This window comes from Pelodiscus sinensis, unplaced genomic scaffold (assembly GCF_049634645.1).
Source record: "Pelodiscus sinensis isolate JC-2024 unplaced genomic scaffold, ASM4963464v1 ctg35, whole genome shotgun sequence".
In the NCBI taxonomy this organism is placed as follows: domain Eukaryota; kingdom Metazoa; phylum Chordata; order Testudines; family Trionychidae; genus Pelodiscus; species Pelodiscus sinensis.
Window position 1 is genome coordinate 4813421 of NW_027465908.1, and position 143705 is coordinate 4957125.

Genomic DNA, 143705 nt, shown 5'->3' on the forward strand with positions numbered 1-143705 from the left:
TCCCCAAGCTGAATGGCTCGGTGAGGTTTTGTGCCGACTTCCACAACGTGAATGCCATCTCCCAGTTTGATGCGTACCCCATGCCCCGGGTAGAAGTGCTACTTGAACGTCTAGGGAGGGCCAAGTACATCTTGACACTGGATCTCACAAAGGGAAGCTGGCCGATCCCATTGACACCAACAGCCAAGGCAAAAACGGCGTTCCTGACTCCTTTCAGGCTATACCAATTCACAATGATGCTTTTCGGACTACATGGGGCCACGTTCCAGCGACTTATGAATCAGGTCTTGGCACCTCATGAAGAGTATGCTGCTGCATACATCGATGACATTATCATGTATAGCGAAGGTTGGGAGGACCATCTAACCCACTTAGAAAAGGTACTAAGGGCCCTGGGGGAGGCCAGACTGATGGTGAATCTGACCAAATGTCACTTAAGGAAAAAAGAGGTAACCTACTAAGGATACACGGTGGGGAAGGGACAGGTGAAACCCTTGATTGACAAAGTACAGGCCCTCCGAGAATATCCCACCCCTACCACAGTAGAGGCAATTCTTGGGGTTGGTGGGATATTACCGGCGATTTGTTCCTAACTTTTCTACTATAGCCACCTCCCTGACGGACCTGACCAAAAACCAGCATCCACGGAAGGTGGAATGGTCAACAGCATGTGAGAGGGCATTTCAGACTTTACGAGACCAACTAACTCGAGAACCGGTATTAGCCCAGCTGGATTTTTCCAAGCCATTCAACCTATAGACAGACGCCTCCAAGGTAGGCCTCGGAGCCATGTTAGCTCAAGAGGTAGATGGAGCAGAACACCCTATTCTGTACCTTAGCCACAAGCTGTACCCGCGAGAAACCAAATATTCCACCATAGAGAGGGAGGCGCTGGCAGTGAAGTGGGCTGTGGAGGCCCTTAAGTACTATTTGCTGGGTGGCTCCTTTTCGATAGTGACTGATCATGCCCCACTAAGATGGCTTCTACAGGTGGGCTCTCCGCCGGCTAGGGGAATGGGGTAGGAAGCAACCGAAGGCGGGGAGCAGGAAAACCCTGGCAGGCTCAGCATGTTTCGGGGAGAACTCCCTGCCGAGCCAGTAATGGGAACCACCCACCACTGATAGGGCCCTGGGTTGGGGCTCGGTGGAGAGGGCGGGCCCGGGCCCCCCTACCCTTTCTTCCCAGATCCTGGACTAGGAGCGGATCATGCAAGAGACTAGGCCTGAGGGCCTGTGCATGAGAGACTAGGCCTCCGGGCCTGTTTGAGAAAGACTAGGCCTCCGGGCCTGTGGGTGGAGGTCTCGACCCCAGGGTTGAATGGTATAGCACTAGGTACCCCACCACAGAGGGGTTTAGGGAAAGAGGGCAGAGCAGGGACAGGAAGAAGTGGGGTGGAGGAGGAGCAGATACTGGGCTTGGGAGAAGGGTACAGACGTTCCCACCCTCCCCAGGAGCCACAGGGACTCATAGGCTAGATTGTGGAACTGCTTGCTCTATAGCGGGCCCCAGGCCATGAGCTTGAGACCCCTGCTTTGATTGTAGAGAACATGGGAAATGAGTAACAAAACCATTATACATTTCATTAAAAAGGCAGACTTTTATTACTTGTTCAGAGAACATTTGCATTAAAGACCAACACAGACTGGTCTGCACCAACTCCTTTCAACACGACCTTCATTCACTATTTACACAACATCCTGTGACCTCTCTGCTCCATGGCTCGTTTTCAGGAGGGTAAAGATCTGTGCAAACCACTTCACTTGTGTACAAGAGGGGCCATAGACATTGCTGGAAAACTGCTGGGCATGCATCTCATTTTACTGTGGCACTGGGAAGGACTGGCAAATAGGAGCACACTTACTTCAGACATTTGAAGTTGAAAATGGTTGACCAAGCTGGGCCCACTCCAGGGCTGAGCAATAATTTTTAAAAGGCGGCCACTGCATACATTTCTGAAGTGACCCTGGGCCCCTCTGGAAGAGGCAGGGCCTTGGGGGAAGGGGTGCGCCCAAGATACTTCTCATGCTCCCCCACCAACAAGCCTGATTGGCCTGGGTGTGGAGGAGCACATGAAGTCTCCCACAATCCCGAAAGAATTGCCAGCGGTTGTTTTAAAACAGCTCCCTGTTCCCTCTAAGGCACCACAGCAGGAGGAGACTTTGTGCACGGCTCCTGCCCCCCGGCCAGTCAGGGCCTGGGGGAGCATACAAAGTTCCTCGCCCCCTGCCCCTGCCCTACCAGCTAGAGAGAGCTGCCGATGGTCCCCTCGAAAAGTGTAACCGAGTACACAGTTAACCGGTTCATCAGTTAATGTGCATGATCACATGCAAGTCCCCCGCCCCCTGCCCCCTCCCTTCCCGGGCTGCTACCTCTGTATCAGAGGCAGCAGCATGGGGGGAGGGAGGCAGGAGCTGGTGCTTGAGGAGAGTCAGCTTAAAAGCCAGCTCCCCACATTCATCAGTTGCCGGGGAGCGGACTGCCTCCCCACCCCCACATGTAATTGCGGAAAATTTCAGCAGTTACATGTTTATTTGAATAAACACATTTTAACATTCCTCATTCCCAGCAGCTGGTAGCCAAGAGTCCCCCGTCCCTGCTTTACTGTGGGGCTTCTGAGCTCCAGATGTCTTTCTGTCAGGTAAACTGCATGTGCTTCAACTCCCCGTGCAGTTTGGACACCTTCCGCTCATCTTGGCAGGAAGCTACCACAGAGATGAACAGCAAACTAGGTCGTGTTGCCCAAAGAGATTAGGAACCGGTGTGCTAAAGATTTCTCCCTTCCTTGCTGTTAACAGGAGTCACCTAGAGAGGAACGCCCACTTATCTATGCCAAGCTGCTCTTACCATCTCAACTTACTGCTTCCCACTGCTCTGAAAGGGTTTAGTTGGTTGGCATAGTGAATTTATGGAGAATACACTGTCATAACACTACAGCCAACAAAGCACAGCATTCAGTGAACAAGCGCATGCCATCAGAACAGCCTTCTCAGAAGGAAGGCCACTTTTTCCACTCTGACTCTCCATTTATTCTAATTGCCAATTTCTAACTGCACCGTGTGCACCAGCATCTAACTTATTCAACTCAGCAAGGCAGGTTTAGGTTGGACGTTAGGAAAAAGTTCCTAACTGTCAGGGTGGTCAAACACTGGAATGAATTGCCCAGGGAGGTTGTGGAATCTCCATCTGTGGAGATATTTAAGAGGAGGTTAGATAAATCTATCAGGGATGGTCTAGACCAGTGGTCCCAACGCTGCGCCCACGGGGGCATTTATGTGCGCCCGCCTAGTGACCAGGGCCGGCCCGAGCCATTCGTGCACCCCAGGCGCCTGGCGCATGCACGGCCCCCACCCCGGGCGCGCAGTACATGTGCAGCCCCACCCCCTGGAGCCCCAAGAGGTTGGGGACCACTGATCTAGACAGTACTGGGTCCTGCCATGAAGGCAGGGGACTGGACTCGATGACCTCTCGAGGTCCCTTCCAGTCCTACTATTCTATGATTCTATAACTCAGAGCAGCTAATGCCCACAAAAGAAGATACCAATAGGATCTGTGGACTGACTCTGCAGCAAGGGAAAAGGAAAGGAGATTGTTTCTTCATGATCAGACTTCGATTTTACTTCTCAGACAACTTTCTCTAAGCCCCCTCCTGTCAAGTGATCTCTGTCTGCACCTCACAACTCCAGCTGTCAGCTCCTTACAGTGAGTTGTACACCCAAGACCAGACTAAGCCTTCTCCACCCCATGATTTCATGTATTTAATACATGTCACAAACCTAACTCCACATGCTTTCCAATTCTCCCAGGAACCAATGTGTTCCTAGGTAGAGTGGCAGTGATGGGAGCAACTGCGTGGGTGTGTGCCTGCAACCCAGCCATGTGCAGGTCAGCCAAAGTCCCATTGAGTAAGCAGCAGGCTTCTGACACACTCCACTGAAACTGCCTGCCTAAGAATTCAGGGCACAGCCACTGTGCTATTTCTGTCTCCCAGAGCAGCATAAATCAAAGTCTAGTATGCAGTTCCTCATAATAAGAACGGCCAGACTGGGTCATATCAAAAGTCCATCTAGCCCAGTATCTTGTCTGCCAACAGTGGCCAATGCCAGGTGCCCGAGAAGGAGAGAACAGATCAAGTAATCCCTCTCCCATCATCCACTCCCAGCCTGTGACAGAGGCTAATAGCCACTGATGGACTTAACTTCCAAGTTATCTAGTTCTTTCTTGAACCCTGTTTAAAGTCCTGGTCTTCACCACCTCCTCTAGCAAAGAGTTCCACAGGCTGAGCATGCACTGTGTGAAGAAAAACTTCCTTTTGTTTTAAACCTGCCACCTCCGGGGTGGGCAAGATAGTCTCTGTGGTTTGTATCCAACCCACCAAGCTAGTGAATCTGGCTTGCAGCCACCTTGCCACTCTCCCACCCCAAGGCTAATTGAGACCTGAGGATGGGTGAGTGCACAAAGTCTCCTTCCCCTGCCAGGGGCATGCTGCAGCAGAGAGATCCGCCAGCTGCTCTGAAACAGCAGGAAGTTCTCTCTAGCTGTCACGCACTCCTGGCAGGGCAGGGGAAGAGGGTAAAGGACTTCGCATGCTATCCCCTGAATGGCCTGCTGGCGATTTCTCTCTAGGCGGAGGGGATGAGCAAAGACTTCACACATGCCCCCACCCCCACGCTAATCAGGGACTGTAGGCAGGGGAGCACAAGAAGTCTCCTGGTCCCACCCTTTCCACCCAAGGCCCTTCCCCCTCCGAAGCAGCCTGGGGCACTTCAGAAATTTTAAATTATTTTAAATTAAAAACAATTAATTGCCCACGCCCGTGCTATCAATTTAATTTGGTGGCCCCTACTTCTTATGTTATGGAAACAAGTACATAACACTTCATTATTCACTTTTTCCACACAGAGGTTTTATAGACCTCTATCATATCCCCTCTGTCAGCCAACGGTCAGGGCAGTGTGTGTGGGTATGTCTCCTACGTCTTCAACTGCTAAGACACGAAGTCTCGTCGCAGCGGGCAGCCCAGAAGGCTGAAAGGAGCCCCGAGTGTTTTTAACGTCCGTGACTTTACTGCTAGGACCACAGTCCCTTCACAGAGGGTAGCCAAACAGGCTAACAGACGCCCCAGTGTGTAAGAAGAGCTTATTACACCTTAGATTTTAACTGCTAGAACACAAAGTTCCTTCGCAGCGGGCAGCCTGGGAAAGGCTGGAAAGGTGCCCCAACGGATCTTGTCACTTGGGAGTGACACAGATCCAAACGCCCAAGCTCTCCCTATGTCTGTCCCTTTATGACCGGCTGAAGTTCTTTTAAATTGTGCTTGGTTCTATTACAGCAACTGAAGGAGTCAGGTTAAAACTTAAACAGTTACAGGTTTATTAAAGGAACTTATAAATCATATGGTTACAATGGCTATCGCTCTATTTCTTAAATACTAGTAAAATATAGATAGATCTTAAAAAGTGGTTACAGGAAAAAGGTAAAGATAGAAAATAGAAATAATGGTACCAAGTGACAGCTTAATCTTTAAAGAGCTCTAACACTATGTATATATATACTTAAACAAAGGACCACATCCAGATACAATTTTTACCCCCTTCTGTGCCTCTCGACTCCAGCGTGTCAGGCCAGGGCCGGTCTCTCAATTCCTCGGAAAGACAAATACGAGGTGCGCGTCCCCTCTGGAACCTCGGGAGGTCAAACACCAAACCCGACCAGCAGATAGGTGGTAGATTGACACACAAAGCAAGTGTGCTGCTGGACTCATCTTTATACCCCTGGGGGCCCGTATTCTCTTTCTTATCTTAAGAGGCCAAATTGTACTGGTCCGTTTTGTGGTGCCAGTTCTTACAAGCAGGTTACAAGTTAATTTACACTTGTAAGAGAGGAAGATAGCTAAATTAGGACTGCCGGATGTTCTTGTTGGGCGGGAGATTCCTTCCCCCGTGGACGGGTATGTGTTCGTATCAATATGGGTTAAGTCAAGGGCACGATGTACAGCCTCTTGGTCAACAATTAGTTTGACCACCCTCCTATCTCTGCTTACAGTTGGTCACGGTCACTGAGCCAGCATATCTAAACCTCCTGCTCCAAGGTTTTCAAAGAATATGCTGTTTTCCTGCTCCTATGTGCCCTGCATGGTTTCAAGCAGACAAAGATGGATGTTAAAATGGGGGTTCACGTCTGGCTACACCCTCTTAGTCTCCTCTTTTCTAAAATGAAAAATCCCAGTCTTTTTAATCTCTCTTCATATGGGACCCATTCCAAATCTCTAATAATTTTTGTTGCCCTTTACTAAACCTTTTCTAATGCCAACATATCTTTTTTGAGATGAGGCAACCACATCTACATGCAGTATTCAAGATGTGGGTGTAACATGGTTTTATATAGAGGCAATAAGATGTTCTCTGACTTATTCTCTATCCCTTTTTAATGATACCTAGCCTTCTATTTGTTTTTTTGACTGCCGCTGCACACGGAGTGGATGTTTTCAGAGAACTATCCACAATGACTCCACGATCTCTCTCTTGAGTAGTTGAAGCTAAATTAATCTCCATCATATTGTATGTATAGTTGGGATTATTTTTTCCAATGTGCATTACTTTACATTTATCAACATTAAATTTCATTTGCCATTTTGTTGCCCAATCACTTAGTTTGGTGAGATCTTTTTGAAGCTCTTCACAGTCTGCTTTGGTCTTAACTATCTTGAGCAGTTTGGTATGATCTGCAAATTTTGCCATCTTAATATTTAGTCCTTTTTCCAGATCACTTATAATTAATTGAACAGGATTGATCTAAGTACAGACCTTTGGGGGACACCACTAGTTACTTCTCTCAGTTATGAAAATTGACCATTTATTTCTACCCTTTGTTTTCCGTCTTTTAACCAGTTATCAATCCATGAGAGGATCTTCTCTATTATCCCATGACAACTAACTTTACTTAAGAGCCAGACAGTGAAGGGATCAGCCCAGTTGGACTGGTAATCATGCTGCAGATGGGCTGGGAAAGTGGAGAGAACCTCGTGGGGCTGAAACCTCTACCGACTGGTTGCTCTCTTCCATTCTTAACCCCCACACAAGGGGAGGAAGCTGCTCTTCTACACTGGTACACTTTTTATTATGCAAAGGGGAAAGATAAGACTGCAAGTTTCATAGTGTTTCCCTACTCTTACAAAATGTTGGATATGAGGCAGCTACACAGCTGTTCTGCCATTACGACTTTTCATTGACTCCCCATTCTGTTTCACTATGGCTACGTCTACACTGGCATGATTTTCCGAAAATGCTTTTAACGGCAACCCACCTCTCTGAAAACAGGGACCAAAACTGAAAGTGTTCCTTCCAAAGGTACAGAATTACTGTAGGATTTCTACCCTCCAGCTAATCTCCACAGGAATTATAAATACACTTGTTGAAAGACTTTACATAAACTCAACCGTAAATAATTTTTTCACAAGGACAGAGTTCCTGATGCTATAAATCTAAAGCTAGAGGAATGACCCTGTTTGTAAAACACAGAAGGCTTCCTGGAAATATAGCACTCTGTAGGTTCCTATGTTTACTTTGTGAAATATCATTCTGCATGATTTCATTGAGAAAATTAAAGTAAATGCTAAGAAATCTACAACATGCAAATTTAGTTACACTGTGGTCATGTTGTTCAAAGATATTCTATTTAACGATTAGAGATATTAGAAATGGATGCTCATTCTTTCCAATTCATTAAGCCTAAATATAAGACAATATAAATTTTGTCAGCTCAAAAAAATCTATATTCTAGTTATTTAAATAATAGCATTGCTTGATCACTAAGGCTACTTTTACACTGCTTCCCTCTCACGGAAAAGGAAATGCAAATGGAACGTATGTCACACACATTTGCATATCCTCTTCTGATCCTTTTCGTGGAAGAGGTTTTTGCACAAAAAAATGCAGTGTAGATGGGGTCATTTTGCACAAAAAAAACCCTTTTGCGCAAGAACCCTGTAAATCTCCTTTTTTGAGGGATAAGGGTTCTTGAAAAAAAACCTTTTTGCGCACAAAATGGCCCCATCTACATTGGTTTTTGCTCAAAAACCTCTTCTGCAAAAAGGATCGGAAGAGGATATGCAAATGAGAGCGCAACATATGCTAATGCACGCTCTATTTGCATTTCCTCTTCTGCAAGAGGGAAGCAGTGTAGACGTAGCCTAAATGTTGAATTATTTGAATTTTATTTATGAACAGCATAAGATTTTATTTACAAAATAGTAGGTCTGGTGGATCTTCCTATTTTAAAATATAAAATGTTTCTATTGGCATAACATTAGCTCAGTTTTGATTCAAATGCAAAGCGAATCCTTAAAAAGCTAGATGGGTAAGTAATTTTTTGGAAAATGTGTGTGCCTTCTTTTGTTAAACTCCAGGTAGGTATATGCAGAAAAGTGTACTAGAACATATTCTACATGCAAAGCATTAATCTATATCGACTACAGTGTCTCTTCTTTTTATTCAATCATCAATTTTCCTTTTAAGTACAAGCCAGTATTGCAGCAATACTGTATTATCTGTATAGTGCTGCCAGTAGCATCCTGGCTCAATTAGCACAATCCCCAGCAAGCGATTCACTGTGCAGAGAGAACCTGTATCTGGCTCTTTCAGGAGAAAGCTTTTGAGTCTACCGAAAAGATATTTTGTTACTGCCGTTATGGCAGAATTTACATGCTGACTGAGGCTTGTATGTATTATCCTAGAAAAGGCACTCACAATTTCAATGCACTGACATTGCATGAAGTGCCAGGAACAATATTTTCCTTATTGCATTAACATTAGACATTACATAGCTCCTATGCATTTTACCCTCACCACACACAGTCTCCATTATGGGACTGTATTATGATTCTTAATGACATAACTCCACCATAATTACCCTACTAAGCACTTACAATGCTTGCATCCCAAGAATGATATAAAACAGGGAAAGGGCTTTCTTTATAAGTAGGTTTTTTCATTTAAAAAAAGTCAAGGCCTTTTTGCAATCATCTTGGGGAGATCTATTTATCTTTTAGACTGTCTCCATTCACGTGGCTATTTTTAATATTGGCCAATTCTCCGCTTTTTAACATTTTCAAATAATCACGTGGCCCTTTCCCTTCAAAGGATGAGGGACTTTTGTAGGATCCCCCAATTTTATCCCAGAAAGTAAAATACTGACCGTAGTTGTAATCAAAATACAAATGATGATCGGTGTGATGGGCAGAGCCATTGATAATGTGTTTCAAGAAATTTGGGACGCGGTAATCGCCATCATGAATAGAGATTGTCCAGACATTGACAGCGACGTAGAGACCCAAATAGGTCACCTTGTGCAAAGGGAAGAGGAAAGGATAGATATGATAGGGAATACTCTGCAGGAAGCCATCCAGAGGGTGAAAGGCGTGACTTGCAAATGGCGTAGCAACCTTCCAGCGGTGATGGGGCTTGTGCAGACGCTACAGAAGAACAGAACAGAGTTAGTGTCTAGATTTTGAAATGGCAAAAAAAAGTCTGGGTTTCAATCTGGCACCTCCTACCTCTACTCTTCCTTCCATATGTCTTGGAATATGTCTAACTGCATTTTACTGTAGCTCTATTTCTTCCTTGTCCCTCCCTCTTCTTGCGAACTGACACACATAGCTTATAGTGGTAGATGGTCACATGAAAATAGCAGGATGGCCACAGAGGCATAGATGGCAATTTGGGCTAGTGTCCCAAGTCTGTACCTAGGAGATCGGACAGGCTACATGAATCTGTGGCCACACCACTGTTTTTAGCATGCTAGTTTGAGCAGAGTCCAGTGGCTGTGCAGACATACCTCATCTGTAAACAAGCAACATCTGGAATCAAGTCCATACGGCAACCCTGCCATTTGCCGTATTGAAATCACTACTTCCAAGATCAATGTCTGACTGAAAATTACACTTTGCATCTAGAGTTTGCTTTCAAGATTTGAACATAGTTAATGAGTCAGATAGGCTAACTCTAATCACTCTACTTGGAAGCTGAAGCAAAATGCAGGACAATGTAGCACCTTAAAGACTAACAAGATGGTTTATTAGATGATGAGCTTTCGTGGGCCAGACCCACTTCCTCAGATCAAATCAAGTGGGTCTGGCCCACGAAAGCTCATCATCTAATAAACCATCTTGTTAGTCTTTAAAGTGTTACATTGTCCAGCATTTTGCTTCAGATACCCCAGACTAACACGGCTACATTTCTATCACTATTCTACTTGGAAGGACACTACTAAGAGGACACTACTAAGTGGAATCTTTCCCCTGAGGTTAGTGGCCTTCAGATCTGGCCCTAAAAGCATAACATAGGAATATATATATTTTTAATTTTAAGCTAACATAAGCGTGGCCCTGGTAATAGCATTATAGAATACTAGGACTAGAAGGGACCTCGAGAGGTTATCAAGTCCAGTCCTCTGCCATCTAGACAGTACTGGGTCCTGCCATGAAATAGAGCTACAGTAAAATGCAGTTAAACATATTCCAAGACATATAGAAGGAAGAGTAGAGGTAGGAAGTGCCAGATTGAAACCCAGATTTTCTTGCCATTTTAAAATATGTATCTTATGTTAGCTTAAAATTTAAAAATATATATACTCCTATGTTATGCATTTAGGGCCAGATCTGAAGGCCACTGACCTCAAGGGAAAGATTCCATTTTACTTCAATGGAGTGTATCAGTGACACTGTACTCTTCATCCACAATCTCAGTACAAGCAATCCTAACCAGTTCACTGTGGGTTAAGTTATGATTGCAGTTTATCAACATGGAAACTGAGGCAGAAAGGGGGGTGTGATTTATGCTAGGACATAGGGAAATTTTTGGAACTGGATTCAAGCATAAGAGCTCCTGGTGCCTATACACACGCTCAGACCATGAGCAGAAACCTAAAAGGCTCCCTTACTTAATTCTTTATAGCCCAATGGTGATATAATGTATGTGAACAGCCCTAGTTAATCTCCTGGGATTACTCATGTGCATGAACTGAGACCTATAACTTTTATTTTTCTATTGACAAGTATAACAGTGTGTTTCAAGATTGACATACTTGACTATAAAGTATTCAACCAAACCACACAGAGGTGTGTGAAGGGAAGCAGAGCAGCCTAAAAGAGCTGGTCCAGCCTCTTTGGACTCCCATTGCAAAGTCCAGCACAGGAAAAGGGATGGGAAAGATGTGTTCAAGGAAGGCTGTAGCACATAGCAGCACTGCCAGAAAGAGGGTAGCAAGGACAGGCTCCCATGCCTTAGATACATCTTCGTGGCTTCCATCCTCAGAGCAGCCCAGGATCAGGTAGGCAAAAGGTGATTAAAGCCACTTAGCCCCCCTATCTCTAGGCTGCAAATTCTGTGTTACACATCAGAGAATCTAAGGACATGTCTCCACCTCTGGGAAGATTGATACTGTGGCGCTCAATCTTCTGGCATTCAATTTAGTGGGTCTAGTAAAGACCCACTAAATTGAATGCTGAGGGCACCCTCATTAACTTTGGAACTCCTCACAGTTGCAAGGAGTAAGGGAAACCAGCAGGAGTTTCTCCCATCAACTTTGTGCTTTGCAGTTGCCCCAGAAATTCGATGCAATGTCCTGTGACTCCAGCTATGTAATTAATGCAGCTGGAATTTCAATCTTGCATCCATTTTCTCTGCCAGAAAAAACCTGGCTTTAGTATTCAGAGTAAAATCAAGCACCCAGCAAAATGCCATTAAATTAAAGATAGTCTTGCTAAACTGCCATTGAAGTATACTAAACCAGACACAATCTACTTTTCTGTCCTATCTAACGATGATAGATAACGAAAAACAGTATTTTACTCAGACCCTCCTGGCAACTGCCTGCCTCTAGTTTTACAAAGTTGTTTTGAAGTCTAGCACACTTTATATCTGTATCTAGAGCTTTATCATACCTTGTACACAAGTTTATGATGAAGGAACCTGTGAATCCAGTAAATGCACATGTCAGTGAAGAAAAGGAAAGAGAGCATGCTAAGGATTACGCCAAACCATCCTAGGAAAAATAAGAAACTTAATTAGGATTTTAAGAGATTACAAACAAGTGTCAAGATTGTGAGAAATATGTCTCTAAGATGGTACAAGGAAAATATGTCAAATCTTTTTGCAAAATGTCTTTAGTTATCCTGAGGCTAAATCATTTAGGTTATATAGAGCAAACTCAACCAAATGGGATTTGCATTGTACTTGTATAGCAATTCTTGCTGGCGAAAAGTTCTATGATTTCTTTTAGGCTTTAAAGTGCTGAACTGAACCTAATGGTGAAAATTTCAGTGGTTTCTCTCATCCACAAAGTGAAATGATCTCATCACCATCCTCCTAAAAACACATTAGTACTTAAAGGACACTGTCAAGTACATAAAATTATACCTGCATTCTCTCTCTCTCTATCACACCTCCCACCCACCCACCAGCACATAGAAACACAGATTAAAAAGACAGGATGTTTTCCCAAAACGTGAAGACAGAAAGCACTGAAAGACAATATGTTTTGTTTTCACTTTGGAAACAGTACACAGACTAGAGAAAGGCAGCTAAGCGACAGTCTCCTAGTGTATAGATGTTTGATGATTATTTAATGATAAACAAATGCCCTTATACCACTAACACCTTCAAAGTGATAACTATAACTATTTTCTTTGTTGCTAGTTTACATTTTGTATTTGTCACCTGGCTAATGAAACATCAGCTTTGTCTACCCCTCTAAGATTCAAATGCTGTTGCGGCAACAGTTTAATGTGGGAGTGTGGTCACAACAAGAGCACTAGGAGATAGGTAAACCAGTAGATCAACCACCTCCACAAAGGAAGCCTGCTTCCATTAGCACTTTACAGAGTTGTTACTTGCTGCGCTTGGAGAAGGGGTGTTATTGTCATACCAGTGAGCAAGAAAGTTACAGTGCTGTGTAGACAAGCCCCTAGTGAAGTCTGTTTCCTTGTGTTCTCTTATCTCTCTGCTGTATCCATCTCACGTCTCTTATGTTATGCTTACATTGAAAGCTTTTGGGGATGGAACCAGATGTGTGAAAGTACTAGGGATGTGAAATGTCAACCAGTTACCATTACCAACGGGGGCTGGAGCAGCCCCACAGGCAGGGCCGGCCTTAGGCTGATTCGATCGAATCAGGCCCCGCGCCTAAGGGGGCCCCGCGCCCCTGAACCCAGAAGTGCCGGCGAGTTACAGAGCTGGGTCTCTCCCCAGCTCTGCCCGGAGCAGGAGCAGGCCTCGCCGCCTACTGCTGCCCATGTGCAGCGTTGCACATGGGCGGGGAGGACGCCCGGGTGTGACGTGACGTCACGGCCCGGGATTTTAAAAGTCCTGGGAGGCACGTTTCAGGACCTCGCTGGCTCCAGGTTCCGCCTCCGGGGCCTGAGCACAGGGCCCCACAATGTGGAAGGCAGAAGGGAGGGAACAGGCTTGTGCAGCGGCGGCAGCAGCAGGGAGGGGGGAAGGGAAGAGGCTTAGGGTTAGGCAGGGAGGGATGGGAGGAGAGGAGGCAGCGGCAGCAGAGGGGCTTGGGCGGGGGGCAGAGGGGCTTGGGTAGCAGGGGAGGGGCGGAGGTGGTGGACAGGGGAAGGGGCTTGGGCGGGGGGAGGAGAAGGCACTAAGGGTCTGTCTACACTACAGCACTAATTCGAACTAACTTAATTCGAATTAATTAATTCGAACTAAGCTAATTCAAACTAGTGCATCTAGACCTAAAAACTAGTTTAAATTAGCATTTTGCTAATTCGAACTAGCATATCCACATTAAGTGGACCCTGAACCGGGGTTAAGGCTGGCCGGAAGCAGTGCCGGCAGGGCATCAGATTAGGACTTAGAGCGTGGAGATGCTGTCTCAGGCTAGCCGAGGGCTGTGGTTAAAGGGACCCGACCCCCACCCCGGACAGACAGTTTTCAGGGGTTCCCCGCTTGCAACGCAGTCCTGGCTTGGAGTGCCCTGAGTGCCCACACTCGGCACATCACAGCACTCGGCCATCAGACCGGCTGCACTTGCCGCAGGCTGCCATCTGGGGGCTGCAGGAGAGCTTCCACACCGAGGAGCCCGCAGAGCCACCCCCGTGCTCCCCATCAGGGGCTCATACACCATTCCTCCCTCACCTCCTTCCACTTGCCCCTCCCTAGCCCCCCTTCCTGATGTACAAAATAAAGGACACGTGTGTTCAAAAATAGAAACTCTATTTAACAAAACTCGGGAAGACTGGGAAAAGGAGGTGGGAGAAGGGAAGACAGAAGGTGGGAGGGGGGAGGGCAACTAAAATGATCAGGGGTTTGGAACAGGTCCCATATGAAGAGAGGCTAAAGAGACTTGGACTTTTCAGCTTAGAAAAGAGGAGACTGAGGGGGGATATGATAGAGGTCTATAAAAGCAAGAGTGGTGTGGAGAGGGTGCATAAAGAAAAGTTCTTCATTAGTTCCCATAATGGAAGGACTAGAGGACACCAAATGAAATGAATGGGTAGCAGGTTTCAAACTAATAAAAGAAAGTTCTTCACAAAGCAAATAGTCAACCTGTGGAATTCCTTGCTGCAGGAGGCTGTGAAGGCTACAACTAGAACAGAGTTTAAAGAGAAGTGAGATCAAGTCATGGAGGTTGGGTCATGGAGTGCTATTAGCCAGGGGGTAGAAATGGTGACCCTGGCCTCGGTTTGTGGAAGGCTGAGATGGATGGCACGAGACAAATGGCTTGGTCAGTGTCTACAGTCCATCCTCTCCGGGGTACCTGGTGTTGGCCGCTGTCGGCAGACAAGCTACTGGGCTAGATGGACCTTTGGTCTGACCCAGTACGGCCGCTCTTATGTTTTTATGTTCTAAGCTCAGGGTTGGGGATCTCACTGGACCACCTTGATTTTCACGCAAATCTGCTCCTGAGTGGCCAGGCTGGCAGCTATCCTGCCCTAGACGGCCACTTTCCTGTGCCTAGTGCGGAGGTCGTGGACGTTGGAGGCTTCCCCCCAAACCTGGATGAGGTCCATGATCTCCGCACTAGACCAGACGGGCACCCGCCTCTTGCAGCCCCAGGCAGGCTCCTGTGAGCCGCCAGCCTGGTCCCGGGAAGAGGCAGAGGGCTGGGTGGCAACAGGTGACTGGCTCGTGCCGTACCAGGTGCAGGGTCTGTTGGATGGGTGCTGGCAGGCTTGCACCTGGCACGGGCACCGTAGCCAGCCCGTGCCCCTTTAAGGGCTCCGGGGCCAGGAGCGGGGCAGACGAGTTTCCCTGGTGGTGCCCAGAGTGGTCACCAGGGAAAGCTGGGGTAGGCTAGCCTCCCACTATTTCGAATTAAGTGGCCACACAGCCCTTAATTGGAACTAGGCATTACTCCTCGTAGAACGAGGTTTACCTAGTTCGAATTAAGCACTCCGCTAGTTCGAATTAAGTTCCAACTAGCGGTTTGTATGTGTAGCGCCTATGAAAGTTAATTCGAACTAACATCTGTTAGTTCGAATTAATTTTGTAGTGTAGACATGCCCCAAGAGACAGGGGTGCAGGAGAGACAAATGCCAGGGGGCCAAGTGGAGACAATGAGGGAAAGGGCAGGAGGGGAGGTGTCAGTGGAAGGGGGACAGGGTGATGCTGGGAGAGGAGAGGAGAGTGGAAGGGCAGGGTATTGGGGGCTAGAGGGGGGGAGGGGGAAGTGCTGGGAGAAGGCTTGAAAGAAGGGGTGGGCTTGCGAAAGGTGGGGATGGAGTAAGGCATGTGTAAGGGCACAGGGGCATGAGGGGATGGGGTGAAGCAGAAGGGCAGACACCTGCAGGGGAGGGACCAGCACCAGAGGAGAGAGGCAGGGCAGGTGTTTAGAGGGAGGTGTTAGAAGAGGGGGAGCTCACATGATCAGAGTGGGGCTACTGGAGGAGTGGGCACAGGGGGGAGAGAAGGGCTGGTGGAGGGGGGCAGGTTGCAGGAATGCTGAGGGCAGTGAGAAGGGCAGCAGAGAAGGGTGAGGAGTTGGGAGGCAGCAGGCACCAGGGGAGATGATAGAGCAAGGAGAGGAGACATGGCAGCGGAGAGAAAAGCTAAAGGTTTATAAAATATTTATTAACTTGATATGCTGCCCATGGTCAGTTTGTTTGTGACCCGCGGTGCAGTTTGGTTTATGTGCGGATCAACACATGGCCAGCGAGTGGGAGCCGGAACAAAAAAGTAGTCAGTGTAATGATCTTCTGTTGATATGTGTTTTAGTAGTTAAACTCCTGGACTGTCATTGCTCATGAAAAGTGCTGTCACATGGGTAGAAATCAGGTAAATATTGCATTTTATTAATATCAGCAGAACTGACTTAAATGGGGCCTGTGTGTTGTGTAGTCTTGCCTTAATCTTTGTGTTCGTGCCTGCCAGTGTGAGAGAAGCTATTTGTATCTATTTGCTTGCATATGCAACCACGCTTGAGGCCCTCAGCATGTTCTGTAAGTATCAGTGTGGCCCCTGGGGCTTCCAAAGTTGAATTGCCCTAGCTCATCCCTGACATGTGTCTATCTAACCTGGTCTTAAATATCGCCAGTGATGGAGATTCCGCAATCTCACTAGGCAATTTATTCCAGTGTTTAACCACCTTGACAGGAAGGAATTTTTTCCTCATGTCCAACCTAAACCTCCCTTGATGCAATTTAAGCCCATTGCTTCTCATCCTAACCTCAGAGGCCAAGCAGAACAGTTTTTCTTCCTCTTCTTTACAATACTCTTTTAGATACTTGAAAGCTGCTCTCGTGTCCCTTTTCGGTCTTCTCTTTTCCAAGGTAAACAAGGCCAATTTCTTCAGCCTTGCCTCATATCTCATGTTCTCTATACCTTTCATCATTTGTGTTGATCTTCTCTGGACTTTCTCCAATTTCTCCACATTTCCTGAAATGTGGCACCCAGAACTGGACACGATACTCCAGCTGGGGCCTAATGTAGATGGCTCAGTCCCTGCCTTAGGGGACGTGAGACTGGGCAGGTTAATTTCCAATCCTCCTGTTTATTCTTTTCCTAAGCACTGAGGGCCCGGTAGTTCTGATGGGGGCTCTACAGGAAGGCAGCCCGCACTGCCCCATGCCTGAAACCTTGTGCAGGTTTTAAACAGCTGTCCAGCCCACCCTAGAGGTGACTGCATTTCAGTGTGCCTGAAGCAATGGACAGGAGAATGGCTCCCGGGCATGGCTTGCTCATGACTGCTTCAGTCCCGTTGATGGGCCTCAGCCTCTTCCCTTCCGCTCCCCCGCTTTGCAATGGGGCTGTAGACTCTGGGGGAGAGGGGTGGAGGCAAGCAAAGGTGTCTCCCTGCAGCAGATATACACGTCTCTGTATTTACCATTCTCTCATTGAAGTTTTTAGCTTTGTAGTGAGTCCTTCTACATGGAAACTTTGTATTACGTCTCGGTAGAATAGTCCCTTCGGATCGCTACCCCTTCCTGCTTCTCCACGTGGGAACTAATGATACGGCCAAGATTGACCTTGAGCGGGTTACTGCAGATTATGTAGTGCTGGGAAGAAGGATCCAAGAATTCGGAGCGCAAGTGGTGTTCTCGTCCATCCTCCTTGTTGAAGGGAAAGGACTGGGCAGGGATCGTCGAATTGAGGACGTAAATGCGTGGTTGCGCAGGTGGTGTTGCACCGAGGGCTTTGGTTTCTTCGACCATGGGACGCTGTTCTGGGCACAAGGATTATCAGGAAGAGATGGGATCCACCTAATGAAGAGAGGAAGGAGCATCTTCGCAGGCAGGCTTGTGAACCTAGTGAGGAGGGCTTTAAACTAGGTTCGTCGGGGGACGGTGACCAAAACCCAGAGAGGAGTCGGAAAGTCAGATACCGGGAAAAAATGCAGAGAGGAATGAGCAAGAAAGGAGGACCCCTGTCTCGAATGGAGAAGATAGGGCGATCAACTGGTTACCTGAGGTGTTTGTACACTAATGCGAGAAGCCTGGGCAACAAACAGGAAGAACTGGAGGCCCTGGCCTAGTCCAAGAAATATGATTTAATTGGGATAACAGAGACTTGGTGGGATGACTCGCATGACTGGAGCGCTGTCATGGAAGGGTATAGACTGTACAGGAAGAACAGGCAGGGGAGAAGAGGAGGAGGAGTTGCACTATATGTAAGAGAGCACTACGATTGCTCTGAACTCCAGTATAAAGAGGGAGAAAAACCTGTTGAGAGTCTATGGGTTAAGTTTAAAGGAGCAAACAACAGCAGTGATGTTGTGGTTGGTGTCTGCTACAAGCCACCGAATCAAGTGGATGAGGTAGATGAGGCTTTCTTCGGACAACTGAGCAAAGCTTCCAGATCACAGGTCCTGGTTCTCGTGGGGGACTTTAATGACCCTGACATCTGTTGGGAAACCAATATGGCAGTACACAGGCAATCCAGGAAGTTTTTGGAGAATGTTGGGGATAACTTCTTGACACAAGTGCTGAAGGATCCGACCAGGGGCCATGCACAGCTTGACCTTCTGCTCACAAACAGGGAGGAACTAAGAGGGGAAGTGGAGGTGGGTGACAACCTGGGAAGCAGTGATCATGAGATGGTAGATTTCAGGATCCTGACCAAGGGAAGAAAAGAGAGTAGTAAAATACACACCTTGGACTTCACAAAAGCAGATTTTGACTCCCTCCGAGCTCTGATGGGCAGAATCCCCTGGGATGCTAACATGAAGGGGAAAGGAGTCCAGGACAGCTGGCAGTATTTTAAAGAAGCCTTATTGAAGGCACAGAAAGAAACCATCCCGACGTATAGCAAGAGAGGCAAACATGGTAGGAGACCGGATTGATTTACAGGGAAAATCCTTGATGAACTTAATCACAAAAAGGAAGCTTACAAAAAGTGGAAACTTGGACAAATGACCAGGGAGGGGTTTAAATGTACAGCTCGAGAATGCCGGGGGATTATCAGGAAGGCGAAAGCCAGTCGCAATTCCATTTGCGCTAAGGATGTGAAGGATAACAAGAAAGGTTTCTACAGGCATGTTAACAAGAAGAAGGTGATCAGAGAGGGTGCGCGGCCCCTAATAGATGAAGGAAGTAACCTAGTGACAGATGATGTGGGGAAAGCTGAAGTACTCAATGCTTTCTTTGCCTCTGTATTCACTGACAAGGTCGGCTCCTGGACTTCTGCGCTAAGTGACGCAAGATGGGATGAAGGTGGACAGCCCGTGGTGGGTAAAGAACAGGTTAGGAACTATTTAGAAAAGCTAAACGTACATAAATCCATGGTCCGGACTTAAAGCATCCGAGGGTACTGAGGGAGTTGGCAAATGTCATTGAGGAACCTTTGGCCATTATCTTTGAAAAGTCGTGGAGATCAGGAGAAATCCCGGATGATTGGAAAAAGAAAAATGTAGTGCCCATCTTCAAAAAAGGGAAGGACGATTGAGGGAACTATAGGCCGGTCAGTCTTACCTCAGTTCCTGGAAAAATCATGGAAGGGATCCTTAAGGAATACATTTTGAGGCACTTGGAAGAGAGGAAAGTGATTAGGAACAGTCAGCATGGATTCACAAAGGGGAAGTGGTGCCTGACCAATCTGATTAGCTTCTATGATGAGGTAACTGGCTCAGTGGACAGTAGCCGCGCGGCATGGGGTTCGAACAAGCTGGCATTTAAAAATGGCGCCGGCCGGCTTATGCAAATAAAGCCCGGGAAATTCAAATCCCGGGCTTCATTTGCACGTTTGGTATGCATACATTACCCCGCTAGTTCGAACTAGCGGGGTAGTGTAGACATACCCTAAGTGAGGCAGAGACTGCCCTGTGGGTGAATGAGGTGGGAATGGAGAAGGCGGAAGGTGAGCACCTCTGGGTAGTTGCAAAGGTTGGAGAGGGGATGGAAGCCAGATCCAAGATCAATGAGCCCTGGGAAGTGGGCCCATTGAAAGGAGACTGGACCTGTGGATGCCTTGGGGGTCTGCAGCAAGGGCCTGCTTTGGGAAGCCCCCTCTTTGGAGGTGAATGTGGCAGCATTGAGACACCACCCAGAAGCAGGCGCAACAGACACTAACTGCAGAGTCGTGGGACGGCTGTCACAGATCTTGCACATGCATAAGATGATAGATCTGCAGGAGGGGGGGCAGTGGCATAGTGAGGGGGCCAGAGGGGTCAGTGTCCCCTGGGAGAAAAATAATATAAAATGTAGTTAAAAATAGATGTCACATGTTTTTAAAAGGAATCCCAGATCTCCTGTCTTTTGTCTATTTTTGTCTCTTTAGGCCCCCAGTTAAAATTTTCAAAAGCACTTAAGTGACTAAAGTCATTTTTGAAAACTGGACTTGGAAATCTAAGCTCAGATTTTCAAAGGTAATTAAGCTCCTAAAGAGACAGTTGCCAACTTGGATCTCCAAAAGATATCTATCTGATCTTTACACACCTTTGAAAATCTGGTCGTAAGTGTCCTAGTCAGTTCTGAACGTGAGATGTAGGAGCCCAGTCCTAATTCCTTCAGCTTTTTTTTTTTTTTTTAATTTGAACATTTATCTATACTAATTCCCCTCCTTTCTCTTTCACTAGCCAATAAATGCATGGATCAAAATTATGGGTGCTTTGTTAATATGCTGACTTGAGACTGGAAAGATTTCATATTGTCACATATGATTCCTGGTAACCCATCTCAAATATGAAAAACCACTTGATGGTAGCAGCTACCCCCCAAAATCTGTGTATTTGCATTTCTGGGGAAAGTTTTTGTAACCAGTGCCTGTAGTGGCAAGGTATATTTAAAGTCTTTGTGGGTCCCCACCTTCTGCACTTGGAGTGCCAGAGAAGGGGACTGCCCTGACAGAGACGAAGATAGGATGAGCCCCTAGAAAGCAGGCCTGAGATGCCTTTTATTTTTCATAGAATTGTTTAGGCCATCAGCTTCATTAAAATAGTACAGGTCCTTAAGTTTTAGCTCTTGGATGTGCAAATAAGAGGAATAAGGAATATAAACAGCAAAGAGCAACCATTCGAGCCAGAACATCTTGTGTCCGTATGTAAAAGAATCAATGCCAGCTGCTCTTTAGGTGAGGTTTTAAGAGGGCCTGATTCTCCTCTCGTGGACAGTGGTATAAATCAGGAATAACTGCACTGAAGTCAAAGAGGTTACACAGGAATCATCAGGGCTGTAGTCCTACGGGTACCTCTATGTCTACACAGCAAATCAAAGTGTGATTGCAGCATGACTACACATACCAATTTTCAGGGCCATGGGTGAGTAGATTACAGCCCGGCATAGCGCCGCAGTGCAGTCAGTGCATGCGCAGAGCAGTTTGCACATGCACAGCATGCTGAACCGCACAGCTGGCGAGCGGGGCTCGCCACAGCTTGGCGAACCCTGCCCATTGTAGCTGCAAATATCAGAGGTGTTGCGAGAGTGTTATGCACCCAGGGGCAAAGGAAAAATCTGCCCCCCTGCCGCCACCATGCAGCGGGGCCCCGAACCTGGCACACAGCTGAGCCCAATCCTGGGGGTGGGGAGAAAGCTTGTACCACGTCTTGCCCCACTCCCTCCAGTTTGGGGCCAGGCCCACGCATGCACTAACCTGCCGGCAGAGATGGAGGAGGGTCGGGCTGGGGTTGGAGAGGTGGGGAGTAGGCTCCAGCTGCCACCAGTGGGCAGAGGAGCAGGTGAGCTGAGGGATGACAGAGGAAGCGCCCTAAATTGGCGCCCCCCTGAGCATGGCACCTGGGGACAACTGTTCCCCCCCCCCCTTCGCTACACCACTGGCAAACCAGCCTGTCCCCAGCCATAATACACTGAGTCTTTGAGCTAAATCATTTGCATTCCTGGTGAATAAGGAAGTTTAAGTGGCTCTGGAGCTGCTAGCCCCCAAGCCTGCACTCTCCCTATTATGGTGCTACTCAAGATTAAGGCCCCAATCTGGTCTGGAGCAAAATGTGCCTGGAAACCCCACTAAGATCACAGGCTGGGAGCTCTATGTAAGCAACACCTGAGAATTGGTGTGTAAAGGACGAGGATGGTGACGTATAGAGATTTTCCTCTCCAGGATGGCAGTTCAAACCCACACATCTGCCACTGAGCTAATATCACACTAAACAGCGGTGGATTTGGCATAGTTCCTACTTCACTACAATTACCACAGACACACTTGGTTGGCTGTCTCCACACAGAAACCAAGGAACGATCAGGTATGGAGTCACAGTTCCTGCTAAGGTGTGCGCCTGCATGCACAAAAAATTCTTCCCCCACCCACCCCTTCTGGAGAGCCACGCGGGGCCAGTGACGGCATGATAAGGGAACCACTGGGGGCAACTGAGGCCATCTGGCAGGGGGCCGGGATCTGCCACAGCCGCATGATGGAAGCCTGCTCCGGTGGCCAGGGCTGCTGTGGAGTGCGGGGGTATAGCCTGTTCTGGCAGCTAGGGACAGGAATGGGACCTACTGCATGGTGGGGAGGGCAGGGTCTGCTCCAGCAGTCCTGTTCCCGACATGTCCCACGGGGGGAGTCCTATTACAGCAGGAGACAGAGACAGACACAGAGACAGAGAGACAGAGTGTGTGTGTGGTGCCACAGTGGTACCCACCAGAACAAGCACAAAGCACAAGACAAAAACTCACTCTGCTCATAGTTGGAAAATCTTAGCGGGAACACTGTATGTGGTCAGAACTTTCCCTGTGACTCCTAGCGATGGCTGAGGCATATCAACAGGTTGGTATGAGAAGGGGAATTTGCACTGCTACTATATTTGTTCTGTGGCTAAAAGACTCCAGCTCACATGGCCATCCAGGTGGCAACTTGCACTAGATTCACACAAAAGCTTCTTAAAAATCAACAACAACCACCCCCAAGCATCAGTTCTAATCTCAGCTGACTGGTAAAATCTCTTATTTTGCTAGCTGCAACTGCAGGAGGAAAGCAATGCCTTTTCAAACATGCACAAGCCTCCTAGGACATGAGTACCCTTCCTCTGGGAGTGAGCTTCCCAGCCCATGGGAAAGGAACTCTGGCTCTGCATCCTTGAAGGGAAATAGGGTGGAGAGGCAGGACTTTAAGACCCTGAGTCTCAAAACCTTTCCAGCTATTTTTAGAGCACAAGCATGAGCTCTGCTACCCTAAGCAAACATCGCTAAATTGTATCCATTAAGCTATAAACAATTTAAGAAGCCTTTCAATTTCCATAGCATTTCCTACCCTTAGGCACGTTCTCTCTCACTAAAAGCTTAGCCAATAAATAGGGCAGGGCATAGTTAAAGGAAGAGAGAAGAGACCTTGGTGAGGAGGAAGTAGGTTGTAGAGAAGAAAATAGGTGAGAAAGAGGGCAATCAGTGGGAGATTAATCTGTACTGGCCCGTTAGCTTGGAATACAGTATGTAGCTAGAAGGAAAGGGGTGAAAGAATGAAATAAGTGAGCAACTGAAATGATGTAGCTAGGATGCCACGTATTATTATCTGTGTTATTGTAGGGCCTAGGAGCCCTAGTCATGGACTTAGTACCCTATGACGGTTTCCCCCTCCCCATGCTTTATTAAATTGTCCAAAGCATCTTCATTGTCCATAAGAAGAAATATTTCATGTAACCTATCAATTTTAATGTCTGAATCTGCTGGGTCTGTATATCTTATTTTGGTATATACATATAGTACATGTATCACTTTTGTATGTAAATACAGGACTATGTAGCACTTTAAAGACTAACAAGACGGTTTATTAGATGATGAGCTTTCGTGGGCCAGACCCACTTCCTCAGATCAAATAGTGGAAGAAAATAGTCACAACCATATATACCAAAGGATACAATTTAAAAAAATGAACACATATGAAAAGGACAAATCACATTTCAGAACAGGAGGATGATGCGGGGGTGGGGGAAAAGGTAAATGTCTGTGAGTTAATGGTATTAGAGGTGATAATTAGGGAAGCTATCTTTGTAATGGGTAAGATAGCTAGAGTCTTTGTTGAGACCCCCGCGTAGAGTGTCGAATTTTAGCATGAATGACAGTTCAGAGGATTCCCTTTCAAGTGTAGATTTAAAAGGCTTCTGAAGCAGGATGCAGGTAATTAAGTTGTTGAGACAGTGTCCTTTTGTTTCAGCTACCCCAGACTAACACGGCTACATTTCTATCACTCTTGTATGTAAAGTTAGACATATGGGGTATGAAATGCTTTAAAATATGCAAATGAAACCATTCAGGGTGTTTCCAATGCTGAGATACCTTAATGACTGGGTGATCAACTTAACGACTTAAACAGCTTTCTTAGTCCATTAAGTCTAAGCATGGATTGGTTTTAGGAAGACATGTGACCACCCCAGGTCTCACCAAATAATTTTCTATGGAAGGTGGGAGAGAGAACAACTGGTTCCTGCCCAAAGCGGAATACATAAAACAATGGGAAGCTATCTGTCCCCTTGTCTTTGGCTGGCATGACACTCAAGAGAATAGCTGGGGACCTCGGGGAGGAAAAAAGATTTTCCCTGGCTTAAAGATTTGCCCCTTATTAAGAATAGCTTTAGGATAAGTTTGCAATAAGCTTTAGTGTTATTTATGTTAGAACTAGCTATGCATTTTCTTTTATTTTAAATTTGTAATTTCCTTTGCTCTGTCCATTTTCACTTGTAACCACTTAAAACCTACTGTTTGTACTTAATAAAAATTACTTTTATTTATCATCAAGCTCAGTGTAAATAATTGTTATTAGGGGGCAATTAGTGCATACATCAGAGGTGGGCAATAATTTTGGCAGTGGGGCCATTTATTTAATTTTGGTACATGGTCACTCCAAAATGAGATGAAAGAATTATCCATGAAATGATGTTTCCTGCCAACTTTGGGCACAAAATAAACCCAACTCTCAAACATGCCACAATAAAAATTATTGTAGTCTACATACCGATGTCCCGAGCTTGACAAACGGCAGCCAAAGCTGCTCGCCAGCCCCGCACTGTGCATGCGCAAGAGCTGCATTGCGCATGTGCATGCCGCCAGTAAACGGGGCACGTGGCTGAAATCTACTCGCCACGGGCAAGTAGATGCTATAGTTTGTCGAGCCGCACCGATGTCCACTGCTGAAGACAAAGAAGTGGAAAGGTTCTATGAAGAACTTGATAGCATTGAAGTTGCTAAGCCCCACCGTATATGTTGTTTTAGTCTGAAGAATCCTAAGGTGGGTATTGGGGGGGGGGAGGAGGGGAAATCAAGAAAACTACACCAGACAATATGGTTCAATATGAGAAATGAAAGAAGTCAAAGGCTGGCTGACTATGCAGAAGCCTCACATCTTGAATACCTTCTTCAAGAAGAGGGTTGGAAGGCAATGGACTTGGCAAGCACCAAATGATGTAATAAGAAATGAAACTGATTATGTCCTGGTCGACAAGAGGCGACTGGTTACAGATATAACAGTCATTCTGGAATTGGCCGTCTGTAGACACAGTCAGATCATCAACTGGTTAGAGTGAGACCCAAAATAATCATCATATGGGAAGAAAGGAGAAGAGTGAGAGTTAGGCAATGCATGTGGATACAACAGTTCCACTCAGATCTGTTTAAGGATGCTGTTGACTCTGAGTTGTGGGAAATGGATGAGCCCGAAGATACTGATTCCGACTGCTATCACTTTTTAGCGAAGTTCATCAAATGTAAAACTGCTGCTATTGTAAAGAAGCCTAAGGAGCCCAGAAACTCTCTTCCCGGCAAACACTTGGTGTTCTTGCTAAACGGAGAGAGATGACAGCCAAGGGCAATACTAGCCTGGAATATAAGCTCGTCTGCAAAATGTTGAGGAGAAAGATGACAGAAGATTATGAGCAGTATCGCCTTGCAAAACAGTAAACGGCAGTTGAAGAGAAAACAAGTCTGCAAAGAGCTCGGCGTGAAATCCAGTTACGCCAAACTCTTCCAAGTGCATTTGTTAACGAAGAAGGTGGAAGAATGACAAACAGACATGAAATGGAGCAGATATGCCGGTATGGTGGCAGCAGCCCCTCAGAAGATGAAGTTGGGAAGAGCGGCAGTTTTAGACCAAGTACACATAGAAGAACTTCGTGCGGGAGGTGATATACTCTTAAAAGCCCTTCGTGAAAGATTCTCAAGGTACATTAAAAAGGGCAGAATCCCAAAGGATTGGAAGAGATTGCAAACTGTTCTTCTGCTGAAAAAAAGGCAATCGAGAAGACATTCACAACTATCGACCCATTTGCCTGTTTCCTCATCTTTATAAGGTCTTTATGAGACTTATCCTTCCCCTACTGAAGGATCAGAGACATGAGACGGGAACAGGCAGGTTTTCGTAGGGGACTCTCGACAACGGACCACATTTTTGTAGTCGCATAGATGACCAAAAGGTGTAGAGAGTACAAGATCCCACTATACTTGTTATTCATTGACTTTAAAAAAGCCTTTGACTCAGGATTAGGCTTTGTACAAACAGAAAAGACGACAGTCCCTGATCCAGAGGGCTCACAATTTAATTAATTTCCTTACCATAAGGAGAGTCTTCAATGTTGTCATAAAGTCTGCTGTAACCTCTGACCTCTGCAAAGAAGAGTGCTACAGTGGGGATACTCATCCAGGGCAGTGATTGGACAGCATATTTTATCTCGAGCTGCACCTGATTCTAAATATAAAAGCAGACAGGTTTAATTTTACAAGCAAAAACTATAAAATTAGTATGAGCCTTCATGAAAATGCCAGCGTCTTCCACAGAACAGGAAGAGCACATGTACTAGCCACTTAATGCCTGCTTCTGCACCAATTAAACTACTCACAATACCTTCCCTACTGTCCACAACACCTAGAGTACCACCCTTCTAATGAGAATCAATCATGCTCTGTCATGAGAGAGCAATTCATTATCCACCATCAGTTCAGTCGTGCTGATAGTTGTCTTTTGCTGTGTCACAAAGTTTCTCATCAAGGAAGTGACACTCTCTGTCCTTTACTATCTCTGCTCCTCTCCCTGCCTTTAAATACACAAGGCTTCCATCCTAATGTATTTTTGGCAGAAGTACTGTTGGCCTCATAGAAATGCTGGTCTGGAAGTGGCCTCAAAAGAAAAGTTAATTTATAATCATCCCTCTGTCTCTTTCCACTCATCATCATTTGTGTTCCTAAGGTGAAGTTTCATGTTTGCATAATTTAATGTAGCATTCAAGGGTGCTTTTTGTGTATTTTTGATTATTTGATAGCCAGTAGGCGTTGGAGAAAATGATCACAAGGTTATGAAGTGGCCAGCCCTGAGTTCTAATTTGGGTTTATTCACTGACTTAATATTTAGTTTTGGGGCACTTAAATTCTGCATCAATTTCCCCAGCTATCCTATGGTGACAACTACCTCTCCCAGGGATTTTGTACAGTATGTTATGAACATCTCAGGGGACTGAAGGGAGGTTATTTGTAACTTTGAACAAAAAATTACAGCTGAATTGGCTTAATTCAGCTTTGAAATTTTACTATGCAGGAAAAAATGCTGCTTTCAATCACCTTTTAAACACAGAAGCAGTTTCCTTATCAATTTTTTCTTTAGACTGCCCTCCCCCTTTTAGAGGTTTATGTTTAACAAGGTAACTTTTGTGTTTCCTTTCAGAAGGGGAAGGAGGAGGGCAGGTCTTTACTACTGTTTGATTGCATATTTCTGGTTCCATATGAGATGTGTAGTTGCTTGACTCTTTCATACCTTTGAGGTTCTACTGTAGCATACGTGCTGTTGTTTTAAAGCACAATGGAAATTGTTACTTAAGGCCCTAGTCCTCTTTTAGGATGGACTGCATGGATCTCACAAACAAAAGAAGGCAGACTCCATGTGGAGCCTCTAAATAGTTATCACCATATCCAAATAGTTGAAGTGCTAAGCATAGCTAGCCTTTACTCATCCAGGAATAGGAATTCTGAAGAGGTAAATTCAATCTGCCACAAAACTGGCAAGTTGTTAAACTAGGCAATAGATGAAATTCTGCTCACCTCTAGAAACTGGGGGTGTTGCTCCAGAGTGTGATCAAAAACCAAGTAGTAACTCAAAGTTCCAAACAGCAAATAAAGCACGAGTGCACCAACATTTGTTACAATAAGGAGACTGATGATCTGTCGAAAGGGTTCGTCCTCTGGCCACGTGGCTGGATACACATATGGTGTAAAAAAGTTGTAATCTACATAGTTCAGGACTAGATCCATTGTTATATCTAAACAACATAAAAAGCGTATTAATAATCTGCATCACAGTTACATGTTAATAGCATAAAACAAAACAATTCTACCTGTTCCAAACCCAGGATAAATGTGTGTCTTTAATCTGTATGTACTTGGATAATCAAAAACCAATGCCATGTGTCTGTTGTAAACAGTAGCATATTTGAATTCTACAGTGTTTCAAGTATATCCCTTATAAATAACACACAACATATTCCATGCTTGTGAGAAGGCAGCGTGACAGTTGTAGAGGAATCAGAAGCTCTGTTTATCTTCACAAAACAGGTACAGACAGAGGCTGTCTAGACTGCAGGCTTCTTTCAGAAGCAGCTTTTCCGGAAGAGATCTTCTGGAAAAGCTTATTTTGAAATAGAGTGTCCACATGCAAAAAGTGCAACGAAGTAGTGATGTGCTTTTTCGAAAGATAGCGTCCAGTAAGTGTGGACACGCTCTCGCATGTAAGGCTGCCTGGAACCAGTCCAGGCAGTTGCTTCTGGGTGCTGTTGCCTAAGGCTAGCTGAGACACTTGCTTAAAAGGACCCCCTAGGACGCCATTTTTCTGCTTCTGCTGTGTGCTCGCTACCTCTCCGAGGGACAGCAAAGCTTTAGCAATGCACACTCTGGTTGCCCTGCTTCGGGACACCAGAGCACGCTTCTTGCCATGGAACTGGGGCTGCCTCTAGGCATGCAATGGCCCCACACTAACATGCTGCAGCTTCTGCAGCACATTGTGCAGACTGCCTTCGTGGTCCTGCCTGAGCTCACGTCAGAGCTCATCAGCGAGACCCTCTGCCAGGATGCAGGAGCAATACCCCAGCAACCGCACCCTACGGTAGAGTGCGTTTGGAGCCTAGACACCAGTTCCCACTGGTGGGACCGACGGGTGATAGAGCATTGGGATGATCAGCAGTGGCACAACCAGCAGTGGCCCTAAAACTTCCACATGAGGAAGGCCACCTGGCTGGCTCACCCCTGCCTCCAACGACAGGACACCCGGATGCAGGAGGAGGTGGAGAAGGAAATGCTGGTTCAGGGGAGGGGGCTCCAGGCCGGGCAGTGTTGGGGTCAGATGGAGGGTTAGGGTACTAAGCAAGCCACAGACTTCTGGATGTGAGGGTTCAGGAATTTGGGCTGGGGTATGTGAGGGGCTCAGGGCAGGGGGTTCCAGTGTATGACAGACTCAGATGTAGGGTCTGGGGGAAAGGGGAGCGCAGGCGTGTTATGATGCTGTGGCCAGGTGGGGGCTTGGCCCCAATTGGGGGTTTGTTGGCCAGGCTTCATTTTCAAATAAAATACTGTGTCAAACACAAAACGTTTCTACGTTGTCTTTATTTCTGAGAAGGGCAGGGAACCTTTTTGAGTCAAGAGTCACTGACCCACAGAAAAGTCAGTTGGGGCCACACAAGTGAGATGCAAAAAAATCCTCCTCCAATCCCCCCCCCCAAGCTCCACTAATGTGGCCCCAACTGTGTTGGTGGGAGCAGGGGACACAGTACTGGGGAAGGGTGCTACGGCAGGGTGCCAGTGGGGACCGGTTTCTGAGGCTGGGGAGTGGGGAACAAGGGTGTGGGGAGTGGGGAACAGGGGGGCACCCGCCTCCTCCCAGGATTCTCCCCGCCCCCCCGGGAAGCCGGCACATGCCTCCCGCGGCCAGCCAAACCCCCGCAGGCACCTGCCCCGGGGCCAACCCCCCACTCCCGGGGCACAGCCAAACCCCCGCAGGCACCTGCCCCGGGGCCAACCCCCCACTCCCGGGGCACAGCCAAACCCCCGCGGGCACCTGCCCTGGGGTCAACCCCCCCCTCCGGCATCGCACCCGGCACGCCACAGAGCTGTGGGAGAGGAGCAGTCAGTGCACTTCTGGAACCCCCAGAAGTGGCACGAAGCTGCAGGCAGGACTTCCGTCCACCCCAGGAAAACCCTACCAAATTTGCAGAGGAATTTTTGCTAGTGTGCAATGCCTATGAACCCTCTGAAGCAGACCTCCTGCAACTGTGTAAGCTACTTATAACCCCTAGCAAGCAAAAAAAAAGAAAAAGAATGGCTCCTGATAGCAAATTGGCCCACCACTGAGCATCCTTCTGATTTGCCAGACACTGGTCCTGACGCTGCCTACTGGAACAAATGTAAGAATCAAGCTAAGTGCCTGCATGAGGCCATTCCCCAAGTATGAACTCCAAAAACCAACTGGACGGCCATACATTGCTGTAAACAGCAACAGAGAAAAAACCCAGGCAACTATCACACAGACTGACTGATGGGTTTGTTTGTTTGGTTGGTTTTTTGGGGTTTTTTTTTTGGGGGGGGGGGGGTTTGCAACATTCTGGTATACAGCAACCAGGTGAAAATGGACAGGGCGCCCTGGCGCATGCGTTTGTTAATGGCTTCCTACCTGCTATTAGCAGTATGTTAAAGCAAATAAGTGTTGGATGGGAGGTCAAGACCATGGACAAATTGCAAGCAGTGGCAGAGCATTGCCACCGCACTCTAAAAAGAAAGAGGAGCAGTCCTCACAAAAGTTAATGGCTCTGCAAATACAGCATTATTCAGGGCAGGGCAGACAGTACCGGGAACGGGGAGGGTACCAAGAACGGGGATGAGGTCAGAGAAGGGGTCATGGCACTGGGTTTTTGGGATTTAAAGGTTTCAGCTCCGCTCATATCCACCCTGTGGGAACAAGGCATTATTGTCCCCTGTTCCAGCCCCTGTAACACCCCTATCCTCCCAGTTCGAAAAGGTTGATGGGAAATCATGGCTGTTTGTTCAGGATCTTTGAGCCATTAACTGCATTGTTGTTCCCACCTTTCCTGTAATCCCTAACCCAGCAACTATTCTGGCTTCTATCATGCCAGACGCAACTCATTTTACTGTTGTTGATCTGTGTTCTGCTTTCTTTCTGTCCCAGGTAACACAGGTCCAATATGTAAATGATCTGCTCCTCTGTTCTCCTTCATTATCGGCCTCAGAAACTGACTCTTTAGTGCTTCTCACTGCCCCCCACCTTAGGGTTACCTAACTACTGTAAACCTTTTACTCTTTTCTGCCACGAGCAATCTGGTTGTGCACTTGGGGCTCTTACTCAGGAGCATGGTGGAAAAAAAATCGTCCAGTGGCTTATTTCTCTGCCACCTTGGAACCCCGTTGCCCAGGGTTTACCGCTCCCACCCCCCCCCCCCCCAGCCTGCGTGCTGTGGCTGCTGCGGCACGCCTAGTGAGTCCCTTGTCCTCTGCTCTCCTCTTTCTCTCATGATCCCCCGCTCCATAGAAACTCTCCTGCTACAATGTAATACAGCTCACCTTTCCTCCGCCCGCCTCACTAGGTATGCAGTTGAACCCTGCCGCTCTCCTTCCTCTGTCCGATGACAGTGAACCCCACGACTGCCTTGCAGCTGTCTCTGCTGTCACCGTCCCACGCCCCGACCTTTCTGATGTCCCTCTCTCAACTCCGACCTTGCGTTATTCACTGACGGTTCCTGCTTTCGAGAGAGACACGGTCGTCTCCTTGCAGGATACGCTGGGGTATCGCTCTCTGAAGCCCTAGAAGCTGCGCCGTTACCTTCTGTGACAGCGCAAGTCGCTGAACTAGTTGCCCTAACCCGCACTTGCTTTCTGGCTGAGGGGCGCTCCGCCACCATTTCTACTGATTCTCGTTACGCTTTTGGGGTTGTACATTGCTGCTCTCCTGTATGCAGTTTTACTCCCATCTGCATTAGCTATTAAGTGCCCTGGCCACTCCACAGCAGATACTGATGTTGCTAAGGGTAATACTGCCATAGAACCTTCCCCAGGTGCATTTCTCGGTTCCCTTTCTGTTTCTGTACCACCGCCGTCCCTTTCTGCCCTCACCCTGCTCCAAGACCCTGCCCCAGAAGCAGAAAAAGACTCCTGGGTCACTCAGGGTTGCTCTCTACACCCCGATTCCCGTCGGTGCTCGCCTACTGGTACCTTTGTGGCCCCCTTTTCACTCTACCCCTCTCTGGCCACCCTGCTTCACGATGTTTCGCATGTCGGAAAGGAGGGGATGGTCTCTGCTGTAACTAAGGCAGGATGGTGAGCCCCACATTTCAGCTGTTTTGCAGCCCGCCACTGTACCGCCTGTACCACTTGCCAAAACTACAATGTTGGCAAACCTGTAAAGGTAGCTCACGGGTTCTGGGGCCTGCCCCAAGCACTGTTCTTGCATTGGCAGCTTGATTTTGTACAAATGCCTAAGTGTCAACGATATGAATTTATTCTGGTTATGGTATGCTTATTTTCAGGTTGGATTAAAGTCTTTCCTTGTCGCAAAGCTGATTCACTGTCTGTTGCCAAATGTTTGTTAAATCATATTATGCCTGCCAAAGGAACTCCTGCCACTCTGTCCAGTGACCGGGGTACACATTTTACTGGACAACTTGTTCAGCACCTGGATCGTGTGTTACATGTCACACACCTGCTGCACTGTCCCTACCATCCCAAAGACATAGATTAAGTCCTTTTGAAATTGTTTATGTGAACAATGGCTACCATTAATCCAGTCCCAGACTTGCACTTGACTCACAGTACACTCCTTCAGTACTGCAAGTCACTTCCATTCACAGGTTCAAGCTGCCTGGCCGACGGAACCCAACTCTGATGCCGGCCATGCTCTCGAGACAGATGATTGGCTCTACGTATAACACCACCAACAAAAACACGCCCTGGAACCCCGGTGGAAGGGCCCGCATCAGGTGCTGCTCACTGCCCAGACGGCTGTTAAGCTATCCGGCATCACAGCATGGATACAGGCTTCGCAGTGTAAGAAGGCACCACCCCCAACAGACCAATCATCGCCTCAGGACCATGCAGAGTCAATTTTGACTCCAGAAGAAGACGTAGAGGAACAGCCTGCAATACCTTACAACCTACGTTCGCGTAAGGATTGCCTGAAGCAGACGAGGACCAAAAGGAAGGCCCAAGAAGAAGCAGTAGAGAGCCTAGCGCCTGCTGCCTGGTGGACATAAAACCGTGACTGCTGTTCCCTCAGTGGAGGTTGTCAGAACCAAAAGGGTCTTGCCTCCAACATGTGCCTCTAGTGGGGCCTGTTCCTCGGCCACTGGTGTCTTAAGGTTTGTGGAATCCACAATGACAATTCTTTTATCCACCAGCAAGTATGGATCGCTCAGACCCTTAATATCTCTAATTGCTGGGTCTGCAGCCACATCCCAGCCCACTCACAAGCTGGTTCCTGTCTTGGCAATCCCACTTAATTCCCCAGGCCTCACCCGTTAAACAAGACATGGAACAGTAATGACACTTGGGAAGCAGTGGGAATAAATGTATCTAGATGGATAAGTGTGGAGGAGGAAAAAGGTCACTGGTGTTGGGTGTGTAATGAGACGGGGCTGAATCTGGGGAGGAGCAGATGTCTCCAGCATATTGTAACAACAGTACAATCTTTCAATGCCATGCAAATAACACCACTCCCTGTAAGGAGAATCACCGTGTGCCCTTCGGGGGATATTACTCCACCTTTTTAGAAACCTATATGGCAAAGGGGTGCAACCGACCCTTCCCAGCTTTGATAGGGCATCAGTGGGTCTGCGGGACAAAAGCCTATACCAGGTTACCAGTTAACTGGTCAGGTATCTGTTATCCCGCCCAACTTTTCCCACAATTCCGAGTGTTAGAGTCCTTCCCACGAGAACACCTCCGTAATTTTAGGCGAAAAAGGAGGGACCTGTGCTCTCATTGGCAAAGAATGTTGTGTATATATACACACACCTGACAACACCAATGATGTAATAGATTGCGCTAGCCACTTGGAACAGATTGCATACCTTCCCCACGAAGAGCCAAGCTCCCTGTGGAAATGGCTAAGTAACTTGTCCAATTTCTCTGGCATAGGAAACTGGTTGTTTCAGGGAGCCCTGACTATCCTATTTAGGATCTTAATGATTTTTGTATGTTTTCTGTTAATCTCCTGTTGTATCAAAAAATGTGCAAGTCATGTCACAGACATGTCCCCTCACCAGAGTGCTAATCTGATGATTTTAAATAGCATTGATTAACAGATAGACAAAGAACAGTTAATGCAAGGAACCCAGTAATTGTTGGTCATAGGCGTGGCTTGACCAAAAGAAGGGATTGTGAAAGTAGAAAGAATTATACTATAAGAGAAAAATGAATTATGCTGTAATAATTGAATAAGTTGAAGGAATAGTGTTTGTCTCTGAACAGGAAGAAGAAAAGTATGTTAATGTTGTTTGTAGGAATGCAGATTACAAAGTGCTAGCCAGAGTTAATAGGAAAAGGAACATTAGGTGTTAGGGAAAAAATTGAGATAACCAAGCAATTGGACAGGAGATTGCTGTGTGCTTGATGTGGAAATGAAAATACTTGAGTAGCCTCACACTAATTATGTGAAGTTTTGCCCCTCTTTTAATCCTGTTACTTTTGGCTTTCTTTTGACTGTATAAATCAAGGGGTTTGAACCTTGTAGGGCGCTCACATTTTCTGAATGCATTTTAGCAGAGCTTTGCTGAATAAACAGAGCGGTCTGACAAATCTGAGTCCTGTCTGACTTTGACAATTTGGAGGTTCCACCGAGATGGCAACCATCTTCGCTGAGGCTGTGTGATCAGACCTGATCTTTGTTCAGACCCCAGCTACCTTACCCATTACAAAGATAGCTTCCCCAATTATCACCTCTAATACCATTAGCTCACCTTTCCCCACCTCTAATATTAACTCACAGGCATTCACCTTCCTTACCCCCCCCCCCTCGCATCTGCCTTCTGTTCTGAAATGTGATTTGTCCTTTTCACATGTGTTCATTTTTCTAAATTGTATCCTTTGGTATATATGGTTGTGACTATTTTCTTCCACTATTTGATCTGAGGAAGTGGGTCTGGCCCACGAAAGCTCATCATCTAATAAACCATCTTGTTAGTCTTTAAAGTGCTACATAGTCCTGTATTTTGTTTCCAGATTACTGTACCTCTTTCAGGAGTCTAATCTGCCTCACATATACCAAATTTCACTTTATTTAAGCTGCTTAGTTACAAAATTAGACATAAAACCACAAAATATCACAGCACCCTGCTACTGGAAAAAAAGTTTTTTGTCTATGAAATTTGTTTGTGTGTGTGCTTTTTACAGTTTCTTGTAAATCAAGGCAAATATCTAGATGAGTTCATTTACTCCCTGGAAGACCCACCAAGGGCATATATACCTCTGGTTGAAAACCACTGCTGGACAAGATCACAAAAAAAAATTGGCATTGTGGCTTTAAACTATAAGTTGCATTATATTAATAAATTAGTTTAAATAATTGTTTGTGTAAGATTGCAGCTTGAACTTCCTTCCTTCCCAGTCAGTGTGTCTCACAAACTTCCCCTGATAGTTCATTTTAAAGGGACCTAACATCCATAAGCCCCTTTTGAAGTTGCAGCCCCAAATATATGCCATGAAGAACTTTCCTCTCTTTTACCAAAATTATGATTCACTAGGACACACACAAAATTTTAAACTATGGCCTGGAGTGGCTCATGATGTCCCTGGCTTCTCTGCTGAGGCTGCTAGTTGTAAACAGCAGATCCAAAATTTGTTAAAGTTCAAAATTTGTTTTTGAACACACAAAATTTTCACCTATTTTTGACCAGCTCTTATAATAAATGCTCCTAATTACTGGAGAGCTGGACATTTTAATCTATTGATAGGAAAGTGCTATTTAAGAACTATGCAACTTAGCTGCAGCTGTAACAATCCCAAAATATTAGAAGAGACAAGGTGGGTAAAAAAATGGGCATTATTATTATTTTTATTAGTGGTGTTGGATAGCCTGGTCAAGGATCCCTCTGTGCTAAATGCAATATAAACACAGAAGAAAAGAGCTTACAATCTAAATAAGAATTGAGTAAAATCACCAAGTCATTTCACAGTAGGGATGTAAGTGACTAGTCCGCTTCCCCACACCTTGGTGCCTCTATCAGAGACAGGCAGCGAGGGGGGGAAGCTGACTTAAAAGCTAGTTCCTCCCAGTACCATATGGGGGAGAGAGACAGGTAAGGCAGGTGGGGGGACCAGACATGGCACCTCTGCTTTTTAAATGTATTAAGAGCTGCTAGACTCTTAATACACTTGAAAAGCAGGGGGGGGGGGGGGGGAGCCAAGAATCAGCTGTCCTAGCTTCCTCCAAGTCCCCTCTGCTGCGCCTCTGCTTTTTAAATGTATTAAGAGGTAGCACAGAGACACAGCAGGGTTAGCTCACAAGCCAGTTGGGAGCTACAGTTTTTCCCCCCTTACCCAACTAATTGAGTAGTCGGTGGAAATGCCATCAACTACTTGATTAGCTGATTACCCATAATTTAACATCCCTATTTCACAGAACAAATGAAACCAAGTAGAAAGGGCCAGCTGTTTACTCTTCAGCACTGATCCATCAAATCCAAAGGCACTGCAGGCGTGAGTAACTCTCACCAGTCAGGTGTTTGCAGTCTCACGGAGGGAAGCTGATTTTTCTCAAGAATGACCCTGGCCAGATTAGACGAATGACGGTTTAGACATTTAAAACAAAAAACAAGAAACAATGTTTCCCTCTTGTGACAAGATCCTGCGGGACTCGCTCCAGAGCAGAGGGCGCGTTACCTGCAAGTGTCCCTCGCCATCTGCAAAGGACTAAGTACAAGTCAGAGAGGATGCGCACAGCAGCCCCCAGCCCCCTCCTGCGCTGTCCCCCGAATGGGAGAGGGAGGTAAGAGGAGCTGGGGGGATGGACAATCTCTACCCAGCTCACTAATGCACATGCTGGGGGGTGCACCCCCCTCAACTTCGCCCCTCCCCCTCTGCACCCCGCCCGCTTCCTACCTGCAGCGCGCGCCCCAGGGAGCAGCTGGCCCGAGCTCGCTGCGAAGGGCTCTGGGCAGGGATGGGCGTGGCCACTCCAGCTGCCCTCAGCCCCACCTGGCCAGGCAGGGAGGCGGGGCTTCGCTGTAGCCCGATGAAGCGTCAGCGCAGCGCCCGGCTCGCGCGAGGCTGACGAGTGGCGTGACGCAGGAGGCGCGCGGTCGAGTGGCCGCAGCGCTCCGGGATAGGTGAGCGCTGGCCCCGCCCCAGCTCGCGCCCACGTGGGTGTGCCAGGCTTTAGCGGCCCCTGGCGCGCTGTAGGTCCTGCCGCCTGCGCGCGCCCCCTCTGCTCAGCCAAAGCGCCCTCCTGGCGCGGGGGCCTGCGCGCAATTTTTAGACTTGTTATAGGTGCATGGGGGCGCTCGGCACCTGTATGCGGCTTAAAATGCATGCAAAGCCGGCAGCCCCAGACGCAGGAACCAGAGCAGTAAAATATCCCCTTTTCTGGCATTGCATTTCATGCTCTCACCTCACAATGTGCACACCCTGAGATCACTAACAACATTACACAATCTCGGAGAGTAGTTAGTCTGTATCTTCAAAAATAATTTGTGGATAACCGTTAGTCTACTTTGTTAGGGTGTGTCTAGACTACATGCCTCCTTCGACGGAGGCATGTAGATTAGCCAGATTGGAAGAGGGAAATGAAGCCGCGATTAAAATAATCGCGGCTTCATTTAAATTTAAATGGCTGCCCCGATCTGCTGATCAGCTGTTTGTCGGCAGATCGGGGGAGTCTGGACGCGATGCGCCGACAAAGAAGCCTTTCTTCATCGGCACAGGTAAACCTGGTTTCACGAGGCTTACCTGTGCCGATGAAGAAAGGCTTCTTTGTCGGCGCATCGCGTCCAGACTCCCCCGATCTGCCGACAAACAGCTGATCGGCAGATCGGGGCAGCCATTTAAATTTAAATGAAGCCGCGATTATTTTAATCGCGGCTTCATTTCCCTCTTCCGATCTGGCTAATCTACATGCCTCCGTCGAAGGAGGCATGTAGTCTAGACACACCCTTAGATGCATAGCATATTGAAAAAGGAAGTGTGCCTGCAGCTTACGGTAAGGAGATATTTGATCCGCAAATATAGGACCAGTCTAGCTGCCCCAGCTGGGTCTGTCCAAGTAAACCTAGACTTTGCCTGACAGAAGTTTGTGTAACCTGTGGTTAAAAACCTTCTTTGATAGAGATTGCACAACTTCCCTTGGGTTGGAAGCCTATTCCAAAGTTTTATTACCCAGACAGTTATAAAGGACTGAGATCAGTTAATTAGGACTTTATGTCTGGGAATATTTGGTACCAAGTGGCGTTTCTAAGCACTAAAAGGGAGGAAAACAAGTTTTTTTAAAAAAGAAACCAAAGACCTAGTCAGGGTAGTTCTTACACATGCATACTGGAGAACAACCCAAGATGAATACAATGTGGCCTGGAGGAGGGGAGGGAAGGAGAAGAGATTCTGGTCATCTGGGAAATATTGCCTCCAGACTTTCAGAAAGGGAAGTTAAACACTCCTAAACATGGACCGTTAACTTGTTAAATGCTGTATGCTAAGTATAAATTTTGCTTATTATTGGCTCTGTGCCACAATATATCCTGTTTTCATTTTGAATAGCTCACCTGCCCTTTGCCAAAATATATTACTGTGTGTTCTAGTTTGATTTTACCTCATAGACTCACAGACTTGAAGGTCAGAAGGGACCATTATGATCATCTAGTCTGACTCCCTGCACAATGCAGGCCACAGAATCTCACCCACCAACTCCTAGAATAATCCTCTCACCTATGTCTCAGATATTGAAGCCTTCAAATACTTTGAAGGCCCCAAGATGCAGAGAATCCTCCAGCTGTGATCTGTACCCCATGTAAGAGAGGAAGGCGAAAAAATTCCAGGGCCTCTGCCAATGTACCCTGGAGGAAAATTCCTTCCTGACCCCAAATATGGTGATCAGCTAAACCCTGATCATGTGGGCAAGACTCACCAGCCAGACACCCAGAAAGTTCTCTATAGTAACTCCTATCATCCCTCCATTGACCTATTTCCTTTGAAGTAGGAATAAGAGATCCTCCGGAAAAGGGCTTTTTTCCGGAGGATCTGGCCAGTGTAGACGCACTTTTCCGGCTTTTCTAAAAGCCGGAAAAAAGCGGCGGACATTTTTATTTAAATGCCGCGGGGGATATTTAAATCCCCCGCGGATTTCCCTATTACGATCTCAAAAATTACCATGCCCCTTCCGGAAAAGGGGCCAGTGTAGACGTAGCCAGGAATTGTAGCAGAGCAGATCAGTGATCTGTTTATGGTGTTATTCTAGGATGGCCCATATCCATCGTTCTGGAAGGAAGGTGTGGAAGTGCCTATAGCAGACAACTGAGTAACCTGACCACAGGGGATGTTTCTTTCTAATTGCTGTATATCTCCTAAATCTCCCAAATGATTTCTTTTCAAGCATCCAAATATGTGCTAGGCATCTCTCAATGGAAATAAAGCTACATTACTATTCACAAATGCCCCTATACTGAACCATTAAAGTCAATGGGAGTTTTACCACTGACTTCAATGGGTGCTGAGCTAGTCCCAAAGAAAATAATGCCTAAACTCAACATGACCCAGTAACTGCCGGTCACAAATGTACCATAATAAATGGTACCATTTGGCATTTCTAAGCTATAGAAGGGAGGAAAATAAGTCTGTTGAAAAGAAACCAAAGACCTAATCTTATAGGTGTATCCTGGAGAAAAACCCAAGATCAATACAATGAAGCCCTTTAAAAATGATCTCATTAATAAAACAGGCCTGGGAACAACTGGTAGGTGTTTCTGTTTTTCTCTCCAAATGTGTAAATGGCTTTGAAATGTTAGTTGGTATCATTTAGGAAGGATTAAAACTCTTGCAACTTAATGCTTGAAAAGTCCATGCTTTGGAAATCTGAATTTAAATCAACTGACAGCAGGTACCAAGATTGTTCCAATAGGCTACATCTACAGTGGTGCGTTCTTACGCAAAAACTCTTTTGCAAAAGTGTTCTTGTGCAAAAACTCTTCCAGAAGAGAGCGTCTACACTGGCATGTGCTTTTGCGCAAGAGCATCCATGCCAGTGTAGACGCTGTCTTGTGCAAGAAAGCTCTGATGGCCATTTTAGCCATCGGGCTTTCTTGCGTAAGAAATTCATGTTGCCTGTCTACACTGGCCTCTTCTGGAAGAGCTCTTGTGCAAGAGGGCTTATTCCTGAGTGGGAGTGTCAAAGTTCTCGGGCAAGAAGCCCTGATTTTATACATTAGAACGTCAGTGTGGACAGGCAGCAAGTTTTTGCGCAATAGTGGCCACTTTTGCACGAGATCGCGCCAGTGTAGACACAGCCAGTGTTTAAATGTTTTGTGTGTTCTAAAAATCTAGCATTTAATATAAGAAATAAAAAATTGTTTATATCTATCCATAAAGTAAAAATATGTTACACTTTTGAAGGACTTGAAAGCTATGACGTTTATTAAGAGAAAATCTGGTATACTGTGTACTTTGAGAGAGGTAGCAATTGATGCTGTTAAAACTGCGAACACCACAAGCTCAGGGTCTGAGTTGTTTCCAGATTTTGAAGCCTAATTCTGTTTTCTCTCTGCTGGCAGTTTTTATAGACTTCAGGATGTTTGTAGATTTACTAATATTTGTTATTGTTTCTAACCTAGTAACCTTCACAATGTGCACTAACTAGGGTAGACCACCTCATTTTAAAGTCAGTTCTACGCTCAGGTTGGGGTGTGGGTTTTTTTCTCCAATGTTTAAAAATGTGATGAACTTCAGGGTTTTTTTCCTGTTTCATGGCACATGTACAGATGACTTTTTATTCCCTCCTGTAAAAACAGTCGGATCTTGTTATAAAGATCCATCTTCACATACGACGGTGTGTAGAGCACATGTCCAACCAGTACAGGTATAAATAGCAGTGTACCTTGTGAGGTGCAGCTTAGGAAAGTAGAGTGCCCTACACTCTTTGGCCCCCTACTTGACATGATCTCTTTGCATCCAAGCAGTGCCTTGTACTACACTGCTGCTTTTTGCAGCGTAATGTCCTGCTGCTGCCCACTTGCTAGTCTTTTCTTATCACAGTGAAAGGGTTTGGCATTAGGAAACTTCTGAGTTCCCCACTGGCTCTTCCCTCTAGCTGCGAGCAGAAACTGGGTGGAAGCTGGGTAGGGGCTCGGAGCCACTCCCCCCGCCCGGCTTCTGCACACAACCAGAGGTTCCCAGCTGGGAGGTGGGGCCACGTGCAGAAGCCAGGCCGGCGGAGTGGCTGGGAGCTCCCAGCACCAATTGTGGCCTACCCCTCCCAGTGGCTCCCCCGCCCCCGCCAGGCTTACATCCGGCGCCCAGCCGGGAATTCAGAAAATACCGGACATTGCACCTGTCCGGTATTTTCTGAATTTTTCGACTGGACAGACAGTGCAAATACTGGACTATCCAGTAGAAAACCGGACACCTGGCAACCCTAGGCCTACCCCTGCCCTGGCCGTGGACCACTTCCTAAAGCAGCCAGCAAACTCCATCCCAAGTCCTGTCGTGCCCCATCTCTGCTCTGTGGAGAAAGGATACAGAGTGGGGGGGGGGGGCACCTTAACATCAGCACCTCTGCTCTCCCTCCCCTGCCCTGCGCAGAGAGCAGGAGGCTCCCCAGTGGGAGGGGCAGCTCCAAAGCAAAGGGCAGGAGATGTGCAGCAGTGGGGAGAGGGGCAGCGGAAGTGCTGGCTTGAAGCCTCTCAGCCAAACCAGTCAGGATGGTCTGTCAGAGCAGGGGCCTCCCAACGCTACACACAACACCCCCGGTTATTAGAACTGTAAGAAATTAGTTGGAAAAAATATTCTATTTTCCCAATGTATGTGCAGAGTGCATTTGCCAGCAATTTGTACAGTTCGGTTCCTCTATATAGTCAGCCTGTTTTATTCCCACAATAAACAACAGAGAAGAAATTTTTTTTTTAAAAAAGTAAGTATTACTGCACAAGAATTTTAGAAAAAAACATGGCTATATCAAATTGCAGATTTTTTTTAAGAACTACATAGTCAAATGAAAGGATTCCAGAATTCTTTAAGAATTCTTTAGCCAAAAGTATACATTTAATAGCTTCCACTGACATCCAAGATCAATAAATGTGTTTCCCTTAAAATACCCCGATAGTTAAATAAACAGTTTCCTGCAGTGTTTGTACCTTGAACACTGCAGCAGGAGGAACCAGAAACTAAACTTGACTAGTGAAACATGTCACTGGTTGTTTTTGTTTATGCTGAGAAACATAAGCACACAGCAACAAATAAACAGAGATAAGTCAAGGGAATGATTAAAAGTCTTAGCATAGCATAATTATCAATCAGATATAAAAGTAATAAGGAGTACAGGATCTTTCGAAAAAGCCTGTCATTTTTTAAAGAACTGCGTCTAGACCGTGGTTTTATTTGCAAAATGGTACTTTTTCGAAAGAGCACCATTATGTGATTATGCAAATGAAGCATAATATTTAAATCCCTGCTTCATTTGCAATTTCAAAGTGTCTAATTTACATCCCTCTGTCGAAAGAGGAATGTAGTCTAGACACAGCCACAGTGTGTGTGTCTATCATTCTCACAAACACGCACTGTCCTTCCCTCTCATCTCCTGACCCAACACATAGTGGGGGGTGGTTGTTACTTCTTTTACTGCTTGCAAAGTGGATTATTTTTGGTTTTTGACTGGTCTGTACATTTCATAATTTTCATTTTAATTTTCATTTCTCTCTTACACTTAAATTTAATTCTTTGAGTAGTGAGTTCTAAAACACCTCACCATGGTGGCTGGAGTAATTATCCCTGTGGTAACTGCTGCTGCTGGAAGGGGCTGGCATGTCTCTGCAGCCCCTGAGAAAGGCAGAACAGGAGTTCTCCACACGCCGTCCTTGCCTGCAGACACGACTCCTGCGGCTCCCATTGATCGGTAACAGGGAGCTGTAGCCAGTAGAGGCTGTAGGCTCAGTGCCCATAGATGAGGGGCAGCACATGGCGCCATAGAGCCATTCCTGTACATGCCAGCTGCTTTGAGGAGTGGTGCAGGGCCAGAGCAGGAGTAAGCCTCCCTTAACCCCACTGCTCCACCACCCAGAAGCCATCTCAGTTAAACAGCCCAGCCAGAGCCTGTTTCCTAAACCCCTGTTCCAACCCTGGACCTCCTCCTGGACCCAGACATGAGTCCCCCTGCACCCAAACTCCTTCCAGAGTTTGCACCCTGAAAACCTCCTGGACCCCAATTCCCCACCCTGGGCTAAGCCCGGAGCCCGTCCCACACTAAACCCCTTGGCCCAAGACCACAGCCTGCACCCCAGCCCCAGTCTGGTGAAAGTGAATGAGGTTTGAACAAGAAGGGGGATAGGATGAGGCCTCAGAGAAAGAGTGGAGTAGGGGCAGGACCTCAGAAAAGGGGCGGGAAGAAAGTGGGCCAAGGGATTTGGGTTGGAGGTAGATCTTACATTGCACTGAAATTGAAGAAGTGCTCTTGTGGTTATAAAGGCTGGAGTCCCCTGGTTACATCCCTAGTCAGTAGCCAGGGAAGGGAAGGAAGGACAGGTTTGCCAGCCATATATAGAAAAACTAGGTTCAATTCTCAGCTCCAAACACAAAATCTCCGTTACACTTCCTCTTTCTGCCTTAGTTTCCCCATTACCAAAATAAGGATCATTGCTCCATATCCCAGCGAGGGAGGCTTCAGGGATAATTCAGTAATAGCAGGGATGGGGAACCGCAGGCCCGGAGGTCGGATGTGGCCCCCAGCTTGTCTTGATCCGGCCCTCGAGGCTCAGCCCCTTTACCCTGCCCCTCCCCCATCTACTGCGCAGTTGGGAGCACACAAAATCTACTAGCCAGTGTCCCTCTAGGCCTTGGTGTGTGAGGATTATGTGGGAGCATCTTTCGTCTCTGTTGGAGGGCACAGCAGTGAGGGTTCGGGGGGGTTGTTTGCTTTTCACTTATGTGCAGCCCCCAAATGATTTTTATGTGCAGACCCGTAAAAGGTTCCCCTCCCTGATATACAAGATGAACCCTGAAACAGCTGTAATGAACACAATGGAAAACCAGACACCTTTGTCTCCCACCCCCGCTTCTGCCCCAGCCGGGGCCTTTCCTGCACTGCCTCCGTGACACCCCTCCCACTTGGCGAGCTGAGTGTCCACTTGCTTCCCTCAGGAGCCGGGGTTTGGCTCTCCCCGGAGGTCTGGGTGGGAAAGGGGGATGTAAAATCCTGTTAAGTTAGTTAACTGTAAGTGCTGGGCTGGAGTACTTCCCCTGCAAGAGCCCCTCACCAGTTAACCAGTCGAATTTCCACATCCCTAGACTGGGAAATGTATTGGAGGTACTTTGCTTTCTTTTCAGTGTCTCACTTTGTGGGGGTGAATAAGTATGTCATGGTCTTTTTTTCTCCAGGAAAAGCTTCCACTTACTTAGTCACAAGTGTGTTGGGTTTTTCTTTTCAGGGGGATAAGCTTGAAGTGCAGCTTCCAACCAGCTGCAATGTGGAGCCAGTTCTTCCTCCTGGCTCATGAGATTGAGCGGAAATATTTGGAACTTGTTTTAATATGTTCAGTCCCACTTGCATTCTGCTTTTGCAGTGTGTACAGGAAATGTACAGGTCAGTTCTGTACACCTGCTGATGATCCTGCTGCAATACAAGCATGCCGAGATGCCAAGTATCTCTGACAATGCAAGCCCAGCTGCTTTGCCTTCCAATATAGCTAGGAGGGGGAAATGACCAGTCTTAAGGCTGCAGTCAGCCCTAACGTCTATATGGTAATTCCTGCCAAATAACATGGCCTAGATGCAAAGAAATAGTGATTATTGTTTCAGCTTAGGGTTGCCAGGTATCTGGTTTTGAACCGAACAGTCCAATATTTGAGCTTTCTGTTTGGGAAACAAGTTGAGAAAATATAAATGTCTGGTATTTTCTAAATAAGATGGAATGTAGATTGTGATGGAATGTCAAGTGTGTCCAGGATTTTTGTTGAAACCATCGGCCACCCTATTTCAGCTGGAGCCTTTGTGGAGTACAGAAATCTGCTAAGAGACTTTCAGGGGAACAAGGCACCTTATAAAGGGCAGAATGGCCCCAGGTTGCCCAAAAACTGATTGTTTCAGGTACAGACAGCTCCTTGTGTCCCAGGCCTTGAATTAGAAATATGGGCCATGTTTGGGGTTTGCTTTGATGCTGGGGCTATCGCTATGATGACCATATGGCCTGGAAAATCCTGGACAGTCCTGAATTTTAATGTCCTGTCCTAGGAGCCCCGCATAGCTCTGATATGTCCCGGAAAAAGTCCCTAGGCTCCACGCACAGCAAGAAGCGGCTGTGCAGCTGACTCTCCTTTTCCACTCGCTGGGGGAGGAGTCAGGGATACTTCCCAGGCTTTCCCTGCGGCTGAGGATCCATGTGGAACACAAGTGGCTGGGCTGGGCTAGGGGCTGGGGCAGACAAGCAGGGCGGGGGATGAAAAGCAGCCGGCGGCCCATGCGGGGGAGGTGGTGGCGTGGCAAAGATCAGCTCCCCCCCCCCCCCCGCGGCTGGCCCGGGTGGGAGTGTTGAAGAGCGACCTGCAGCTGGGCTAGGGGCAGTGAAAAGCAGCCTGGCTGGCCCAGGCAGGACAGGGTGGACCAAAGAGCAGCCAGGCAGGGCAGGGATGCCGAAGAATGTCTGGGGTGGGGGTGGGGGAAGGGAAAGAGTGTCCCACAGTCCAGCTGGGGTTTGGGTAAAAGGGAGTGCCAGAAAGCCCAGTATGGTGGGCATCAGCAGGGAGCCTGAAATAACCTCCCCTTATTCGGAAAAATCCCTAATTTGGGACCAGTCAAGTCCAGAGGGTGCTGGACCAGAGACTTCCAACCCCTACCCGTTCAGTCCACTCCTGCACCCTTCCTCCTGGCCAGACACCTACTCCCAGTCCGCTCCTGCACACTCCCCCTTGGCCAGGCACCCTCCCTTCTGGCCAGGCACCCTACCCCCAGTCCGCCCTGGCATCCACTGTTGCTCCTGCACCCTCCCTCCTTTCCCTCCTGGTCACACAGTGCACCCTTCTTTGCTCTTGCTTCCTCTCCCTAGCCAGACACTGTATTCCCAGCCTGCTCCTGCACCCAGATCTCTCCTTCTGCCCCCCCACCTCCCTCCCAGATCCTGCACCCCATCCCTATCCCATTCTCTGGAAGTCTTGTCCCTCATTTTTGTCCCCATCCCAGAACCTAAGGGGGCTCCATAAAATCTACCAGAAAAGTAAATCTGACCTATGGGAAGATCTGAACCTCAGTCCTCCTGTCTCTTCCCCTCGCCCCTTGGGGCTGGAATGCCAGAGGAGTGAGGTGTCTCAGTTAGGGGCCACCTAGGTGAGGATGGGGGGGGGGTTGGAAGTTCTTTTGCTTCTCACTTGTGCGGTCCCCAACTGATTTTTCTGTGGATCAATGGCCCCTGACGCACCCCTGCCATAAAAAAACATTGAAGCCTTTTGTGTTGGACATTAATTAATATTTTATTTTATTTAAAATTAAATTTGATAAACTAACATGAGAAAGTTAAAACACTTAATGGCTGTGTCTACACTGCACCCCTTTTCCGGAAAAGGGATGCAGATGAGACAAGTCGGAATTGCAAATGCAGTGGGGGATTTAAATATCCCCCGCTTCATTTGTATAAACATGGCTGCCGCTTTTTTCCAGCTCGGGGCTTTGCCAGAGAAAAGCGCCAGTCTAGACGGGATCTTTCGGAAAATAAAGCCTTTTCCGAAAGGTCCCTCATTCCTCTTAAAATCATTTGCTTCATTTGCAATTCCGACTTGTCTCATCTGCATCCCTTTTCCGGAAAAGGGGTACAGTGTAGACACAGCCAATCTGTTTAATAATTTAAATTAAACCGTTCTCCCTAGCAGCAGCACTAGAAAAATGGCTCAGGTGTAATTATGTAATTAATGGTGAGTTTCCATTAGCAACTGGTTGTCTATGGAAAGGTTTACATTGAGCCAGGGGGTCCACAAGCCAACAAGGTTGAGAATCACTGCCCTGGCCTCTTTCCCGAGAGACCTCACCAGGCTTCCTGTTGCTCCAGAAGAGCCCACAGAGAGATTGGGTCTGTGACCACAGTGGTTGAAATCACCGTGTCACTCTGGTGTGGATGATGGACAGACTATTTGTGAGTTTTTCTTCCTCCAAGCAGTTGATGATTTAAATAATGTGTTAAGACACCACATGAAAACACTTGGGCTACAGCTACACTGTAGCCTTCTTGCGGAAAAACCTATGCAAATGAAGCACGGTGTGGAATATCACCGTGCTTCATTTGCATAATTAATGAGCATCCCCTTTTGCGCAAGAGGATTTTGCACAAAAACGATCTGTGTTGATGGCTCCTTTTTGCACAAAAACCACCTGTTGTGCAACAGCCATTCTTCCTCAAACCCTCTTCTTGTGGCTCATTAATTATGAAATGAAGCGATATTTCACACTGCACTTCATTTGCATAAGCTTTTCCACAAGACGGCTACAGTGTAGCCATAGCCTTGGTGCATCAAGGGAGAGGCAGGATGTATCTTTTCTCTCCAGAGAGGGTTGTGTCATGGTAAACAAGCCCTTTGTGAGCCCTGTGAAGAAGTGAGATGGTTTGACTTCCAGCTTCAAGGGATTTGTTCTTCTGTCTTTGGGCTGCACATTGCCTAGACTCTGATGGAGTTGGCATTGACAATGCATTCCTGAGTTATTCTGACACAAAGTGAAACCTGTGCTAACGACCCCACATCCAATGAGAGAAAGAACTGCTGTCAGAAGAAGTAAATTCAAAGTTTCCCCAAATTTCTTCAAAGATCACCTCTACCAGGCAGTGGAGCTTTGACTAATTGGTCCCTTATAATTTTGAAGGATGATTAAATATTAACCGGCTTTTCTTAGGTAATATCAATAGATTGCGTTGGGCCCAGTCCTAGCTCAAAATTAAATTGGATCAGGCACTTTGTAAGCAGGTTGGGAGGTAGTCCCATCTGGCAATTATTATTAGGTATTATTTACATAATATAGGCATTGTCATCATGGTATTGACATATACATTTCTCAGTAGCTTTACATATAAAATAGCCCAGTCTCACTGAGCTCCAAGAGCAATGTACCTGTCAAGCAGTGGTGGGGAGGGTTAGTGGCATGGTCTTCTCCCTCCTGTAATTGTCATGGTTAGTTCTGTGTTGTCATTCTGGCTTGTGGAAATGGAGGACACTTGATAGTTGTGCAGTAACTTCAAAACATGCAGTCGCAGTCCATCTCATTAGGGATGCAAATTCCCATTCATTAGTTAGCCGGTTAATATTAGGTCACACTGGGGCTGCCACTGGCTCCCAACCCCCTCCGGAGCAGCCTGTCTACAGCAAGCTGGATTCCCCACGGAGCGTTCCCCAGAGACAGGCGCTGACCTGGACAAGAGCAACCCCTGTCTACAGCAGGCCCTCTGTGGGGCTAGAGCAGCCCCCCTTCCTGAAGCAGGTGGGGAGCTGTTCCAGCCCCCTCTGATTGGAACCAGTAAGAATCATCCATTAAGAGGACTATGGAAGTTGTCCCATGAAATTATGGGATAGTTTTGGATGATTCCCAGGCTCTGAGTCAAATGGGGCTGCATTTACACGGCAAAGTAATAGGTCTTAGATCCTGGCTCTCATCTTGAATTGCGATTGGACCCCTAGCACTGCAATGTCATGGGACCCTAGGTCTGGACCCTGGGTAATACAATTGGGCTGCGTCTAGACTGGCATGATTTTCCGGAAATGCTTTAAACGGAAAAGTTTTCCGTTAAAAGCATTTTCGGAAAAGAGCGTCTAGATTGGCACTTTTTGCGGAAAAGCATCCGTGTCAATCTAGACGCGCTTTTCCGCAAAAAAGCCCCGATGGCCATTTTCACGATTGGGGCTTTTTTGCGCAAAACAAATCTCAGCTTTCTACACTGGCCCTTTTGTACAAAAGCTTTGCGCAAAAGGGACTTTTGTCGTACCAAACCAACCTGATCTCCTTTTTTGAGAAAGTAACAGATTTTTTAGATAAAGGAAATGCAGTGGATCTGATCTACCTCGACTTTAGTAAGGCATTTGATACAGTACCACATGGGGAATTATTGGTTAAATTGGAAAAGATAGGGATTAATATAAAAGTTGAGAGGTGGATAAGCAACTGGTTAAAGGGGAGACTACAGCGGGTCATACTGAAAGGTGAACTGTCAGGTTGGAGGAAAGTTACTAGCAGAGTTCCTCAGGGATCAGTTTTGGGGCCAATTTTATTTAATCTTTTTATTGCTGATCTTGGCATCAAAAGTAGAAGTGTTCTAATAAAATTTGCGGATGACACAAAGTTGGGAGCTATTGCCAATTCAGAAAAGGATCGGGATATCATACAGAAAGATCTGGATGATCTTGTAAATTGGAGTGATAGCAATAGGATGAAATTTAATAGTGAGAAGTGTAAGGTTATGCATTTAGGGATTCATAACAAGAATTTTAGTTATAAGCTGGGGACACATCAGTTGGAAGTAACGCAGGAGGAGAAGGACCTCGGAGTCCTGCTTGATTATAGGATGACTATGAGCCGCCATTGTGACATGGCCGTGAAAAAGGCTAATACGATCTTGGGATGTATTAGGCGAGGTATTTCCAGTAGGGACAAGGAGGTGTTAGTGCCATTATACAAGGCATTGGTGAGACCCCATTTGGAATACTGTGTGCAGTTCTGGTCTCCCATGTTTAAGAAGGATGAATTCAAACTGGAACAGGTACAAAGAAGGGCCACTAGGATGATCTGAGGAATGGAAAACCTGTCTTATGAAAGGAGACTCAAGGAGCTTGGCTTGTTTACTTTAACCAAAAGGCGAGGGGGGACATGATTGCACTTTTTAAATATATTAGAGGGATAAATACCAGGGAGGGAGAGGAATTATTTAAGCTTAATACCAATGCGGACACAAGAACAAATGGATATAAGCTGGCTAGTAGGAAGTTTAGACTTCAGATTAGACGAAGGTTTCTAACCATTAGAGGAGTGAGGTTCTGGAACGGCCTTCCAAGGGAAGTAGTGGGGGCAAAAGATCTATCTGGCTTCAAGATTAAACTATATGGGTTTATGAAGGGGATGGTTTGAGATAACATGATCTTGGTAGCTAATTGACCATTCATTATCAGTGGGAAATAGGTCAATGGAGGGATGATAGGAGTTACTATAGAGAACTTTCTGGGTGTCTGGCTGGTGAGTCTTGCCCACATGCTCAGGGTTTAGCTGATCGCCATATTTGGGGTCAGGAAGGAATTTTCCTCCAGGATAGATTGGCAGAGGCCCTGGAGGTTTTTCGCCTTTCTCTGTAGCATGGGGTACAGATCACAGCTGGAGGATTCTCTGCATCTTGGGGTCTTCAAAGTATTTGAAGGCTTCAATATCTGAGATATAGGTGAGAGGATTATTCTAGGAGGGGTGGGTGAGATTTTGTGGCCTGCACTGTGCAGGGGATCAGACTAGATGATCATAATGGTCCCTTCTGACCTTAAAGTCTATGAATCTATGAGTCTATGAGCATAGTATTTCCGCAAGAAGCACTGATTTTTTACAGTAGGAAGTCAGTGCTTTTGCGGAAATTCAGGCGGACCGTGTAGACAGCTGGCAAGTTTTTCCAGAAAAGCGGCTGATTTTCTGGGAAAACTAGACAGTCTAGACACAGCCTTGCAGTATAGTTGCGTGGAGGGCTTCTATGGAGCCCAAACCCATCCCTATTGGTAGAAGATGGTGGGAGGAGTTCTTAGAGGGGGTCACATGACACCAGAAGTACTACCCCAGAAGTGGGACTTCCTATGGCAGGCGGGCAGGGCCTAAGGGGTTAAGGGTATGGCTTGTGTTTCAGGGGGTGTGGCTAAGGTGTCCCTATTTTGGTTCAGAAAATATGGTCACCATAGCTATGGCATCAATAAGGCAATGCTGATCCTGAGTTTGCAGCTGGATCTATGAGGGATTGAGACTACATGGAGGGAGGGTGGAAAATCTCAGGAGTCCTTCACACAAAGTTCAGTTTCACCTTTTTCAGTCTTAATTGCAAAAGGAGTGCATAAGTTTTCCAAACTTTCTTCTGACACTTGGGAACAAAGATACTTCATGATCGTTCTGGAGTTTCCTTGGTACAGGCTTTCAAGAGTGATACTATGCTCTGAATTTGCACATCGCAACGGCCCAGTGCTGCAGACAGATCAAAAGTTGTGTTTTTCTGTAACATGCTTCTCCAAATCAACCCCCACTTCGATCTGTGGATAGAGAGCTGGGTTCATCGTCCAGGCCTGTAAATCTCACCCCTTTATCAGAAGACAAAATACTGGCCATACAGGGTCAGACCAATGGTCCATCTTGCTCAATATCCAGTCTTCGGACAGTGGCTAATGCCAGATGCTTCAGAAGGAAAGAAAAGAACAGAGTGGTTAGTGAGTTATCCACTCTGTCAGCTGCTACAGGCTTCAGGAAGGCAGGATCATTGGCATGCAAATGCATACATCTATGGGAGTATTATAATCTTGCTAAAAGACAAAACCTGTGTCACAGGGCCTCATATCAAGTATGTCTACACTGTAATCAAACACCCACAGCTGGCCCATGCTGTCAACAGATAGAGCAAAGCAATCTTTCAGCAGCCCCGGTGCAATGTTGTGGGAAGCAGAACTGATCCCTGCACTTCCTGGGATTTCCTCATAGCTCTGTTTGATCTGAGGAAGTGGGTCTGGCCCACGAAAGCTCATCACCTAATAAGCCATCTTGTGAGCTTTTAAAGTGCTACATAGTCCTGTCTTTTGTTTCTCATACCTCTGTGAGCATTCCGTGCTGAGGAGTGTCAAAGCAGCACAGCAGTCTCTCCAGCCCCCTCACTGCAGCACCAGTCTGCATGCTCCTGTGTTCCTAGCAGGGCAAATCAGAAGCATTCTAATGATTTGCTCTTTGTTCTCCAAATAGAGCACCTCACACAGCTGTCAGATACTTCCCTGAGCATTGAAAGGAGGATATCAAGGACATAGGGGCTGGAACTGAGTGTGCAGGGAGTGCTGCAATACCCACCAAAAAGAACCATTAAAAGGAGTGACACAAAGGCTCATGAGATGGGCGGCGGGGGTGGGTCAAGCACAAAACACAGTGCTAATAGCACTTCTGAGCACTTTCAAGTGTAGGTACTTGGCTCTGGTGCTTTACGGAACCTGCCTGGGGAACATGCGCACTCTTGCTGTGTCTAGACTGGCAAGTTTTTCCGCAAAAGCAGCTTCTTTTGTGGAAAAACTTGCCAGCTGTCTACACTGGCCGCTTGAATTTCCGCAAGAACACTGACTTCCTACTGTCTGAAATCAGAGCTTCTTGCGGAAATGCTGTGCTGCTCCCGTTCGGGCAAAAGTCCTTTTGCGCAAAAGGGCCAGTGTAGACAGCTCAGATTTGTTTTCTGCAAAAAAGCCCTGATGGCGAAAATGGCGATCGGGGCTTTTTTGCGCAAAAGCGCATTTAGATTGGCATGGACGCTTTTCCACAAAAAGTGCTTTTGTGGAAAAGCGTCCGTGCCAATCTAGATGCTCTTTTCCACAAATGCTTTTAATGGAAAACTTTTCCGTTAAAAGCATTTGCAGAAAATCATGCCAGTCTAGACGTGGCCTCTTTCTATCAAGAATATTTGATTAGACTGACTGTGCAGGGAAATAAGACTGACTGGCTACGTCTACACTGGCATGATTTTCCAGAAATGCTTTTAATGGAAAAGTTTTCCGTTAAAAGCATTTTCGAAAAAGCGCATCTAGATTGGCACGGACGCTTTTCCGCAAAAGCACTTTTTGCGGAAAAGCGTCCGTGGCCAATCTAGACGCGCTTTTCTGCAAAAAATCCCTGATTGCCATTTTCGTGATCGGGGCTTTTTTGCAGAAAACAAATCTCTGCTGTCTACCCTGGCCCTTTTGCGCAAAAGTTTTTCGGAAAAAGACTTTTGCCCGAACGGGAGCAGCATAGTATTTCCACAAAAGCACTGACAATCTTACATGAGATCGTCAGTCCTTTTGCGGAAATTCAAGTGGCCAGTGTAGACAGCCAGCAAGTTTTTCCGCAAAAGCAGATAATTTTGCGGAAAAACTTGCCAGTCTAGACACAGCCACTGAGAGGGAAATCCCAGAGGTGGGTGATGTTGACTGGGCAGACACAGCAGAGAGGGAAAATCACTGAGGTGTCTCATGCTCATTGGGCAGGTGGGACTCGGTGGGAGAAAAAGGAGGTGAGTTTTGCTGACTGGACAGAAGGTGCTAGAGATGAAGTGTGCTGCCTGGCAGGTGGCTTTAGGTGGGAAAACAACGGAGGCAACTCATGCTGATGAAGCAGGAGTGGCTCAGTGAGTGAACCTGGAAGTGCATCCACCTGACAAGTCAGTGGGTGGGAAAGCCCAGAGCTGGGCTGTACAGACAGGGCAGCAGGGGCAGGGTATGAGGACCCAGGAGGTAGTTGGTCTGACAGGGCAGGAGGTGCTTGGTGTGAGGACCCAAGAGTCACTTGGTATGAGGAGCCAGGAGGTAGCTGGCACTGACCGAGCAGGAGATACTGGCTATGAGGAGCCAGTAGGTGGCTGGGCTGATGGGACAGGAGGGGCTGGATGTGAGGAGCCGGGAGGCAGTTGGAACTGACAGGGCAGGAGGGCCCAAAGCAAATGTTTGCCTGCGAGTCAGTGTCTCTCATCACTAGAACTGCTAGCACCAATAAAAGCACATGAAATATGCAAATGCATTTCATCAGGACAGCACAAGGACAACCATCTAAGTACTATGATAACATAATTTGAAACAAAAGTGAAAGCTTAACAATATGTAGTGAATGCTTTGAAGGAAAGTACAAGGGGAGGTACCAAATGTATCATAGAGCACTAGGACTGGAAGGGACCTCGAGAGGTCATCGAGTCCAGTGCCTGCCCTCACGGCAGGACCAGGCACTACTCTAGACCATCCCTGATAGGTGTCTATCTAACCTGCTCTTGAATATCTCCAGAGATGGGGATTCCACAACCTCCCTACGCAACTTATTCCAGTGTTTCACCACCCTGACAGTTAGGAAGTTTTTCCTAAACCTCTCTTGCTTCAGTTTAAGCCCATTGCTTCTTGTCCTATCATCAGAGGCCGAGGAGAACAATTTTTCTCCCTCTTCCTTGTGACACCCTTTTAGATACCTGAAAATGGCTATCATGTCTCCTCTCAGTCTTTTCCTTTCCAAACTAAACAAGCCCAATTCTTTCACTCTTCTTTCATAGGTCATGTTCTCTAGACCTTTAATTATTCTTGTTGCTCTTCTCTGGACCGTCTCCAATTTCTCTACATCTTTCTTGAAATGCGGTGCCCAGATCTGGACACAATACTCCAATTGAAGCCTAATCAGTGCAGAGTAGAGCAAAAGAATACCTTCTTGTGTCTTGCTCACAACACTCCTGTTAATGCAGCCCAGAATCATGTTTGCTTTTTTTGCAACAGCGTCACACTGTTGACTCATACTTAGCTTGTGGTCTACTATGACCCCTAGATCCCTTTCTGCAGTATTCCATCCTAGACAGTCGCTTCCCATTCTGTATGCGTTAAACTGATTGCTCCTTCCTAAGTGGAGCACTTTGCATTTGTCCCTATTAAATTTCATCCTATTTACTTCAGACCATTTGTCCAGTTTGTCCAGATCATTTTGAATTTTGACCCTGTCCTCCAAAGCACTTGCAACCCCTCCCAGCTTGGTATCATTTGCAAACTTAATAAGCGTCCTCTCTATGGCTTAGAGTCTATGCCATCATCTAAATCATTGATGAAGATATTGAACAGAATCTGTCCCAAAACAAACCCCTATGGAACCCCACGTTATGCCTTTCCAGCAGGATTGTGAACTGTTAATAACTACTCTCTGAGAATGGTTATCCAGACAGTTATGCACCCACCTTATAGTAGCCTCATCTAAGTTGTATTTGACTAGTTTATTGATAAGAAGACCGAGACCATATCAAATGCCTTACTAAAGTCTAGGGATACCACATTCGCTGCTTCTCCCTTATCCAAAAGTTTTGTTATCCTGTCAAAGAAAGCTATCAGATTGGTTTGACATGATTTGTTCTTTACAAATCCATGCTGGCTGTTACCTGTCACCTTCATTTCTGTCTATAAATATTGGACAGTATATTGGCCTAGCGGGTGATTGTGAAATCCATACTATTGCTGTCATTAAGTCTATTATGCTAGCTACTTGCACAGAGCTGGCATGATATATTGAGGTGTAGCCTTGTAATTTCGTAGGTAATAAGTTAGTTAGTTATAATGAATGTATGTTATAGATTAAGGTTTTGATTAACCTTAAACACAGGTAGGTCTCAGATAGGCCAGGCATCTTTGTTAACTTAGCTCCAGCTCTGTTTGATGTTAGCATGTTCTGATGTTAAAGTGAAGGGATGGAATGTTATAATACATAGTGATGTTAATATTAAGTAATAGATAGAAAGAAGTTTAATGTTGAAAGACTCAGTAACTTTGTTAAAGTGACTAGAAGTACCCTTTGTTCCGTGCTGCAATTGTGTAAATGTATTGCATGTATGAAAGAGAGCCAATGTTTTAGGAGAGATAAGTGTGAAGGCTACTGCATGCCCAAATGGTCAGAGGAGAGGCTGGAGACTCAAAAGCACCAAATAATTATCAACTAAGCGAAAGCACACTGAAGACGCAAACTGGACCGAGGCAGATTGACGAGCCCTGAAGTTAGTGGCAAACACCCCTTGATAGGGAACCGATAACAAGTTTTGCCAGAAGACAACACCCAGGAGGGGTCGTTAGCACACTGATATCAGATGACTGCGAGAACAACCTCCAGATAAATATGTCACAGAAAAACTGATTGTGATGCTGAATGACTGATTAAGGCCTGACAAGGCAAGGTACATAGGGTATATATATACTACCCCCCTAGTTCGAACTAGGGGGGGTAATGTAGTCATACGGAGTTGTAAATGAAGCCTGGGATTTGAATTTCCCGGGCTTCATTTGCATAAAGCCGTCCGGCGCCATTTTTAAATGCTGGCTAGTTTGGACCCCGTGCCGCGCGGCTACACGCGGCACGGACTAGCTAGTTCGGATTAGGCTCGTATGGAAAAGGGATGCAGTCTAGACACAGCCAGTGGGGTGAGGGGGGGAGGGAAGTTTCTGCACGGTAGTGACAGGGGTGATAATAGGGGAAGTTTCTGTGAGGTAATGACATTAGGGGGTGATAATTGGGGAAGCTATCGTTGTAAAAATTATCTCACCCATTACAAAGATAGCATCCCCAATTATCACTTAAAAAAAGGGATTTTTATTACAAAAAAAAATTATACTTGATAAAGCACACTGGATTGCTAGATGTTACAGAAGCAACTAAGGAAAACAAATTAAAATACAGGCAGTCCCTGGGTTATGTACAAGATAGGGACCGTAGGTTTGTTCTTAAGTTGAATCTGTATGTAAGTCGGAACTGGCGTCCAGATTCAACAGGCTGAATCTGGACGCCAGTTCCGACTTACATACAGATTCAGCTTAAGAACCCCAGGCGTCCCCAAGTCAGCTGCTGCTGAAACTGATCAGCGGCTGATTCCAGGAAGCCCAGGGCAGAGCAACTCTGCCTCGGGCTTCCTGTAGTCAGCGCTGGTCAGTTTCAGCAGCGGCTGACTTGGGGACGCCTGGGGCAGAGCAGCTGGGGTGCTGCCGTGTTGGTCCAGTAGCACCCAGAGCGGCGCTGCAGGACCAACCGGCAGCGCCCCAGCTGCTCTACCACAGGCGTCCGGAGAAAAGCCCGGTCTGCTGGGGGGGGCGGGGTGTACTAGCTACGCCCCCCTCCCCCCCCAGCAGACCAGGGAGACACGGGCGGCGGACCGAGACGCACCGCGGTCCCGCCGCCCGGGTCCTCCGCGGCTTTGCTCCAACATAAGTCGGATCTGCGTAACTCGGGGACTGCCTGTACACAGAAAATCTCTGGGAACAATGCTGATGTGGTAAATGGGGAGGGGAGGCATAGATTCACACAGAGCAGTTCAAACCACACCACAAAAATAAAGAAAACTACCCTGATCGTGACTAGATACACTTTTTCCCTTTATTTACTCATAATCCCTTCTAGGTTCAGTCCACTTCCATCCCCCAAATTCTTGGAGGCATGGTAATCCTGCCTGGGTTTAAATAATTCAGTGTCTCTCAACTCCTGGTTTAACTCTCCCACACAAAGAAAACAGGCAAGGTATCTTATACAATCCAAATTCCAGCACTCTATCCCCATTAGTAGTTCTGACTCCCTACCTACACCTTGCTAGCTACCTATAACCCTTTAATCACTGGGTGCTAGCCAGCACCCCTCCTATCCATAACCAATACTCTGAGGCTTTGTCTACTGTGAGTTTTTGTAGCAGAAAATATGCTAATGAGGGACTCATTAGCATAAGTCATGATATCATTAGCATATTTTCTGCTGCTTCTTTTTCGCAAACGGAGTTTTTGTGGAAAACGGAAGTGGCTACATTGCTTCTTTTTGCGCAAAAACCCCTTGCACAAAAAGAAATGGCAGAAAATATGCTAATGATATTGTGAATTCTGCCACAAAAACTTGCAGTGTAGATAAAGCTTCAAAGTATTTGCATCAACCTGCATTTAAAGTTCATGCTGGGTTTTAGTGCCTCTATTTAAAATTCATTCTGGTTTATTTTTTATTCTCTTTTAAGTTCTGTTAAAGAGAAATTTTGTTTGCTAATATTTGTGCTTCTAAACAGTTAACAAAAGCGAAATAGATATTTCCCAAGAAAATTAACTCTAAAAAGCTTGGTAAAAATATGTTACTAGCTCTCTTTCTAAAACAGAGTGCTCAGAATGGGAAAGAAATACACCTTCTCACAGAAGACTGTAAGCATCTATTTTAACAGTTAAATATTATATTTAGAATAAAATATTAGTAATGTATCAAGTGAAAATGAATGGCTTTTCAACACTACAAAAGTTATAGTTTGTGTTGTAAAAGGTTTGGTCCTATCACATTGTAACCAAACTAAATTAATCTGTATATTGCATTTTGGGTTTCTAAAAACAAGAGAAATGTAAAACAAGCAAAGAAACAAAAATGTTTATTTTGTTAATTAATTTAAACCATTTAAGGTTGCATCCTATAGACCAAAGATACTGAAGATATCTCACCACAAAGACACCAGTATATAGTGAAGAAATGCCCAAGTATCAAGAAAAGAAAAATGAAAAGTTTTATAAATAAGAGACTGGTGAAATGCACCTAAATCTAGAAATCAGCTAGAAATCACTAATTAACTTATAGTTGACTATTGTGTAAAGTGAACAGTGGTACTGATGTATCACTGTTAGTGCTGTATTCTTGCTGTACATAATTCACAATGTGCATAACATTGCTAAACTGTTAAGCCATCACAAAGGTAAAAAACAAACAGCCAACAACAATAAAAAAAAGTAGTAAACAAAAAGTTGCATGGTAACTATACATTGGATAAACAAATTCACTCTTGCCATGATTTACAGTTTGAGGTCAGTGACACTGTATCCCAACTGAGGCACGTGTTATTCAAAACAATCTTGGTCCGTGTCTGGGCACCAATACTAAATCTTGACATAACATTTGATCAATTGAACCTGTCCATTCCATAGGTTACCTGGAACAGTGGTTCCCAACTACCGGTCTACAAACCAGTAGCAGGCCGCAACCCCCTGCCTGCCAGACTGCGGCACACTGCCCGGCCATCCCCCAGCTACTAATGAGCCCACCTGCTGGGGCCCTCCATTCCCTGTAAGTGATGCATCTGCGTGGGCACTACAAATTCTTCTTCCACGGTGTGTGGCACTGTGGGCTGCCCCAGTGTAGCCCCATCAGGGCCTGGTTCCAGATCCTGCGGCAGCCAGCCGGCAGGGCTACATGGTGGGTAGCTGCCATGTCCTTTCTATTACAGGCGGCATATTCAGGACTATTGCAGGTGCCCTGGCCTCTCTTGATATCACTGAGTAGAATCAGGTTAGAGGCCCCAAGAAGCCACACTGGTGTCCTCAATTTCTGCCTCTCCTCTGGCAGGGCCCAGCTTTCCCTGTGGGGTCTCCCTGCTGACTGCGGTGTGCAGCCACTTCCCAACATCCTGGGGCACCAGAGCTGGCAGCACCTGTCAGAGTTGGGGGAGGGGGACCAGGGTCCCTGGCTCAAACCAGCAGGTGTCAGAGGGGTTAGTACTGCCTGGCTGTTGGGTGGGTGCCATGAGCCCTAGACATGCATGGGCTGAGTGACCCTGTGCCTCTAGGCCCTGACTGTTAATGGCTTGGAGGAAGACCTCGGTCCACCAGAAATGTGCACCCACCCGTTGGTTGTGCTGCAGACACCGCTGATCCCGGGCATGTGTCAGGGGCCAGGCTATCAACAGGCCTGGCAGGGCAGGGGCAAGGTCTCCTCCCAGACAGGAGGGCTGCATGGAGCCCAGCATGGCAGCCACAGAGCAGCCAAGACCTAGGCAGCAGCACTCAGTGTAGAGCTAGGTGTGTGGGGGGAGACAAGGCAGGGGTAGGGCTAGTGCTGGGGGGCTGTCACTAGGGACTTCTGGGGGTGGGGCTAGTAGTGCGGGGCAATGAGGACAGGGCCGGCACTGGGTGGCTCTGGCAATGGGGCTAATATTGGCAGCTGGCACTGGGGGGATACTGGGGAGTTGATTGCAGTGGGGCTCTGGAAACAGTAGGCTGGCACTGGGGAGTCTGCTGGGGGGTTCTAAAGGACAGGGGGCTGCAACTGAGTGGAGGGGGCATCTGAGACAAGACTAGCACTGGCACCAATCGGGTGCAGGGGAATCTGGGGACAGTGGCTGTCACTGGGGAATAGTGGAGGGATGGGGGCTCTAGGAGATAGGGCTGGCTCTGGAGGACTTTAGAGGCTGGGGCTTTTGGTGCACCAGTCACATTTTAGTTCCATATTTGCATGTACAGGTGGTGGCTGGTACCGACAGAGTACGAGGCTCTGGGTGAGAGGAGCTAAGAGGTGCTGTTCTGACAGGACAAGAGGCATTGGGTGTGAGGAGCCAGGAGGTGGCTGGCACTGACAGGGACGTGTCAGTCCCCGCAATACACGAAGTTCGAAAGGGATGCCGGAAAGAGTGAGGCCACGACTCGGGGTTGTAAAAAGAAAAACTGATTTTATTTTAATGATGACTCTGACACCTAATGACTGAGAACTCAGTCACATACGCGGGCGCCAGACAATCAGAATAAAAAATAAGCAAATTACCAGACAATATAAAACAATTCCCTGAGGCTTTTCTAAATCACAATCATTCTCAATAACTGCCCAGGGGTTAGGAACAGTTGAATTAACACTGATATTGTTCATGAAGTTAACTAGCTACACTATTTTATACAAGGGAACAGTTAAAAACTTTAACAACAACTATTTGTAAACTAACACAATGACTCTTTAACCACTGTCACTTGACAGGCAATAAGGGCAACTGAAAAATCAATCAGGATAGGGATAATGGCGGGGGAGGGGTATTATACCAGTTCTGGAGACAGCAGGAACACGAGTACCAGCCACATGCTCATAAACTGTCTCCACTCGGGTCGACCAACTCGGAGTACGCTCAGTAAGACTCGAGAGCGGGGGGCACAAGGCGTCTGGGTGATCAGGCCAGGCGTTCACACGATGCGATTCCCCACTCGGGGGGTTCGGCTGCCTGTTTTATTGCCCGGTCACTTGTCACCTCATTGGCTGATCTTTGCCGCAGTGGGTGGAGCGAGCAGGGGAAAATAATTATTCTGCATGCCCTTATATGGAAAGCGCTCCGCCTCACAGACAGAGCCCCTATACCAGCCCTTGAGGTGTAACAGGCTATGGCTCACCTGCGACAGGCAGCCATTTTTGTTGTTCTGTCTCAGACAGGAAGAAGGTGCTGGGTGACAGGACCTCAGAGGTGCTGGCCTGACAGGGCAGGAAGCACTGGGTGTGAGGAGCCAGATGGAGGCTGGCACTGATAGTGGCAGGAAGCTCTGGGTGAGGGGAGCTCGGAGGCGCCTGGGTTGACAAGGCAGTCAGTGGAGAGTGAGAGAAGCCAGGAGGTGGCTGGGCTGTCAGAGCAGGAGGCACAGGGTGTGTGGGGTGAGGAGGCTGCAGACACTGACGGGCAGAAATGGCTGGGTGTGAAGAACCAGCAGATGTTGAGCTGAGAGCACAATAGGCTCTGAGGCTACATTTACACTGGCAGCTTCTTACGCAAGAACAGCCATTCTTGTGCAAAAACTTGCTGGCTGTCTACACTGCACACGTGTTCTTGCACAAGTAAATTTACAGTATAGTGTTGTAAAACAGGGCTTTTTCCTGAAGAGTTATTCCTCTCCCCACAAGGAATAAGCCCTCTTGCGCAAAAGCATTTCCACAAGAGGGCAGTGTAGACAGGCAACATGAATTTCCTGCGCAAGAAGTCTCTATGGTTAAAATGGCCATCAGAGCTTTCTTCCGCAAGAGAACATCTACACTGCCACGGATGCTCTTGCACAAAAGCATATGACAGTGTAGATGTGCTCTTGTGGAAAACTTTGTGCGCAAGAACTCTTCCGCAAAACAGTTCTTACACAAGAAGCTGCCAGTGTAGACATAACCTCATGAGAGTAAGGAGCCAGGAGGCAGCTGGTTTGACAATATAGAGGGACTGAGTGTGAGGAACCAGCAGCTAGCTGGCACTAACAGGGCAGGAGGGGCTGGGTGTGAGGAGCCTGGATGTGCTAGCCTGAAAGGGAAAGTAGGAAGTTGCTGTGAGGCGCCAGGAGGCGGCTGGCACAGAAAGGAATAGGAAACACTGGGCTATGTCTAGACTGGCATGATTTTCCGCAAATGCTTTTAACGGAAAAGTTTTTCGTTAAAAGCATTTGCAGAAAAGAGCATCTAGATTGGCACGGACGCTTTTCCACAAAAGCACTTTTTGCGGAAAAGCATCCGTGCCAATCTAGATGCACTTTTGCGCAAAAATGCCCCGATGGCCATTTTCGCGATCTGGGCGTTTTTGCGCAAAACAAATCTGAGCTGTCTACACTGGCCCTTTTGCGCAAAAGGACTTTTGCCCGAATGGGAGCAGCATAGTATTTCCGCAAGAAGCACTGATTTCAGACAATAGGAAGTCAGTGTTCTTGCGGAAATTCAAGCGGCCAGTGTAGACAGCTGGCAAGTTTTCTTGCCAGTCTAGACACAGCCTGGGTGTAAGGAGACAGGAGGTGGCTGGCACAAAAAGGAATAGGAAACACTGGGGCTGTGTCTACACTGGCCGCTTGAATTTGCGCAAGAACACTGACAATCTCATGTAAGATTGTCAGTGTTCTTCCGCAAATATAATGCTGCTCCCGCTCGGGAAAAAGCCCTCTTGCGCAAATGCTTTTGCACAAGAGGGCCAGTGTAGGCAGATAAAAACTATTTTGCGCAAAAAAGCCCCGTTGGCGAAAATAGCGAAAAGTGCTGTGATGACAGAGTTAAGTGCTGGGTGTGATGAGCAAGCAGGATGCTGACACTGACAGGGTAAGAGTGGCCGCGTGAGAGGAGCCACGAGGCTTCTAGCACTCACTGGGTGGAGTTTCTGGATGAGAGGAGCCAGGAAATGCTGGCTTGACAGGGTTTCAGGCAGTGGGTGTGAGGAGCCAGGAGGTGAATGGGCTGACTGGGTGTGTGGAACCAGGAGGTGGCTGAAACTGACAGGGCAGGAGGCTCTGTGTGAGAGGAGTCAGGGAGTGACTGGGCTGACAGGGTGGAAGGTGTCGTGTGTAAAGACCCAGGAGGTGGATGGGCTGACAGGGGAGGAGGGGCTGGGTGTGAGAAGCTAGGAGGTGGCTTGCACTGACAGGGTAGGGACACTGGGGCTGGGTCTAGACTGCATCCCTTTTCTGTAAAAGGGATGCAAATTAGACATATCGCGATTGCAAATGAAGTGGGGATTTAAATCCCTCTCGCTTCATTAGCATAAAAATGGCTGCCGCTTTTTTCCGGTTCGGAGCTTTGCCGGAAAAAAGTGCCAGTCTAGACGCGGATCTTTCGGAAAATAAAGCCTTTTCCGAAAGATCCCTTATCCCTCGTTTTAATGGATTCAAAATAGCGGAGCGCTTAATTCAAATTTGGTAAACCTCATTCTACGAGGAGTAACGCCAAATTCGAAATAGCTATTTCAAATGAAGTGCTGTGTAGACACTTAATTCAAAATAGGGGGCCTCCAGCCCTTCCCAGGGAGCAACGGTGGCCACTCTGGGCACAACCAGGAAAACTTATTCTCCTCTCCCCCAACTCTGGAGCCATTAAAGGGGTAGACCCTGGCCACAGTGCCTGTGCCAGCTCCAAGCCTGCCAGCCCAGAGCCAGCAGTGGCCACCGTAGCCCCTGACCCAGTGGCCCCAAAACATGAGCCAACAAGCCACTGGCAGCCAGCCCTCCACCACTCCCCAGGAGCCTGACAGGGGCTGGAGAAGGTTGTGGCCTTCCTGGTCCAGGGTGGAGATCATGGACCTTATTCAGGTTTGGGGGGGATACACTGGGCTTGATGGAAAATAAAATGATTTTATGAAGTACAAGCAGTATGATTTAAGTGGTAACAAGTGAGAACTGGCAGAGCAAAGTAACAAACTCTAAATAACAGAAAACACTTAACTAATTCTACACTAAAACCTCAGTACATGAACTCCTTACAAACTCACCCTAAGCTGTCTCTTTTCCAGCAAAGCCTTCCAAACCAGGGCTTTTCCTCAACCTGGGATCTTTGGTTCCTTCCCTCAGGTATGCCTGCCAAAGACAAAGACCTGCTAAACTTCCCATAGTTTTAAGATTCCATTTTTGCATAGGAAGTTACCTGGCCAATTCCTACCAGTTAGGGAGGTCATGTGATTTCCTAAGACCAACCACTGATAAGATCTGCTTAAAGCTCATTCTGTTGCAATTAAGAACTGCCTCTGGAATCAGGACATGTCCTGATTCCAGAGGCAGTTCTTAATTGCAACAGAATTTGAGCTGCTTGCAGCTTTGCCACTGGGGTAGGGAGTTTGTTATAAAAAGAGGGAGGCAGGGTGACTAAGAATAACAGAAGGATCGTTAGATCATCATGACAGCTAGTTAGTTTAATTTCTGCACCTGGAAAGAAAATGAAGCAAGTAATTAAAGAATTCATCTGCAAACATCTGGAAGATAATAAGGCAGTGTTATTAAACTCCGGTTTCATTTTCTCTGTCTCTCCTGTTCACGCTTGGAGAGCGTGTAAAAAAAAAAAAGTTTTTCGATCAGCCTCTCACAGAGTCCTGCCCACAGGTGGCCGCTAACCTGGCTGCTCCCTTCCTTCAGCCGCTCCCTCCGTTAAAAAAAAAAGGGAAAAGTAAAGAGGGAAAGGGAGAAAACCGAAGAAACAACTCAGACGTTAACTGCAGTAACGGCCACGGGGGCAACCCTTAATAGAATGCTCACTGCGATCCTGACAGATGGCGTAATACCGGGCTCTTCTGGCTTTAAGAAATACCATTCACGCCAGGTCTCAGATAAACATGGAGACTGAATCTGCTGTCTCAGCGAAGCGCAGGTATCCCAGAAATGCAAGCTCTGCCATTCCTTCACAGTGAGAGCAAGAAAAGACAGGGCATTTCGCTTCCAAATGATCTTACTGGACAAGGCGCTGTAGCCTGAATGCTCCCAAGCCTCTTCACCAGCAGCACAGTCTGACAGAAAGACGGCCGCCTCGCCAGCACCACTCAGACAGGCAAAAAGAGGACTATCTCCAGCTAAGCCCCGGCCCCCAACTCCATCTACCCAAGTGTTTGGAGGAGACATCATTAGCTACCCCCGCACTGGGGAATCAAGTATTAGGAATGGCACCGTGACCTCCAAGTCACACTTAGCCTCAGTGCCAAAAAGATCAGCCTCTGCACCGAAGAGTGCCGACGAAATCTGGCAAACCCCTGCCTCGATTCAGCCAACGTGTAAAAAATCTGACAAAGTACTTTGTGCCTCCAAAAGACCTAGACTTCCTTTTCTTGCATCCACAGCCGAACTCTCTGGTTGTCAATGCAGCCAACCAATGTGCAAAAGTCCCCCATAGCAAACCAGCATCCAATGATAAAGAACACAAAAAGCCAGACTTATTTGGGAAGAAGGTCTATTCATTGGCCACCCTTCAATTAAGAATAGCCAACTACACAGCCTTACTAGCAAATCACGACTTGGACAACTATTCCAAACTGGCCAGATGGATGGAACACCTCCCTGAATCCAAAAAGTCCATTTTTAGGGGAATTATACATGAGGGTCATGCGATTGCTCGTACAGCACTCCTTTCCTCAATAGATGTAGTTGACGCAGCAGCCAGAGCAACTGCCACAGCTGTGGTGATGAGAAGAGCTTCTTGGCTTCTAGCGGCTGGGATGCCAAAAGAGCTCCAGTCCAGAGTAGACCTCCCCTTTGATAAGCTCAAGCTTTTTGCGGCAACCACGGATGAAGTCCTACACAGTAGCAAGGAGTCCCGCACGATTCTCCGTACGCTTGGAACGTACACCCTGCCATATCGTCGAAGGCGTTATTCTCCATACAACAAAAGCAGGGATAGCTACTACAACTCTGCCCAGCAAAGACAGTACAATTACAATCACCCTAGATAACGCCCTCAGAAGAGACGCCCACCTCCTTAGAGTTTGGTAGGGGGCCTGCCTGACCTCCCACTTCAACCTCTGCTAACGAGCCAGTACCATCTGTCACCAATGTCGTAACATCAGATCAATGGGTCTTGGAGTGAGGAGGCGTCGCTGAAGGAACCCTGGGAAAAACAGTGAAATGCTGAGATCTTCACTTGCATGGCCATGTCCCTGACAGAGAGAGGTCAACCTGCCGGACCATGGAATAGGTCTGAGCCAAGGTGAAGGAGATCCATCAGGGATGTGTCAGGGCAACAGAGCGGAGGGGGCGCTCAGGGGCAGGACTGCACACCTGCCCCTACTACAAAGAGCTCCACCACATCCTGAGGGGGAGGGGAAGAGGAACCCTTTTCCCCCTCCATCGTGGTAGACTCCAGGCTGGAGCAGCCCATCCTCCAGCATCCAGAGCTTGTCCCCGAGCTGGAGAAGACGGAGAGCCAGGGCCAGCTGCCAATGGAGCAGGAGGAGGAAGATGATGACCAGGACAGCAGGACCATCACCCTGTCCCTGGAGCCAGTCCCTGCCAGCCTGGACGTCTCCCAGGCCTCCAAAGAGGCTTAGGAAGGATCCTCAGGTACATTGGCACACACACAAACACACACAGGGTGGGAGAGGTGGCCGCTCTTGGGGCACAGTGTCACATGGGCTGCTAGGCCAGCACATGCTGCTGCACACTGCACATGTGCACCCACGTGCAGCGGGAGGGTGTGGCACGCGGCCACAGCAGCCAGCCCTTCAACATGACCAGGAGCCTGCTGCAGGCCTCATGCCTGGCCACACGAATCCTGCTCCCAGAGGTAGGGGGAGCGCAGCCAGTGAAGGCAGGCTAGCTACAAGGGTGCGGGCAGAGTGCAGCACACAGCACATGGGCATGCCTGGAGGTGCGAGGCAGCAGCTGCTCCCACTTGATAACCCAGCGAGCTGCAGGTGTGTGTGCAGACCCCAGGGAGGGGCAGGCCACCCATCCACTGTGGCCGTATACTTCCCTTGCCTGCCTGGCTGTGGTGTGTGTGCGGGGGGAGGGCAGCATGGTCCTCTGGCCACCTCGGGGCCCGTGACACAGGGCATGTTATGTAGGCCACACCCGGGACATCCCCCTCCTGTGGGCCGCGGACTGGTGCTGTCGCCGCTCACACAGGAGGTGAGAGGGGGAAGGGAGAGAGAAGGAAGCGTGGAGGCCCTGGGGAGATTTACAGTGGTTCCTGGGAGAACCTCTCCCTCAGGACCTCCTGGATGCGCACCCTAGCCTGATGGGCCTGGCAGGTCACAGCTGTCCAGGGCTGCTCAAAGCCCCGGCCCTCGCGAGTGGCCTCTGCCTCCTACCCCGGGAAGGCCTCCCCCCTTGCACTCCACCAAGTTGTGGAGCACACAGCAGGCCGCCACCACCTTGGGGCTAGTCTGCTCCCCAATGTCCAGGTGGGTGAGGAGTCAGTGGAACCATCCTTTTAGATGCTGAAAGGCGCATCCACCTGCAGGCAGGCTCTGTTCAGGCAGGCATTGACCATGTCTTTGGTCCAATATAGCTAGCCAGTGTAGGGGCGCATTAGCCAGGGCATTAGTGTGTATGTCGTGTCCCCCACTATGCACACTGGTATAATCTCATCGCCCACTAGAAAATCCCGTCAGGGGGAAAAGGTGCCCGCCTCCAGCTGGGGGCACAGGCTGGAGCTGCAAAAAACGTGGGTGTCGTGAACCCTGCCCGACCCCCCTACATAAATGTTCATGAAGTGGCCCCGGTTGTCCACCAGGGCCTGCAGGACTACTGAGCAGTAGACCTTGCGGTTCACAAAGCGGGCTGCTCGATGGTCTGGGGCCCGGATGGGGATGTGCGTGCCGACACGACACTTGCTCCCGCGCAGTTGGGGAACTCAAGGACAGCAAAGCCTCCCATGGTGGCATCCAGGTCCTGGAGCCAGATGACTCTGCACAGCAGCAGGGAGTTGATAGCTTGGACTACCTGCAGGAGAGACAGGAACACACAAAACAGATTGAGAGAGGGTCTGTGTGCTCCCAGTGGGACCTGCCCGGCCCCCCTCCCATGAGCCCATCCCCGCCCAACCAGCATGAGGGGGAGAAGGCACCAGCCCCCAGGGCAAGAGTTTTCCCCCCCACCTGCAGTCCACCATGTAAGTGCCCAGGCCCCCATCCTGAGGGTCCCCCTTATGCAACACCCCTCTCCCCCTGTGCAAGGGCTGCATCCTATGATCTTCTTACCTGCATGAGGACTCCCCAATGGTGGATCTTCCCACCCCAAACTCGTGTGCCACCGAGCAGTAGCTGTCTGGGGTGGCCAGCTTCCAGAAGGCGATGGCGACCCACTTTTGGAGTGGGATAACAGGCTGCAGGTGAGTGTCATGTCATTGGAGGGTGGGTGCGAGCCAGGCAGAGCTCCTGGAAGGTGGCCTTCCACATGTGGAAATTCTGCACCCATTGCCGGCTGTCCCACCACTCCACGACCAGTCGGTCCCACCTCTCAGAGCTGCTCTCCAGCCTCCAGAATCTACTGGGTATGGGGGGCTGGGACAGCCAGAGTGGAGCACCCGCAGCCACGCACAGATTAAGATCTCAGGGTCCACCTCCAGCTGGAAGAGGACCGCTGCTTGAAGCAGGCGCTGCAGGGACTGCAGCATGGCCCTGGGGGGCCATTGCATGCCCTGGGGCAGCTCCGGCTCCATAGCACAGGGCAGAGTAGGCAAAAGCTGTGTTGTCCCCAAAAAATCAAAGGGCTGACACAGCAGGTACTGCTGAAGCTTTGCTTGGCCAAAGAGGCAAGCAAGCAGGCAGCAGACAGAGAAGCGGCTGTCCAGGGGGGTCCCTTTAAGTGCGCATCTCTGGAGGGTTCCGGCAACAGCACTCAAGAGTGACTGGTGACCTCTAGCCCGGCTAGAACTGGTTCTGGGTGGCTTTTATATGTGGGAGAGCATCCAATAATGTGGACTCTCTCTTGTGCAAAAGCACATTGCAAAAGTGATGCGCTTTGAGGTGTAGATGCATTTTTGCAGAAGAAGTTTTTGCACAAAAGGCTTCTTCCGCAAAAACTCTGCAGTGTAGACGAAACCTTGGATATCTTGTGTCTGTGGGTATGGATGTCGCACTTTGCATGGTTGGCTAATACAGGTGATTCCTTACTTGTTAGAACAGCTGAACCATCCTCTTTTGAACTTTCATTGCATTGTGCATCAGGATGTACTTTATACGCAATCTTGTTGAACCAACCTCGGAAATGTAATGGGACTGGTCATTTGCATTGTCAACTGGATTCTTGCCTAAGCTTTTAATCACCATGGCTGTGTCTATGTTGGCACCCCTTTCCGGAAAAGGGATGCTAATGAGACGAGTCGGAATTGCAAATGCCGCGGGGGATTTAAATATCCCCCGTGGCATTTGCATGAATATGGCTGCCGCTTTTTTCCGGCTCGGGGTTTTGCTGGAGAAAAGCGCCAGTCTAGATGGGATCTTGCGGAAAATAAGCCCTTTCAAGTAGGAATAAGGGATCTTCCAGAAAAGGGCTTATTTTCCGAAAGATCCCGTCTAGACTGGCGCTTTTCTCCAGCAAAGCCCCGAGCCGGAAAAAAGCGGCAGCCATGTTCATGCAAATGCCACGGGGGATATTTAAATCCCCCGCGGCATTTGCAATTCCGACTCGTCTCATTAGCATCCCTTTTCCGGAAAGGGGTGCCAATGCAGACACAGCCCATTAGTTTCAGTTACTGCTTGAGGAAGTAGATTCTGAATACCCTGATCTACTAATGTACAATTTTCACTCGTTATCTCATGCAAAGTTTTGTCTCGTTTTGCCTTTATGAGATTAAGTCATTTTTGGCTCTAAAGAGTGTCCAACACCCCGAGCTTTTGGACTGTGATTGGTTGCTCAAGTTTTACTATCTTGTCAACATTACCAATCATTTGAATGAGTTGAACCCTAAGCTATAAGAACAAGCTATTAGATACAGTCTAATTCTGCAGCAGTTGTGTTTGGATTTGAGTCAAAATTGATTATCTTCATCAAAGATATTGAGATGGGCAGACTGGCACATTTTGAAAGCTTACAAATGTTTCATGATTCATATCAGAGAGAGAATCCAAACAACAGCCTTGATTTGCAGCAGCTTGCCAGGTTTGTTTCTCAACTCCTGATGGTATTCAAGTCTCCTTTTGCTGACTTTTACAAACACAGTGTTCTGTTTGAGCTTATGATTTAACCATATAAAGCGTCAGTTGAAGAACTGGATTTCACATTCATTCCAGGCATCTTAATCAACAACTTGGAAATAGCAGATTTCAAGGAGTTGGATATCTACGTGGAAAAATTCGTCTAGCTGAATTCTGATTTAAAATGCCTTGCTTGACAACATGCAGAATTGGCAAAACTGCACAAATGGGCTGACATGAAGAAATTGGAGAACATAAATACGTAAGTACGGCCACACTGGGTCAGACCGAAGGTCCATCTAGCCCCGTATCTTGTCTGCTAACCGTGGCCAATACCACGATCCTTCTCCTTTCACCCATTTCCAGAGCACAATGATAATCTAATTCTGCAAACTCGAAAGAACTTCATGTTACATACACCACCATACAGAATGTCAACGTGGCCTTACTTTCAGGCTACGTCTGCACTGGCAGCTTCTTGCGCAAGAACAGCCATTCTTGCGCAAAAACTTGCCTGCTGTCTACACTGCATGAGCTTTCTTGCACAAGTAAATTTACAGTATAGCGTCAAAAAAACAGGGCTTCTTCTGGAAGAGTTATTCCTCTCCCCACCTGGAATAAGCCCTTATGCAAGAGCTCTTCCACAAGAGGGCAGTGTAGACAGGCAACATTAATTTCTTGTGCAAGATGCCCCTATGGTTAAAATGGCCATCAGAGCTTTCTTGTGCAAGAGAGCGTCTACACTGGCATGGATGCTCTTGTGCAAAAGCACATCTCTTGCAGAAAAGCACATGCCAGTGTAGACATAGCCTCAATGTTTGGCTCCACCTACATGAATTCAAAAGAGTTCTTGCGCAAGAAGCCACCAGTGTAGATGTAGCCTCAATGTTTGGCTCCACCAACATGTGTGAGCAGGCCTTCTCTCATTTGAATCACATCAAAGGCAATTTGCACTCAAGATTGACAGACGACAGCCTGAGTGTGTGCATGAAGCTAAATTTGACCCGTTATGATATAAACTTCAAAGAAATGTGCAAAAAGATGCAACAGCTGAAGTACCATTAAATAAAGTCCTTGAGTACAATGTTTCATTTATGCTATAATGTATGCTATAATTAATCGTGTCAATTATTAGTAAAATTAAGTTGTATACTTTCAGTTAGCCATGCCCCTGACCCCATTAGCCACATCCCCTGCCACAAAAAGTCCCACCCCTGAAGGTAGCATTCCTGGGGTCAAGATGGACACATGACCAGAAGTAAAGGGTGTCGTGTGGGTCACTAAGAACTCCTCCCACCATCCTCCTATCAATAGGGATGAGTTAGGACCCCCCCTTCTCCCATGCAACTATCCGGCAATTGCATTAACCCAATTTGCATGGCAGTAACTCAGGGGGAGAGGCTGGGGGAAGTGTTTCCTCCCCTGAGCAGAGTGAGTTGTGTCCTGTGCACCAGTACTGAGTTCATGTGGCTTGTTCGGATGTGCCACTGTGGCACCCAAGTTATTAATAAATGTCTTATAAACCTCGACCTTTCCCCTCTGCTGCCATGTCTCCCAACCTCCCCCATCTGCTCCCCTGGTGCCTGCTGCCCCTCACCCCCCTCTGCTGTTCTGGCTCCTGCCCTTCTCACTCCTCTCAATTCTCCTGGGACCTGCCCCCTCCCCTGCACCAGCCCTTCTCTCCCCCCGTGCCCACTCCTCCTCTAGCCCCACTCTGATCACCAGTAGCTACCCCTCCCCATCCCCTCTCCTGACACCTCCCTCTACCCACCTGCCCTGCCTCTCCCCTCCCCTCCCTGTCTGCCCTTCTGCTTCACCCCCACAATCCCCTGGAACCTGCACCTTCCTGGTGCCTCCCACTACCTGCCCTCCTTGCCCTCTTTCTCCCTGGTGCCCACTCCTTCTGCCCCAGTTCTCCTCACACCCCTCTGATCCCTCACACATGACTTGCTCCATCCCTTGCCTTCCTCATGTGCACCCCTCCTTTCAACCCCTCATCTCCCAGCACCCACTCCTCCCCTTTCCTCTTCCTCCTCTTGCCCCTCCCCTCTCCTCGCCCAGCATAACCTTGTCTCCTCCCCTCTTCCACCCTCACTGACACCTTCCACCCCCTCCTCCTTCTGCCCTTTTCCTCATTGTCTCCTCTTGGCCCTCTGGAATTTGTGTCTCCTCCATCCTGCCCCTTGATGCCTGCCCCTTTCTTTTCCTCCCCTTCCCCTCTGCTGCAGAAGCCCCTGCAGCCCCGGTCCGAGCTGCTCCAGGGGCAGGACTGCTTGCTGGGACTGGAGCTGGGGCCACCTATGGTGCTATTTTTAGTGCTGCAGTCCAGTCCCTGCAGGCTGCCTGGCTCCAGCTGGAATCAAGCGGCCACCACACGAGGCACATTCCTCACCGCAACCCTGCCTTTGTCCCTCCCTGCAGGGGCAAAACCCCTGCACAGGGGCTGGCTGCATCTCCCCCAGCTCCAGTCACCCCCTTGCCTGATTTTCCCTTCCAACCCCCATTCTGCGGCACCATAAATGTAATTGACCCCCAGGCCGGTTAATTTCTGCTCCTTGCTCACACCCTGCCCATCCCCTGAGCCCCTTTTTAATGAATGTAAAGAGCTGGGAGCAGCATTTGAATCCACCTAAGTGCAGCAGCTACAGTAGCTCTTATTGAGCATGCTCATTTCCAGTATACCCTAAGTTGGAATTCTGAGGGGCAGCTGCACTGCTTCCAGTCCTGGCCCATGGGGCAGCACACTCCGTGTGCCGGGACTTGAGCCGCTGCACTATTTTTACTACTGTGATCTTGGCCCCAGCTGCTCCCAGGTGCTGGACCACACTGTGGGCAGCTGCCTAGTGAGCTGGAACTGGAGCCCGGCCATGGTGCTATTTTTAGTACCATGGCCCAGGCTCTGGCTCCGACAGCTGCCATGCAGGCTGCGTGGTGACTACCCAGCTGCTACTGAGGTATACAGTCACCCGCCACATGGCCCTGCCCCAGGAGCAGCTGGGGCCGTAGCTGTGTGGATCTGCTGAAGGGGTTGGCAGAGGTGCGCACCTTACAAGGAATCCTGGTCTGTGGTGAGAGAATTTTCTTTGAGTCACATTTGTCTTCACTGGCCTCTATAGAAGACATTGGGCAGATGAAAATGCAAATTAATCTTTCAGACTGTCTTTTAAAAGAGAAATCTGAAATGAGTACCTTAAGTACACATGGTTTTATCTATTGTCTATATTTTAAAAATATACTCGAGAACCTAAACACAATGGATCAGTGTTATGACAAGAGATGGGGATTACTGCACAGAGTTTTTCGGGGGGGGGGGAGAGGGGGGTTAATTAATAAATCTCTCTCTATAAAAAAAAATTCCTGTGGGATGACAGTGACATCATCCCATCACTTTGTGTCCACAGGAGCCAAACCTCACCCACTCCCAACCTGGCCCTCCCCAAGGCCCACATGGAGAGCTGGAGCTGCCTGCGGCCTTCCCTTCCCTTCCCCAGCAGCCATAGGGAGAGCCACCCAGCCCTGCTTGGCAGTGGAGTCGGGGGAGAAGAGAGCTGGTGCTCCAGTCCCGTGGAGCATGGGGAAGGGGCAGGGAGGACTGAGGTTCAGGTCTTCCCATAGGCCAGATTTACTCTTCTGGGGTTCTGGAGTTAGTGAATTTTATGGATCCCCTTAGGCTGTGGGTTGGGGACAAAAATGGGGGGTTCAATGTGCAGGACAGGGCTGCTAGTGAGTGGGACAGGGATGAGGAGCACAATGTGGGAGGTGGGGTGCAGGAGGAGATGAGGGTGGGAGGTAGGGTGCAGAAGCAGGCTTCGTAGTAGAGTGTCTGGCTGGGGGGGCGGGGGAGGAGGGACCAAGAGCAACAGTGGATGCAAGAGCAGGATGGGGGTAGGTGTCTGGCCAGGGGAGAGGTGCAGGAACAAGGGAGGACACAGTCTGGCCAGGAGGGAAGAAGCAGGAGCAAGGGAGGGTGCCTTGCCTGGAGGGACAGTATAGGACCAAGCTGGGGGCACAGGGTCTTGGTGGGGGAAGGGGGCAGGGAGGAGAATGGGGATGTGGGGGTCAGGGGAGCTCAGCTCCCCTCTTTCCCCAGACAGCAAGGAGCCCATGCTGACTGGAGCACCAGCTCTGGCTTCCCACTCGGTAGGTCCAAGGGGGAGTGGGCTGGGAGATGAAGAAAGGCCCAGCCTTCCCAGCCAGACCCGGCTTGCGGAGAGCAGCAGAACAAACGACTCCATGCTCTCACCAGTAAGAAACCACCCCAGGTCTCTCAGTGATCCTGCCACATCCCCCACCCTACAATAAGGCTGCGGGAGCAGGTAAACTGCTGCATGGCCCATGTTAGTGTCACCAGTAATTTGCAATCTCAGCTGCTATGCTCTGAGTCAGCGGGTCCCAGTGAAGGGGGGAGGGGCAGGTGGCTGGTCCAGGGGGCAATTGCAAGATGCTAGAAGTCAGACCAGGCTCCCACACATGCCTATGCAGAGCCCATCCACATGCCAGGTTCTCCTCCCATGGCAAGTCTGCAGTAGCCTGGCCACAGGTGGCTCCACATCTCAGCCACTGCAGCCTGTGCCAGGCTAAAACTTTACTTGCCCGCTTCCGGGACAAGAGTCTCTGGAGAAGGTACAGTGGGAGCCCCCTGGGAGCCAACTCTAGGTTCAGCTTTTAATCACTGGATTTATACCTCTCTCTACTTAACTGAAGAGCTCATTTTTAAATGTAGATACTTTTAAACTATAATCAAGTAATCTTTTAACTTTCTCTTATCCTAAAAAGAAAGAGTTCAGTTACTATTAGGGATGTGAATTGGTAACTGGTTAATTGGTAAGCATCACCCTTGCTCATTTCACGAGGAGTAACGGTAGTTTGGACTAGGAGGCCTAGTCCGAACTACCTGGTCCGTGCCGCGTGTAGCCGCGCGACACGGAGTCCGCACTAGCGGACATTTAAAAATGGCGGCGCCCGGCTTTATGCAAATGAAGCCCGGGAAATTCAAGTCCCGGGCTTCATTTGCAACTCCGGTTGCCTACATTACCACCCTAGTTCGAACTAGGATGGTAGTGTAGACATACCCCTATATAGGAAACCAAAGGAAGGACTGCAGCTGCTTATATGGGTAAGAGAGGTTTCATAGATTTGATCTGAAATTCTAAATGGACAAAGATTCCTGCTTTACAGACTACTCAGAATTGATAAACAGGAAAGGCAGGAGACATACAGTCATCTGGATTACTACATCTGGTATTATCACTCGAAGGGAAAACAGAAATGCACACTTTTTTCATTCCCATTTAATCAACCCATCGTAAAGCCATTATTTCTGATTTGATAACCGGTTCCGATTTGTAAAAATCATTCCATCAAAGACAGACTGAATACATGAGGATGGGCCTTCACAGGCAGTTAAATCCAACTCCTTTCTGCACTTACAAATTATATAAAAAAAAATCTGCTTCACAGGCAAGGGTTCAGTCAGTGCAGTTTGCATTAAAGCTGAAGGCAAATCTATGTTCTTGATAATCCACGGTTATCCAAGTCCTTTACCTGTAAAACAGAAATCATTCTTGCAGTGCACTGGGATCATCATAAATTAGTATTAATTTATACACTTTGTATTGACTCAGACTCATAGACTCCAGGGTCAGAAGGGACCATTATGATCATCTAGTCTGACCCCCTGCACAGTGCAGGCCACAGAATCTCACCCACCTCTCCTAGAATAATCCTCTCACCTATATCTCAGATATTGAAGCCTTCAAATACTTTGAAGACCCCAAGATGCAGAGATCCTCTAGCTGTGATCTGTACCCCATGCTACAGAGGAAGGCGAAAAACCTCCAGGGCCTCTGCCAATCTACTCTGGAGGAAAATTCCTTCCCGACCCCAAATATGGCGATCAGCTAAACCCTGAGCATGTGGGCAAGACTCATCAGCCAGACACCCAGGTGTTGGCACCTCAACACTGAAAGTCACACATTTCTTCTGTTCATAAATGCTTTTCAGCCTGTAGCTCATGTACTTCTAAACACCTGATGGGCATATCATTTCACTTACTGTTTTCCTGCCTTTTTACAAGCTACCCTATTAAGTGAGGGCTAGATAGAAGAGACAGCTGCTTCCCTTGTCTGTAACATTCCACAGACATGCTTCCAATTCCTAGCTGAAGTAGCAGCATGATAAACTTTAAAACCGTTGTGTCCAACATGCTAGCCATGCTGGCTATTTGGCTGGTTGAGTGTGGCTAGTTCTCTACAGAAGTAGCTACTGCTTCAGAACTGGCTGGTCAGCATGGCTTTAAAAGGTGAAATTTAAGATTAAATTAAATGTAAATTCAGCCCAAATTCTTTAGACTGCTGGATGGAAATATAATCCACTGCATACATACTACTTTGTATTTCTCTAGGCTTCAGTAACATGCTGATGGGAGTCATGTGTGGACTTAGCAAATGCTGTCTAAGATTCTTAAGAAAGACCATAGTAGATCAGACCAACGGTCCATCTAGCCCAGGATCCCATCTTCTGACAGTGACTGGTGCTTCAAAGGGAATAAACAAAATAGGGCATTTGAGTGATCCCATTCTCCATTATCTAGCCCCAGTTTGTGGTAGCTGGATGTTTAGGGACACCTGCAGCATGGGGTTGCATCCCTGACCATCTCAGCTAATAGTCATTGATGGACTTACTATAAGGATCAACCCCATTTTACAGATGGAGAAATGGATGCACCTCTGAACAGACTTGTTCAAGGTCACAGAACAAATATGTAAATATTTCTATTTACAACTACTCTTGGGCCCTGCTCACTGAACCACTGGTGCCTTTAAGTATTTTAATGAAAAGGGAAAAAAACTGTATTGGCTGTTTCAGGGAAGGTATGATGTGATCACATACAATCACCAATCAAACGGCATGGGAACTGGAGAGCTGTGCCACTGTCTGCATTATTTGTTTACTTTAGTATAGGGGAAATAAGACTTGTGATCTAATCTATTCAGCTTCACCTTCATAGACATTTGGTGGCCTACCCTTCCTAATTCCCCTGCTGCATTATATAAAATATACTCTCTGAGGCTCCTTTGGGTATACAAGGAATGTTCAAGAATCTGTATAACTACATAGAAAGTGCCCATTATGGAAACAAAGAGCCCTAAAGGAAAGGCAGCATCAGCCCTGATTAAAAGTTTGACATTTCTAAATTTAGCAGTCCAGTTATTATGGCATTCTTGGCTGTTTCTAGAGCTTGGAGCCCACAACAGTAGCCGAAACTTGCTTAGAAAGCTGGACTCCATCCTTTGTTTAAAAGAAAAAAAAGTCCCAGTTTCACTTCCAAAAAGGCCATATCTCAACTCCCCACACAAGCAAACCTGATACCCAAACTGTTCCCAATCTCTCCCTCCCTTGTAGAGGGACAACAGCACCTGCTGCCTGCTTACTTTGTATATTCGGACTAGCCAGTGCTCTGTGGTATATGCCTCCTCCAGCACATCGAGCTCAAAGTCTTTGTTTCCAATCTCGGCATTTCTCACTCTGTCATAACCTGGGGGGCGTTCTAGAAAGAATGGGGAGGGGAGAAAATGACCAATGGCTTCAGAGTCCACATTTCTGGAAGAAATAATACAGGTCTTTCCAACCCAAATGAAAATCATTTCCAAAGGCTTCTCAAAATCCGGTTGGCACAGAATGCACTCAAGGCATGAGGTGGCCAGGCTCCTTTCTTTTTCTCAGAAGACTCCATTCTGAATATTCAGCATAGTGAGAGTTCTAACAGTCTGTGCCCCCCATATAAGTTAGATTTTCATCTCTATGAAGTATCAGCTGCCTCAGAGCAAGTCAGAACAGGGAAACAGGGGAAGTGGGCGGTATTAGGTTTTGCATTCCTTTTGGACAGGGTCCAGTTGCATTCCTAACTTTTTAGAGTCAGGTATCAAGATGTTTTCATATGCCAACATCAGTGCAGCAGGGTCAGAGCTGCCAATATGTTCAAAGAAGACCAGAGCCTGGCAATGCATTTTATATTCCAAAACAGAACTTTGAACTGGTGTGTGCTGCTGGAATAACAGCACTACCAAGAGAAGTCCTTGCTTATGCCCCTGAGACAGGTCAACGACCTATCCACTATACAGAGTGGAGACAAAAAAAGAAAGGGACTTGCTCAAGTTCACACAGCAAGTCAGTATCACAACTGAAGTTTTCTTCCCAACTATCTGGGCACCCACATTCCCCACTCTAACCCCTAGACAGTATTCCTTATGCCCTTCTACAATATCCACATAAATAGCATTACTACATACTGGCTTCTGTATAAACCTGCCCAAAGCGGTAGTAGCACATCTTGTACATAAGGCAGTTGAGCAACACAGGGGAACCCTCCCTATCCACACGGAACTCTCCTGTTGGCGTGTAGTAATCATGCTCCTTTATGTGCTTCCCAGTGTCTGTGCTTCCACCAATTCGTACCATCCACAGAAACTTGTTGATATCTAAAGGAGATAGGAGACAAATGTTCAAGTGTTTTACACATCACACATTTCAAGCAAGCAGTCAAAGCGGCCAAGCATGGCACTCAGAGGGGTCATCTCCCGGATTTCAGGCTTCCATCATGTAAAGGACCATTCGATTAGGGAGAAAACTGCCCACCTGGAGGCACAAGGCTCAAAAGTTCCTATTCAGAAATGTCAATAACCGCTGGTTCTCTTCAGGAGTCTCAATTCAGGCTGAAACTAGGGATGTAAAATCCTGTTTAATCAGTTAACTGGTTAAGTGTTATGTTTAATTGGTTTACTGCTTAAACAAGGTGGGTGGGGGTCTGCTGCAGCCTGGCTGGAGCAACCCCTGCCTGCAGTGCGGTGGGCTGCTTGGACCAGGCCAGCCTGCCACACTGCATTGCAAGCGGGGGCTGCTCTGGCCCATCATGGGCATGCAGGAAGCTGCTTCAGCTCAGCTGCCAGTTAACTGGTAAGCATCTTAACCATTGATATACACAGCTGAAACCAGATAAACAGATCTGAGTAAAGAAAGGAGGTGGATGAAGCTACTCGGAATTCTAATCTCCTAGAATTGTACATGTTAGAATCTTAACATGGTGGACAACAACAAAAAAAAATCAATTAAAAAATACAATCAGTTGTGATTCTTTAAAAATCATCAGTAAATACTAAATTTCTCATTTAAAAGTAAGTTACAATTAAATCTCATCACAAACATGCTACATCTACATTTACACTCTCATAATAATGAATTAATGGCTCTAGTCTCTCCGGCCTAACCACCAGCTCTTGTTTCTTGAAAGTTCTGGGCTTCCAATTTCTGTTTCTCAGTAAATTAAAAGTAACATGTGCAAAGACAGACACAGGCTGGATAGGATTTTTTTGTTCCATGCTTATGTAGTGGTAGACTATCTCCTCTGCTGTGCTGGGTCAAGATATTGACTTGGAGACAGAGACAACATATAGAAAAGGATGGAGAAAACATAGAAAGGAACAGTGGAGAGGACTTGAAAGAAAAAGGGAAGACATTAGTGTGTACACCTATATGCCCCCATACTTTTGGCTTTGAAAAACTGTCATGGCTTCTCGGCATAAGAGAGACCTTGTCTGGGAATATTTTGAAGAAATTTGTTCCCTGGAGGAAAAAGGAAACCATGTCAAGTGTAAGCAGGGCAAGAAGATGTTGTAGAGCCTTGTTGCAAGAATGAAACATCATAACGAAAAACTGCTTATTGAGAGAAAATGATTTGGATGAAAATGTGGATATGGCTGAGTGGATCAACTGGTTAGTAACTTCAATAATTCCCTGTGAAATGCATCATTCTTCAAGACTCTCTTTGTACCTTTTAGCAGGGCTAGCCGGACCGCGGTAAGCCCCGCTCGCCAGCTGCGCTGTCCGGTGATCTGCACATGCGCAGATCACCCGAACCTGGCTCTTCCAGGTTGCAATCTACTCGCCACAGGTGAGTAGACTGCATTATTTGTTGAGCCCTGCCTTTTAGTAGAAGTGTGTTTAGACAAGCTATTTGTTGTGTTGGATGTTGCTAGAAAAAAAGTTTTACTTAGCTGATCCTTATGGCTTGTTTAATTAGTTACAGTAATTAGGTTTAGAATTGATCACTCAAGTGCATAATATAGAAAGCTGCAGTAAGAGAAATCTAAAATTGCCAGTTGCCACTATCATTTCCTTACATTAAATAAAACATGCCCCTTATTTTGCAGTATCATGGCCACAGACCATAATGGTGATGCCCTAAGTCTATTCCCTATTTTACTTCAGCATAACTAAGTTTTTCCAAGAGAATCCTATTCTATACTCGTTTTCTCAAAAAACAGAAGTGCCAGTGAGTTCAATGGGGTTTACTCCAAAATTAAGCGCAATCTAAGTGAAGTCTTAAATTTTGGTAACTTGGAATCAGATCTGCATCCTTGTAGAAAAATGTAAATGAGTAACTGAATGAGAGAGAGAGAGAGAATGACTATTCAAAATCATTTTTTCATCACGGTCCCATTTAAGCATAAAGACTTAGACAGTATATCTACAACTTCAGAGTCATCTGTTGGTGCTTTTGCAGCAGTCTTTCCAGCAAGATCATGGATTGGATAAATGGACTGTAAGATGCATAGAAAGCTGGCTAGAATGTCGGGCCCAACAGGTAGTCATCAACGGCTTGATGTCAGATTGGCGGTCGGTTTCTAGCGGAGTGCCCCAAGGATTGGTTCTAGGACTGGTTTTGTTCAACATCTTTATGAATGACCTGGCTGAGGGGATGGATTGCACCCTCAACAAGTTTGCAAATGACACTAAGCTAGGGGGAGAGGTAGATACACTGGAGGGCAGGGATAGGGTCCAGAGTGACCTAGACAGATTAGAGGATTGGGCCAAAAGAAATCTGATGAGGTTCAACAAGCACAAGTCTAGAATCCTGCACTTGAGACAGAAGAATCCCAAGCATTGTTACAGGCTGGGGACCGAATGGCTAAGCAGCAGTTCTGCAGAAAAGGACCTGGAGGTTACAGTGGATGAGAAGCTGGATATGAGTTAACAGTGTGCCCTTGTAGCCAAGCAGTCTAATGGTATATTAGGTTGCATTAGAAGGAGCATTGCCAGCAGATCTAGAGAAGTGATTATTCTCCTTTATTCGGCTCTAGTGACGCCACATCTGGAGTACTGTGTCCAGTTCTGGGCCCCCCCACTATAGAAAGGATGTGAACACATTGGAGAGGGTCCAGCGGAGGGGACCAAAACGATTAGGGGGCTGGAGCACATGACCTACGAGGAGAGACTGAGGGATTTCGGTTAGTTTAGCCTGCAGAAGAGAAGAGTGAGGGGGGATTTGAGAGCAGCCTTCAACTTCCTGACAGGAGGTTCCTGATAAGAATTCATGAGGTTAGTCGACTATTCAATTAAACAGATATTTAATATCCTTAGTGGGAAAGCAGAGCTGATGCCAAGGAGTGTTAAAACAGCACAGCAGTCTCTTTAGTCTTCCCCCCACAGCAGCAGTCTGCCTGCTACTGTGTTTCTAGCAGGGAAGAACAGGAACGTTCCAATGATTTGCTCTACTTTGTTTGTCCCCCAAACAGAGCAGCTCACTCAGCTGTCAGATACTTCCCAGACCTTTGAAAGGAGAGGGTATGCAAGCAAAACACTGAGCACAGCCATCAGGACAGAATACTGGCGGAAGTCAGTTCTCTCAACAAAACAAACAGCAGAGTCCACACTGGCTTTTTGTTGGTAATAAAGGGAGGGGAAAAGACGAAAAGTCACTCATAAGGGTGGAAGATTTTTTTGGAACCAAAACTGGGTGTTTTTGCAGATAAAAGTTGCATTGTTGCGTGTATGCTCTAGCTGTTTTATCAACAAAAGGCAGTTTTTGGTGACAAAACATGCCAGTGTAGACAAGCCCTTAGAGGAGAGCATGGCTTCTCCCAGAAACTATCTGTGTCTGGGAGAGCACTCAGCACACGTTATCTGTGTCACTGTCACACACACCCAGTCTGTACCACACAATGTGTGTCAGTTTTTCACATAGTGTCTCTCTCGCTCTCTCTCTTTTTATGTAGCCCTCAGCCCCACCTCTTCTGCCCAAGGCTCCACCCTTTCCAGAGGGGGCCAGAGCTGGCCCATGACTACATACCAAAATTCATGAAGTGGCCACCCTGCAAAAATTACTGCCCACCCCTACTATAGATAAAGATTGCTTGGTTCATTTATGCCACAATTTCTCATTTTTGCATTGTTAATTAACACCTTCATTGACATGGTCAGGGCTCAACAAAGTACTGAATCTAATCACCCAAGGCAAGTAGATTTCAGCCAGGAGCCCTGTTCATTTGCGGCATGCGCAGTGCTGGGCTGGTGAGCGGCTTTCGCCACCGTTCGTCAAGCCCTGGATATGGTTGAGTCCTTACGACCATGCTACTCTCCATCTGGTAGAGCAGATGTTGGTGGGAAGTTGACCTATATAGTGTGAGAATGAACTTAAACAGTGTGCAAGAAATACTGAGGCAAAATTTGCCAGTTTGATGGGTGGAGCAATATACACAAGTGTAACAATATGGCCTTTTTCTGTAGCCATATTGGAAGGCCTAAATGCATAGGGCCTTTATCTGCTGCCAGACTGAAGCGGCCATTAGCTGTAAAATAGGGAGTAACTCACTTTCCATCTAAATTGCATTAAAATAGTGTAATACCAGGCTGTTAAGAAAGTGGATGCCATTACGATGGAATTCTATCACCAGGTAAAGAAACAGATCTCAAAATAGGCAAAAAAACCTTAGTTTAACAACATTTAGTCTGGCAAGAAACTCATTATTGACAGTTGGGGAGGTGGAATCCTCATGCTATTATTATGGTCTTCACTTTCCTATTATTTGCCTGTATGAGCTCTGTCTGGTTTTTAATTATTTCTGTGTGCAGTATAATCAATTAAGGTGGTGGGGTAATGATTGGTTAGGTAATTCGGATACAGTAGGTTCTGAAAGGTTAGTAACATAATTGGTTAAGGTATAGCTAAGCAGTACTCAAGTTTCAATATATGAACTGGGGGCCAAGAGGGAGAAGTGGGAAAGGGAGAAAGGAACAGAAAAAGAAAGACCTGGAAAAAGAACTCACTTCCAAGACACAGCCTAAGATCAGAGTTGCCAGGACTCCCGCATGACAGACAGCAACCAGAATCCAGATGAGACTGATCTTGCCTGGTCAACAGGGGGAGTTTGCCTGCCTTGATGATGCATGTGTATTTTGTTTTGCTTGGTAATTACTAATAAATACAAAGTAAGAATGTTACTATGTAAGGCTCTTTCAGTGGTAAAAGATCTTGCAAACCCACAGGAATTTATGCTTTTGAGTCCTAGGAATTGGGTAAGGGGGATATTTAAATTAACAAAATCTTGAGCACTAGGAACTGGGTAAAGATGCGTGTCCCTAGACTGTGGAATTGACAAAGAATTTTGTGCAGGCAACAGCCAGATATAGTGTATGAAAAGGAACTTGAACAGTGTGCAAGAAATCTCAGTGAGAAATTTACCAGTTTATTGAGTGGAGCAATATAGACAATAGTCCAGTAATATGTGCCAGTGTGACAACGGAAGGGGTTGCATATTTTTCAGAAACAACAGCTTTCAGAAACATTGGGAAATGCTCACCTAACAGACTATTTAAAAGAAATGGCAATGAAAGCTATATTGAACTGAACAAAAGTTCAGCAGTCACATGTGCAGTTTCGTCACAGACAATGCTGCAAACATGAGAAGATACTTAGAAGAAGAAAGTGAAATATGCCCTTTAATATCATATGGCTGCAGTGCTCATTCAGTGCATCTTTTAGCCAAAGACTTAAGTATGTCTTCTCCAGGACTAAAATAAAATGAAGTCACACAATACTGCCGTAACAACCATTTTGCTTCAGCTTCACTGCAGAGACCAGGAGTATCCAAACGAATTCTCACTTAAATTGATGGAATTTTGTTGATTATTTTGAACAATGTGTTAAAAATTGGCCTATTCTCATAAAATTGGAAAAAAAACCAACCTTATACCGATGAAAAAAATACCTCACCAGATAGTAAAATTACAGGCACACAGGCAATAAAGAAGCGAATGGATCAAACACTGATTCCACCTCATTTTCTTGTGAACATTCTTAATCCCAGGTAGATGTCTAACTTCTGAAGATGCTGATGCTGCCATGGTATGGACATCTCAGAATCACTCCTTAGTTATGCCAGTCTTAATAAATTTCAGGGCTGGAGCGAAACAATATAAACAGTAAATGTTTGCTGATGATGTTTTGAAAAAAGTCACTCCCCTGAATTAGTGGGAATGACTAGCCCGGCACCTTGAAAAGGAGTTCCTTTAGTTGCTAAGCCAACTTTTCATAGCAGTAGTTTCCTCTCCAGGCTCGGAGAGAATATTGTCATTATTTAGTATTACACCACACAAACCTAAGAAACAGACTGGAAGTTGAAAAAGCAGGAACACTCATATTTCTGTTTCAATCTATGAATCAAAATGACAGTGGGAATGGGAAAGTTGAAAACTAATTGTAGAAGATTTTAAGGACACTGTACATTTAGGCTTTGTCTACACTGCCAGTTTTGGCAGAAAATATGCTAATTAGGGACTCATTAGCATAAGCAGCAATCTCATTAGCATATTTTCTGCCATTTCTTTTTTCTCAAGGTGCTTTTGCGCAAAAAGCAGCTGCAAAACCCATTTTGCACAAGATCCTTATGCCTCATTACCCAAAAAAACTGGCAGCGTAGACGTAGCCTTAGTGTTCCAAGGACTTGTCTGTTAGTTAATAAAATTTTAAATTAAAGAAAAAAAGTGTAAGGACTACCATCAGCTGGCGACTCAGGAGACTGCTGTAATTGCTGTAATTGCACATGTGAAACATGTAACAGTTTATATTTAGTTTAATAAAATGTAAGTGCTAGTGCGAGTGCGAGAGACAGGTAATGAGTATTCTCGGCTCTGGTGAAGCCACATCTGGAGTATCACAATCCAGTTCTGGGGCCCCAATTACAGGAAGGATGTGGATGCATTGGAGAGGGTCCAGCGGAGGGCGATGAAAATGATTAGGGGGCTGGAGCACATGACCTACGAGAAGAGGCTGAGGGATTTGGGTTTCTTTAGTCTGCAGAAGAGAAGAGTGAGGGAGGATTTGATAGCAGCCTTCAACTTCCTGAAGGGAGGTTCCAAAGAGGCTGGAGAAAGGCTGTTCACAGTGGTGATGAATGGCAGAACAAGGAACAATGGTCTCAAGTTGCAGTGGGAGAGGTCCAGGTTGGATATTAGGAAACACTATTTCACTAGGAGGATGGAGAAGCACTGGAATGGGTTCCCTAGGGAAGTAGTGGAGTCTCTATCCCTAGAGGTGTTTAAGTCTTGGCTTGACAAAGCCCTGGCTGGGTTGATTTAATTGGGATTGGCCCTGCCTTGGGCAGGGGGCTGGACTGGATGGCCTTCTAAGGTCTCTTCCAGCTCTATGGTTCTATGTCGTATTCCCTAAATTGATAAAAATCAAGTTATCTAAAAAAACCCCACACCAAGTATACCCTTTTAGATGGGAGTGGGCAATAATTTTTTCAGGGAGCTACTTAATGAATTTTGGTATGTGGTCACAGGCTCGCTCTGCCCAGCCCTCCCCATCCCCCAGAAATGGAAGGACCTTGGGCAGAAGAGGTGATGGGGTTGCAGGGGGGTACAGAGAGAAAGAAAGAGTGTGAAAGACACTCTGGCTGCGTCTAGACTGGCATGATTTTCCACAAATGCTTTCAACGGAAAAGTTTTTCCGTTAAAAGCATTTGCAGAAAAGAGCCTCCAGAATGGCAGGGACGCTTTTGCGCAAAAGCGCTTTTTGTGGAAAAGTGTCCGTGCCAATCTAGACACGGTTTTGCACAAGAAAGTCCCGATCGCCATTTTCACCATCGGGGCTTTTTTGCACAAAACAGTTTTTAGCTGTCTACACTGGCCCTCTCACGCAAAAGCATTTGTGTAAGAGGGCTTTTTCCCGAGTAGGAGCAGCATAGTATTTGCACAAGAATCTTACATTATATCGTCAGTGTTCTTGTGCAAATTCAAACGGTCAGTGTAGACAGCTGGCAAGATTTTCCGGAAAGCTTTTGTGGAAAAACTTGCCAGTCTAGACGCAGCCTCTGTGTATGAGACACAGACTTTGAGACACAGATTGAGTGTGTGTGGCAGTGACTGTGTGTGCAGCACAGAGACCGGGACAGTGTACAAAGCGGGTGTGTGTTGGCTGCTGCTGGGTAAGTGTCAGAGAGCAAGCGTGGCTTCTCTCAAATACAGGGAAAGCTATACTGCTCTGTGGGCCACTCCATCCCACACTCTGCAGAAATGGGGTATGTAGGGAAAAGAGTGTGTGTGTGTGTGTGTGTGTGTGTGTGTGTGTGTGTGTGTGTGTGTGTGTGTGTGTGTGTGTGTGTGTGTCAGAGAGAGAACGAGAACACGAGCACAGAAATCGTCGAAATAGTGCATTCTCCTCTGAGTGACTCTCCTCCGAGTCACTTACCATCCATGCCTCAGACTAGAGCAGCTCTGCTGTGCGCCTCCCTCTTTCTGACCCCAGGTCTGCAGAGATAGGGTACAGGGGCAGGCGGACACCTTCAGCACTCACCTCCACCCCTATGTCTCCGTCTCTCCTCCCCTCTCTGCACAGCTAGCAGGAGAACCCTAGGAGCAGCTCTGCTGCAGGATGGAGCAAGGTGGGGGGAGGGGCAACTGAACACATTGTCAGCTGCAAGTATGCATGCTCTGCTAATCAGCTGGGAAGGCTGAAGAGAAATATTTGGTCAGCTGGATCCAACCTCTGGGTCTGATTTTGCCCTCCCCAGCCTGCCCCAAAGGTAGCTATTATTGTCCAATTTGATCAGAAAGCCCTCTCGCCACCCATAGATTAAACTGTATCGTACAAACAAATACAGGCATTCACCAGCAGGATGGAGCAGCTGCATGAATCACTCTGGCCTTGTCACAAACTAGGGATGTTAACAGTTAACTGGTGGAGGCTGGAACAGCTCCCCTGCACCCGAATAACCTATCAAGTAATTGAACAGGATTTTACATTCCTACCACAAACTTGTTCATCCCTATACTAATTATGCATCCCAGAAGCCCATCAGATCCTCCAGCCTAGCTATCCATTGTAGTCTTTGTGTTGAGATTAATGTATATTAGATTAAAAAAAAAAAACAATAACAAACCTTTCCTTTTAAGAGTAACAAGAGGACAGGTCTGTCCTCCCCCTGCTCTCTGTGCAGAGTACACGCAACACTACAACAACTTTAGCCAGCTCTTCAGTGGTCACATGGTGCAGCAGCTGACTGCATAACCTGCTACTGCACATGGTGCAGGCAGAAAATGGGAGCATCATAACATAAAAATAAGGGTTATGCATCCAAGAAGGGGTAATTGGATTAAGGGAGGAGTTAGCAGGGAGGAGTTTACATAGCAAAGCTGTAAGAAAGGAGTTTTAGAGTGATGTATGTTACCATCTGAGGAATATCCAGTGAGGCCTCCAAATATTACCAGCACATAACTGACATCCAGTTCCCTCATAATTTCATAGGCCTTTTCTTCAGTGGATGCCATTGCCTTGAAGAAAAAACAAAGCCAGAGTCAAGCAACAGCCCTTAAGCCAGGGTGGGGAACCTAAGGCCATCTGCTCCCTGGCTTGCCTGGACCTGGCCCTCAAGGCTCAGGACCTGCCACAGCATTAGGGAGCCAGCGCTGGCACTCTAGCCCCCCTGCTAGAGCACACAAAATCTACTAGCTTGACCATCCCAGGTTTTGATGTGTGAAGGGAATGTGGGAGTGTCTTTCCGCTTCTCAACAGGGGACTTATTTTTGGCTTCTCACTTGTGTGCGGCCCCCAACAGATTTTTCAGTGGGTCAGAGCCCCCCCCCCAAAAAAGTTCCCCACTCCTGCCTTAAACCCACAGTAACCTCATCACATGGGAGCATCATAGAGTCATTTTCATCAATAAATAAGAGCATGGGTCACTCAAATGAGAACTAGAACCTCCATTCAGTGTAGGACCCAAGAAAAATTGAAGATTTTCTGGTACACTAAAAAGTAATCCAGGAACACTTACCTGACCAACTCGGGAGATGTGCGTGTTATTCCAGGTGTTATTGTCTACAAGAATCGTCCGATTTGCCATGGCAGTTATCTGATACCCATAGTCCCACCAAGACATGACCTTTGCATCCTGCATTCAAATACAAAAGATCCAATTAGTACACCTACTTTCAACCAACACACAGAAAGGATGCTGTCCTATTCCCACAACAATTCACTGTAGTCACAGGCTTGAGAGATCTGCCCATGAGCAGCTTCAACATGTCAGGTTCCCAGAGTAGAGAAGTTAGAGGCTAGCCCGCAAACTGTTTAACTGATAATCGAATGCTCAATGGTCCTAGTTAGCCCCTCCCCTCCCACCGCGCTGTTTTTTAAACTGGCTCCCTACATGGACCAGCTCCTGCCTACTGCCCTGCTGCCTCTGTATCAGGGGAGGTAGTAGGCCCTATCCATGGAGGACCAGAGCAGCCTCTGTCCATGGGGAGCTTGGGCACCACACAGACAGGGGCTGCTGCCCCAGAGCAGCCTCTGTCCATGGCGGGCTCAGGTGGCCCATGGGCACTACAGTGTTTATGGAAGTAAGAAGCAGTTTGTGATGGAAAAACATTTTTCCATGTTGGGCAGTCACAGAGCCACACATGCTAGAGGTTCCAAGACAAAACAGAAATAAAGTAAAAAGCTTGCTTGAACAGCTGAGCCCTGCAGCAAACCGGGCCATCTCGTCACACTAAGACAGCAAACAGTTCTTTTCCAGATCTCTCATTTCCCAGCTACAAAATACACAGATGGAAATTCTGCAACAAGGAGTTCAATGAAAGCTGCCCAGAAAGGTTTGGTTACCATGGAGAAGTGGCTCAAGGATGCAGGGCCCGCAACCATTTCAACATACAGATCACCTCTAGCTTTGGCTGTATCCAGAGGAACTCCCAACTCATTTCCCCTCACTTTGTCTCTTCAAGTCTGATGACTAAGGCCAAACGCTTATCTACACGAGCAAACTGTCCCTATCGCAGGCTGAACCAAGATGCCATATTACACCGTTATAGCTACGTAAAGACCCCGGGGATAACAATTTTAGACTGTGGAGTTGTGATGCAGTTTGTTCTGTCTACATAGGCAACATCAAACTGCCTTACATTGCAGCCATGTACCTTCTAGAGCAGGGGTGGGCAAAAAGGCCTCCATGGGCCGGATTAGGCCTACCAAGAGGGTGGATCTAGCCCGTGGAGGCCCTGCTGCTCCCCCACCCCCAGGCAAATTAGAGGCTGGGTGTGGGGGAGCGCACAAAGCCTCTGCCTGCCCAACCAGGAGCACGTGGAGCTTTGAAGCGCTGCACGCTGCTCACAGGGCAGGAGGAGAGCGGAGGAGGCTTCGCGTGCTCCCCCGCCCCCAGGCCTTATTTGGCCTAGGGGCAAGGGAGCACGGGTAGTCTCCTTCCATGACTGGGGCATGGACACCTAGGGAGAACGTGGAGGGGCAAAGACACTTCCTCATCCCCAGACCAATCATGGTCTGGGGGTGGGGAACCTGGAAGTATATTGGCCTCGCGCCTTTCAATTGATGCCGCGCCCCATCCTGTGTGGCCCGGGCCACTTAAAAAATTTCCAAACTGGCTCCTGGCAAAAAATTATTGCCCACCCCTGTTCTAGAGCCGGATAGTCTTGCTCCAATGTCCCAGGGACTGAGGTAATTTCTGAACCCATGTTGTGTGTGACAGAAATATTCACTGCACCTGGACACATTGTGTCTTGGGAGGCCAAGAGAGACACCTACTTGATTCTCAGAGACAATTCTTCTTCAGAAGTGAATTATACTCCCCAGTTCCAGGCCAAAGCAACATAATGGTAAAGCTGAACAACTGACCAACATTTTCCTGACCTCTCTTTGCAACGTTCATGTTGTTCTTTATATTCTCCCTCCCCCTGCAAGTGTATCAGTATTTGCTTCCCACAAGCCTACGCCAGCAGCCTAGCACAAATGGACCCAAGTGGATCCATGTGCCACATGCAACTCTACAGAAAACAGACCAGCTGAGATGCAACAAACTGTATGGTCAAGAACCTTTACTTCCCCAAGAAATTATAAGTAACAGTGCAAAGCAAGTCAATCTGCAAATAACGAAGAGCATTCCATCTGGACCCTTCCTGTATGGACACACTTAGATTTCCACAGTTTTCTATTAGTGTGTGATGCCACCATACAAAATATTAGTATTTTCCAGAGAGAACAGCGTGGTCCCTATCAGGAACATTGGGACCCGGGAATGGAGTAAGTATGTAACTGCATCCTTATCCTCACTGTAATAAAATTCACTCATACTCTGGTAAGAAAGGCACTATATCAAAGCCCTTTACAAGCATTAATTAGGCTTCTTCGCTGTCTTAAAAGGGAGGCATGCAATTATTATTCGTTCTGTAAAATGGAGATAAGGGACATATTGTATAAATGACTTCTTAAGGTCACATACCATGGGAAATTAGAACCCAGACTCACAATCACTTGCTTTAAACACCAAACATAGTTGGGCACCATGGAAAAGTACAGCAGTAGGGAAATAAACACAAAATCATGATCAAAAATAGATTTAATACCTTTAAATAAAAAACCATTCACACCCTAAACCTGACCAGAGCTTCCTATTTGAGCCTTATTAGGAATAAATCTGATTTAGCCAATTATTCTGGCAACCAAATAGTTGCCATTTTCTCCTCAGTGACAGTACAGCAGCTCTGTAAGATGTTTCCCTGCTCCACCCAAAACCAAGTCCAAGGATCATTTTGTACAGAGGCCTGTGGCAGTTTACCTCTGGTGTATTGTGACGTAGCCAGTAATACGCTTCTCTGAAATCATCAAAAATGATCCTACTGCCATCCCCCCCACGAGCAGAGAGCACTATGGAAGGGGAGGAATAGGCTTCACTGGTTACCCAAGTCGAATGAAAAGTATAGGTGATCAAGAAGAAAGCCATGACCAGGATCATGCCACTGGCAACCTAGGGAAGCAACAGACAGTATCAAAAGCATCTCAGAAGTTTCACTCATTTTGAATCACAGCTCAACCTCCTATTACAGAGCAGGAATTACAAGCACTAATTAGTCTATGCTTAGATAAAAGTCACTCCCACTGATTATCTCTGTGCTACTCAGGAGAAGGGCTAGAGCAGTGGTTCCCAAACTTTTCGGCATCATGCCCACTTTCTGAGAAACCCTCATGTCCCCCCTCCCCCAAAAAGCAGCAAAACGTGTTGAGAAAAAAAAAGGAACTGACTTGGGCTGAAAAACAAAACATGGAGGGGCCTTGCACCCCCCCTGGAATTTCTTCACACACACCCGGGAGGCACGCCCCCCCCAGTTTGGGAACCCATGGGCTAGAGAATATGCCCATGTCTCCCCTCTCCTTCCCCCAACTCCTTTAATTACATTCTCCCATAAAGGTTTGGGGCTCTTCCTCCAGACCAGGTCCCATGTAGTTTCCCCCTTGAGGCCTGGATTATAATCATACATGAAAACCCACTTCATTTTTAATAGGATAGGTAGAGTCCTGTTGCTTTTTGGTTTTCTTGTCTGGTCGGCTGATATCCAGGTTCTTCATGTAAGTGGAGAGCACCTGAGAAACACCAATGCCGGATAGAATGCACATAACTGGCGCCAGAACCAGCATAAGACGTACCTATTGAAGACAGCAGGACATTTATTATCTGGCCACAGAATGATGAGCTCATAGCAGAATGCACAGCGAGCTCAGAAATAAAATACAGACTGTAGGTGCATATAACTCTTCCCATTTCCCACTGATGCAGTGACTGTACAGGCAAATAGTCATTCTGTACTTCGCAAGAACCTTCCCAAGCTGGGACACAAGATTGTTTTCCGGTGGGCATTCATTATGGAGTGAACACTGGTGTTACTCTCATGTCTAGTGCCATGGAGTCTTTGAATTTTACAGAAACAAGGACAGCAGGAGGAATCTTAATTTGACATTACTTCTAGACCCTTTAATAGTGCTGGACTGTTCTGAAGAATTAACACGCTGAACAGAGGTCAACTCTCACCTGGGGCATAATGTGCTACAGCAAAACCCAAAGCTACTAATTCACAATCTGCTTCAGTAATGGAACCCAGAGCCTACCACCTGGGGAACTCAATGGGCTTTAGAAAGAGCATTCACTAACCCTCCCAAAATTGACTCACTCACCATGATGGCAACAGAAACTAATGACCTTTAATTGCAGCTTCAAAAATCTTCCCAGGTTGCATTCCCTAACAAAGCCTGACAATCACATATGATTAAAAAAAAAAAAACACAGAAATATCATGACTGTTTCAACCAGCTCTGCGAATGAGTAACATTAACCCTGTTTGACAATGGAGAAAAGTTCAGACAGACTGAGAAACTGGACACTAGCAAGTCAGCAACAGAGCCATGCTAGGTTTCCACTTTACCCATTTCTTCTTTCTACCCATTTTTCCATCCCCCAGATGATCAGTCAGGGACTGCACACACTCAATCCTCAGCACACAGCAGCTCTCACCATGACAGCAGAGAAATACATGCTGGTCACACCGTACATGATGATAAAAATGCGGGCATCTGACAGATTACTGAAACAGTAATACAGACCAACTGCAAGAGAGGGAGATATGGGTCAGCAGCCAGCTTGGTAATTTTCTTCCAGGCCAAGAGTTAAAATGCATTATATTAAACAAGATATAGGACCAAAGCAGAATGTTGTGAATCACATGATTTTAGAATGCATCACCTGATACCAACAATGAAATCAGAAGCATTAAACTGTAGCCATGTAGCTAAAATGTAGCTTTATGCTAAGTAATGTGCCTTAGTATACTTTGCCTGCCAGCCACCCTTTCTGAAAGCAGAAAGGACCTTTACCTTACCATTGGTAAAGGTGCAACAGCCAGAATATTGTATTTAAAGCTGAGATCAAGGCTGGAATAGAGTCTTATTTTGTTTTAAGTTTTAAAATTAGTATTGTGAAATAAGTAAAAGGATATGATGACTTTTTTTAAAAATTGTAATCTGACGTCCTTGTTTAAATGTGTATATTGTTCCTCTGTAACAAAGAAATCAACCGTGTTACGTGTGAGTGAAGGAGGAATATATGATAAATAAGTGCAAAGGCCACTGGAACAAATGTTCTGGGAAGAAGCAGAAAACAGATGTAAAGACGCTGAAGATTACTGTATATCCCCATCGAGATGTAAGCAGTGGGCAAATCGATGGCTCTGAAATAAGACAAGCATTTATCAATTGGAACAAAATATTTGTGATTGAAACCAGCTTAGCATGGCAGAACAAAGAAGAGAAACAACTGGAAATAACAAATATTTGTCAGAAAAACAGCATGATGATGCAAACCCCACTGATCCTGATGGGAAAGAACTATTATAAAAAGGAGAACTTTTTTGCCTTAAGAGCAGGGTCATCCTGCCAAAGACTGGATCATCAGTCCAGGCAGACTGATCACGGATGGGGGCGGGGCCTATGTGGCTGGCCACAAGGATTGGTAAATATAGGCATCGACTGGTGGAAGACCGAGGAATAGAGTATGTGTAAGCATATACTAACTGCTTTGCCATTGTATTCTCAATAAACGCAGTGTATTGCCTTTTCCCCTGAAAAGATCTCCTGTGCTTCTTATAAGCTTAACAGAACTGTTCAAGAGGAATGCCAGGTTAAAACACATTCCAATCCCGTAGGCGGGGGGCAGCACTGGTCAGGTATTGCAAGGTTGTCTTGTCATGAATTAGTCCATCAGCATGGGAATAAGAGTTAGAAAACTGAGTGAATGCTAGACTAAATGTGCATAATAAGGCAACCCATGAGCATGTATAGTGCCACAGCATTAAGAAACAATGGGCAGGGCATTTCATTGGCACAGTAGTGAATATTTCAGTTGATTTAGTGAGTTTCTGTGTATGAAGCATATTAGGCTGTAGTATCCTGGTCTACATTAGGGCTACGTCTACACTGGCCCCTTTTCCGGAAGGGGCATGTAAATTTCACTAGTCGTCGTAGGGAAATCCGCGGGGGATTTAAATATCCCCCGCGGCATTTAAATAAAAATGTTCGCCGCTTTTTTCCGGCTTTTAAAAAAGCCGGAAAAGAGCGTCTAGACTGGCCCCGATCCTCCGGAAAAGGTGCCCTTTTCCGGAGGCTCTTATTCCTACTTTGAAGTAGGAATAAGAGCCTCCGGAAAAGGGCACTTTTTCCGGAGGATCGGGGCCAGTCTAGACGCTCTTTTCCGGCTTTTTTAAAAGCCGGAAAAAAGCGGCGGACATTTTTATTTAAATGCCGCGGGGGATATTTAAATCCCCCGCGGATTTCCCTACGACGACTAGTGAAATTTACATGCCCCTTCCGGAAAAGGGGCCAGTGTAGACGTAGCCTAGCTGTTTAGACTAAATTTAGCCACACAAAAACAGGTAAATTTTCTAGACATGTCCACAATACCAAGCATGTCTGGTCGACCTGAAGTGCTGCTTAAGTCAATGTCAGGTACTCCTGATTTCATGAGGAGTAACACTATTCCCAACCTTGCCTGATCAAGTTCATGGTAGTGTAGATGCAGAATTGGCAAAAGTCAAGCATCTCACAGTGCCCTGCTCTAACCAGAACTTGAGCCTCTACTGCTCTCCAGGTAACAGAAATAGCCCTGGAAAAATCTGAATTTAATTTCCTGTGTGGCCAGTGTTGTGAGCATACCAAAGAGCAGGCAGCACACCTGAGCAATACGTGGTCATGACTTCCAATATTTCAAGTCCCATAAGCTCCAGTTCCTAGAGGCATGGGGAGAAGAATCCATGGTCTCCAAGCTCCAAACCAGCAAAAGAAATGCCAATATCTATGCAAAGATCTCAAAAGGCAATGGAGGAGAAAGGATATATCAGGTACACACAGCAATGCAGAGTTAAAATAAGGGAGCTGAGACAGTCCTACCACAAAGCAAAGGAGGCAAATGAACAGTGTGGTGCATAACTGCACACATGCCATTTCTACAAACAGCTGCATGTGATCCTAGCGAGGGGTGAACCAACAGCCCAAGCCTGATGGTGGAGTCTGGCCAAGACACTCCGGGCATTGTGAAGGACAGAGTGGTGGCAGAAGGGGCATGGGGAGTGGAAAAGGAGTGTGAGGACAAGGAGAATGGCCAGACAGCAATTGGCGAGAGCCAAAAACTTTTTATCATATGGGAGCCAGACTCCTCCTCCCAGTATGTCTCCCATCTGAGCACTGATCCCGGGAGGGCTCTTCTTGTAAGTTCACAATTTTTTTTCTTACTACAAGCAGGTTAAGGCAATTGGGTGTGATATGTGGCGTGCACTGTGCCTACATAGTGTGAGGAACCCAGCAGAGCATGTTCATGTGTCTGGAAATGGATTGGGAATCCTCTCTGCACATCTCCATGAAGCTCTCAGACAGGACTTCTTTGATCCTTTTCAAATTTTCTGGGGAGGTCAGCCTTATTTCATCCTCCACAGACAGACACCTTTCCACACCAAGCCAGCAGTAAGTGTCACTGAATCACAAAGCACTGCAGCAAAAGGCCTAGGTTTGTGGCCACGTTCAGTCATCATCTGCTCCTTGTCACTCTGCATGATTTGGAGAAGACTGATATCTCACATTGCAACCTGGATGAAGGAGGAGGGGAAGCTATTAGCTGCTGCCTCTGCTGCTATCAAGGCTCCAGCCTCTGGCACCCCCACTCTCCCTCCCAGCTGTAGGCTTCCCTGCCGGCATGACTGGACCCTATTTCCCGTCTCCCAGCCACAGACTTCCGCGGGATGGCAAAGAAGCATTGTGCCGGGAAGCCATGTGTGCTAGACACAGGGAAGCTGGCCCTGTCCCACTGGCATGACCAGACCACATCTTCCAACTGCAGAAACATGCCCTGGCAGGCCCCTTACCATATCTGCCTGCCTCTGAACTGTGAGTTCAGATATTCCCCTGAGAACTCTGCATACTTGCTGGACAGTTACCTATTTAAAGCAAAACTTTTGCCTTGCACAGAACACATCTCTATTGTCTTTACAGAGAGTTTCTCTGTATGTTAACAGATTATGGGTAGGTTTAACACAACATATCTAATTTGTGCCCTTGTAAACTTTTCATTAGTGGGAACAGTAGTTAGCTCACTGCATACTCCCCCAGCTCTGCAGCTATACCTGGCGCATAGCTGCAGGTGAAAACAGACAAGGGATGATATATTTAAGGAGCAAATGGAATGAAGGAACATGCTCCTGCAGGAGATGCAGGCAGAGAGGCAGGACGGGGTGGTGGAGAGGTAGGACAGAAAAGCCTGCAGGAATGTGCAAGCAAGGCACCAAGAGCAATCTTGGCAGTGATGGAATGCCTGGCAGCTAGCCTGGAAAAGAACCCCTCTCAGGACCCCCTCCAACCCAAATAAAATTACTTTCCCTCCTCTCCTAGTTCCATGGCATCCACCCTCAGGGGCCCCAGGACATGGGGTAGAGGGGAGGGGGCAGCTCAAGGGCAGCCTCATACTCAGCCTCCAGGATCTCAGTAGGCAAAAGGCTGTTCATGCATTTCTGAGAACCTCCCAGACTTTCTCTCTTTCCCTACTGTTTTTCCTACATAAAAATGCATGATCTCCGAACAACAGTCTCTTTATTGCTTGTACTGCAGGGGAGGTGTGCAGGATTATGGGCAAACAACGAGGGGCCCCTGCATTCACTGTCTCTCAAAACAGGCCATTCAAAGCCTCTCTGATTTGTGCTCCTCCATGCTGTGCTCTCTTTATCACCCTGGTATTTGTCTGCTCAAAATATTTGGCTAGGAGTTCTACCTCAGTCCTCAACCTTGCCAGATAAGTTTCCCTCTTGCTCTCACAAATATTATGGAGCACATAACAGGCTGCCAACACAAAGGGAATGTGTTCGCCGAGGTCCAACTTAGTCAGGACACTCCTAAACTTTCCCTTTAATGCCTAAAAGCACATTCAACCACAATTCTGCACTTTCTCAGCCTGTAGTTGAACCCCTCCTTATGGGGGTCCAGGCTGCTCATGTATGACTTCATGAGCCAGGGGAGCAAGAGGTAGGCTGGGTCGCCAAGGATCACTATGGGCAGGAATCTCGGATTCTGATTTTTCAGTCCAGGAATAAAGTTCCAGCATGCATTTTTCTGAAGAGGTAGGAGTTCCTAAAGATGCGTGCAACATGCACCTTTCCCGATCATCCCACACTGACATCAGTGAAAGGGTCCTTGTGATCCACCAGCACATGCAGCACCATCAAGATGTACTTCTTGCAGTTTACACACTGCTTGGCAAGGTGGTCAGAGGCCAAGATGGAGAGGTGTGGTCCATCTATCATCCCACCGCATTTAGGGACCCCCATAGTGGCAAAGCCATCCGCTACAGTATCCATGTTTCCAAGTCACAGAGCAGAATGGTATTCATTGCCTTGGCTACTTGTATAACAGCCACCCCCATTGTAAATTTCTCCATCAAAACGGATTCCCAACAGACTGACAGCTGTCTGGGGTTGCAAGCTTCCACAGGGCTATTGCCACATGCTTCTCCACTGTCAGAATGGGTCTCATTCTGGTATTCTTGCATGTCAGGGCAGGTGAAAGCCATCTGCAAAGTTCCAAGAAAGTGGCCTTGTGCATTCAGAAGTCTTGCTGCGACTGCTGATCATCGCATCACATCGCAATGTGGTCCCACCAGTCCATGCTTGTTTCACGGCACCAGACCTGGCATTCCACTATGTCAATAGATCAAATCCCAGCTGTGGTTCCATTTTGCTCAATGCAAGGGCTTGTCTGACCAGCATAGGACCCCAAAAAGGAAATTCCTCCTCTTCATTGTCCTCCTCCTGGAGGACTGTGCTAATGCTCTCAAAATACTGCACCGTGAGGCGCACCAAGGCAGATATCACCATTACAATGATTTGATGTGGATCCATGCTTGCGCTGCTATAGCGTCTGTGTGGACAACCAGGGCTAAAGAGTGAGCAAAAATACTCTCTCAATCAAAAAAAAATCTCAGTAAATCAACAAGTAGACGAGAGCATTATGGGACGATGAGGACATGAACCCATAACCACAGTTTTGGTCCCAGCATGCACTGGGAGCATAAGCCAGAATGCAAAGTAGGCATGTGGGATAGCTACCCATACTGCATCACACTGCGTCAATGGCAAGCTCTGTAATGGGGATGCACTACTTTGAAGTATGTTGAGTTCTTCCCCGTAGTGGGGACATGGACCTTCAACTTTTCAAAATCAGGTGGCAAGAAATCAACCGTAATAGATTCAACCTCATCTCGTAGTGCAGACATGGTCTCACTAACCAATGCTCTGCAGACTACACTGGTTTCTTTATTCATATCTAGGTGTAATTCAAAATATTAGCACCAATTAAATCAGATCAAATCTGTTCAGATTCGAAGTCAAGACTGAGAGCAACATTCTTTGGGGTAACCTTACAAGTGACAATAGCTTACAGTGGGGACTGGCCATCTTTTCAGCAGTAATAATACCTAGCACCTATTGCATATATAGCTTTCCATCCACAGATCTCAAAGCATTTTACAAGACTGTTAAGTGTTATCATCTCATTTGACAGAGATGGGAATGAATTGCTCAGGGTCACATAGTGGCAGAGATAGCAACAGAACCCACAAGTACTGACTCCTCCATTCCAATGTTCTGTCTGCTAAACAACGCTCTTTCTTGGTAGTTGAAACCAATAAGATCACCACTCTGAAATGTACCTAGAAGTTCAAGTGCAGGTTTCAGAGTGGATGTAACATGAACAATATAGCTGACAATGCTAAGTAGGGGTTAATCACATGATGTACCAGCTGAAGCTTTTAAATAGCCCTAAAATGTGTAAACCTAATGGAATGTACAATGCAATGCAAGTTCCCACTGATCTTCTGTCAGTCAAGGTTTTTGACTTTTGGTATAAAGCTACTCCACTCTTGGGAAGGTTTTACCCAATGGAGGTGGGCAGGGGCTTGTCTTTAGGATTTCTGAGACAATATTTTCTTTATATGAAGATAATTGGTTTGCGCGCATAAGTAAATGCACTAAACTCACCTGGAAACATGAAAACAAGGAGCTGCAGATCGAAATAATAGGAAGACCAAGTGGTAGGCTGGTGTTCAGAGACTGAAGCAATGATGGGAATGTTATTCTTTGCATAGGAAGGATCCAGCAGAGAGTAGAAACGGCCAGTCCAAGGAGAGATTTTCCCTAGTAGAGAAGGGAGAAATCCACATTAATGCACTGGATTTCTGGGACAATTTACACCAGAAAGTTGTACAGAGGACAAATATGTAGAGCTGTAATTTCTCTCTCAAATACTGATCATGTGAAACTATTAATACACTGAATTTATGACACTCAGAATTACCGGGTTTTAAAATAGCTTTAAAAATGCAGCTCTCCTCTGAAAGGCACTCCACATGGAGCTCCATTTTTAACAGTCTCTCCTTGACTCCAGATCAAGTCTGTTCAGATTCCAAGTTAAGCAGCGGCTGTGTAATATGTAAGCTCACCAGACTCAGTCTGGGATCCAAGAGATTTTTCTGACTATCACCAACAATACACATTCTCCCACTTGGAGATTAGCCAACTGTTCTGTTGATGATGCATGAACCAGAATATACTGCAGCTCCAGCTCCCAGAGCTGTGCTGGCTCTGCTGGGCCAACAAAATACTAAAAACATGCTTTATTGAACAACATTAGGAAGATTAGATTTCTGAACACATACACAGGGGGACAGATTTGAGAAAGAAGGAGCTAGAATTACAGTTTGCATGCAGTTTTTGGTACAAGAACTAGTACAATTACTCAGCAAAGGGCTCTTTCCTGTTTCATTAAAGGAATGAATTATAATGAACCATAGGCCAAGGTAACAGGGAAGTGAAACAGGAAATTCATGCATTCCATCACCACGAGCACAGCTTTTGTCACATAGCTCAATCTACCTGTCAGCATCAGCATGGCTCCTATCGTGAGAAGGACAAATCCAACTAGTGAGATCACACTCCTGAAGAGAATTTCAAATTGCTGGGGGTTCAGCTTGCTGCGCAGGTAGTCCACAAAGGCATGGATCTGACATAGACCAAAGACCCCCAAGGCAGCCATGTGCTCAGATGACAAGACAGGCTGCAAGGAAAGAGAGCAGGATTGGATGCAGAGGAGAATAACTATAGCAGAAACATCTCTGCAGACACAGCCAGGAGTCACTTTCTTTCCCAAATTAAAGCTCTTAAGAAGCCACAAGGAAAATTAAATCCAGGCACAACAATGGGAGTCCTGATCATCTCTGTCCCTTTTTCCAGGTTACTCTCTCCCCAAAAGCTTATTAAAACAAAGATGCTGACCTGAACTTCCCTTACTGATACCACAGGGCACGTCTAAACTACATTCCTCTTCCGAAAGAGGAATGTAAATGAGCTTGATTGAAAATGCAAATGAAGTGCGGATTTACAAATCTCATGCTTCATTTGCATAATCACGTGAGTGCTTTTTTGAAGAAGAAACCACAGTCTAATGAAGCATGAGATTTGTAAATCCGCGCTTCTTTTGCATTTTTGATCAGGCTCATTTACATTCCTCTTTCGGAAGCGGAATGTAGTTTAGACGTGCCCTGTGGTATCAGTAAGGGAAGTTCAGGTCAGCATCTTTGTTTTAATAAGCTTTTGGGGAGAGAGTAACCTGGAAAAAGAGACAGAGATGATCAGGACTCCCATTGTCTCCCATAGCCATATTGTTTAGCATATTGCAGTTGCTCAGTTTAAGTCTCCCAAGTCTCAAGCAGAAGCCCAAAAGGCCATGTAACTATCGCTAGATCCAGTTGGATCATTATCTATAAAATATATCTATATAGATACAGAGCGCATCTGTCTGTGTGTCTGCCGGCAGGTCTCAGTGAACTTCAAGAACTCCTCCAAAATAATTATGAGCTAGGGCCACTAAATTTAGCAGGCAGTTTCCTCTTCTAACTTAAAGCAAGGTCAGGGATTGGTTTTGCCAGGAAAGCAGAAAGTGCCGTGAATGGGACTGTATTCTAGAACAGCAGTTCCTAACTGCCAGTCCACAGACGGGCACCAGGCCACGGAACGCTGGCTGCTGGCCACGGTGGCTCTGGTGGCTGGGACTAGGATATACCACCCAGCACCTCTCCTCCTGACGCCAGCACCTCTCCTCCTCTCCTGTTGGGAGAGGTGTGTCCTGCCTTGCCTCTCAGCCAACAAGGGCCAGGCAGGCACGGGGTCTCCTCCCGGCTGCGGAAGAGGGCTGAGCCTTAGAGCAGCCGTGACCTGAGTAGCAGCACTCAGGAGGTGGCTGAGAGGCAGCACTGGGTTGGGTGAGAAGGCGAGGCTAGTGCTGGGGGGGCTCCAAGAGACAGAGGGCTGACACTGGGGTGTCTGGGTGGGGAGCTGGCACGGGGGAGCTATGTGGGCGGGGCTAGTAGTGGGGGGGGCTATGGGGACAGGGTTGGCACTGGGGGGCTCTAGGGCTAATATTGAGGACTGGGGCTGACTCTGGGGGGGTTGGGTGCACAGGAGCTCTGGAAACAGCAGGCTGGCACTGGAGGGGGTCTGGTGGTAGGGGGCTCTAAGGGGTAGGGGGCTGGCACTGAGGCGTTTGGAATGGGTGGGCTGGCGCAGAGTAGAAGCCAGTGGTTTGCAGCAGCTCTGGGGGCTGAACGTTTTGGTAGACCGGTAACATTTATTTGCATAATGAGTATGCAAATAAAATGTTACCGGTCCACCAAAAGTTTATGAATGGGTTTACTGGTCTGCAGTATAAAAAAGGTTGGGAACCACTGTTCTAGAACATGGAAAGGGAGGGAGCTGCTGTTTGGAGGAATGCAATACTGCAGAGTGACCACTATGGGCAACCGCTCCACCAAGAGCAGGGATGGGCAATAATTTTTGGTGGGGGGCCACTCCAAGATTTTGGTAAATGGTCAAGAGCTGCACTTTCCTGTGGAGAGGGTACAGAGTCTAGGTTGGGTGCAGAAGGGTGCTCAGGGTAAGGGACTGGAGTGCAGGAGACGGTGTTTGGGTGGAGGGGGGTTGTGACCTAGGTCAGGGGATTGGGGTGTAGGGTCAGGGAGGGGGTGTGGGTGCAGGAGAGGATTCCGACCTGGGGGACAGGTGTAGGAGGGGTACAGGATCTGGGAGGGAGTTGTCACCTAGGGCAGGGGGTGCAGAGGGTTTGGATGGTAATCTGGGCCTCCCTGCCTGTTGCAGCCCCAGCCCGCTTGAAAATACAGGCTGCTCCCTCCACATGGCTCTCAACTCTGGATGGGGGAAAGAGGCTTAACGCTGCCCCAGTCTCTCAGGCCAATCTCTCAGTTCCAATTGGCTGGCTGTTTCCAACCCATAGGAACTGTGAGTTTGGCTGAGGTCAGTTCTTATTGACCAGTTGTTTCTGGCCAATAGGAGCTGAAGGATTGGACTGGGGCAGGGAGATCACAGGAAGCCTTCTCCTCCCTGAAGAGCAGACTGTGTTTTAAACAGCGGCAGGGTGGTCAGTGGGCCAAATCCAGTGTCTTGATGGGCCAGATCCAGCCCCTGGGCTGTATTTTGCCCAGTCTTGACCAAGAGAGTGGTAAGTTGATGCTGGGGCTCTAGCCTTATTCTGGCCTGCATATTTATACCTGCCTCTGGAAATTTCCACTACATGCATCTGACGAAGTGGGTCTTTGCCCACGAAAGCTTATGCTCCAATACATCTGCTAGTCTATAAGGTGCCACAGGACTCCTTGTCGCTTTTGCAGATCCAGACTAACACGGCTACCCTTCTGATATCTAGCACTGTTAACAGTCTACAGCCCTCTGAGGAACTGTGCAAAGTACTTTACCAAAGTTCATGAAGCCCTGCACACTTCTGGGAGGAAGTTTAGGCTTAGTACAGATGAAGAAACTAAGTGACTGTGAGGCATAATTTCTCCCTTATACTCACACAGCAAGTTAATGGCACAGTCAGAAGAAGGACTCAAATGTCAACCTGTAGCTAGGGATGTAAAAAATTTACATTTGAAAAATGTAACTAACCCCAAAATAGAATAGTCTCTGCCTGTGGAGAGGGGCCTAAGCTGGATCTGCCACAGACAGGGGCAGGAGCAGACCACACTCAGGGTAGACAAGGAACTGCTCCAGTTTCTACTGGGTAACCAGAACCAGTAAGCCTCACTCCTTAAGGGCATTTACATCCCTACCTATGGCTTCCCTACTCTAACTGCTAGAGAATACTGCGTTCCATTGCTTCGTCTGATTCCCTTACCTGGAAGCCAACGAAGGAAATCTGCATAGACAAGATGGTTCCTAAGCAGTACACTGTGCAATAGGCCACATAGATCCTGTGGGAGAAGCGTCCTGTCAGCATCAGCACAAGGACATGCAGGGGGATCAGATTAATCAGAAACACATAGCCACCCCATGAAGAGACCTGGGTAAGAAGAGAACAATTATGTGCTCAGAACAACTTGCACTGTGTCGATGAAAAAGAGGTTAATATTCTATAGACAATTTCCAAAAAAATATTCTACAGACCATTTCCAGAACCCCCAAGTGAAAACTGGGTTTTGCTAGCAGAAACAGAAAACAAAGGCACACACATTGGACTTGATCACATTCCAGTGGTTTTTTAATGGTTATCAATTCAAAATATGCTTCAGAATTAACACAGTTCATAAATAGATTAACTCAACATTGTTTGAAGCCAATGTCCTTCTTTTGGTTTTCTGACAGTTCACTGTTTCTCTCAAAAGGTTTGGGCAAATCTTACTGTTTGTACATTTAGTGCATCACAATAGAGGGAACAGAATACATGAAGGTCATGGAGCTGCCCCATTCCTAACACCTTTCTTTTTTAATAAATTACTTTCTTTTAAAAAAAAATCTGCCTTTTTTCAACTAGGTTACATGAGCTCTCCAGCAATGATCTGACAGGAAAATGCACCAAACAAGGACAAATCTAATGCTCTTTGTAGTGACATGGAAAAATTCCAGGATTGCTTACCCCAGATCTTGCACTAATACATATCCAGACTCTCTGATGCTACTACCATGCACAAACATATTGCACGTAACACTGGGAATCATTACAAATTAATCTGGCATAGGATTCATAAAAGCATACTATTTGGTTCCATTCAAAACAGCCAAATAAAAACCAAGTGTAGGAAAAGAGCATCTAAGAATATATAGTGGACTACTTGGTCTTAAATGACAACATCCAGGCAAGCTTAGATTACTGAAACCCATTACAAGGGAAAACAAGGAGAGAAAGCTTTGCCCCTCATTTCATTTCAACAGACCAGGATGAATGTTCCATGGGAGGGGGAAAAACATGCCATTCTGGCTCCAAAATGAAATTATGGAGGGGGGGGGGGGGGTTGAGCCTCAAACTTTTTATGCTAGAGTTGCTAATAGAGTTTCTCAGCTAGGCTGCTCTAGAATTCTGGAACAGCAGACAAAAAGCTAGGTAGGTCTGTTTATTATTTGCTTTGATCAGATCCACACGTTAAAATCCTTGTGTAGGTAAGGCAAGTTGCAGTTTTAACATGTCAGTCTGTCAAGGGAAACCCTAGGCTTTACTTTGATCAGCTAACATGTTGAAATACACCTTTTCTCCTAGTCATCCGGACATGTCTACATTACTGGGAAGATTGATGTTGGTCGATCTTTCTGCGTTCAATTTAGCAGGTCCACTGGGGACCTGCTACAATGAACAATAAGGATGCCTCAGTGATGCCAGTAATCGTCACTGTCACAAGGAGTAAGGGAAGTTGATGTGAGCCTCTCTCCCATTGGCCTCCTGCAGTGAGGTCCGTGCTCCAGCTTGGCTTAAGGTATGTCGATTCCAGCTACGTCATTTACGTAGCTGGAATTGCATACCATAAGCCAACCTTTCCCCATAGTGTAGACCTGCCCTCAGACACATGAATGCTGCAACATTGCCTCTTGTAATAAAAAGACTCAATGGATAATGAAGCTCAATCAGGAGAGTGTCACTCCAAGGGCTCATTACAATAGGCCCCATTAACAACCAAAAAGGAACTAGACAAAGCAGATTGTGTCCACAAAAGCTCATGGTACTATATGTTTTTTGTTAGTCTCTAAGGTGCTATAGGATAACTTGTTTTTAAAGTTTTTTTAAATACATTAAAACAGAATACAGCCACCATCAATTCAGTACCCATGTGTGTCACATACAGAATAGTTCCTGCATATAGGAATTACCATGGAAGACAGGATGGAAGACTGCATGCTGGGAAGTAGGGATATAAAATCCCATTTAATTGGTTAAGTGATTAAACATCTCTCTCTATATAAAAAGTTTTTTCAGTGGAATGACAGGTCATCACTCTGCACCCTACCTGACTCCTCCCTCCTTGGCTGTGTCTCCCTTCTCCCCCTTCTCTGGTGCGCGGGGCGGAGAGCAGGGCCTGGCAAGCGGCCCCTCCCCACCCAGTATTGGGGAGGAGGTTGAAGCTGTGAGCCACACAGCCCCTCCCCTCCCAGTGTTAGACGGGGGAAGTGCGGGGGCTGCAAAGCACACAGCTCCTTCACTCCGCGATTTTTGGGTGGTGGGGAGGGGGGGGAGCAGAAGCCACACACCCCACTCATGGTCCTCGGGAGTGGAGTGAGTGTGGAAACCATGCAGCACTGGGAGCAAAGCAGCCCTTCCCCTCCCCAATGCTGGGGGGAGGAAGGGAGCTGTTGTGGCTGGGGGAGGAGTACAGAGCCTGGTGAGGCCTCATAGTGCCCACCACAGCCCACGGCTGGGCATGGAGGGCCGATTCTGGCTAGGCCACACCACAGTTTTGGCCCAGCCCAACCCCAAGAGGCCGGGGGGGGCGGGGGGGGGAAGAGGGCCAGGCCTGGCATGGCCTTGGCCAGGAGAATGGGGGTTAGGCTTAGGCCATGGCAGGGTGATAGCTGGGGGAAGAAAAGGCTCAGGTGGGTGGGGAAACAGGTCTGGATTGGCACAGCTGTAGCCTGATCCTCCCGGTTGGGGGAGGAGGGGGCGGGAGAGAGAGCGGGATTGCCTACTCACCGTAAGAGGGGGGTTGGCAAGCGTAGTGAGCAGGGGGCACCCTACTATCATTTAAACCAGTTAACTCAAAGGGAGAGGTGGGCAGGAGAGCTTGAGTAGCCCACCTCATCTGAGGTGGGGGCTGCTGAGTCCTGGATGGAGCAGCTCCTGCTTGAAGGGCGTCTGGGCCCACTGCAGATAGAGACTGTTCCTGCTGGGATGCCATCACAGCCCATCCTGTGGGGCTGGAACATCCCCCTGCCTGTGGCAGGCAAGGAGCTGCTCTAGCCCCCACTGGTTAATCAGTTAAACATTCACACCCGCTTAACACGGACACAAAGATAACTATAGGCCACATTTGACATCTAGGCTGTATTTTGGTTACTTCTGATCAACAGGCTCATCTGAAGTGAAGTGATTGTGAGCAGAAACAGAACTTACCATGTAGAAGTAGGCAAGGGCACACATGGCTGCCCAGTAGATGGAGCCAGTCTTCACTGCTTTGATCCACATGTAGTAAGTTAGCAACATACAGAATATTGCAATACCTGAGCAAAATAATGTACAGGAATACATGGAAATACTACTGACACAAAAATAAACATCTACCCTAAAGTGCCCAGGACCACCTCTCCATGGCAAATAATGACAAACCCTTTAAGTCAATGGGGATTAGATGCCTAACTTACTTAGGCACTTTTGTAAATCTCACTAGACATCCATCTGCACCTTTAGGCACCTAAAAACCTTAATAAGCCTGACCCTAGGCTCACCTTGTTGTAATGTAATCCGCTGTGAAAGTTACAGCCTTATGACAAAACAGCCTTCCCTAAAGTTCAGCTATGTGATTAGAGCACGGAACATGCAGTCCAGATCATGACAACCCCACTGCTTTGGGAACCACTTCTGTAGTGACAGCACCTTCCTAGATTTCAATGTACCACAAGGTGAATGTATACATTGTGCATCTGTCACAGAGGGAACCCCAGAAATCCTTTTCACAAGGAGTAGAGCTCTACAGAATTACTGTCTTAACATGTATGTTGCTTTGGGCCCTTGAAAGAAACATTTATCCCTTATGTAAATTTAAATTAAATTAAAATTGAAAGCGCCATTAAAGGCTTTAAAAAGGTAAAAATACAATGCATGAAAAAGCGGTCCTTTCTTACTCTACACATTTGCTTCTGAGGCCTAAGTCACACCTACTAACAAGTTGATTCTTGGTCACCCACGTAATATCAATATAGTTATAAAAGAGCCACCTGGATTCTATTCTATTTTAGGTATCAAGAGCAAACTTGTCTCTGTCTCAGTTACAAAACTATTGCTACTTTCAGGTGGTACAGGACAGAAAGAGTTTTGATGCCTACAAGAGTTTATGGAATTGGTAGAACCACTTGTTTTGGAATTGACGATATTACTATTAGAGCATATTCCTATATTACTATTAATTAGCGCCTGCTCATTTTGTACAAGAGAGAAACAAATATTTTCCATCCTGAGAGATCAACATAATCAACTAGACAGGCAAAACATGCTTAATGTGCAAGAGAAAAGCCAAATCTCATCGCACTGCAGGTTTTGTCTGTAGATCATTATTGATTGGGAATCATCTGCTTGCATCGCTCTAGGAGCAAATGCAGAGGAATCAAACACTGTTATTTTTATACTTGGTTTTCAGAATACATTGGCTCTTTTAGTGATAGAAATGTAGCCGTGTTAGTCTGGTGTAGCTGAAACAAAAAACAGGACTATGTAGCACTTTAAAGACTAACAAGATGGTTTATTAGGTGATGAGCTTTCGTGGGCCAGACCCACTTCCTCAGATCAAATAGTGGAAGAAAGTAGTCACAACCATATCTACAAAAGGATACAATTAAAAAAAAATGAACACACATGAAAAGGACAAATCAAATTTCAGAACAGGAGGAGGAATGGGGAGGGGGAGGGGGAGGTAAATGTCTGTAAGCTAATGATATCAGAGGTGATAATTGGGGAAGCTACAAACCCCCTTCTGTTCTGAAATTTGAGTTGTCCTTTTTATGTGTATTCATTTTTTTTTAAATTGTATCCTTTGGTATATATGGTTGTGACAATTTTCTTCCACTATTTGATCTGAGGAAGTGGGTCTGGCCCACGAAAGCTCATCATCTAATAAACCATCTTGTTAGTCTTTAAAGTGCTACATAGTCCTGTTTATTGGCTCTTTTGGGGGTTACCTTTTATTTTGGAGCCCCACCGATCTTACCTTCATTGTCATAGGAGCCAGCCACAGAACGAGAGATGTAACCAGGCACCACAGCGATCATGGCAGCAGCCAGGAGACCTGCCCCTGCATCCTGGGAACCATATATGGTCAGAGGGAAAGAGATTCAACTTCAGTCTTTAAAGAGATTTACATGCTCTGCTGGCAAAGGCAAACGTATCAAAAGGCAGAGTACCCGCTTAGGGCATGTCTACAATATGGAGAAGATCGACCTTCTGGAGGTCGATCTTTTAGCGTTGAATTTGATGGGACCTCCAATCAAATACTGAGGGACCACACCTGCCAGCATCTGGCACTCCTCAATCTGCAAAGAATAAGGAAAGCTGATAGGAGGCTGACGGGAGCATATGCTCCTGACATGTAGACTCCGCCACAGCTCGACTTAAGGTAAGTTGATTCCAGCTGTGCATTTTGCACAATGGATGGCGTACCTTAAAACGACCTGCCTAGTTTAGTATAGACCAGGCCTTATTGACTTAAATAATAAATTTTCTCAGTTGCAAGGGCCATAAAAAAAATCCCTACACCCCTCTCTCTCCGGCTCCTGTGTCACAGCCTTCCTTCAGTCAAGGAGAGCTGGACGAGGATCCCTTTGGAGGCCCATAAATGTTGCTCTCCTCTGCTAGAACGATCAGTGCAGAGACTGAAATACAGATCAGAGAGTCTAACCTGATTACTGCAGAAAGCTGGCAGAAGGAACTCACTGCACTGTATCTAAACTGATTCCTGAAGCTACCTTCACTACTGGCTACAAAATTTGACAGTAAGGCTGAAACTCCCAGTTGGACTGACTGATGTGGTCAATAAGAACACAGGAGACTGAATTAGGAAGGATCTCTGGGCAGTAGCCCAAGCTCCAATGCCAAGATCATCCTCTTCAACTCAAACATATTTTTAAAAGCCAGCGGGGAGAATTAAGCAAATATGAAAGACTTTGTTCCAAGTAGTGCCAATGAAAAAATAAAAGTTATGCACTTGGGACAGAACCGTAAGTGGACGTGAATGTGACAGGAAAATGTCTCTGAGCACAAATTGTTGAACAAGTACAAGCCTTGTGCATCATTCAAAAGAAATCTCCAGGCAGCAGAAAATTCCACCAGGCACAAGATAAACTCTGGCCCAGATGTCCCAACTAAGTAAAGATCCTTTATCAGCTCACAGAGCTGCCTGTGTGTCAAGCTGAGGCAACACATTTAGGCTCAACACCTCCTACTAAGGATGTTAAATATCGACTATTTGATTAGCAGGTAGGGCGATTCTGCCTTTGAAGTGTAGGAACAGCCCTAGGGAGTTCCCAGCTGATCCTGGGCTCCACGTGGTGCTGCCGCTTTGAAATGCCGGGAGGAGCTTGACACCATCCCTAATTTGTAGCACTCACAAAGCAACGGACCCTAAACATAACAGAAGGAGAGTGCTGCTATTTCCTCTTAATCTATAAAAACCAAGTATAGTTGCTATCCTGCTAGCCTTCCCATCAAAGTCAGTCAGTGCCAACACAGAGTGAAATAGAGCACAGAAAATAACCTACTGGGTAGAAGCCAATAAAAAGCCTTGCCAATAATATACAGGCCTCATAAATGTTAAAGGCCAGATGAATAAACTGATCTGGCTACAAACAGCAAATAAATCAATAGTCAAAGCAATAGAAATATTAAGGATCACAATCGCAGCTCCCCCTGCAATTATCAATACTTCTGCTTTGACTGACAGGTACACAAGACGACAAATCTCATGCTCTCTACTGAAAGCTACACAATTCAGCAGGTATGCACAGATCTGCTCTTTACCTTGAGTTCTTTGGTGAGGTGATAAGTTACTATGGTGGTAAAAGAAGAGAAGAGAGGAGCCAGGAACACACAGACATTTCGGATATCAATGGTAATGTGGAAGAAGTGCAGAATATGGTAAATTGCTGCTGACGTGATCATTAAACCTGAATGACAGAGACAATCCTGTTACCACTAGCAATACAGTAATTTGCTGTACTTCATTTAGAACAGAAAGTACCTGAGGACGCTGTTTAAGTTAAGGGATGACCTTGCTGTAAAGAGAACTTAGAGGGACACTGTAAAACTAATGTATCTAAACTAGTTCATTAAGTTTGTTATGAATACCTATAGAATAGTAATAGAGATGTAGCCATGTTAGTCCTGTCTTTTGTTTTAGCAAGACCAGACTATGCAGCACTTTAAAAACTAACAAGATGGTTTATTAGGTGATGAGCTTTCGTGCGACAGACCCTCTTCTTCAGATCAAATTGTGGAAGAAAATTGCCATGACCATATATACCAAAGGGATACAATCAAAAAAATGTGAACACAAAATTGAGAAATCAGATTTTAGAGCAGAGGGGAGGTGTGGGGGGGGGAGGGGGAGGTCAGTGTCTATGAGATAATGATATTAGGGGTGATAATTGGAGAAGCTATTTTTGTAATGTGTAAGGTAGTTAGCATCTTTGTTAAGGCCCATTCGTAAACTACCTTACACATTACAAAGATAATTGGGGAAGCTATCACCCCTAATATCATTATCTCATAGACACTAACCTCCCACACACACCTTCCCTCTGCTCTAAAATCTGATTTGTTAATTTTATATGTGTTCACATTTTTTTGATTGTATCCCTTTGGTATTTATGGTCACGCCAATTTTCTTCCACAATTTGATCTGAGGAAGAGAGTCTGTTGCATGAAAGCTCATCACCTAATAAACCATCTTGTTAGTCTTTAAAGTGCTGCATAGTCCTATCTTTTGTTTATGAATACCTAGATACTTATATTGTCCTTAATACTCTAATATTTGAAGGTCTTAGGGATTCCCACCCAAACCCCTAATTCTAGGAAGGTTTGGGTGAGAATTTAAAAACAGGGGATGTTTAGCCAGTGCCTCAGATCCAGGATGATGCTAGTTAGATTTAAAGGGACAGCCATAAAAATACTTGAGACCCTTTAGAAGACATCTAGCATCTGACTTAACTGGACTCTGAACATGGAATAAGGAGCAAACTTCCTCCTCCAGCTGACCTTGAGTAACTATGTTTTACCTTTGGAGAATGTGTAACAACGTGCAACCCTGCAGGATACAATTGGACTGCATTTAAATAGAGTCTTATTTCAGGGCTGTATTAGAATTATGAAGGTCCAGATCATGTGTGAGTTCAGAGAATTTCACTTCTCTATTTATCTGATACCATCATGCAAGTACAATCAATAATATAGTTCACAATAGCATGCTATAATAATAATAAATAATAATAATAATAATGGAGATTGCCTATCTCCTAGAACTGGAAGGGACCTTGAAAGGTCAAGTACCATCCCTGACAAATTTTTGCCCCAAATCCCTAAATGGCCTCCGCAAGGACTGAACTCACAACCCTGGGTTTAGCACCACTGAGCTATCCCTCCCCTCTGTCCAAAATCAAACAAAGAATCATAGCATAATAGGACTGGAAGGGACCTCGAGAGGTCATCGAGTCCAGCCCCCCGCCCTCAAGGCAGGGCCAAGCTCCGTCTACACCATCTCTGACAGATGTCTATCTAACCTGTTCTTAAATATCTCCAGAGAGGGAGATTCCACCACCTCCCTTGGCAATTTATTCCAATATTTGACCATCCTGACAGTTAGGAATTTTTTCCTAATGTCCAATCTAAACCTCCCCTGCTGCACTTTAAGCCCATTACTCCTTGTCCTGTCCTCAGTAACCAAGAGGAACAAATTTTCTCCTTCCTCCTTGTGACACCCTTTTAGATATTTGAAAACCGCTATCATGTCCCCCCTTAATCTTCTTTTTTCCAAACTAAAAAAGCCCAGTTCATGAATACAAGCAGAGAGAGGGTAAGTTTAGAAGATAGGATACACAAAGAACAAGTTAAAAATCACTTCGGAAAGTTAGATGTCAGCAAGTCACCAGGTCCTGACGAAATGCATCCCAGGATACTCAAGGAATACTTCATAGGTCATGTTCTCGAAACCTTTAATCATTCTTGTCGCTCTTCTCTGTACCCTTTCCAATTTCTCCACATCTTTCTTGAAATGTGGCGCCCAGAAATGGACACAGTACTCCAGCTGAGGCCTAACTAGTGCAGAGTAGAGTGGCAGAATGACTTCACGAGTTTTGCTTACAACACACCTGTTGATACAACCTAGAATCATATTTGCTTTTTTTGCAACAGCATCACACTGTTGACTCATATTCAACTTGTGGTCCACTATGACCCCTAGATCCCTTTCCGCCATGCTCCTTCCTAGACAGTCGCTTCCCATCTTGTATGTATGGAACTGATTGTTCCTTCCTAAGTGGAGCACTTTGCATTTCTCTTTATTAAACCTCATCCTGTTTACCTCCGACCATTTCTCTAACTTGCTAAGGTCATTTTGAATTATGTCCCTATCCTCCAAAGAAGTTGCAACCCCACCCAGTTTGGTATCATCTGCAAACATAATAAGCGTACTCTCTATCCCAATATCTACATCATTGATGAAGATATTGAACAGTACGGGTCCCAAAACAGACCCTTGAGGAACTCCACTTGCTATCCCTTTCCAGCAGGATTTAGAACCGTTAACAACAACTCTCTGACTACGGTTATCCAGCCAATTATGCACCCACCTTATCGTGGCCCTATCTAAGTTATATTTGCCTAGTTTATCAATAAGAATATCATGCGAGACCGTATCAAATGCCTTACTAAAGTCTAGGTATATGACATCCACCGCTTCTCCCTTATCCACAAGGCTCGTTATCCTATCAAAGAAAGCTATCAGATTAGTTTGGCATGACTTGTTCTTCACAAACCCATGCTGGCTATTCCCTATCACTTTATTACCTTCCAAGTGTTTGCATACGATTTCCTTAATTACCTGCTCCATTATCTTCCCCGGGACAGACGTTAAACTGACGGGTCTGTAGTTTCCTGGGTTGTTCTTATTCCCCTTTTTATAGATGGGCACAATATTTGCCCTTTTCCAGTCTTCTGGAATCTCCCCTGTCTGCCATGATTTTTCAAAAATCATAGCTAAAGGCTCAGATACCTCCTCTATCAGTTCCTTGAGTATCCTGGGATGCATTTCGTCAGGACCTGGTGACTTGCTGACATCTAACTTTCCTAAGTGATTTTTAACTTGTTCTTTGTGTATCCTATCTTCTAAACTTACCCTCTCTCTGCGTGTATTCACTACTTTAGGCACACCTCCAGACTTCTCGGTGAAGACCGAAACAAAGAAGTCACTGAGCATCTCTGCCATTTCCAAGTTTCCTGTTACTGCTTCTCCCTCCTCACTAAGCAGTGGGCCTGCCCTGTCCTTGGTCTTCCTCTTGCTTTTAATGTATTTATAAAAGGTCTTCTTGTTTCCCTTTATGCCTGTAGCTAGTTTGATCTCATTTTGTGCCTTTGCCTTCCTAATCTTGCCCCTGCATTCCCGTGTTGCTTGCCTATATTCATCCTTTGTTATTTGTCCTAGTTTCCATTTTTATAGGACTCCTTTTTTATTTTGAGATCATGCAAGATCTCCTTGTTAAGCCAAGCTGGTCTTTTGCCATATTTTCTATCTTTCCTACACAGCGGAATTGTTTGCTTTTGGGCCCTTAACAACGTCCCTTTGAAATACTTCCAACTCTCCTCAGTTGTTTTTCTCTTCAGTCTTGCTTCACATGGGACCTTACCTACAAGTTCTCTGAGCTTATCAAAATCTGCCTTCCTGAAATCCATTACCTCAATTGTGCTGGTCTCCCTTCTACCTTTCCTTAAGATCATGAACTCTATTATTTCATGATCACTGTCCCCTATACTGTCTTCCACTCTCAAGTTCTCAACTAAAGGGAGAATGGGGAGGGAGGAAAGACACAGGCATGTACAGATCCAATCAAATTCTCTTAAATGAAGAATCCCTAAATTTTTCCCAGCAAGGATTATCTAAACTACCACAATCAGGTGCTGGCCCAGTGAGCTACCAAATAATCAATTTGTTTTTCCAAAATTATACCCAAGTACCTTTTCAGCTACACAACCAGTAAGAACAATTTTAATGTTTCATTATACTGATGTAAAAAGTCAGAGAAAAACCAAGTTTGATTGCCCTACCATAATGGTCTTGGAAGTAGTGAACAGGTGACAAGATAAGGTAGAAGTCTCTTGAACCAATATAGGAGTCCAGAATCTGCACCATCTGAACTTCCTTTACCTTAAAGTGAGGTTTAGCACACAAAAAACACCCTGGCTTTACCTGGGTAAATGGTTCCACCAATGATCCTCCCCAGGGGATACCAGGCTCTGTCATCAAACCAGTTGTGGAATTTATAGAAGCCCTCTTCTGCCAGGAAGCGGGTTGTGCGGTAATTAAAGTACCTGTAATATCATAAGATATTGAGTGTCTCTGCAGTGTGGACACTGGAAATGTTGTTTACTCCTCCTCACGTTCCAATACCAGACTTTAAATAATCAGTGCATGAGTAAGTGCTGTCTCCATGACAGACGGCACCAGCCCAGATGCTGAGCAGTATACCATCTTGAAATAAAATCCTTAGGAGCACTGGCCATTTTTTACTATGCATTCTGAGTTTTAGCAGGTTATCATGTGATCATCTGCACCTCTCTCCAGTCATAAATATTTATGACTAAAGATACCCTGACAAACACAACACCATCTTTACATACTCACAAGGAAAAAGACTGATAGGAGACCACCAAGACACAAGCAGAGTACTTACGGGTCAAATTCATGGATGACACTTTCAAATCTTAACACTGAGAAGAGTCTAGTGGAGAAAGCTGCAATACATAGGTAGAAGAGAGCATCAACATACAGCATTCACATAGCAAGAGAAACTTGGATTTATTTGCAGTATCTTTGCTAGATGAAAGCTTAAAGCCTGTGAAAGCTTAAAGCCTGTGAAAAGTTGTGCATGGCTTGCTATCCAGGACTGGCTCAAACTGCCCCCTGGTGAGTTGAGGTAAGGAGATATTATTTTCAATATATTAATGGCCAGGTTTATTAAAGCTATTTTAAATGTAACTGAGTCCCATTACTCTAAGAAATGCAGAACATGGAGCAGGGCTAGCAGTATTATGGAAGATGTACATCGATAAATTATCAAGGCTCAGACTTACATAGCACAGCTGCCATTGACAGGATAAGAAGCTTGAGCAGCGTGTCCTGTTTTTCATAGGACAGGCGGAGAAACCCTAACTTGGTCATTTTCACATCAAAGGCTGTGATGAATGATACTTGAACACCTGAAAGGGAACAGGATAGAAGGGATGAGCCAAGAACAATGCAGTTTTCATCCCAAAAACAGTATCCTGGATTCCTGTTAGAACGTTTAATTGGAAGCTCTCTAAATAAGGAATAACATGTCACTATTCCCTAGAGTGGGACTGTCCCCATGCCTCATTGCAGTCCATTTCTGCCCCAAAAACCATTCTCCGCTCCTGTCATTCTCAGTGTGTCACCACAACTAGATAGCTCTCTTATGGAATCTATCGAATGTAATTTAAACTTTTCAAGTAATCTCCGCCCTGCTTAGGTCTCTGACCTCATTCCCTCTCCCCTTACTTCACCATTCCTCATTTCCATTCACTCATGCCTTCTACTATTCTGCCTGTAGGACTAGGACACTCTTCCTACCCTCACCAGCCAAACTTCCTTTACACCCTTCAAATTCATTTTGAAATAGCTCTTCAATCAACCCCATCTCAGCAATATCCCTCTCACCTGATCAGTTGTCCTCAGTCTTATTATGTGTTTGTCTTGCCTTGTTCTTTGGAGCAGAGGATGTCTCTCTTTCTCTGTGTGTAAAGTGCCATGTAAATGTATATAAACAATTAACAATAATACTTCAAAAGCATTCTTAGGCCTGATGCCCCTTCTGAAACAAAATAGCACAGTTTGTACCTTTTTTACTCCCATGTGATACATAAGAACGCCTGAAAAGATCTTTTCCCCCCACAATCACTTTGATTTGTTTACACTAGAAATTCAAGACTTTGATAGGGTAAAAAAATTACACAGGTCTAAATCAATTTAAAATCAACCTGATTAAACTGTTGCAACTTTTCTAATCCTGAAAAGCTCAAAGACTCAGAATCAATAGGATTATAATTATCAGGCAAGAAGGAAGTAAAACCTAGTTAAAAAGAGAAAGGATTTTAAAAATTCAGAAAACGTAATTTTTATTTTGCTGACACATCTTTAACAAACGCATTTCGGACATAGGTTCTCTTTATTGACGTAGATTCCAAGATCTAAGAAAGCTACGTTTTAATTTGTTTGAGACATCTAATGAGCCTTTCATTTAAGTTAGGCGAGACCAGATCTGACAATCCCGGGATTTGTCAAATAAAACAATACATGCAGAAACCCTTCCAGATCTACTTTAAAGGTTACACATTCATCCAAAATAATATCCAAGACTGAATCACTGATGCTATATTTTTAATAGTTTCCCAATTTCAGAGAACACAAAGACCTTCATTATTATATTAGAGGGCAAAAGAGTTCAAATGACCATGAAGCATCTGGCACTGGAGACTGTCGAGATAACAGATAATCCAGCTCCAAAGAGGGCAGGGAGCTGCAGGAAGGGAGCTACTCCAACCCCGCAAGACCTGCCACAAACAGTGCACATCGCAGGCAGGGACTGCTCCGGCTAGGCTGAAGTGGCCCATCTCTGCTGGTGCCCCTTCAATCGATTAACCAGTTAAATGTCGTGTTTAACCAGTGAACCGATTAAATGGGATTCTCCATCTCTACTCTGAGTTGGTAGCAGCCCCAGGAACTTCAGGGCAACAAAGAATGCAGTGCTGGAGTCTGCAGTTTGTCTGGATCCCATATGGCGACACACACAATCATTCTGCATGACAGGTCATTCTACTGAGTGGTAAAGCTGGGGCACTGTCCAGTAGGGATGTAAGGTATGTCTACACTACAAAGTTAATTCGAACTAACAGTCGTTAGTTCGAATTAACTTTCACAGGCGTTACACATACAAACCGCTAGTTCGAACTTAATTCGAACTAGCAGAGCGCCTAATTCGAACTAGGTAAACCTCATTCTACGAGGACTAAGCCTAGTTCAAATTAAGTAGTTACAATTAAGGGCTGTGTAGCCACTTAATTCGAACTAGTGGGAGGCTAGCCCTTCCCAGCTTGCCCTGGTGGCCACTCTGGGCCAAGCCAGGGAAACCCTTCTGCCCCCCTCCCGGCCCCAAAGCCCTTAAAGGGGCACAGTCTGGCTACGGTGCCCGTGCCAGGTGCAAACCTGCCAGCACCCAGCCAGAAGACCCTGCACCTGGCACGGCACGAGCCAGCCACCCGCTGCCATCCAGCCCTCCGCCTCTTCCCGGGACCAGGCTGGCGGCTCCCAGGAGCCTGCCCGGGGCCGCAAGAGGCGGGCGCCCGTCTGGTCTAGTGTGGAGATCATGGACCTCATCCAGGTTTGGGAGGAGGCCTACAATGTCCACGACCCCTCCGCACTAGGCACAGGAAAGCGGCCGTCTAAGGCCACATGCGAACCCAGAAGCAGGTTTGCATGAAAATCAAGGTGGTCCAGTGAGACCCCCCGACCCTGAGCTTAAAACATAAGAACGGCCGTACTGAGTCAGACCAAAGGTCCATCTAGCCCAGTAGCCTGTCTGCCGACAGTGGCCAACACCAGCTACCCTGGAGAGGATGGACCGAAGACACTGACCAAGCCATTTGTCTCGTGCCATCCATCTCCAGCCTTCCACAAACAGAGACCAGGGACACCATTCCTACCTCCTGGCTAATAGCACTCCATGGACCCAACCTCCATGACTTTATCTAACTTCTCTTTAAACTCTGTTTTAGTTCTAGCCTTCACAGCTTCTGGCGGCAAGGAGTTCCACAGGTTGAATATTTGCTTTGTGAAGAAGAACTTCCTGTTATTAGTTTGAACCCTGCTACCCATTCATTTCATTTGGTATCCTCTAGTCCTTATATTATGGGAACTAATGAAGAACTTTTCTTTATGCACCCTCTCTACACCACTCATGCTTTTATAGACCTCTATCATATCCCCCCTCAGTCTCTTTTCTAAGCTGAAAAGTCCCAGTCTCTTTAGCCTCTCTTCATATGGGACCTGTTCCAAACCCCTGATCATTTTACTTGCCCTTTTCTGAACCCTTTCCAAGGCCAAAATATCTTTTCTGGGGTGAGGAGACCACATCTGTACACAGTACTGTAGATATGGTGAACCATAGTTTGATACTTCCCCTCCTCCTTCTTCCCCTGGCTTCCCCCTTCCAGCTCCCTCCTCCGAGGTTTCCCTCTCCCACCTCCTTTTCCCAGTCTTCCCTGAGGTTAACCCCCCTCCAGTTTTGTTAAATAAAGAGAGTTTCTATTTTTGAACACACGTCCTTTATTTTTTACATCAGGAAGGGGGGCTAGGGAGGGGTAAGTGGAAGGAGGTGAGGGAAGAATGGGGTACGAGCCCCCAGTGGGGAGGACTGAGATGGCTCTGCAGACTCCTCGGGGCGGAAACTCTCCTGCAGCCCTCCGATTGACCCCCGTGGATGGCAGCCTGCAGCAAGTGCAGCCGGGCTGATGGCCGAATGCTGTGATGTGCTAAGTGTGGGCATTCAGGGCACTCCAAGACAGGACTGCTTTGCTGTCCCTCATCGAGGTAAACAAGCAAGCGGGGAACCCTGAGAACTGTCTGTCCGGGTGGGGGTCGGGTCCCTTTAAGCACAGCCCTCGGCCAGCCTGAGACAGTAGCTCCACGCTCTAAGTCCTAATCTGATGCCCTGCCGGCACTGCTTCTGGCCAGCCTTAACCCCGGTTCAGGGTCCATTCAATGTGGACATGCTAGTTCAAATTAGCAAAATGTTAATTCAAACTAGTTTTTAGGTATAGATGCACTAGTTCGAATTAGCTTAGTTCAAATTAACTAATTCGAATTAAGTTAGTTCAAATTAGTGCTGTAGTGTAGACATACCCTAATAGTGTAACCAATTAATGGATAAGCAAAAGATTGAGGGCTGATCTAGACTATGCTAAAGTGTTGAAAGAGGATTTGCAAATTCCACAGTAATTTGCATATCTTTTTCTGATCTCACTTTCAAAAGCAGAGCTTTCGAAAGTGAAAGTAGTTTAGATGCGTTTTTTCCAGCAATCCCTCTCCGCTCTTCGAAAAGCCACGTAATCCTCATTTTTTGAGGAAAAGTGGCTTTTCAAAAAAAAGGGGGGGTTGCCGAAAAAACCCTGCGTCTTGATTAGAAAGTTCCACTTTCAAAAGTGAGATCAGAAGAAGATATGCAAATTCCTGTGGAATTTGCATATCCTCTTTCGACACTTTAGCGTAGTCTAGATCAGTGGTCCCCAACGCGGTGCCCGTGGGCACCATGGCGCCCACCGGGGCATTTATGTGCGCCTGCCGAGTGACCAGGGCCAGCCCAAGCCATTCTTGCGCCCTGGGCCCCGGACGCGCGGCACATGCGCAACGCCGCTCCCGGGCGCCCAGCAGCCCCAAAATGTTGAGGACCACTGCTATAGACTACACACATTCCCCTGCAAGTAAATTTGTTAGCAGGCTGGCCAGCAGCTGGGTCCAGAACCTACCTTTGCAGCAGCTCTGCATTTAAAGTGTATTAGGAACCAGGCGGGCAGGCAGCTCGGCTCAGTTCTGGTTTGTGCTGGGTCCAGGAGCTCAGACCCTCTCCCTGGATAGGGGCTGCTGCCACCCTATAACAGAGGCAGCAGCAAGGGGTGACAGGCAGCCAGCCCAGGAGCAGAAGTGGTTTTTCAACTGGCTCCCCTCACAGAGCAGCTACCTGGCACCTCACGCTGCTGCCTCGGATATAGAGGCAGCAGTGCAGAGTGGCAGGGGGCTCTTTGGGAGTGGGGCCAGAGAGCACTGGCTGCTGGCCCCACCCCTGGATACTATAGAATAGTCAAGTAACCAATAAGAATTCATGAGGTTAATCGATTATTCAGTTAACTGATATTTAACATCCCTATTGTCCAGCCATCGTTTTGTCCTCAGTATGGGGCAACCTGCTCTCAGTAAGAGGAATAAGCAAAAGGATAGGGCTCAGGACCATGTCACATCTTCTCCTTCCTCTCAGACTGCCAAGAATGAGCAGAGAGCTATTACAGACAACTAACTGTTCCCTCACCTGCAGTTCCCAATGACCCAATATTCTCCCCCATATTACTTCAACAACTCTATGAAGCCTTTGGGAGGGCTATAGAATTAATATAGGTTAAAGTGACAGCAAAACACAGCTGATACCCAGCTTTCCATCTTCTTTATATTCAATATATGCAGCAATATCTCCAGGCTCTAGCAGAATCCAGCCAAAGTCAGCACCTGGATGAAGAGCAATTCTCTAATGCTGAACTCAGGCAAGATTAAGGATATGGGAAAGTCCTTCAAAGAAACTGGCTCCTCTACAGCATCCTCTACTAATGAGGTGAGGTCAGCAGCCTAGAAGTCCTTTTTAAACTCCTTCAAGCCACCAGATGTCAAAAAAATGCCCACTTCCATCTATGACTGGCCAGATGATTGCATTCCTCCTATCAGATCGTGCTCCTCATGGTAATCAATGTCATAAATGTAACTTTTGACTTCTGGAGTTTGATTATTCCCTCTCATGTTGATGCAAGAAGCCACAGGCCCCGAAAAAGCTTCAGCTGGTACAAGACAAAGCAGCCCATCAACTTAGCGCCATGAATCATGAATCCCACTTCTCTCTGGAGGGCTTTACCAATGGCCTAACGAGGAGGAGCGTCTCCCCCAGCCCAGCGCAGGAGCTGCCTGGCCTGGGCTGTGACACGCTCAGAGCAGGTGACCCTTCCCGAGAGCCTGCCCTGCTGCCACGTGCACCCACCGCAGGTGCTCAGCCCCCTGGCGGCGGCGGCCGGAGCCGCAGGCGGGAACAGCCCCGCGCACGGGACCCCGCTCCGGCCGTTAGGCGCCAACCGTAAGTAACGGCTTAGCGGAGCGGCCGCGCCTCGCGCTAGGCGCTGTGCACGGGGCGGCCGGGCAGCTCCCGGAGCCGGAGGGGCTGGGCAGGGACTGACAGCGGAGAGCAGAGGACGAGCCGGCCCCTCGCCCCGCCCCGCAGCCACTCACGGCGGGACGGACCCGGCGCCGCACGCGCGCGCGGCCCGCAAACCCTCACCTGGGCGCCGCTCTTCGCCCCGCTCCCTCAGCCATCCATCCGCTCCGCGCACCCACCCCTGCCTGCCGCCCTCAGCTCGCTGCCCCGCCTCCTGGCAACACCCATTGACACACACCGCTGTCCCTCACCGCGCCCTTGAGATACGGCCTGTTACACCAAAGCTGATTGGATAGTGAGACTGCCACTCAGGGCGGAAATGGATGAGACGGACGTTCCAGGCGTGACTTGTGATAGGTCAAAAAGTGAAAGGAGGGGCGGAGTCTGAGGAGAAGCGCGGTTTGGTTGAGGTGCGAGTAGTTACGTGTCCGTTTAGGCGAGAGGCGCCCGGAAGGGGCCACGGGAGCAGCGTGTCACGTGACCGGATCCGGATGTGGTGTTGGCTGTGCGGGATGCTAGTGGTGGTCCCTTAAGGCAATTTCCCGAACTCAGCTGGCTTGAGCCGACTCCGCCCCCACGGCTGAGCCACGTGAGCTAGAGCAGCCTGCGGTGCACCCCCCCCCCCAGTCGCACCCTAGAGCTACTGCCCCTTCCGGTGCCTCCCGCTCGCCCCGCCCCCACCCTGGCGCCCCTGCTGGGTCCCTGGGGCGGGCCCGGGTCACTCCCCTCCCGGGGATCTTGTGGGAGAAAAGTCCAGTCCCGGCGGGTGTGTCTGGGGCTGCAGGGGTCAGAGGGAAGCGGCCGGAAGGGTTCCGCGTTCCCAGGCCCCTCCGGCGCCTCCGCGCTCAACTTCATGGAGACCGAGGCGTCGCAAACTGCCACGTGGACCCTGATGGTGTCGCAGTTTGCCTCGCAGGCTCCTTTGTTCTGCAAACTGACTTCTGGGGTGAGCAGAAACCTCCGAGTGCTTCTGCTGAGACTTTGATTGTTTTCTTTAACATATCAACACCTGCACTGTCTGAGCGTCTGTAGAAAGGACCCGGAACCTGTCTCAGGGCTGCTGCTCTCACCCTGGTAGCTGTCAGCCTGCCTGAATGCAGAATAAAGTTTTCCTTCTAGATTTCTCTCCTGCCTCACTGCTTTGACCTCCAGCCTCGGACCCTTCTGGGGACTCTGTACCGCAGGGGAGCGAGATTTCGCCAACACTTGTGTGTGTCCATATAGGTAGGAAATGTGCAGGGCACCTGTACAAAGGCATTATGCATCCCCATTGGATATATTCTGCTGTAACTGTGTAGGCAAAAATCACTCCCTGCTCCAAATAGTTATATACGTACAAAACCTGCATGTGGCCCACATGTACAGTTTCATGCGACTACCCAGCTTTATGCTCACTCAACCCTTCCCAGTAAATGTACGGTCTTTAGTGGATTTCAGGGGAGGGCACTTCTCAGGGCAAAAGCTGTCCATGATGTTCTTGGGTTTGGGTGGATGGTTTCTTTTTGGGAAATAAATGGTGGCTCTCAAGGGGATTTCTTCCTCTATGTTCAGGTTTCCTGCTGCAGAGGGAGCTGGATTTAGTTGCATGTGCCAGGGTTTGCTCTCACTAGCTTGAAATCAACATTTCTAAGGGCTTGCCTTCATGGCGACAACTAGCTCAGGTTAGGACACTCAATTTACTGCACTTGAACTAAGCTAGTTGAAAGTAAGAGACCACACTTCAAAATAACAGTGGACACCTCTACGCTAAAAAACAAAACATGACAGTGAGTCTGGGAGTTGAGTCAATTGACTCAAGTTCATATTGTGGGGCTAAATATAGCAGCATTGACATTGGGTTGCAGCCTGGAGAGGGGGTCTTGGCTTTGAGACTTAGCAAGGAAATGTTCATGGAAGCTCAGGCTTCAGCTAGAGCCCCAATATCTACACAGCTATTTTTGAGCATAACATGAGCCCAAGTCAGTTGATGCAGGCTCAGAAACGTGCTGCTGTGTTTTGTTTTTCACTATAAGATTATAAGAACAGCCATACTGGGTCAGACCAAAGGACCATCTAGCCCAGTATCCTGTCTGCTGACAGTGGCCAATACCAGATGCCCCAGAGGGAAGGATCACAACAGGTAATCCTCATGTGATCCCTCACCTGTCACCCACCACCAGAGAAATGAGGCTAGAGACACCATTTCTACCTATCCTGGCTAATAGCCATTGATGGACCGAACCTCCATGAATCTATCTAGCTCTTTTTTGAACCCTGTTAAAGTTCTAGGCTTCACCACATCCTCTGGCAAGGAATTCCACAGGTTGACTGTGTGCTGAGTGAAGAAAAACTTCCTTTTGTTTGTTTTAAACTTGCTGCCTATTAATTTCACTTGGTGATCTCTAGTTCTTATATTGTGGGAATATATAAATAACTTTTCCTTATTCATGTTTTTGGTACCAGTCATGATTTTATAGACCTCTATCATATCCCCCCCTTAGTCTCTTCTTTTCTAAGATGAAAAAGTCCAAGGCTGTGTCTAGACTGGCAAGTTTTTCCGCAAGATCATCTGCTTTTGCAGAAAAACTAGCCAGCTGTCTACACTGGCCGCTTGAATTTCTGCAAAAGCACTGACGATCTCATGTAAGATAGTCAGTGCTTTTGTGGAAATTCTATGCTGCTCCCATTCGGGCAAAAGTCTTTTTCCGAAAGACTTTTGCGCAAAAGGGCCAGGGTAGACAGCAGAGATTTGTTTTCCGCAAAAAAGCCCCGATCGCGAAAATGGCGATCGGGGCTTTTTTGCGGAAAAGTGCATCTAGATTGGCCACGGACGCTTTTACGCAAAAAGTGCTTTTGCACAAAAGTGTCCTGCCAATCTAGACGCGATTTTCCGAAAATGCTTTTAACAAAAACTTTTCCGTTAAAAGCATTTCCGGAAAATCATGCCAGTGTAGACGTAGCCCAAGTGTTTTTAATCTCTCTTCATATGGGACCTGTTCCTAATCACTAATTATTGTTGTTCCCCGTTTCTGAACCTTTTCCAATGCCATTTTTTGAAATGAGGTGACCACATCTGTACACACTATTCAAGATGTGGGCGTACCAGGGTTTTATATAGAGGCAATACAATATTTTCTGTCTTACTCTCTATCCCTTTTTTAATGACTCTAACATTCTGTTTGCTTTTTTGACTGCCACTGCACATTTAATGGATGTTTTCAGAGAACTATCCACAATGACTCCAAGATCTCTCCCTTGATTAATTGTATGCAAATTAGTCCCTATCATATTGTACATATAGTTGGGATTATTTTTTCAAATGTGCATTACTTTACATTTATCAACATTAAATTTCATTTGCCATTTTAGTGCCCAATCGCTTAGTTTGGTGAGATCTTTTTGAAGCTCTTCACAGTCTGCTTTGGTCTTAAGTATCTTGAGCAGTTTGATATGATCTGCAGATTTTGCCATCTTAATATTTAGTTCTTTCTCCAGATCACTTATAATCAATTGAACAGGATTGGACTAAGTACAGACCTTTGGGGGACACCACTAGTTACATCTCTCAGTTCTGAAAATTGACCATTTATTTCTACCCTTTGTTTCCTGTCTTTTAACCGGTTATCAATCTATGAAAGAACCTTCCCTCTTATCCCATAACAACTTACTTTACTTAAAGAGCCTTTGGTGAGGGACCTTGTCAAAGGCTTTCTGGAAATTAATTATATTATATCCACTGGATCCCCCTTGTCCACATGTTTGTTGACCCCCCTCAAAGAACTTTAGCAGATTAGTAGGGCATGATTTCCCTTTACAGAAACCATGCTGACTTTCCCCCAACAAATTATATTCATCCACATGTCTGACAATTTTATTCTTTACTATAGTTTCAATTAATTTCCCCAGTACTGATGTTAGTCTGTAATTGCCAGGATCACCTCTAGAGCCCTTTTTAAATGTTGGCATCACATTAGCTATCTTCCAATCATTAGGTACGCAAGCTGATTTAAAGGATTGGTTACAAACCACAGTTAATAGATCTGCAATTTCCCAACTGAGTTCTTTCAGAAATCTTGGGTGAATACCATCTGGTCCTGGTGACTTGTTACTGTTAAGTTTATCAATTTGTTCCAAAACCTCCTCTAATGACACCTCAGTCTGGGACAATTCCTCAGATTTGTCACCTAAAAAGAATGGCTTAAGTTTGGGAATCTCTCCAATATCCTGAGCCATGAAGACTGAAGTAAAGAATTCAATTAGCTTCTCTGCTATGACTTTATCATCTTTGAGTGCTCCTTAAGAATTTCGATCATCCATGGGCCCCACTGGTTGTTTAGCTGGCTTCCTGCTTCTGATGTACTTAAAAACATTTTACTATTACAGGGAGCTCAGCTGGGAGGGGGGAGGTGCTGGGAACTGGGTGCTTTGCTCAGCTGGGCTGTGGGAGGGTGGAAGTACAGGGCACTTGGCTCAGCTGGGCTTGGGGACAGGGGAGATGCTGGGAACTGGGTGCTTTGCTCAGCTGGGATGTGGGAGAGGCCAGGTGTGGAGTTCAGCTGGCCTGCGGGAGGGAGGAGTTGCAGGGCACTGGGCTGCAGGAGGAGGGAGGTGCCAGGAACCCAGGGACTGGTCTCGAGGGAAGGAAACCTGGCTCTGCAGGTCTGTGAGGTTTGGGGGGAGGTGCAGAGAAACGGAGCTCAGCTGTGCTGTGGGGGAGGCATACAGGGAACCAGTATGGGGCTCAACTGGGCTGAGGTGCATGGGTGGGCGGGTGGGGGAGGCATAGAGAACAGATGGGCAGCTCAGATGGGCTGCAAGTGGGGGTGCAGGGAACTGGTGCTGGGCTCCATTGGGTTGTGGACGATGGCCTTTGGGGGAGGGGCAGGAAACTAGCGGGAGGGGGGGAAGGAGCTCGGCTAGGTTGCAGGGGAGGCAGGTACAAAGAAGCCTAAATGGGAGGGGACAGCAGCAGGAGGCCTGAAATGACCTCCCCCGGTCCAAAAAAATCCCTCATTTAGGACGAGTCAGGTCCAGAGGGTGCCAGACCAGGGATGTCCAACCCCTACCCAAGTCCCCTCCTGGCCAGACACCCTAACCTCAGTCCACTTCTGCTCCCTCCTCCTGGCCAGAAACCCTACTCAAGCCTGCTTCTGCACCCTATTTCCCACCCAGACCTCGCAACCTCTCCCCCTTCTGTCCCCCACCTCCCTCTCAGATCCTGCACCCCATCCCTATCCCACTCGTTGGTAGCCCTCTCACACACACTGAACCCATTATTTTGGTCCCCACCTTATAACCTAAGGGTGTCCATAACATTCTTCAGAAAAGCAAATCTGGCCTATGGGAAGCCTGAACCTCAGTCCTCCCTCTCCCTCCCTCTCACCCTGTGGAGCACCAGAGGGGTGAGGTGTCTCAGTTGGGGGCCACCTTGGTGAGGGTTGGGGTTTTGGGAGGAGTTTTTTTGTTGCTCACTTGTGCAGTCCCCTTTTGATTTTTCTATGGGTCAGTGGCCCCTGACCCAAAAAAGATTGCCTACCCCTCCCATAAAAAATAAAGAAAACATTGAAACCTTTTGTATTGGACTTAAATTAATATTGTACTCTATTTAAAATGAAGTGTGATAACCTACCATGAGAAAGTTAAAACATTTAATCTGTTTAATAATTGAAATTAAACCATTCTCCCCAGCTGCAGCACTAGCAAAATGGCTTCAGCATAATTGTGTAATTAAAGGTGAGTTTCCAATAGCAACTGGACGTCTGTGGAAAGGTTTACATTGAGATACATGGTCATGGGCCAAAAAGGTAGACAACCACTGAAATAGAGGCACCCCCAGGCTCTCCCCCCGAGAGACCGCTTCAGACTCCCTGCTGCTCCACAAGAGCCCACAGAGAGATCAGGTCGGTTAACATGGCAGTGAAATCACCATGTTGCTCCAGTGTGGATGATGGACAGACTCTTCGTGAGTCTTCCTCATCCAAGCAGTGGATTTAAACAGCATGGTAAGATGCCACGTAAAAACACTTGGGCTATGTCTACACTGGTGGGTTCTTGTGTAGGAATATTTTGCGCCAGTATACTTGTGCAAGATCTCTTGTGCAAGAAAACGTCCACACTGGCCAGAACCGCATTGTAAGAACGCTGAGCTCTTGCGCAAGAAAGCGTCCACACTGGTGGGAAGCCCTTGCACAAGAACGTGTCTCCGGAAGAAATTCGGCCATGTCAAGAGGTCACCAGCAGCGTCTGTGGGCATGTGCCGGACCCCCACTGGGAAACGTACTGAAAGGGACTCCTGGACGGCCGTTTCCCTGTGGCTGCATGCTCACGCACCCTTTTGAGGGAGTGAAAGCCACAACAGCACCTGTCACCTCTGTTCCTGGCAAGTGCCCCGGGCACCCTTGCTGCCACCGTCACAGCCATGGAGCCGGAGGAGGACCCCAGTCAGCAACATCTGCTACTCAGGGCCATTATAGAGGCTGTGAAGCTCCTCCACTAGGGAGCCACATTGCTCCAGCAGGAGCTGGAGACTGGGCAGCAGGTGCAGGACCTCACCACGGCTGCAGCTGGGCTTGGGCACCTGCACCCCACCACTGACAGGTGCCTCTGGAGCTACGACACCAGTGAGGACTGGTGGGAGTGCCTGGAGCTGGGACAATGGGGCGACCAGCAATGGGTGCAGAACTTCTGGATGTGCAGGACGACATTCCATGAGCTCTGCACCTGGCTCACCCCTGCGCTCCGGAAGCAGGACGCCCGCCTGCACCCCACCATCCCCGTGGAGAAGAGGGTTGCGACTGCCCTCTGGAAACTGGCCACCCTGGACAGCTATCGCTCCATGGCGAACCAGTTTGGGGTGGGCAGGTCCACCGTCAGTGCGGTTGTCCAGCAGGTAAGGCCCTCCGTGGACCACAGGCTCATCCTGGGGGAGAGAAGGGCCCAGACAGGGCGGGGGGAGGCTGTAGGGGCAGGGGGAAGCCCAACACCCAAGGGGTCATGCTGTCCCTCCTGCACACAGCCCTGCTGGGTGGGGGGTGGGGAATCCTGGGGGGCAGAGGGCCCTGGCCTGCGTGGGGGGAGGGGCCATCAAAGGGAGTGTGAGCACACCCTAGGGGCCCATGTACGCACTGTCTCTCATTCCATGCATCTTCTGTGCTTCCATGTGCCCCTCTGCAGGTCGTCAATGCCATCAATGATGTGCTGCTCCAGAGAGTGATCCGCCCCCATGACATGGACACCGCCATTGCTGGCTTCGCCAGCCTCGGGTTCCCGAACTGTGGGGGAGCCATAGACGGGACCCACATCCCCATCCGGGCGCCAGAGCACCAAGCGGCCCAGTTCATAAACCAGAAGGGCTACTGCTCAGTGGTGTTCCAGGCGCTCGTGGACCCCCAGGGCCGGTTCCAGGACATTTATGTGGGGTGGTCCAGCTGGGCCCACGATGCTCGCATCTTCAGGCACTCAGGCCTGTGCCACAGGCTGGAGGTGGGCACCTACGTCCCCCAGCGGGAATTCACCATTAGGGTCTGCATCTTGGGGGATGCGGCCTACCCCCTGATGGCCTGGCTGATGTGGCCATACACCGGCCACCTGGACCACAGCCAGGCCACCTTCAACAGCCACCTGCACCAGGCCCGCAATCCCGTCGAGTGCGTCTTTGGCCATCTGAATGCACGGTTTAGGTGCCTCCTGACTCACCTGGACCTCCCCTGATGCAGCACATCCCGGAGGTCATCTTGGCATGTTGTGTGCTCCATAATATTATTGAAGGGAGTGGGGAGGCCTTCCTCCCGGCGTAGATGGCAGGTGAGGGCCAGGCCTACCAGCAGCCCCAAATGGCCACCACCCGGCAGACCAACCGCCATGGGGTTCGGGTCCGGGAAGCCCTCCCGGTGATGCTGGACCAAGCCCCACAATAGGATGCTGTGACGGCGCGTTGGGGGTCCCCCGTCTCCTGCACCCCGAAATGGCACAAACAGACTGCACCAGCCGGTGGAATAGAGGAAGTTTATTGCCTCTCCAGGATACAGTACAGCACAGATGTAATCTGGTCACAGAGCTGGGCTAGGATGCCTCAGGCCCCCTTGAGATGGGGGAGACTGGGCCCCTAAACTCCAGCCCCTTGCCCTAGGCTGTCTCCTCCATGCTCCCAGACAGCAACTAACTAACTCCCTTCCAGCCCTGCCCCCCAGCCAGGGCAGCATTCCACCTTCCTTTGTTCCTCTCCATGGGGGGTGTCTGGCCATACTGGTTTGCATAGTGACTCATCCTGTTTTGCTGGGTCGTGGTACCCATGGCAGCCACTGGGGGTTACCCCAGAGCCAGCAGCATAGAAACCAGCCAGGTACCGCCACTATGTCAAAGTTCTCCCCCCTCCGAGAGCGAACTGAGCAGGATCACTCCGCTCGTGACCTAGGGAAGTTCGAGTCCTCTGCGTGGGAACCCGCCCTGGGGACATGGGTGCTCCCCTTGACTCGGGCCGGCCATGGCGAGGCCCCACATGAGCTGGCTTCCCTCTGTCCACTCACCGCCCCGCTCCAGGGCGACTGGCACAGGCCTGTCCTCGGGGGTCACACCCACCCTTCCGCTGGCCTTGATCTCTGGCCAGGGTCTCTCGGGCCGGGGCCATGAGCCCAGCGAGCCTTCTCTGGACAGCCAGGGCGGCTCCCACACCCGACGCTCCATCCAGGGAGGCCTTCCCCTCCCATAACTCTCTCAGCAAGCCCAGAGGGTCCTCTATCTGGGGTAGAGACCCCCAAGCCGCTTTCCTACTGTCTTGGGCCTGCCCGCCCCTCTGGCAGGAGTCACAGGACCGGCAGTACCGCTGCACGGCTGTAAAGATTCCTGGCCAATAGAAGTGCTGGAGCAGCCTCAGCCGGGTGCTCCGGATCCCCCGGTGGCCCCCAACGGGGATGTCGTGGGCCAAATACAGCAGCTTGAGGCGATACTTTCGGGGGACGACCAGCTGCCGCTGGACCCCCCATGCCCTCACCTTCCTGGGGGGAATCCATTCCCGGAACAGGAGTCCATGCTCCCGCAGGAATCTCTCCTGGCCACCTCTCCCCCGGGGCTGAGCTGCACGAAGGCCAGCCTGGTCCCTCAGCCTCTGCAAGGAGGGGTCTGCCTGCACCTCAGCCTGGAATTCAGCTGCTGAGGCAGGGATCAGGACCTGTTCCCCACCTTTACCTAGGTCCGGAGTCCCAGCCTGGCTGGACCCCGTGTCCACTGGGATGGGACCCTGAGGACGCTGCCGGGAGTCCTTCCCTGGACCCACGTTGTCAGCCCCCCCGCTGGCTCTGGCTCCGGGTAGTGACTAGAGCCCGCTGGGATTCATGGGGCCACTCCTCTAGGTCATTCCCCATCAGCACCTCGGTGGGCAAGTGCGGGTGCACCCCCACTTCCTTGAGGCCTTCCTTCTCCCCCCATTTCAGATGCACCCGGGCTACAGGCACCTTAAACGGGGACCCATCTATGCCCTTCAGGGTCAGCTGCGTGTGGGGTAATATCCGGTCTGGGGCCACTATATCGGATCGGGCCAGAGTCACCTCCGCCCCCGTGTCCCAGAAGCCCGTCACCTTCCTACCATCCACCTCCAGGGGTATGAGGCACTCGCTCTGCAGGGGCCGTCCTGCCCCCACATGGTAGACAGAGAAATCCGCCTCCTGAGAATCAGACCTCCCAGGGGAGGTGCACTGAGCATCCTTCCCCTCTCTGAGCTGAGGTTTGCCTGCCAGCCCCTGCCTCTGGGGCAGCCTGCCCTTCCTCCCGCCCCAGCCAGTTAACCCTGGAAAGTCCCCGGTCCTGGGACCTGGTGCACTGAGCCCTCTTGTGGCCTTTTTGCCCACAGCGATGGCAAGTTAGGCTTTGGGCTGTCTCTGTCCAGGCCCTGGCTGGTTCTCTGGGGCACAGACGACCTGTTCCTTGGTCTCGCCCCGTAGCTGACTCCCTCCGTTGCTCAGCCGAGATCCGGTCTCTGCACGGTTCCCTTTCTCTCCGGGACTCCCGTTCACACCCGGACCGGCTCTCCGTGAACTCATCCGCCAGCCTCCCGGCCTCCTGGGGGTTCTCTGGTCTCCGGTCCTTGAGCCACAGCCTCAGTTTGGGTGGGCACGCTTCATAGAACTGCTCCATCAGGACCAGCTTGAGCAGCTCCTCTGCGGTCTGGGCTCCGACTCCAGACACCTACTTGCGGCCGTATTGCGACAGGCGGGAGGCCAGATCCACATAGGTCTCCCGTGGCCCTTTCTGTACCCCCCGGAGCTTCTTCCTGTACATCTCGGGGGTCAGCCCGAACTTGTGCAGCAGGGCCTCCTTGACTCGGTTGTAATCCCCTGGCTGTAGGTCCTCCAGCTGACTGAGCACTCCGGCCGCCTCCTGGCTCAGTGCGGGGATGAGCTCCTGCAGCCAGTCAGCTGGGGGGACCTGTTGCAGTCCACAGGCCCTCTCAAAGGCACTGAGGAACCCGTCTATGTCGCCCACATCCTTCAATTGGGCCACCACGAGCCTCTCCAAGCGTCTGGCAGTCCTGGGACCCTGGGGCCCATCCGCACTTGGCGCAGCTGGTGCCAGGCTGTGCCATGTGCCGCTACCTCTCCCCCCCCCATGACCCTCCCCCCCCACCTTCTCCAGCACACTTGCAAATGGTAGCCACTGCACTCACCAGACAATCCCTCACCAGCTTCTGAGGATGCCCGGGACACATCCTGAGTGGTGCTGAGCCGGGATGGTGAGGTCTGGCTGCTGTCCTCTGCCACTTCCTCCTCCTCCTTGTCCGAGGACCGGTTTCCCTCCTCCTCCTCCAGTGGCCTGGGTCAGACCACTGGGGTGGCCACTGCCGTGTCCACCTGGGCCAGCAGGGGACTGGCCCCTTTGTCCCCCAAGATCTGGTGCAGGCAGTGATACTGGGGACAGGCAGTGGCTCTGCTGCCCCCATGCTCGCTGGCCCGCACGTAGGTGAGGCGCAGGTCCTTCACCTTGGCCCGGACCTGTTCCAGGGTCCGGGCCAGGTGTCCCTGTGCGGCCAGCACCTGGGCCATCTAGGCGAAGATGTGCACATTCCTCCTCCGGGACTTGGGGTCCCGGAGGGCCTCCTCCTTTCCCCAGAGGTCCAGGAGGGCAATCACCTCAGCGATGCTCCAGCTTGGTGCCCCTTCAGTCCTGCTGGGTGCTCTGGGGTGACTCCTCTAGAATTGGCCTCTAGTTTTTTCCGGCTTGGGCATAAGCCGGAGAAAAGCACCAGTCTAGACGTGATTCTCCGGAAAATAAGCCCTTTTCCGGAGGATTTCTTATTCCTACTTTCAAGTAGGAATAAGAAATCCTCCGGAAAAGGGCTTATTTTCCGGAGAATCACGTCTAGATTAGCGCTTTTCTCCGGCTTATCCCCAAGCCGGAAAAAAGCGGCAGCCATGTAAATGCAAATTCCGAAGTCTACATTAGCATCCCTTTTCCGGAAAGGGGTGCCAATGTAGAGACAGCCTTCCAGTTTTGAGGGATTTGTTCTGCTTTTGGGCTGCATGTTGCTTTGACCTGAATGAAGTTAGCTGGGACAATGCATTTCTGAGTTATTCTGACAAAGTGAAACCTGTGCTGAAGATCCCACATTAAGGGAAAGAAAGCGCTGCTCTCAGAAGAAGTAAATTCAAAGTCTCTCCAGTTTTCTTCAAAGATTGCCTCTAACAGACAGATTATTGGGCCCTTATCTGTTTGACTAAGTGTTATGTCAATCTTTTTGGGTAATAACAACAGATTGCTTTGGGCTCAATCCTAGCTTAAAATTTAAATTAGATCAGGCCCTTTGTAAGCAGGTTGGGAAGTGGTCTCATTTGGCAATTATTATTTGGTATTATTTACATAATATAGACATTGCCATCATGGTATTGACATACATTTCTCAGTAGCTTTACATTTCAAACAGCCCAACCCCATTGACCTTCATGGGCAATATACCTTGCGAGCAATAATGGGGAGGTTTAATGACATGATCTTCTCCACTCTGAAGTTGTCATGGTTAGTTCAGTATTGTCATTCTGGTTTGTGGAAATGGAGGACACTTGATAATTTTGCAGTAACTTAAAAAAATGCAGTTGCAGTCCATCTTCTTAGGGATGTAAATTCCCATTCATCAGTTAACCAGTTAATGTTAGGTGATACTGGGGCTGCCTCCGGCTCCCAGCCTCCTCTGGACCAGCCCCTGTCTACAGCAAGCTGGACTCCCCATGGAGAGAGGCTGCTGTGGACACTGGTGCCAGCTGGGACCCCAGGTTCCCCACAGACAGGGGCTGCAGCAGGCCCTCTGTGGGGGTGGAGTAGCTCCCTGCCCACAGCAGCTGGGAAGCTGTTCCAGCCCCTCTGATTACCTGTTAATTGGAACTGGTAAGCATCATCCATTAAGAGGACATTGAAAGTTGTCCCATGAAGTTGTGGGATAGTTCTGGATGACTCCCAGGCCCTGAGTCAAATGGGGCTGCATCTACATTACAAAGTAATAGGTCTCGGAGCCTGGATCTCAACTTGAATTGAGATTGGACCCCTAGTGCTGCAATGTCCTGAGACCCTAGGTCTGGGGTCAGGGTTAATGCGATTGCAATATAATTGCATTGGGGGCGGGGCTCATATAGTTCCAAAACCCATCCCTATTGATAGAGGACAGTGGGAAGAGTTTTTAGAGGGGTCATGACACCATTTACTTCTAGTCATGTGTACCTCTTGACCCCGGAAGTATTACCCCAAGGGAGGGACTTCCTATGGGTGGGGCTTAAGGGGCATGGCTAGTCGTGTTAGGAGGCATGGCTAAGGTGTCCCTATTTTTGGTTCAGAAAATATGGTCACCATAGGTATACATTTATTATGGTATCTTTGAAAAATTTCCATGCAGCTTGCAGAAATTTTACTTTTGTCACTGTACCTTTTAATTTCTGTTTAACTTCCTCATGTTTGTGCAGTTCCCCTTTCTGAAATTAAATGCCACAGTGCTGGGCTGCTGAGGTGTTTTTCCCACCACAGGATGTTAAATTTTATTATATTATGGTCACTATTTCCAAGTGGTCCAGTTATATTTACCTCTTGAACCAGACCCTGTGTTCCAATTAGGACTAAATCAAGAATTGCCTCTCCCCTTGTGGGTTCCAGAACCAGCTACCCCAAGAAGCAGTCATTGAAGTATAACTCTGTAAATACCCTGTTGTTAGAGTGATTTTATTAGCATAAAACTACTCAGCAGCAGCTAATCCAATTTAACTAGAGCTTTAACCCTCTTGCCTAGGTTGGCCGAAAGTCAGGTGAGAGGAAAGGCCCAGACTGTATTTACATGAAAACATCTGTTTTGCCTAGGTATACAAGTGATCAACTTTGGCTGTTAGGTTACTGTGATGGATAGGAAGAGTACTGGCCAGCACTCAGTGACTAAAGGGTTAAACTCAGGTAGCTAAGGTTGTTGGCAGGGAGCCAGAAGAACCAATAGGACACAGTGCTAAAATTTAAATTGTAAACACCTGCTACTGTTCCTCAGTGAGTTGTTAGTAGCTGGAGCAAGCAAGATGAAGTAATCAAACAGAATTATCATGCCTACAAGGAATATTGGACATGGGAATGGATGGGGCCTTGAAGTACAGATAGTGAGTAGATAGAGAAAGGTATGTTTAGTCACAATCAGGGTATTTTCTTTGTTTTGTTGTTTGGTTAAACGTCTCTGTATGAAATCCATGTTCCTCCCCCCCCCCCCCGCCATTCACTATCCCTAAGCTGTGCCAGAGACACCATTTTTTCTCTGTTTTAAACTGCTCTTCTCTTAGTTCCTCTGTAACATCTAGCAACCAAATATACTTTATCAAGTATCTCTTTTTGGTTTGTTAAATCACCTTTAAGGCAATGATTTAATTCTTGTGTTCTGGAAAGTAACCAGTCTGTGTGTTTGCCTAGGCTGAGAGGTAAGCGAATAGAGATTGCAGTTTGTTTTCTATGGGGGGTTTTCAAGCTCACTTGTGAAAAAAGAGCTTCTGGTACTCCTCTGGGAGAAGTTCAAGTGATTCTTCCTGGGTTTTAAAAGAAGGAGTTAGGCTGCCACCATCAAGTGTCCATCTCCCAAGGGAAGAAACTCTGTAATCTTGAGTTTTTGTAAGCAGAACCTATAGAGGCAAGGCATTTAAAATCTGGTGCGGGCCCCACTTTCTGCACTCAGAGGACCAGAATGGGGAACAGCCTTGACAGTTACAAATCATGTTAGCATTGAATGGGGGGGGGGGGTGTAATTACTCCTTATTTTATGAGTAAAGGTTAGCAGAACCTTTATTGCCCTTCTGAGTAAAGGGCAGCAGAACTGTATTTAGAGTGTCCTGATTAAGGAAGTCAACTTCAGTGCTTAATTTGTGTCAGGGCTAAGTCCTGGCATATCTAGGCTTGATAGTTCATAGCCCTGGGATCTCTGGGCTTACCACATCAGTTATGAAAGTAAAAACCTGCTTGAGGCCCTGCACTTCGTTCATTACAAATAAAGCACCGATAACGCTCAACTTAACCTTATATGCAGGAGATCCCAGTGAAAGGAGAGAGAGAGAGTCTGGTTTTTTGCTTGGTGGTATGGGCTTTGCCTAAGAGTTACAGGCACTATCTGAACTGCCTATTTAAAGACAGAAGTGATTAAACTCCATGGAGAGCCTTTTGTTTTATTAAGTGATTACTACAGCTGAAATCACTGATAATCAGATCTAAGTGCTTAGACTTACTTCAGGACAGAATTTCTGTGGAAGACACTGCCCAACCTACCATGAACAGTGAGGGTCCCCCACTTAGAGCTGGGTGGAACCTCAAGAGACCCAACTCACATAGGTCACAGTGGGAGGTGGTAGCAGGTGATGGCACAGGGCCATTGGCAAGAAAGCGGTGGAATGAACAGTGGCCAGAGTGAGTGACAAATGGCTTGAGGAACAAGCAAGATGCCTTCCTACCGCAGGACAGGAAGGTAAACTCACATCGAACCACTTCTGAACTCTCGTTCTCACTAACCAAGTAAAATGAATGTATGGGGTGCAGTGGTAGGAGATGGGAGAAACATGTTAAAGGAATATTTGTTGGACTAAGTTTAGTGACTTTGTTCCAGAATGCTAGATTTGTGACTGAGACTTTTATAAATATACTGGCATTATTTGCCAAGGTCACGTCATTACTATCTAAAGAGGCTCTCTCTTGGGGAGTTTCTATACTAAATATATTATAATGAATTTTTACGTAAGAACAGCCTTATTGGAACAGACCAAAGGTCCATCTAGCCAGTATCCTGTCTTCTGATGGTGGCTAATGCAAAATGTTAATTTACAAGGAATTACCAAAACGGTGTTAAGACTGTGTTCCCCACTCTGACCCGTCAAGTACAGAAGGCACAAGAGGCTTTAAAATACTCTGCCATTAAAGGCTGCTGCTTAAAAACTCCCCAAGATTACAAAATGCCTGATGCTGCCTCCAACCAAATGCAAAAAGCCCTCTGAGAACCCAGGAAGATGCACTTAGGAATTTCTTCTTGTGGGGTACCCTCAAAGCTCTTTAATTCTCCCTCTGCAGAGGGCATGAAAACAAATAAATTCCTAATAGCTGACCTTGAAATTTAGGTATGTGCACAAACACGTCAGACCCTGCCCTCCCTCCTTCAGGGGAAGATGGAGAACCCCTGCAGAGACCAATGCAGTCCTGGCCAGAAGAACCGCAGCATCAGCTGCGGGATCTGATCCAGGAAACCCAGGGTTGGGAACAGGGTGCTGAAACGGTGCCAGAGCATGGATGGGACTAGTTGGTTAAGCACCAGTGCCCTCCCATGCAAGGAGAGGCATTGGAGAAGTCCCATCCATCTCCACAACTGCTCAGCCACCCTGGACTCTAAACCTTCCCAGTTCTCTGGCTGAGAGGGATGCATGCCAGAGAGAAAAATGCTGAGATACAGCAGTGGACCCGCGCTCCACCTGATTGCCTGAAGCGCGGGTGGGAGGGAGCTTGCCTGCCACCTGGCTCCTACCACCAGGCCAGAGCTGTTGACCCAGGTGGAGGAGGCTGCCAAGTAGATGGCTTGGCAGGCCTCCACCCACACCAGGTCTCCCAGATCCTGGACCACGAGGAGCACGTCGTTGGCATATGCCGATAAGACCAGCCACATCTCCGGCTCACAGAGCACCAATCCCATCAACCTCTTGCGAAGGAGACGGAAGAAGAGCTCAACGGCCAGAGTATACAGCTGGCCTGACAGCAGGCAGCCTTGATGTACTCCCCGCCCAAAACTGACCGGTGTGGTCAGGGTCCAGTTGAGCTTTACCAAACGCTCTGTGGAAGCGTACAGCACCTGAAGAAACCCCACAAAGTGGGGTCCAAAGCTGAAGGCCCGCAGAGTGCCCAGGAAGTACCCGGGGTCCATCCGGTCCAACGCCTTCTCCTGATCCAAGGACAGGAGGGTGAACGACAGCCCATCCCTACACCCTAGCTCTAGGAGATCCTGGACCAAATAAAGGTTGTCAAAGATGGTAAGGCCCGGGACAGTGTAGTTCTGGTCGGACCACGACCACCAGCACGAACTTGAGTCTCAGGGAGATAGCTTTGGCGATGATTTTATAGTCCATGCTGAGGAGCAACATGAGATGCCAGTTCCTCAGATCACGGAGGTCCCCCTTCTTGGGCAGCAAGTTGAGCAGTGCTCGCCTGCACGATAAAGGGAGGACGCCGCTCTCCAAGGACTAGGCCCACACATTGGCAAGATCCGGGACGAGGACGTTCCAGAACACATGGTAGAACTCCACCGTTAGCCTGTCCATGCCCGGGGATTTATTGGTGAGCATGAGACGGTGGGCTTCCAAGAACTCTGCCAGAGAGAGAGGCATCTCTAGCCAGTCCCGGTCGCCCACGCTGACTGTGGGGAGTTCGTTCCAGAGTACTCTGTGGGCGTCAGTGTTGGTCAGATCCAGCGAGAAAAGGGAGCGGTAGAAGGTACAAGTCTTCTCGCACATCTCCACCGGATCCATGAGGGGGGTGCCATCCTCTACCAAAAGGCAGACAATGCATCAGGGCGTAGAAGCGGGAGCCATGATCCATCTCCCTGAGGATATGGATGCGAGAACAAACAAAGGCACCCCTGGCCTGAAGTTCATCCCGCTTCTCCCAGTATGTTCCGCAGAGGGGTGGATCTCTGGGGCCAGTGGCCAGCCGCCTCTCTAGCTCTAAACCTCGCATTCCAGGTGCTCTGTTGCTGCATCCCTCCTCTGGCTGGCCTCCTGGGTGTAGTTGTAGCTGAAGAACCGTGTGCACACCTTCCCCGCATCCCACCGTCGCACCAAGGGAAAGGGATACCGCGACCCACGCCAGGCCAGCCAGAACTCCTGGAAGGACGCTACAAAGCCCACATCCTCCAGCAGGCTGTTGAAATGCCAGTAGGCTGGCCCCGGCCCCTCTGAGGAGAGAGAGGCCATCACAGCCACCAAGTGGTGGTCTGAGAATGGGGCCGGCCGAATGCTAGAGGAGTGGGCTCAAAAGAGATGATGACGTGAGAGATAAACGTGGTCCAACCGGGAGTGAAACTCTATTGACCCTCCACGCGGACGAAGGTAAACACTGCATCCTCGCTCGGGTGGCAGTCACGCCAGACATCCACTAGGGAGTGTTGGTCTATTATCTCCCTAAGGACGTCCCCATGTGGTCCCATTCCTCGAGGGTGCAGTTGAAATCCCCACCCAGGACCAAGCACTCATGAGAATCCAAAGAGCTGAGGAAGGCGGATGCCTGCTGGTAAAAGCGAAACCTCTCTAGGCCGGATGTCGGGGCATAGATGTTAATGAGATTTAATGTCAGCCCTTCCATCCGAACCCGGAGGTGCAGCAAGTGGCCCTGCAGAACCTCGGCAGTCCCCAACACCTTGGGCTGCAGGTTCAGGGAGAACAGGATCACCACCCCGGCTTGATTGGCCGACAGGTGGCTGAAGTACACCCTGTCCCCCCACTTCCGCCACCAGCTAGCTTCAGTGGCCGGAGCAGTGTGGGTCTCCTGCAGGAAGATGACAGAGTACCTCCCCTCCCAAAGGAAGAAGAGTACCCAACACTGCGGAGACCCAGCCTGCAGCCCCGGGTGTTTAGTGGCAACAATTAACAGCGGCATCGAGAGGGCTGGGGAAGATCCTCGCTGGCTGGAGTGCTGGCAGTCCCATTGGGCCCCACAGCAAACTGTGACCATTTCGAAATGTAAACAGGGCATCACAGAAGCCATGGGCCCACTGGTAGGCCACAGCCTCCCACTGCCCAGTCTCTTTACCCTCCCCCAAAATGGCCCTTACAGTCTGGAGGGTGAGATGTAAATCCCGGCTAGAGCCATTTTTATCTCCCCTTCAGTGGGTGGGGTGGAACGCCAGGCTTGCTTGTGGCGCCTCCCCATGGCAACCTCCCAGCCCGTGGAGCAGGAGGGCTGAGCCCGAATGGGGGAAGAGCCAGGGGACAAGGGCAGTGGTGGGAAGGCGAGGGAAGACAGGGGCTGAGTAGCTGGGGAAGGGGAAGCCTGCCCCTGAGGCAGGCCCTGTCCAAGTCCTGTTGCCAGCCTCGCCGCCCTCTCCTCCTCAGGCCTGGTCTTGCTGCTTTTGGCGGTGGAAACAGCCCGACAGAAAACACCAGGCCTCCCTCCCCCACGGTGTAATATACCAGATACTGGGCCCCTTGATAGGGCACCAGAAATGACCCTTCTAGGGCTTCTCCACTACACCCTGCCAGCAGTAGTTGGATTTGCACCTGCTGGCAGAAGGAGAGAATGTGGCAGAGGGTAGAGTCCTTGCAGCCCAAAGGGAGGGGACTTAGGAATGACAAAGGCCTCCCCAGGGTGGAGAGGAAAGGCAATAGGGCAGCATTGGGGAAGAAGCGAGGTAAATACCACCCGTATGACCAGGTCCTCCAAAGACTCAAGTGGGACATGGACTCCCCCCCGCACTGCCAAACCCTTCTCCACTGCCTCCTGGGCAGCAGCTTCAGATGCCAGGAAGAAAACTACCTTCCCGAACATCTTGGAGGCTGCCACCATGGCTGCGGGCCCTACTACGCATGCTGACGCCCGCACGTAGGTCTCCACGTGGGGCAAGGCTGGCATCAGGAGGCAATGGACCCTGTGCCTCCTGGTCAGGATGGGGAAGGGGCCGTGGCTGCTGGGGATGGAATTCCGGGAGGCAGCAGGTGGGGGGAGGGGACGGGATGGAGGTGGCGGCTACCTGGGCATACACCCTGGGGGCTGGGACACTGTTGCCCCCAGAGCTGGTAGAAGGAACGGGGACAGGAGAGGGGAACCCGAGGCTGTGGCAGGGGGGTGAGCCTTCGCCACAGGTGGTTTTGCCTTCTGGGCAGGGCTCTTGCCCTTCTTGGGCCCCTGACCCTTCAGGGAGGCTTTCCTGATGGTGACACTGGTGGCAGAAGGAGCCACAGCAGGAACGGTCGGGGTCCCGGAATCCCCATCCATCACCTCTGCTGCATGAGTGGGTGGCCCGGCGGCCTCAGAGGGTTCAGCGTTCATAGAGGCAGTGAGGGGAAGGGGAGGGGGAAAGGGGTGGCAGGAGCATCGTATGACTGCCCCGCCATTATGTTCACGGATGAGGGAGGTGGGGGGCGGGGGGGGACAGGAATAGACAATTAGGAGAGACCAGTAGTGCCGGGGGAGGAAGAGGAAGGCTCACACCTCCCCCCACTAGGCTGGAAGCGGGGTGGGAGGGCAGCAACACACATAGAGGAAAGGGATAGAGGAGCAAGGTGTACAGTTCCCAGCATAGGATGGTAAGAGCAGCTCCTCCAGCTGCACTGGGAAGGTGGGGGGGGGGGGGGTGTAAATGATTTGAAAGACATGGAGGAAGTGAAATGGTGCGTGGGGGGAGGGTAACTAAAGAAGAAACGGAGGCTCCGGTGCCAAACAAGATGACCGAGGGGGGCATGGGCACACGGAAGGGGGGAGGGGAATGCAGGCTGTGATAAGGAGCCTCTTCAAGAAAGCAGGGAGGCATCAAGATACTGCTTGGGGGGGAAACTAGTGTGCCCATGGGTGCCTGAGAGGCAGGCCCACAGCACCTGCTGCAGGACCCAGCGGAGTAAAGGAGGGGTGGGAAGGTAAGCAGTTGGGCCAAGAATGGAAATGGCCCCTGTAGCACCTAGGGCTGGGGAGGGAGCAGCAGCAGTGGCAGCAGCAGAGATACACGGGAGCCAGTGGGGGGCAGAGGGAGCCATCCCCAGCTCCCTACAAAAGCTGTACCAACTGCCACCTAGGGACCCAGATGGCAGGAGGGTCCCTTTCAAACACTCCCCCCTGCCACAAACTTGTGGAGGGGAAGGAAGAACCCCAGGAACTACTCTAAAGCAGCCCCCTTACCCTCTCTACTCCAGAGGGTGTAGCAGCCGCAGGAATGGTGAAGTCCAGGCCTGCAGCAGTGAAAAAAGGGGCCAGGCAATTCCCAAAAAGATGGAAAATGGGGGTCCTCCCCCCCCCTCACTCACCACCACACACTCAGCAGCTCCTGCCAGCCAACTGGGGAGAGGGGGAGGAAGCTGCCTGCAAACAGAGTAGGCCTCTTCTCTCTAGAAGAGGGGGACCTGGTCCACAATGCAGCCAGGACCTGCCTGCCACAACCCCAGTAGCCCCCCCCCATTCCCCTTCCAAAAAAGAGGAGGGGTGTGTGTGGGGGTGGAAGCACAAGTCCAGACCAGCAGCCTGCTGTGCTCAGTGGAAGAGCGGTTCCCCTCACCACGTCAAGATCACATGACAGGCAGGTTAGAGGGCTTGATAGAAGGGGAGAGAGGCAGCTCTTGAAAAAGGAACAGCAACTGCCCTGACTAATCAGGGGCAACTGAGACAGGGCTGCTCTAAAGCAATTAAGGGCCAGGTGAGCTGATTCAGGCTGCCACAGGACCTCTTTAAAAATTTTCCGGGGGGCCATGGGGAGAGCGGAGGTGGAAAAGAACAAACAACTGATAAGGAGACTCAGAGGAGCTGAGCAGACCAACACCAGCACTGCTAAAGGCTGCAGGGAGAGGCGAAAGGCTTGGGTAGGGAGTGTTTGGAGTCTCCCTTTCTCCAAGTAGCCAGTGGAGGACTGTTTACTCAGCCCCCACGGGACCCAGCACTCTGTTGTTTTGCCAAGGGACAGAAGGCCAAACGCTGAAACAAGGTGAGTGAGACTTGTACGGTGGCCCCAAAACTGTGGGATAGTGGGCAGAATGGGGGTCTGGGACCCAGGAGTGGGTCTGACTCTGCCACATAAGTTTCTTAGTGAATTAGAACTAGGTATGTGTTTTCTATTCATTTTAATTTAGTAACTTACTTTGATCTGTCTGTTTTCACTTGCAACCACTTATATCCTACTATTTGTACTTAGTAAACAAAAGTATATTTATCAGGCCCAGTGTAAATAATTGTTACCTGGGGTGAGAAACCATTGTACATATCTCTTTCATTGATAAAGGGGGCTTACTTGATGAACTTCACGGTGTAAAATTTCGCACAGAGAAAAATGTGGTGTGTGTGTGTGAGAGAGAGATATATATATATATATATATATATATATATATATATATATATATATATATATATTTGGGGGTTGGTTTCCTGAGTGTCATGGCTTAGAACTATATCATCCCAGAGCCGAAGTGGTTTAGTTGTCTGCATTGCTCTGCAAGGGAGGGATGACCCTCCTAACTCTGGACATTGCCTGGGAGAGACTAGAAGATCTGGCCCAGCAGGACAGGGTGGTACAGATCCCCCAGAGAGCAAGAAGGTGGGTGTCAGTGGCATGATCAGCACAGTGGGGGGAACAATCCCAAGGGACTACTGTGACTGCACCCCGTCACAGTGAAGCAAGCAGGGTGATGTGCACAGCTGGTTGCTGTGGATGCTCAGAGGTAAGGCCTTGTTCTAAAGGCCTTGTCTACACTACATATGGTTAAATTTATTAAGGTTGATTTTTAGCACCTGATTTTGTAATGTCAAAGATGCCTGTCCCCACTGTGCACAAGAATTCAACATAATCTGAAGTAGTGCATCCTCAGAGTGGCTACAGTCAACTTTGAGAGCAATGTACTGTGGGTACCTATCCCACAGTTCCTGCCACCCCTTTGCATTCTAGGTTATGTTCTCAGTGCATGCTGGGACCAAAACTGTGCAGTCCTGGGTACATGTCGTCATTGTCTCCTCCTTACCACCCCTCACTTGAAAGCAACAGAAAACAGTCCCTTTCCCCCCCTGGTTATCCAGGCATATGCCAATCACAGGGTAAGCATGGAACCCATCATAGAACCTGTTCAGCAGCAAAGTATTATGACAATCATATTAATCATGGTGCATCTTATGCTGAAGTATATTCAGAGCATATCTGGGGCTTGTTGGAACAAAGAAGAATCCTGGGAGGCCATGAACATACTCTTCTGCAACGCACTTAATTGGAGCAACTAGCAAATGCTGCT

The 143705-nt window shown here is 47.7% G+C and overlaps 2 protein-coding genes across 4 annotated transcripts; both read right to left on the bottom strand.

Annotated features, from left to right (window-relative positions):
* Window positions 1–5347: 5347 nt before the first annotated feature.
* LOC142824430 (lathosterol oxidase-like) lies at window positions 5348–37133 on the bottom strand. Its single transcript, XM_075916375.1, has 5 exons — window positions 36960–37133; window positions 27909–28126; window positions 26433–26565; window positions 11940–12040; window positions 5348–9470 (listed from the first exon to the last, which is right to left on the bottom strand). Exons 2-5 carry the CDS (start codon window positions 28116–28118, stop codon window positions 9033–9035), a joined length of 882 nt encoding a protein of 293 aa, XP_075772490.1. The 5' UTR covers window positions 28119–28126; window positions 36960–37133; the 3' UTR covers window positions 5348–9032.
* Window positions 37134–75113: 37980 nt separating this feature from the next.
* On the bottom strand, window positions 75114–121553 carry LOC142824429 (dolichyl-diphosphooligosaccharide--protein glycosyltransferase subunit STT3A). 3 transcript variants are annotated; one of them, XM_075916373.1, is made up of 20 exons: window positions 121414–121553; window positions 119849–119971; window positions 115986–116059; window positions 115382–115507; window positions 114982–115042; window positions 114498–114619; window positions 110060–110205; window positions 108255–108345; window positions 106448–106554; window positions 103250–103414; window positions 99937–100117; window positions 99043–99198; window positions 92490–92581; window positions 91472–91627; window positions 90762–90950; window positions 87972–88088; window positions 87369–87471; window positions 78153–78341; window positions 77295–77410; window positions 75114–75405 (listed from the first exon to the last, which is right to left on the bottom strand). In XM_075916373.1, the coding sequence occupies exons 4-20, from the start codon at window positions 115467–115469 to the stop codon at window positions 75367–75369; spliced, it is 2118 nt and encodes a 705-aa protein (XP_075772488.1). In that variant the 5' UTR covers window positions 115470–115507; window positions 115986–116059; window positions 119849–119971; window positions 121414–121553; the 3' UTR covers window positions 75114–75366. The 3 variants fall into 3 exon arrangements, with proteins under 3 accessions (XP_075772488.1, XP_075772487.1, XP_075772489.1); XM_075916372.1 differs by lacking the exon at window positions 119849–119971 and having other exon boundaries at window positions 121414–121549; XM_075916374.1 differs by lacking the exons at window positions 115986–116059; window positions 119849–119971 and having other exon boundaries at window positions 121414–121473.
* Between the last annotated feature and the right edge of the window lie 22152 nt (window positions 121554–143705).

Excerpts from the sequence above, each read along its gene's own strand:
- LOC142824430 (XM_075916375.1), bottom strand. The coding sequence starts at position 28,118 with ATGGATCTAGTCCTGAACTATGTAGATTACAACTTTTTTACACCATAT. Across the intron at positions 26,566-27,908 it reads AACACCCCCAGTTTCTAGAG|AATCAGGTGCAGCTCGAGAT; the intron begins GTGAGCAGAATT and ends TTTTATATTTAG. Across the intron at positions 12,041-26,432 it reads CATTGAAGACTCTCCTTATG|GATGGTTTGGCGTAATCCTT; the intron begins GTAAGGAAATTA and ends TATTTTTCCTAG.
- LOC142824429 (XM_075916373.1), bottom strand. The coding sequence starts at position 115,469 with ATGACCAAGTTAGGGTTTCTCCGCCTGTCCTATGAAAAACAGGACACG. Across the intron at positions 91,628-92,489 it reads TGTATTTCTCTGCTGTCATG|GTACGTCTTATGCTGGTTCT; the intron begins GTGAGAGCTGCT and ends TGTCTTCAATAG. Across the intron at positions 90,951-91,471 it reads CCTATCCTATTAAAAATGAA|GTTGCCAGTGGCATGATCCT; the intron begins GTGGGTTTTCAT and ends TTGCTTCCCTAG.